This window comes from Bufo bufo, chromosome 4, assembly GCF_905171765.1.
Source record: "Bufo bufo chromosome 4, aBufBuf1.1, whole genome shotgun sequence".
Lineage (NCBI taxonomy): Eukaryota > Metazoa > Chordata > Amphibia > Anura > Bufonidae > Bufo > Bufo bufo.
Window position 1 is genome coordinate 216,766,836 of NC_053392.1, and position 144,179 is coordinate 216,911,014.

Here is a 144,179-nt window from a genome sequence, read left to right on the forward strand (position 1 = left end):
TGAGAACTGTTTGTTCTGAAGAGGCTGAAGACTAAAATTCTTTGCAGCACCTCTCTATTAAACATGCTTCAATAAGCTCCCATTTGATTTTCTTTGATAGATCTTGATCCCAGCTTTACTTCATCAAAGAACTAATCTTCTCTAATTTAATTTTAATCTTGCTCTCCCAGTATTTTACCTCTGAGAATTTCACCTCATAGCTACTGGTTAAGATGTTACCGGTGGTAAACCAGTATCTAAAGATCTAGTTCAGTGATACTCATTGCCACCTACTTGGGGACACCATGTCGATAAACTTCATCTAAAGAAAATGCAGGTGTCTACTTTGGGTCATGATCCTTTAAACAACACAGAAGATCTATTACATGTGGTGTTTGCATGGTAGACCTAGAGTTTCTCAATGGCAGATACTTGATACATGGGAAGGAACATAAAGCATCTCCCTCGAACTGCTCCAAAGACGCCTGTCAGCAGCAGTCTATTTGTGTGTATTAATTGATGCACATGGCTTAATAAGGGAACTTTTGTTTGGATTTTGGGTTTAGAGGACATTTTACAAAAACAGTATCTGCTTGTGAACACCAACAAAACAAAAAGGTCTAACTTTTCTGCTCTCCATTAAGCTACTTACCACAATGTTCGCACAGTCTTAGAACATTAATCCAGATACAAGGATAACACGAGGGAGTTTTTCTAAGTCATATCATTCTGGAGTTCTCCTCTAAGTGCATGATTTGCAAATCTAATATATTGTATGTGCCTATTCATCATCTATTCGGAATAATAATTAGTGTTGAGCGAATCGTAGTATCCAAAGTGGAAAAATTCTATTTGACACAAAGCCAAATCTCCTTCCACTTCATGGTAACAAATACATTTTTCCTAAAATGATGGCTGAAAAAAAATATTATAATCACCTCATCCACTTGATTGCGGAGAGGCTGTCCGCTCATGTCTTCATCGAAGAAAACCCGCCAAAGGACCTGCAGTGAGAGTGATGATCTCACCACGTGATCACACTCGTCACGTGTGGTGACGTCATCCCTGATGACATCACCGTGCCCAGCGTGCGTGATGATATGGTGACGTTATTCTGCTCCCATCAGGTCCTTTGCCAGGTTTTCTTAAAACAAGACAGAAGCGGACAGTCTCTCCTCAATTTTTTTAACCCCTGAAAGGCTGCATTTGAGTCACAGATACCACAATCAGCGTTGAATGCTGCATCTGAGGGGTTAAATGACAGAGGGTGGCATGATCGCCGTTCCATCAACAGTCAATGGGGGCTGATGAGAGGTATATGGGGGCTGATATGGGGGCTGATGATGAGAGGCATAGGGGCTGATGAGAAGCATATGGGGGTTGACATAGGGGCTGATGAGAGGCATATGGGGGCTGATAAGAGGCAATGGTGGCTGATATGATGCAATGGAGGCTGATGAGAAACATATGGGGGCTGATGAGAGGCATGGGGACTGATGAGAGGCATATGAGGAATGATGATAGGCATGGGGTTCTTATCTGAGGTCTGATTGGGGGTCATTTACATTGGGGTCTGATTGGGACTGTCAGCTGAGGTCTGATTAACATTGGGGGTCTGATTGCTGGTCTGACTTGAGATCTAATGAAAAAAATGTATTTCTTATTTTCCTCCTCCTCCTGAAAAATACTGTAATTATTAAATTATTCGAATTATTATTACAACAATTACAGGTATTTACCATATATCTTTTAAACATGGTTATATTTTACTCCATATCTATGAAATGAGAGTATGAAAATACTGTGTCTATGTATATATAAATTGTTAGTACCCTTCCGTTAAAGAAAAAAAACAAAAAAAACAATCATCACTGAAATAACTTGAAACTGACAAAAGTAATAAATAAAATGTACTGAAAATCAGCTAATGAGAATCAGGCATTGCTTTTGAATTATGATTTAACAGAATAATAAAAAAAATTAAAATAATGACCTGGACAAAAATGATGGTACCTTTAACCTAATATTTTGTTGCACAACCCTTTGAGGCAATCACTGCAATCAAGTGATTTCTCTAACTCTCAATGTGACTTCTACACCTTTCCACATGTTTGTTTGTTTTTTTGCCCACTCCTCATGAGCAAACTGCTCCAGCTGTCTCAGGATTGAAGGATACCTTCTCTAGACTGCATGTTTCATCTCCTTCCACAGATGTTCTGTAGGATTTAGATCAGGGCTCACAGAAGCCCACTTAAGAATAGTCCAATACTTTGCTCTCAGTCATTCTTGGATGTTTTTAGCTTTGCGTTTTGGGTCATTAGCCTGTTGGAGGACAGGACCAAGCTTTCTGACACTGGATAGCACAATTCACTCCAGAATTCCTTGATAGTCTTGACAGTTCATTGTATCCCGCACAGATTCAACAATCCCTGCGCCAGATGCAGCAAAGCAAAAGTAGCCCCAAAACATAACTGAGCCTCCCCATGTTTCACAGTAGGTACAATGTTCTTTTTTATATGATTCATTTTTGTGTCTGTGAACATAAAGCTGATGTGACTGATGTGGCTAAAAAGCAAACGTTTAGTCTCATCTGTCCAAAGCACATTCTCCCAGAAGCTTTTTGGCTTGTCAATATGCATTTTGACAAAGTCCAGTCTCGATTATTTTTATGATTTGCTTTCAACAGTGGTAACTCCTCGGTCATCTTCTATTAAGTCCACTTTGGCTAAGAGAGCAATGGATGGTGTGATCTGACACTGATCTACCTAGACCTTAGAGTTCACCTATAATCTCTTTGGAAGTTTTTTTTCTGGGCTCTTTGGTTACAAACTTAGAATTGGTATTATCTTTCTATTCAATTTGTAATACATTTTCCTCTTGAGGCCACATCCTGGGAAGATGGCTACCATCCTGTACATCTTCTGAATAATTTGTGCAACTGTAGTAACAGAAACATTGTTTGGAGATGGTCTTATACCCTTTACCTTTAACATGTTTGTCTATAATTTCTATAATTCTTTAGTATATATTCAGTGTGGTATACATCATGATACCGGATGGCACAGTGACTACTTTTCACCCCTTATTTAGGCAGACTGACTGATTTTAAGTTTGAAGACACCTATGATGCTAATTACAGGACACACTTTAGTTTAACATATCCCTATGGTCAAATAATTTTCAATCTTTTCTAGGGGTATCATCTTTTTTGTCCAGGCCAGTTTCATTATTTTATTTTATTTTTCTATTCTGTTGAACCACAATTCAAAAGCAATGTCTGAGTTTCATTCGTTGAAAATCAGTAAATTATTATTTATTATTACTTTGTCAGTTTCAAGTTATTTCAGTGACCATTGTGGGTTTTTCTTTCTTTAACGGAAGGGTACCAATAATTTGGTCAGTGTGTATAAAAATGCTGCAAAGAGTACTGTCAAAAATAGAGTTGTTAGTAGTTTTTTTTTAAATCAATTAACGAAATGCAAAGTGAATGAACAAAAGAAACCTAAATCAAATCTATATACTGTATGGTGTGACCACCCTTTGCCTTCAAAACAGTATCAGTTCTTCTAAGTACACTTGTACATGCTTTTTGGCAGAAATTGGCAGGAAGGCTGTTTCAAACAACTTGGAGAACTAACCACAGATCTTCTATAGTTGGATGCTTTCTCGAATCCTTCTGCCTCTTCATGTAATCCCAGACAGACAAGATGATGTTAAGATGAACCATCTGTGGGGGCCATATCATTACTTTTAAGACTCCTTTTTCTTCTTTACACTGAAGATAGTTCTTAATGACATTGGCCATTCAGACACCTAACTGATGGTATTACATGAGGGCACTATTAATCCTGACCAAATCCACAACTGTTTTTGCTGAATTTCAGCCTCAATCTTGCAAGGAACCTTCACCATGCTTCACTGTTGCCTGTAGACACTAATTATTGTTTCGCTCTCCATCTCATCAGTTAACAAACTGCAGTCTGTTACAGCCAAATGTTTCAAATTTTGACTTATCACTTCAGAGCACCTGCTGCCATTTTTCAGCACCCCTGTTCCTATGTTTTTGTGCATAGTTGAGTCACTTGACCTTGTTTTTACATAAGGTATATTTTTTTAACCACCTTTCTTTAATTAAGACCACTGGCAAGATTTCTATGAACAGAAGATGGGTGTATTCAGGACCCACTGGTTTTAGCAAGTTCTGAGCTGATGGCATTACTGGAAAACCACTGCTTCTAAGGTACTTAATAGTGTTGAGCGAATAAAAGCATCTGAAGCAGAATTCAATCCGAAGTTTAAGAAAAATTTGATTTGACACAAAGCCGAATTTCCTTGCACTTCATGATAATATGTTTTTCCTAAAATGGTGGCTAGAGTTGCTTTAGGCTGCCATTGACTGCTCCCCCCCCCCCCCTTCCCCCCCGACGCTGGATGTTTTAATCTGCGTATGGGGAGAAGCAGCAGCGGCGGTGCAGGGACCAGGAGCACCGCAGGGAGTGCGGAGCGGGGTAATTATTTTCCATGTGGGGGGCCGGGCACATAGGGGGACACTTTATACTCTTAAATAACCCTTTTAAGCAGTCCAAATACGTTTGTGGTTTGATAGCGAAGCCTGCCAATTTTGGTGGGACCTGCCAACTTTCTAATGTGTATGGGTCTCCCGACTCTTCTCTGACTGCATATGCTCAGGGGAGTTAAGGATCAGGCATGTTGGACTTATTGGACTTGTCTTATTCTTGTTTTCATGGAAATAAGCCACTGCCAGAGGAACTAATGCATGGGGAGGGGGGGAGTGATACATGTCTTACATCTGTCTTACATGTATGGCCAGCCTAAGACATGGTCCTTTTGAAACAGGATAACTGGATGCTTAACTCTAACTCTTTGGGGTAGTTTACACTACCATGTATATCATACTGGCACCACAAAAACATGTAGGCGCTATAATGTGAACAAGAAATATCCTATATAAAATGCTGAGAGATTTTGATTGATGCCTGTCCTGTGCTGGACTGCAATCTTTTAATTACTATAACAAACCCGCAAAATTGAAAGCAAATCACTCAGAAATGATATGTTGTAGTGCAGAACCTGTAAACACCAAGCATCATTAAGCATGATGGTGGTTATATAAGAGAATCCTCTTTGATAAAGTATTTAAAAGAAAAAAATGTCTAAGATATTGTGTCAGGTTTCAGGAATGATACTACATGCATCCCATATGTCTGCAGAAAAAAAAATAAAACAGGCGAACACTAAACCAGCAAATACGGCCGCAGATCACTCCTCAGAAACATGGTTTATTAGGCCTTCCATTACTGAGAATTTGATAGAGAAAGATAAGAATAAAGTGGGTAGTGTCCTCCTTTTCAATTTGTTGGGCTGCTCTTTCTTATGGTTTAATTTGTTGAAAATGTAAAATTACAGTAATTGTCCTCAAATAACTGACATTATTTGACATTACAACAACAGGGGAGTAGAACCAAATGACAAATGCACAAAAGACTTTTGTTATCTTTATTTGTCTGCCTGAATAAATCTCAACAAGTGTTACAAAGATTTAACCCTTGGCCTGCTAGGAGGAACGGCAGATTGTTGACAGTCATAATTGAGCTGGAAGTTTTTGGCAGTTGATGGGTTACTGTCACAGCAGAGGCACTTGTCAAATAAATACAGGGATGTGACGTTAACCTTCATTCTATTGTGAGGGTGAACCTCACCTTCTTGAACTTACTGTTTTTCACAGTAAGACATTATGAAAATATATTTGCAGTCCACCTGAAGCGAAATTGGTTAATAAGTAGGCCAATGAGCAGCATATTTTACCATGGTGCTGCATTAAATGTATAACACAGAGTACTGTATTGCATTCATTACTGTAGAACCATAGTTATGAGAAAATTAGAGAAATGTTAAACAAAAGCTATAACGTATCAAAATTGTTTTAAGGTATTTTTGTTACAGGTTTGCATCTCGTCATGCGTACTATTCATTTAAAAAATATATTAATCTCAGGGACACATTATTAGGCAATGTATAAAGAACATTTTGTAAAGGATCATAACAGATTAGTAATATCAATCATGAATCCCAAAATTGACAAACATGTAAATAGTGCCCTTTTTCACTCTCTGGGGAGATTTCCTAAGGCTGATAGCTCAAATTTACTGCAGCCCCTAGCTATTGTAGATTTCAGTTTTTGGAGCCCAGAGGGCGACTATAGATATGCATCTAATGTAATAAATTAGGCACATCTCACTCTAGCAGACAAGAGATGAAAATTGAGGTAGGAAATGATAGTCTTTATAAATCTGCCTAATAGCCATTTCTTTATGATGTTTGGGAAAGTTTTTTCCACTCAAAAAAATAGAGTTCATATTCCAAGAGGAATGTACTCCTGCTGCTTATATACTGCTATAGCACTGTGCCAAAACAATGACAATGTGCATTTAAGTAACACTGATCTGAAAAACATGGCATGAAAGAGCCCTTAAAGCATCACTAACTTTTCAAATAACTTTTGTGATGTCATAGAGACATATCAAAAGTTTTGATCTGTGGGCGTTTCAGTGCTGAATCCCCCACTGATCTCTAGAACAAGGGGAGAGAAGCAATCGCATATTGCACTCTTTCTCCTATCTGCTAAGGCTGGAATCGAGACAAAACCATAGACTTCTATGAAGCCCCTATTGTGTAATGAGGAGAGAGATGCACAATATGGGCTTCATAGCGCATGCTTCTCTCCCCACGTTCTAGAGATTGGTTGGGGTCTCAGCACTGAGACTCCCACTGAACAAAATTTTGATAAGCCTCTGACAAGTTTTTTGAAAAACTAGTGACACCTTAAATTCACAAAGGGAAAAATGTAAAGAAATAAAAATGCACACATACAAGGTTACTATCACTTCTGATTTGTTAGGTAACAGACGTGCAGCGCAGAGGGGAGGGAAGAGGAGTACCCTTCCACTAGGGAGAGGGAGGAGTGGTGACCCCTAGCTTGCCTGGCACTGGCACCTGGCTGCCCTGATGTCCCGAGACGAGCTGCTAACCCGTACGTCGATCACATTACCCTGAAATAAGCCCTAGGTAGTGAGTAGGGCAATGGGAGCACTAGTCCTCACCACTTACACCTAGGGTAACAACAGGGAAAGGACAAACAACACAAACACCACAAACAATCCCCGAAGGGAGACAACAACAGGAGTGAACCAGAGATCCAACAGCTCCAGTTCCAACAGCTCCACAGCAACTCCAACTCCACCAGAGGTCAGAATAGAAGATCTGGAAAGAAGGTCTATATCTGGCAACAAAGGAAGCAGAAAGGGAGAATATATAATAGCTGGGAGTGGCTGACAGAGAACAGCTAAAAGGAAAAGCTACAGATTCCTAAATAGGACAAAAAGGATCGCAAACCTAAGCAGGAAAACTTGGACCGGAATCCATTCTTACCACTAAGTCATGGAGCGATCTCTTCAGAAACCGAGCAAGTAGCCACCCGCTGTGACCTTCTGACCCCAGGCAAAATAGGGTCAGCGATAGGTCGTGACACCCTCGTGACAGTTGTAGGTTAAAAAATATATAATAAAAGCATGCTATAAAATGCTGTTCTGTGCTATATATATATATACTTTGTATATATATATATATATATATATATATATATATCAGGCAATATCTGTAATGGCTCATCTGTTTTTCCTCTCTCCTCTCCCAAATGATCATCTTTGCTGAATTATGATCAAATCAAAGTTTATCAGTTTTGCTTTGATCATAATTTAACTTAGATGATTGTTCAGAAGAATAAAGGAGGAGCTGAAGACCGAAATATCAGAACTCTCGTCTTGACAGAGTTAGCACAGAACAGCATCCATGCAACCTACAGGAGCAAAACCATTCAATATTATTAATAAACACTAGTTACAAAATTAATGTTAGCCCAGAATGCATGCGATTCAATAAAACAATGATCCAAAGGTGTCCATAACCTTTAAGTGTAACTAACCTTTTGTATAACTTTATTTGGAGCTATTCTAACTGGCCTAAAACTCATTTTTGTAATGTACTTCATTTATTGATTTTACTGTTTTTCTGCTAAAATAAGTACCCAAAGATCAAGGTGTCTATAGTGCATTCACTGTTTGGACTCCGCACACCCATACACTGCTGACTTGTATGCGGTACATGGATTTATGGATTCCACAGTTCTGCAGTTCTTACACTAGTAATGCCCCTCTCTCCAGGTTTCAGCTATTAGGGGTCACTATCACTAATCCTATAATTTTCATTGTGTAGATTTCTGTTGCCCTATCTTGTAATACAGCAATTGCACATTAATAAGCATGCCTTGTTTTATGCATGGCATAAGGAAAAGATTTGGTTTAGTTGTAAGCATACCATTACTATGCAGCTGTTTCAGATCAGTGTCAGCATGTAGGCACTTACTTAGTTAAGTTTTCTTCTTCCTTTTTCTCAAAGTCTTTTTTCTAGGAAGCATAACCTCTCTGCTTAGTACAGGTGGAGTAGATTTGTAATTGTGTGCACCTGCTTAATAAATTGCTTTAAAAATAGAAATTGGAGAAGTCGTACAACTATTTTTGATCCATATGGAATTCCAAGGAGTTTACTGATGCAACCACTCTGTAAGCAACTTTCTTAATCTCAGCAGATGAAACTGCACATTAATTTTTTTTTTAACCTTTTAGACGAGACTATGTGGAAATAACTAGAAAGTGCTGCATTTTGAATTCTGCAATAACTGCAAAACAAAACTGCTGTGTATGTAGACTTTACATGATTTGGCTATAGATTTTAAAGAGATTGTATAAATTAATAAATAATAATGCTCACCTTACTGATCAGCCCATCATTCTCTTTCCAAAGCTTTCTTGTTCCTCCAGCAGACCCTACTTTCCGGTTCCTCTCGATGCACAGAAGTGATCACTCACCAGTCACAACATTTCTTGTGCCGAGACAAATCAGGAAGCACAGACCCATGGGACCCAAAAAAAAAACCAGCAGTGGCAGTGGATCAGTAGGTTGAGAATTACTTATTTTTTTTATTTTACACCATTCTAAGGCTACTTTCACACTGGCGTTTCTGTGTCCGCTTGTGAGATCCGTTTCGGGACTCTCACAATCGTCCCAAAACGGATCAGTTAAGCCCTAATGCATTCTGAATAGTTAAGGATCCGTTCAGAATGCATCAATTTGGGTGCGTTTGGTCTCCGTTGCGTTTTTTAGACGGTCACTAAAATGCAGCTTGCAGCATTTTGGTGACCGTCTGACTATGCGGAGCCTAACGGATCCGTCTAGACTTACAATGTAAGTCAATGGGGACGGATCCGTTTTTCACTGACACAATATGGTGCAATTGAAAACGGAACCGTCCCCCATTGACTTTCAATGTAAGTCAAGACGGATCCGTTTTGACTTAGACTTTTTTTGGAATGAATAAAACAAATGGATCCGTTATAAACGGATACAAGCATTTGCATTATTCGTACGGATCCGTCTGTGCAGATACAAGACGGATCCACACAAAACGCGAGTGTGAAAGTAGCCTAAGTCATAAAAAAAAAGGTATTGGGTGGACAAAGTAACTTCTGGCTAAAGAGTTTTCAAACTTAAAAGTTGCTCTCCCCAGAGGGCTTTCTTCCTTCCAATGGAACATTGCCCTATAGGACTCCCTGTGCCAGTTGGATGTCACCAAAATGAGAAAAGTCATCCCCTGCCCCGAAATTGCATTGTCAAATAAAATAAAAAAAAACACTACCTATCACATAAAATGCTACAGGAAAGTCTCAAAGCAGCTTTTTGAGCCTACCTCAAGAGTACCTCAAGGGTAAATTAACATAGGATATTTGTTACAGAAATTTCTGAAAAATGCATTCTATACATCTTGAGATGTAGAGATGATTGAACTTGAAATTCATGTCGGATTCACCAAATCTGTCAAAACATTCGATTTGGATCCCAATCAACTCTACTTGAATCAAAAGTGCTCCAATTGGCATGAAAATTGGTATATGATACTCTGAGGTCTCATAGGACTCGTATTTTTTTTCTCCCTTTTCCATCTCCCTTTTAAAAAAAAAAATTCTCTTCATATCCCCCCCTTTTATTCTCTGGCCTGTTTGAAAGGGTACATAATGTAATCTGTAGTGAAGGTAATCTTCCTATCAGTGTCTATATTTGTGAGCTGCCCCCTCCATTCTGATCCTCAGCTGTGTCATATGACCAGCAATCAGACTTTCCAAATAACACAGCATCTTATGTGTGGACAGGTAGCAAGTTTCTCTATGTATTCCTATAGCAGCCACAATGTCAGTCTCATAGGAATGAATAGAGAAGTAACTGACTTCCTGTCCTGTGTCAGTTGGAGATCAGAGAGTTGGTCACATGACACAGCTAAGAATTAGAAGGGAGGGGATAACTCACAAAAACGCATGATTTACAGTGTTAACAGACACTATGTTTAAAAACACACTGCGCCATGTGTTATGCGTTTTAGTATTAGAAATGTTCTAAACATTGTACCTTATTGGGGGCAGATGGTGTTTAAACATACACGGTAATATGGGGAAAAAAACAATGGCTTGTTGGGAACAAGTGTCCAAAAATTATGCCTTAACAAGGGAAGATACCTGCCCACATTTATACACACAAATGGTATTTTTGGAAAAAAGAGTAGCTTGTTGTGCACAAGCATCCAAAAATTATGCCCCTGTTTATGCACACAAATTGAAGTGTCGGAAAAAACAATGGCTTTCAATGACCAAGCCTTGAAAAATTATTCAGCTTTTGGTAGCAACAGAAGTACAGTGTGGATGTGGAAAGGGTAAGGTGTGTAGGGGTAATAGTGGCATGTGGTACAAATAGTAGCAGTAGTAGTACAGTATGGAACAGACAAAGCGGCATATGTGAGTTTGGCTGTTTAGGGGTAGGTGCAGTAGTAGTGTAGGGGTAATGGTTGTGGCAGGAGAAAAAAACTGTGGCAGTGGCCCCAATAGCCATACAGTACGGAACATGATGCTAGACAGGCACACAGAGGCAGTCGTATGATAGCACACACTTGGGCCCTTGCTAGGAACCTCAGGATAATTACTGACAACAAACAAAATGATCCTTTGACCAAGAAATCCCTTTAAGGGTCCTAACTACATATGTATCTAAAAATACATCTTTTATTATATTCACTTAAAACTGCTATTATAGAAAAGAAAAAATGTGTATGATTAAAACTATAAGGACTAAGCAGAGGGTATCAGTTTTAACACCAGTATATGGCAGTACTAAGATATGTGCTTTTTTTGTTGTGTGTTTGATAATAAATGCTGCTTGTTGAAAACGGAGTGGTGTGTAGTTTTTTTTTTATTATTATATCGACACCTCCATATATAACCTTTTTGTATATTCACTTTTGCACCCTATATGTTATTGTGGTATATAGTGTAATTTGTTGCTGGTAACAGCAACAATATGTTCTGGGGTGGTTATTAGCAGTGTGATTCAACTGCTATATTAATCGTTTTATGTACTATCACCTACTCACTTGTAACCCACTACTCTGTTAGTATAACAGTTGTCCGTTCAGTGCTTTATTTTATAGCACTATGTTGTTAAGAAAACACTGTTTTCAAGGGACGAACAGTGTGTTATTATTATGTGATATCAACACCCCCATATGTAGCCTTTTAATGTATTGACATTTGCAGCCTGTTTAGACTTGACACTTTGTGCTATGGGGGTTAGAAACTCACAGTATAATGCTACTGTGGTATTCACTGCTAAGTGTGCTATTACATGCGCACTGATTGCACACTCTGCTCGTTCACAAATGCTTTGTGAATTGTGATTTCAAGCACTGAGCGGATTGGTCACATACACAGTTCACTACACACACAACACTATCCATCTAAATTTTCCCTATCAATTCCAATTGGTGCCCTGTGCTATTCCCTGTCTAAAATACAACAGCAAACACTACCCCTCCCGACATGTTTCACAGCTGCTTGCGGCTTCCTCAGGGGAGTGGGGTAATGATCAATGGCCACCATCAGCAATGGCAGATCTATGCATTGACCTCAACTGAAGGTGTGTGAAAATCTTCACAGATCCATTTTGACAAACATGAAGTTTTGTACACTGCATACTCTAGTATACAATCCTACTAAAGGAATCAGTTTATTCCATATGAGCAAAAAGGATGCAAAAAAATCAATCCACAAATAGCAAGGATGCGAATCAATAGGGTTGATATGACTGTAGTCTGACGTTTCAGTCCCAGACACAGACCTTGGTCACAGAGCCACTATAGAAAAAAGAAACAATATACCGTAAATATATAGCACATACAGAAGGTTGCAAAAATAAAATATATAGCGTAAAAATATATACAGAAACAATCCTATAACTACAGGCTACCAGGAAATGCAAATGTAACAAAATGAGATCATAGGCTAAGATACAGTGCCTTGCAAAAGTATTCACCCCCTTGACTTTTTTCGTGTTTTGGTGCCTCACAACCTGGAATTAACATGGATTGTTTGAGGATTTGCATCATTTAATTTACAGAACATGCCCACAACTTTGAAGATTTATATTTTTTTTTTATTGTGAAGCAAACAACAAATAGGACAAAATAACAGAAAAAGTCAATGTGCATAACTATTCACCCCCCTAAAGTCAATACTTTGTAGAGCCACCTTTTGCGGCAATCACAGCTCCAAGTCGCTTTGGATACGTCTCTATGAGCTTGCCACATCTTACCACGGGGATTTTTGCCAATTCCTCCTTGCAAAACTGCGCCAGCTCCTTCAAGTTGGATGGCTTGCGCTTGTGAACAACAATCTTTAAGTCTGACCACAGATTTTCTATTGGATTGAGATCTGGGCTTTGACTAGGCCATTCCAACACATTTACATGTTTCCCCTTAACGCCTTAAGCTGTAGTAAAGTGAGGAACCACACTCTGTTCAAGGGTGTCACCGGTGCCAATCAAGGGCTTGTTATGCCGTTTATCAAAGTAATAAAGTATTGAGGCACTCAGGTTGAGATTTTTTGCAATTCAAGTGAGGTTTATTTCATACTCTCTGCATCATCCATTTGCCCATGGAATATATAGGCGTCAACAAAATATTTCTGACCAGAAATTTCACCTTAAGGACTTGGCCATTTTTTGCAAATCTGACCAGTGTCACTTTAAGTGCTGATAACTTTAAAACGCTTTGACTTATCCAGGCCATTCTGAGATTGTTTTTTCGTCACATATTGTACTTCATGACACCGATAAAATGAAGTAAAAAAAATTCATTTTTATTTATAAAAAAATACCAAATTTACCAAAAATTTTAAAAAAATTGCAAATTTCCAAGTTTCAATTTCTCTACTTTTATAATACATAGTGATACCTCCAAAAAAAGTTATTACTTTACATTCCCCATATGTCTACTTCATGTTTGGATCATTTTGGGAATCATATTTTATTTTTTGGGGATGTTACAAGGCTTAGAAGTTTAGAAGCATATCTTGAAATTTTTCAGAAATTTTCAAAAACCCAATTTTTAGGGACCAGTTCAGGTCTGAAGTCACTTTGCGAGGCTTACATAATAGAAACCACCCAAGACTGACCCAATTCTAGAAACTACACCCCTCAAGGTATTCAAAACTGATTTTACAAACGTCGTTAACCCTTTAGGTGTTCCACTAGAATTAATGGAAAATAGAGATAAAATTTCAAAATTTCCCTTTTTTGGCAGATATTCCATTTTAATATTTTTTTTCCAGTTACAAAGCAAGGGTTAACAGCCAAACCAAACTCAATATTTATGGCCCTGATTCTGTAGTTTACAGAAACACCCCATATGTGATCGTAAACCGCTGTACGGGCACACGGCAGGGTGCAGAAGGAAAGGAATCCCATACGGTTTTTGGAAGGCAGGTTTTGCTGGACTGTTTTTTTTTACACCATGTCCCATTTGAAGCCCCCCTGATGCATCCCTAGAGTAGAAACTCCATAAAAGTGACCCCATCTAAGAAACTACACCCCTCAAGGTATTCAAAACTGATTTTACAAACGTCGTTAACCCTTTAGGTGTTCCACAAGAATTAATGGAAAATAGAGATACAATTTAAAAATTTCACTTTTTTGGCAGATTTTCCATTTTAATAATTTTTTTCCAGTTACAAAGCAAGGGTTAACAGCCAAACCAAACTCAATATTTATGGCCCTGATTCTGTAGTTTACAGAAACACCCCATATGTGATCGTAAACCGCTGTACGGGCACACGGCAGGCCGCAGAAGGAAAAAAATGCCATACGGATTTTGGAAGGCAGGTTTTGCTGGACTGTTTTTTTTTTACACCCATGTCCCATTTGAAGCCCCCCTGATGCAACCCTAGAGTAGAAACTCCATAAAAGTGACCCCATCTAAGAAATTACACCCCTCAAGGTATTTAAAACAGATTTTACAAACGTTGTTAACCCTTTAGGTGTTCCACAAGAGTTATGAGCAAATGGTGATGAAATTTCAGAATTAAAATTTTTGGGCAAATTTTACATTTTAATCAATTTTTCCCAGTAACAAAGCAAGGGTTAACAGTCAAAACAAACTCAATATTTATGGCCCTGATTCTGTAGTTTACAGAAACACCACATATGTGGTCGTAAACCGCTGTACGGGCACACGGCAGGCCGCAGAAGGAAAGGAATGCCATACGGTTTTGCTGGACTGTTTTTTTTTTAGCTGACCCTGTAGAAGATTTTAGGTTTGGGCCTGCACGAGAGGTGACCCTGTAAAAGATTTTAGGGTTAGGCCTGCAGGTGAGCTGACCCTGTAAAAGATTTTGCGTTTGGGCCTGCAGGTGAGATGACCCTGTAAAAGATTTTAGATTTGGCCCTGCAGGTGAGCTGACCCTTTTTAAAATTTGATCTTCGGTCCTGCTGGTGAGCTGCGGTGGAACCGACAAACCCAACTTCATTTTGATGGCTGCATTATTCTGCAGGTGCCCATTATACAGCTCTAAAGATGCCTTTGCCATCTGTATATTTATAATCAATCTGTGGCCTTAGTCTTTCAAAAGATTTTGGGTTTGGGCCTGCAGGTGAGCTGACCCTGAGAAAGATTTTCCGTTTGGGCCAGCAGGTGAGCTAACCCTTTTAAAGATTAGATTTGCGGTCCTGCTGGTGAGCTGCGGTGGAACAGACAAACCCAACTTCATTTTGATGGCTGCATTATTCTGCAGGTGCCCATCATACAGCTCTAAAGATGCCTTTGCCATCTGCATCTTTATAATCAATCTGTGGCCTTAGTCTTTCATCCAGACTCAGTAATTGTGCCACTATGTGTCCTCCTCATCCTGCCATCTCCACAGTATGTCCCCTTGCCATTCATTTTCGATTGGACGAATAAAGATACAACATTGAAGCTAGTAAGGCAGCTGGGATTTATTGTATTGGATTTCGTGTGGGGATCCCTCCCCTTTTCCCGTGCAGTCGAAGTTGGATCGTGAGCTGTTGCTTTTGGTTATTATTGATATGGATCAAACGCACACACAGTAGATGTGGCACAAATTATTTAAATTAGCGCTGCAGACACTGTTTTCTGATGTAGTACAGTATTGGTCACAGAAAGACAAACCCTATAAACTATAACATTAAGCCCAGATTTGTAAAATTTGACCTAAAGAAACCCGTTTCAGATGGCGTACTGTATATGTCACAGAATAAAAACACACTATGGACACTAGATTATGCCCAGATTACTAAAATTTTAACTAAATAAACCCTTTTAAACGTACACTATTAAACGTACACACTATAGACAATAAATGTGGAGCTGATTATTTGAATTTATGCAAAAAAAACACAGTCTGCGGATGATGTACAGTATATGTCAGTAATAGGTATTAAAGAAAAATATCTTGCTGCTGTCAAACACACACACAGTACTCCTTAAAAGGACTTTGGCGTCTTTGAAAAGCTTTTGTTAGCTTTTTTAAATTTTTTCAAATATTTGCACCATACAAACACAAAAGGTATTGCAGTGCAGATGTGACAATTAACGGCAGACACCGTTGACATAAAAATTGTGGATATATTATGGGAAAAACATATTTTCAGTATTTTATATTTTTTGTCAAAATCTGGACCTGACAACCACAAAAGGTATTGAATTGCAGATGACTCAATTCAGGGATTACACCATAGACAGCAAAAATGTGTTAAGATTATGGAAAAAATAATGGGCCAGATTTATCATTAGCTCAAGTCAGAATAATAGAGTGAAAAAGTCGCAAATTTTTGTGCAATCGCTAAAACTGCGCAAAAATTTGCGCATTTTTCTGCTCTGCACTATGCCTGCCAGTTTTTCTTTTAAGTGGGAGTGTTTTCTTATGAAAATGAATCTCTAGACAGATTTACTATTGTGACTATTTAAAAAATGCGCAATTTCACTCCAGTGAGGACAATGCTTATCTTTTGAGGCTTTTTAATAGAACATGCTTTTTCGTAAGGCTGCTTACTGACGGATAAACTGCTACCGTCAAACCACATTTATTACAGTCTTAAAGGGCCGATCATAAAACTGACTTTAGCCATATGTGAAAGTGGAGTGAGCTGTCAGACTAATGATAAATCTGGCCGAATGTTTTCTGTATTTTATTTTTTGGCCTACATAAGGCCCTGACAACCTGCAAAATGCTTTGAAATGCAGATCACACAATTAACACATTACACCGTAGACAGAAAAAATGAGGTCAGATTCTGGGGAAAAATACTTTTTTCTGTATTAAAATTTTTGGCCTGGATATGGCCCTGACAACCTTTATTTTTGCCTGGATAAGGCCCTGACAACCAGCAAATGCTTTGAAATGCAGATCACACAATTAACACATTATACCGTAGACAGCAAAAATGTAGTCAGATTCTGGGAAAATAGTTTTATTTTTTCACTTTTTCCCAATATATGGCCCTGCAAACCACAGACGGTGTTTAAATGCACAGCACTGAGATTAATGGATTACACCGCAGACAGCAAAAATGTGTTCAGATTCTGGGAAATATGTACAGTCAGGTCCATAAATATTGGGACATCGACACAATTCTAAAATTTTTGGCTCTATACACCACCACAATGGATTTGAAATGAAACGAAGAAGATGTGCTTTAACTGCAGACTTTCAGCTTTAATTTGAGGGTATTTACATCCAAATCAGGTAAACGGTGTAGGAATTACAACAGTTTGCATATGTGCCTCCCACTTGTTAAGGGACCAAAAGTAATGGGACAATTGGCATCTCAGCTGTTCCATGGCCAGGTGTGTGTTATTCCCTCATTATCCCAATTACAATGAGCAGATAAAAGCTCTAGAGTTGATTTCAAGTGTGCTATTTGCATTTGGAATCAGTTGCTGTCAACTCTCAAGATGAGATCCAAAGAGCTGTCAGTGAAGCAAGCCATCATTAGGCTGAAAAAAACATAACAAACCCATCAGAGAGATAGCAAAAACATTAGGCGTGGCCAAAACAACTGTTTGGAACATTCTTAAAAAGAAGGAACGTGTCACTGCCAGTTCTGTGAGAAGGTCTGTTAGACGTTCTTTGTTTTGGTTTCACTTTGTCATCTCCTTTCCTTCTCCCAGCTGTCACCTATTTACACTAATTGGTGGATAAATTTTTTGTAGCCCTGGGGCAGATATATGATGACCCGTATCGTATTGCTCTGGCTGAATCTAAACTGCGTTTTTTATGCCAGGGTAAACATTCCGCAGAGATATATTGTTCAGAATTTCGGAGATGGACAGCAGATACAGTTTGTAATGATGCTGCACTCCGAAGTCAATTTTGCCATGGTCTTTCGGAAAGATTGAAAGATGCATTTGCTTTTCATGAGAGACCAGCCTCGTTAGAATCTGCCATGTCTCTAGCTGTTCGTATTGACAGGTGTCTTAGAGAGAGAGAGGAGATTACTCCTTCCTGTCATATTCAGTCCAAGGACAGTGGGGCTGTCTCATTCAGTACACAGGGGTCTCAGTCTCTCTCAATCCCCTCTGAGGAGGAGGCCATGCAGCTGGGTTTGCTTGCCTCTGATAGTAGAGGATTCAGCTCTCAGAGGAGGGTTTGTTTCTGTTGTGGGGGTATAAATCATTTGGCTAATGTTTGCCCCTCTAGGAGATTCATGGAGTTTTCTGAGGGTAATAAAAACAAAACAATAAAACCCCTCTAAAAACTTTCCATTTGCTACTATTGGCAAGGTTGATGCGGCAATTGAAGGTTTGCCGTTTGCTTGTAGTTCCCGTTTTCTCCTACCTGCCAGGGTGGCACTAGACAGCAAGAACATTGTTTGTGAGATTTTTGTAGATAGTGGAGCAGCTGTCAATCTAATTGATAATCAATTTGCAATAACGCATGGTTTCCAGGTATGCACTTTGGAAAAGGATATACCTGTTTTTGCTATCGATTCCGCTCCACTTTCTCAAAGATCGTTAAAGGGCATAGTTCACAATATCCGTTTGACTGTGGGTGACGCTCATGTTGAGGATATGTCATGTTTCGTCTTAAGCGGATTACCTACTCCTCTAGTGTTGGGGCTACCCTGGCTCACTAAACATAACCCCACCATTGATTGGCAAGCAAGGCAAATAAATGGTTGGAGTGAGTTTTGCAGAGAGAATTGCCTCACGCGTCTCTATCAGAGGTTTCTACCAAGACTGTGCCATCTTTTCTCTCTGAATTTTCGGATGTGTTTTCCGAGAGTGGTGTCCAGGAGTTGCTCCCTCACCGGGAGTACGACTACCCTATTAATCTCATCCCAGGCGCCAAACTGCCAAAATCACGTTTATACAATCTCTCCCAACCTGAAAGAGTCGCTATGCGTACTTACATCTCTGAAAGCCTGAGAAAGGGACACATCCGACCCTCGAAGTCACCTGTTGCCGCTGGGGTTTTTTTTGTTAAGAAAAAAGATGGTTCTTTAAGACCTTGTCTGGATTTCAGGGAGCTGAACCGTATCAAGATTCGTGACCCATATCCGCTTCCTCTGATCCCGGACCTGTTTAACCAGATTGTTGGGGCTAAGGTTTTTTCAAAGTTGAATTTAAGAGGGGCATACAACCTGGTCAGGGTCAGGGAAGGGGAAGAAGGAAAGACAGCCTGCAATACCCCTGAGGGTCATTTCAAGAATTTGGTTATGCCCTTTGGTTTGATGAATGCTCCGGCCGTCTTCCAACATTTTGTGAACAGCATTTTTTATCATTTAATGGGGAAATTTGTACTGGTGTATCTAGATGACATTTTGATTTTTTCTCCTGATTTCAAGACTCATCGAGACCACCTACGTCAGGTCTTGCTGATTCTGCGGGATAATAAATTGTACGCTAAACTGGAAAAATGTGTGTTTGCGGTTCCTGGAGATTTAATTTCTTGGTTTTCTTCTCTCCGCTTCTGGTTTTCGCATGGACCCTGAGAAGGTCGCTGTGCTTGATTGGGAGCTTCCTGAGAATCAGAAGGCGCTGATGCGGTTTTTGGGTTTTGCCAATTATTACAGAAAGTTCATTTTGAATTATTCCTTGGTTGTTAAGCCACTCACTGATATGACTAAAAAGGGGGTAGATTTTTCTTTGTGGTCGGTAGATGCGCCTAAAGCCTTTTCTACTATCAAAGAGAGTTTTGCTTCCGCTCCCATTTTGGTACAACCTGATGTCACTCTACCGTTTATTGTTGAGGTGGACGCACCTTAGTTTGGGATCAAGCCAGTCGGGTGTTTATTTATAAGTTCCAGCTTTCTGCAACACCATCCGTGACAAAACACATCGGTGAGCTAGGCAACACCAAAAGACCCAGAAGACCACGAAGAATGACTGTGGTGGATGACTGAAGAATTCTTTCCCTGGTGAAGAAAACACCCTTCACAACAGTTGACCAGATCAAGAACACTCCCCAGGAGGTAGGTGTATGTGTGTCAAAGTCAACAATCAGGAGAAGACTTCACCAGAGTGAATACAGAGGGTTCACCACAAGATGTAAACCATTGGTGAGCCTCAAAAACGGGAAGGCCAGATTAGAGTTTGCCAAACGACATCTAAAAAAGCCTTCACAGTTCTGGAACAACATCTTATGGACAGATGAGACCAAGATCAACTTGTACCAGAGTGATGGGAAGAGAAGAGTATGGAGAAGGAAAGGAACTGCTCATGATCCGAAGCATACCACCTCATCAGTGAAGCATGGTGGTGGTAGTGTCATGGCGTGGGCATGTATGGCTGCCAATGGAACTGGTTCTCTTGTATTTATTGATGATGTGACTGCTGACAAAAGCAGCAGGATGAATTCTGAAGTGTTTCAGGCAATATTATCTGCTCATATTCAGCCAAATGCTTCCGAACTCATTGGACGGCGCTTCACATTGCAGATGGACAGTGACCCAAAGCATACTGCAAAAGCAACCAAAGAGTTTTTTAAAGGAAAGAAGTGGAAGGTTATGCAATGGCTATGTCAATCACCTGACCTGAATCCAATTGAGCATGCATTTCACTTGCTGAAGACAAAACTGAAGGGAAAATGCCCCAAGAACAAGCAGGAACTGAAGACAGTTGCAGTAGAGGCCTGGCAGAGCATCACCAGGGATGAAACCCAGCATCTGGTGATGTCTATGCGTTCCAGACTTCAGGCTATAATCGACTGCAAAGGATTTGCAACCAAGTATTAAAAAGTGAAAGTTTGATTTATGATTATTATTCTGTCCCATTACTTTTGGTCCCTTAACAAGTGGGAGGCACATATGCAAACTGTTGTAATTCCTACACCGTTCACCTGATTTGGATGTAAATACCCTCAAATTAAAGCTGATAGTCTGCAGTTAAAGCACATCTTCTTCGTTTCATTTCAAATCCATTGTTGTGGTGTATAGAGACAAAAATATTTATGGACCTGACTGTATTATTATTATTTTTTTCACTTTTTCCCAATATATGGCCCTGCAAACCACAGATGGTGTTCAACTGCAGAGCACTTAGATTAACGGATTAAACCGCAGACAGCAAAAATGTGTTCAGATTCTGGGAAATATGTATTATTGTTTTTTCACTTTTTCCCAATATATGGCCCTGCAAACCACAGACGGTGTTCAAATGCAGAGCACTGATATTAACGGATTAAACCGAAGACAGCAAAAATGTGGTCAGATTCTGGGTCTTTGAAACGTCTTTAAAATGAGTCATTTGTGATCAAATTCTCCCTACACTCTCTGTCCCTTCCTAACAGCAGCTCTCCCTGACTCGCAATGAGCCGAACCTGCGTGACCGGGTGCTATATAGCACCCGATGACGCGTTCTGGCCAGCCAATCACTGTAATGCCAGTAGAAAACATGGCTACTGGCATTACAGTGATGGCAATGCTTACCTGCACGTTTATTGGCTGCTTAGAAGGCACCAAACGTGCGGGGAGGAGACTCGAGCATGGCGCTCGACTACGTGGTACTCGGCCGAGTACCGCCATGTGCCGAGCATAGCAATGCTCGAGCCGAACAGGTATTTGGCCGAGCATGCTCGCTCATCACTAATGTTTTCCAAGCATTTTTAAACTTTTGTTCAAATCTGTGAAGAAACATGCGATACCCAGACCATGTTGCATTTTATAATTCAAGCAGTGCATTAGAAATTTATGCACTTGCATGCTGTATGTTTATCTAGGTTCCTCATAGAAAGTGTACAAGGGACAATTTGCTAACACTGCCAGGGTAACCAAGGGGAAAAAAAAAACGAGTTTTCAGATCCAGTAATCATCTGGCTTTCTGCCACACCACTATCATTAACCACTTCGTGACCACCCATAAACGGGTGGTTGTTTATCTCTGAATGGACGTTTTAGAACCTCCATTCAGAGATGGCAGCTGCACGCTAATTGTGCAGCTGCAGAGCAGGTGGGCCGCTCAGGACACCCCAGAGAGAAGGCAGGGACAGTTCCCAGGTGTCCCTGCCTTCTAGATCGCTGTATACACAGCGCTCAATGTGCTATGCGCTTCCTGTCCTGGCCCGGTGGTCATGTGACCGCCGGGGCCGGGAAAGTGCAGGAACTGTCGGGACTTCCATAGACCACGATCATCCCTGCACTGAGGCTGTACAGTGCTGTATTATGCTGTACAGCCTCTCTGGGGGGTGTATTTCCCCTGTAATTGGGGCTACTATGCCAGCCCCAGTTACAGGAGAAATCAATAGTGAAAAAAAAAAAAGTGAAGTTAAATGTCCCCCATGTTTCACATGTAAAAAAAAAAAAAATCCCCAATTAAGTATTTTAAAAAAATGTAAAAAAAAAATATATATATATACATATTTGGTATTGTCGTGTCTGTGACGGCCGACTCTATAAATATATCACATGATCCACTCTGTCCGATAAACAGCATAAAAAAATAAATAACAACAGTGACAAAAAAAGCCATTTTTGTCACCTTACATCACAAAAAGTGCAACACCAAGTGAACAAAAAGGCATATTTCTCACAAAATGGTACTAATAAAACCATCACCTCATCCCGCAAAAAATTATCCCCTAAATAAGAAAATCACTCAAAAAATAAAAACTATAGCTCTCAGAACATGGAGACATTAAAACATCATTTTTTTGTTTCAAAGATGCTATTATTATGTTAAAGTGAAATAAATGAAAAAAGTATACAAACAACCAGCTTTATAAAGATATCACATCACCTAACCCCTCAGGCGAACACTGTAAAAAAATTAAATAAAAACAGTGCCAAAAAAAGCAATTTTTTGTCACCTTACATCAGAAAAATTGTAACACCAAGCGATCAAAAGGGCGCATGCCCCCCAAGATATTACCAATCAGTCACCTCATCCCGCAAAAAATTAAACCCTAACTAAGACAATCGGTCAAAAAATAAAATAACTATGACTCTCAGACAATGGAGACACTAAAATAAGATATTTTTTTGCTTAAAAACTGCTATCATTGTGTTAAAGTGAAATAATAAAAAAAGTATACATATTAGGTATTGCCGCATCTGTAACAACCTGTTCTATAAAAATATCACATGATCTAACCCCTCAGGTGAACACTGTAAAAAAAAAAGATTGAAAACTGTGGCAAAAAAGCCATTTTTTGTCACTTAACATCACATAAAGTGCAACACCAAGCGATCAAAAAGGCGTATGCCCCCTAAAATAGTACCAATCAAACTGTCACCTCATCCCGCAAAAAATTTGATCCTAACTAAGTCAATTGGTCAAAAAATTAAAAAGCTATGGCTATGGAGACACTAAAACATCATTATTTTGGTTTAAAAAATTAAATTATTGTGTAAAACCTAAATAAATAAGAAAAAGTATACATATTAGGTATTACCACGTCTGTAATTTCACATGACCTAACCCCTCAGATGAACGCTGTAAAAATAAATAAAAACTGTGCTTAGACATCTTGCCCCATAAAGTGTAATAATGAATGATCAAAAAATAATATGTACCTAAAAATGGTACCAGTAAAAACCTCAACTCTTCCTGCAAAAAAGGAGCCCCTGCACAAGATGATTGGCAAAAAAAAATAAAAAATATGGCGTTCAGAAAATGGAGACACAAAAACATATTTTTTTTTTTAAAAATGCTTTATTATTTAAAACTAAAACAAACAAAGAAAGTAGACATAGTTGATATCATTGCGTCTGTAACAACCTGCTCTATAAAAATAGCACATGATCTATTCTGTCATTTTTTGGTTACCTTGCCTCACAAAAAATGCAATATAGAGCAATTAAAAATCATATGGGACCCATATGGGACCCATAATGAAAACAGTGCATGTATTTGTGTACAGTGTGCTGTCCATATGCGTATGTCAGCAAAACATAAATAAATACAACATCCTATTCTTTTTCATTTTATGACCGATTTGCTGGCCTCAAAATAGATATGGTCGCGTGAATGCCCTTAAGGCCCCTTTCACACGACTGTAAGGCTTTTTCAATGTTTTGCGGTACGTTTTTCACGGATCCGTTGTTCCGTTTTTCCATATGGCATATATAGTATGCAGTAATTACATAGAAAAAATGGGCTGGGCATAAAATTTTCAATAGATGGTTCCGCAAAAACGGAACGGATACGGAAAAACATACAGATGCATTTCCGTATGTGTTCAGTTTTTTTTCCGGACCCATTGACTTGAATGAAGTCACGGAGCGTGATTTGAGGGCAATAATAGGACATGCTCTATCTTTCAACGGAACGGAATAACGGAAATACGGAAACGGAATGCATATGGAGCACATTCCGTTTTTTTTTTTGGCGGAACCATTGAAATGAATGGTTCCGCATACGGACCGTATACGGAAAGCAAAAAATGGTCTGTAAACGGGAAAAAAAAGGGTCGTGTGAAAGAGGCCTAAAGGAGTACCTAGCTAGCACTAATTCACCCCAACTGCCAAAGAGAAAGATTACTTGACCCACATACTAATTTCCTCCTCTATTTGTAGTATCGTGGAGTTTAGCAGAGGGACAGGCTTATAATTCACATCATCCATGATGATGAGAAAAGCTCAAGTGGGGCTTCATTTTCCATGGACCTTGCAGACGCAGTAAGAACTACTTTTCTCTGGTTTGCATGTCTTTGAATTTAACCTCTTTAGGACACATGTCGTACCGGTACGGCATGTTGTCCTGGTACTTAAGGACACATGACGTACCGGTACGTCATGTGTATTTCCGATCACCGCCGCCCTGCGGGCGGTGATCGGAACAAGGTGCCTGCTAAAATCGTTGAGCAGGCACCTTGGCTAAATGCGCGGGGGGGGGGGGTCCTGTAACAATTCAGACCTGCGGTTTGCGGCTTTTTTTGTTGCGGGCGGGCGGCGGTGCCGTCGGGTCCCCATGGGGCTGTAGGGGGAACCTGATGGCATGGAAGGCAGCACGCTGCCTTCCGGTGACGAGCCTGTGAGATCCAGCCCCCTGGATCTCACAGGCCGGAAGCTGTATGAGTAATACACACAGTAATACTCATACAGCCAATGCATTCTAATACAGAAGTATTGGAATGCATTGTAAAGGATTAGACCCCCAAAAGTTGAAGTCCCAAAGTGGGACAAAAAATAAGGTGAAGAAAAAGTTTAAAAAATAAAGTTTCCCCCCCCAAAAAATAAAGTTTTCCCCAAAAACAATTTAAAGTTTCAAGTAAAAATAAACAAAAATCCCCAAATAAAGTAAAAAAAAATGGTAAAAAATAGGGGAGGAAAAAAGTATACATATTAGGTATCGGTGCGTCCGTATCGACCGGCTCTATAAACATATAACATGACTTAACCCCTCAGATGAACACTGTAAAAAATAAAAAATAAAAACTGTGCTAAATAAACCATTTTTTGTCACCTTACATCACAAAAAGTGTAATAGCAAGCGATCAAAAAGTCATATGCACCCCAAAATAGTTCCAATTAAACCGTCATCTAATCCTGCAAAAATCATACCCTACCCAAGATAATCGCCCAAAAACAGAAAAAACTATGGCTCTCAGACTATGGAAACACTAAAACATGATTTTTTTTGTTTCAAAAATGAAATCATTGTGTAAAACTTACATAAATTTGAAAAAAAGTATATATATTAGGTATCGCCGCGTCCGTGACAACCTGGTCTATAAAACTTCTACATGATCTAACCTATCAGATGAATGTTGTAAATAACAAAAAATGAAAACTGTGCCAAAACAGCTATTTCCTGTTACCTTGCCTTACAAAAAGTGTAATATAGAGCAACCAAAAATCATATGTACCCTAAAATAGTACCAACAAATCTGCCGTCCTATCCCGTAGTTTCTAAAATGGGGTCACTTTTTTGGAGTTTCTACTCTAGGGGTGCATCAGGGGGACTTCAAATGGGACATGGTGTCACAAAACCAGTCCAGCAAAATCTGCCTTCCAAAAACAGTATGGCATTCCTTTCCTTCTGCGCCCTGCTGTGTGCCCGTACAGCGGTTTACCACCACATATGGGGTGTTTCTGTAAACTACAGAATCAGAGCCATAAATATTGAGTTTTGTTTGGCTGTTAAGCCTTGCTTTGTAACTGGAAAAAAAATATTAAAATGGAAAATCTGCCAAAAAAGTGAAATTTCAAGATTTGCTTCTAAACTTCTAAGCCTTGTAACATCCCCAAAAAATAAAATGTCATTCACAAAATGATCCAAACATGAAGTAGACATATGGGGAATGTAAAGTAAAAACTATTTTTGTAGGTATTACTATGTATTATAAAAGTAGAGAGATTTGAAACTTGGAAATTTGCAATTTTTTTTACAAATTTTTGGTAATATTTTTATTTTTTTAGAAATAAAAATTATTTTTTTTTACTTCATTTTATCAGTGTCATGAAGTACAATATGTGACGAAAAAACAATCTCAGAATGGCCTGGATAAGTCAAAGCGTTTTAAAGTTATCACCACTTAAAGTGATACTGGTCAGATTTGCAAAAAATGGCCTGGTCCTTAAGGTGAAATAAGGCTGTGTCTTAAAGGGGTTAAGTATTATACATTTTAGTGATCACTTTAGTGAGCTGTTGGTTGTTTAGTGAGCTGTCACATAATAGACCAGGTTTATGAAAATGAATATAAAGGAGGGTTACCAAAACAACTAATCACAGCTATTTTAGAGGATTCCCTACCAAAGCTAGGAAGAAGCAAGTATGTTCTTAATGCAGACATAAGGTGGTGCTATTCTATAGACCTATTCCTAGTACTTCAGCCATGTCCCATTGAGATTAATGGCACTGTTCAGTAGTAACAGGGAGGGAATGAAGAGGCTGCGTTTCTCAATGGTGCGTCATAGCCCCTCTATTGTGCTTTTGTATTATGCTGATTGCCTATCTTTTTTGAGCATGTAATTCCAATATAAAGGTCATGACAATTATTCTTGTATTTGGTACACTTGTACGTATATGTAAAAACTGATCTTAGATGTCACACATCATATATATTCCATATAATATCCTAGAAAAATCAAGGAGAAACACCATCAATGAAATGTATATAAAATAACTTAAATGTTTCCCAGAGCAAATGCTTCAGTTCTTAGTTTTTCGATAAAACAAATGTCTGGCTGACGTTTTCCGCTAATGACAACAAGAGTGTGATGTCTTTGCAATGCTTTATGAAGAGGGCACAATAGAAAGGCCCCAAGTGCCCTCCCCTGAATGTTGTTGCGTGCTATTCAGCTGATAGGATCAGTAAACTTCCTAAAGCCTGCAGGATGAATTGATGTTTTCAAAGACTTATTTGGGAAAACAAGGGAAGCAAATGTTCAGAGTCTTAAAAACCTCTTGCCATGCCTTAGAAAAAAAATACTTAACAAGGGATTACTCTCCTGTTGCATTCATATGAATGAAAGAAGTTCAAGCGACAATGTTGTTCCTGAAATATTTGGTTGCACTCCTCATGTCACCAGCAAAGAGGCATGTCAGGTCCAGTGGGATGGAACAGTCTAAGGATCTATAAACAGACATCTTCCAGGTCAGACAGAGTAGCACTTCTTAAAGGGAAACTTCCATCAGAAAAGGTTTTTATTAACTTACTATTCAAAAAAAATTTTAGATTTTTTTTAACTGTTTTTGCTTTTAATTGTGAGGGTACCATGCCATTGAAAATTAAATACAAAATATTGTCCTTCTGTAACAGACAGCAAAAATGATAAGACCTCCTATGAAGATAGATGATCCATTATTTGTTTACTGCTGCTGTGAGGGGAAGATGTTATCTACAGTGTAATCTTCATAAAAATAGTAGGTATAGAATTTGGATGACAGTATGACAGATTTATTGTTTTCTTGATAGGCCTAGATAAAGACGTCCACAGAAGATCATTGTTCTTATCAGTGAAATAATGTGTGATATTCAAATTGAGTCACTACTGGGGGAGTTCTCTTTGGCCACAGTGAATGGTCTGACTGAAACTGTTAACTCAAGACTGTCTGCTGTGCTAGTCCAGACAAATAGGAAGTGAAAGAACCAGGACAGAAAGCTATAGATTGACGTCAAAAATTATATCCAGAAAAACACCATGTTTTGTTTGTTTTTTACAAAAAAAATCTAGAATAGGTTGTTCATACAGTATGTGATAACATTTTTTAATAGAAGTGCCCCTTTAAAGGGAACCTGTCACCGGGATTTTGTGTATAGAGCTGAGGACATGGGTTGCTAGATGGCAGCTAGCACATCCTCAATACCCAGTCCCCATAGCTCTGTGTGCTTTTATAAAAATAAAAAAATGATTTGATACATATGCAAATTTATCTGAGATTAGTCCTGTTCATGAGATGAGTCAGGGACAGGACTCATCTCAGGTTAATTTGCATATGTATCAAATCTTTTTTTTACACAATAAAAGCACCCAGGGCTATGTGGACTGGGTATTGCAGATGTGCTAGCGGCCATCTAGCAACCCATGTCCTTAGCTCTATACACAAAATCCCGGTGACAGGTTCCCTTTAAGGGTCCATTCACACGTCCGTTTTTTATTTCCTGATCTGTTCCGTTTTTTCTGGAACAGATCTGGACCAGATCTGGACCCATTCATTTTCAATGGGTCCTGGAAAAAAACGGACAGCACAATGCGTGCTGTCCGTTTCCGTTGTTCCGTTCCGCATGTCCGTTTAAATATAAAACATGTCCTATTCTTTTCCTGAAAAATCGGATCCTGGTACAATACAAAGTCAATGGATCCGCAAAAAACGGAAGACATACGGATGTCATTCCGTATGTCATCCGTTTTATACGGAATCTGTTCCTGGAAATGACATTTTAATTTTTTTTTTAATTTTTTTTTCCAAGAAATCAAAACAACTTTATTTGCTAATTGAAATTTATACATGTTTCCGTTTTTTGCGGATCCGCAAAAAACGGATGACATACGGATGACATACGGAAACATATTCAGGAACAACGGATCCGCAAAAAACGGACAGAAAATCGGATTATAGAAAAATACTGACGTGTGAATGTAGCCTAAACATGTGAAAATGCCTGATGGAATTCACAGACTGAAAAACTCTCCTTACAACTAATAATAAACCTGTAACAACAGCAACAGCAATGATACTTTATGTATTGTATGGAGATATTTAAACAGCTTTATTGTTGCAAATGTATTCACATAGATTTCACTATTATGCTCTTTCTGTTGATCTCATTTTTAATATGATCTTTATCCTATAGGAGGTATATTTCCTAGGAGCCAAACAACTCAACACAATCCTGTGACCAATTTAAAAAAAGCACTCGTGTGCCCACAGTCACACCATTCCCACACCAGAGCCTCATTTCCAGCCGTTTCGGATCCTTGCTGGACCAGAAGTGACTGCTGTGACTAAATACTGACCTCAGTGGTCAGATGTGCTCTGCTCGAAGGGCAGATCCCATGATTGGCTACAGCAGTTATGGAACAAAGCCACTTCTGGTCCTACATGGACCAGAAGTGGGCAAAAACAGGGCTGCAGCATGGAAATGATGGGACTGCAGGCTTGTATTATTTTTTATTTGGGCAAAGTTTTTGATGATTGAGTTTTAAGAGCTGCAAAAATGACAAAGCTTCTAAAAACTATTAGTTCTAAGAATAAAAAAGCACATCATTGAAGATTTTTGATTAACATTTCTGTAAATCATATTTGTCTTCATATCATACTGTTATTTTAGTACCTGACAATTATTCAGGCCTGGGAGGTCCTACATAGATGATGCCCAAGTTGTATATGGATCTGCATCTGCCTGTCGTCATGAATACTTTTGTAGTTTATCTTCCTGTGCCAACCACTGATTGACTGATATATAGGGTTTCCTCTCTTTTTTTTACAAAGAAGTTCTTCAGAGGCTGCTGTATGTATTACACAATTATGTGCCCCTGCTACTGCAGTACCCTAGTGGGGCATTGCAAATAGTTAATGATTGCCAATTATGTTAACCTACAGTTTCTTAGTGCAATGCTGTGAGTTATGGTTAAAAATGTTGTTTTTATCTATTTTATGTAAGGCCAATTGTAAGTGTATAGGTAATTGTTTATGCATTATGTTGCTAGGGTGATGGACTCAGGACCCCTCCTAATTAGATAGTGTGAGACAGAATCTAGAGTTTGCAGAGGAGGAGGAAAGACGTGTGTGTGTGTGTGTGTGTGTGTGTGTGTGTGTGAAAACTCTGCATGCAAGGCCTAAAATTCCAGAAAACTGCTGTCTCTGAGACTTCAACTAAAGAACAACTTCTACATTAAAGTACATCTGAGAGAAGGAGAACAGACACATTGAGAAGGTCTAGAACCTGAAAGGCCGTGCAAGATAATGTCAGTGATGTATAGACTGTTTATGGCATGGGACTTCACTGCTGTGAGAGGCAAATCTATCTCAGGTGCCTACCATGCTAGAATCTGGGCTGGTCACTTTACTCTGTATCTGCACCCATCACTTTGGGAGCTGCAGAAGGAGAGTTACTAAGTCTAGTATAGCACACCTATGGTTACTTGGAAAGACTGCAGAAAGAGAGAAAGACGTGGAGCACTACAACCTCCATCATTGTTGCCTATACACTGCCATTGATAATACTGCTGCTCTGTGAAATACATCTGCATTGTGACTTTACTGCCACCTGTTCTACTACTCTCATCATCCACTGAGTAAAAAAACTTTATTCATTATAACCAATTGGTCTGATCATTGCCTCCATACTCCACCAGTCCTGCATTGGCACTCCTGCCACTCCTCCTGTACCCAAACACCCACTAAACACCAAATGCACGGCAAATACCACCAGGCAGGAGTCCCAATTCCAGGGAGTGCCCCAGAGGAAGAACAGGTGCACCCACTAATCACTAAATGGCCCCAGAAAGTGCTAGAGGGAGGACTGCCACAGTGAACTGTGATTATTACTATCCCTCTTAGGGTCACAATCACCACAACCATCCCCCCTGCCCCGCTCCTCCCTGCAGGTCACTGCACTACTGTAGAACAATATCATTGGTGGGCAAAATCTACCCTCTACTACAAATGATTAGGAATTTTAGAAGTTGTCATCTGTATAATTACAACCTCTTGCTTGGGTCAGTGGCCTACAGAAAAATCTTCATCTCATCAGAGGAAATTATTCTAAGGATACCCCTTCTATCTATTAGATCATCTGAATGTCCACTTTTTATTGCATTGTAAACTCTGCTAAAATCATTGTGAATATAGCGGTCTTATAACAGCAGCAAGTGACTGGCTCCAAATTTTTTTTAAATGGATTACTGAGGTCTTGGTATTGTAGTGGTCATTTTTTTTGTCAGAACTTACGTCAACTAGGTGATCCTCTGTGGGCCAGTGCTTCCCTAAATACATAGCATGACCAGTCAATCAGGATAGGTCATGGCTAAATGGCTTCTGCTAGACAATTTGAGTTATTTATCACATCAACCATAATAAGAAACGGTAGTGATAAGATGTATTGTGACTAGAGTTGAGCGAACCCGAACTATAAAGTTCGGGTTCGTACCGAACTTTAGGTTTTTCGGCACCCGGACCCGAACCCGAACATTTACGTAAAAGTTTGGGTTCGGTGTTCGGCGCTTTCTTGGCGCTTTTTGAAAGGCTGCACAGCAGCCAATCAACAAGCATCATACTACTTGCCCAAAAAGGCCATCACAGCCATGCCTACTATTGGCATGGCTGTGATTGGCCAACTGCAGCATGTGACCCAGCCTCTATTTAAGCTGGAGTCACGTAGCGCCGCCCGACACTCTGCTCGGATTACTGTAGGGAGAGGCTGCAGCTGTTGTGAGGGAGAGATCAGGGAGAAATCTTATCAAGAACTGCTTTTTTTACTCAGCGATCTACAGCAAATGTGTTTTGTGGGTGCAGTGCACAATTTTTTTAAGCCTGCCCTGAGCCAACTACTGCTGAAAAAAACCTTTTTTAACTTCAGTTTGTCAATATCAATACATAATCGGCAGCCATTTTGTGCAACGATAGTGCACCAGCACAGGCTATCTGCATGTCTGCAAGTCTAGAAATACAGCTTTTTGCTTACTGGTGTTAAAAAAAACTTTTTTTCATATAGTGCACATCTAGGATTAGGCCCTTTTTTTCATATAGTGCACATCTTGGATTAGGCAAGAAATACATCTTTTTGCTTACTGGGGTGAAAAAACCCTCTAATATACTGCACATCTGGGATTAGATGTGCATAAGTGAGTGTCACATTTAGGCCAGAAATACATCTTTTTGCTTACTGGGGTGAAAAATCCCTCTAATATACTGCACATCTGGGATTAGACGTGCATAAGTGACTGTCAAATTTAGGCCAGAAATACATCTTTTTGCTTACTGGGGTGAAAAAACCCTCTAATATACTGCACATCTGGGATTAGACATGCATAAGTGACTGTCACATTTAGGCCAGAAATACATCTTTTTGCTTACTGGGGTCAAAAAACCCTCTAATATACTGCACATAGAGATATAAGCGTGTGGCGGATAAGAGACGTGTGACTGGTCCAGACCTGAATGTGGGTGATCTGGTGTGGTTGTCTACAAAGAATATCAAACTGAAGGTTCCCTCCTGGAAGTTGGGTCCTAAGTTTATTGGGCCTTACAAGATCTTGTCCGTCATCAATCCCGTTGCCTTCCGTCTTGATCTTCCTCAGACTTGGAAGATCCATAATGTTTTTCACAGGTCCCTATTAAAACCGTATGTCCAACCCACTGTACCCTCCTCTTTGCCTCCTCCTCTGATTGTTGTTGATGGTAATCTTGAATTTCAGGTCTCTAGGATTGTGGATTCTCGCATTATATGCGGTTCTCTCCAGTACCTCGTTCATTGGGAGGGTTATGGTCCTGAGGAGAGGATGTGGGTCCCAGTGGCGGATATTAAGGCCACTCGTCTCATCAGGGCTTTCCATAGGTCCCATCCTGAGAAGGTGGGCTCTGAGTGTCCGGAGTCCACTCGTTGAGAGAGGGGTACTGTCACCACCAACTCTCTGAGAAGGTCTGGCAGACGTTCTTCTGTACCTCTTGCATGATGTTCTTTGTTTTGGTTTAACTTTGTCATCTCCTTTCCTTCTCCCAGCTGTCATCTATTTACACTGATTGCCTCCCTTTATATTCCCTCCCATACTGCCTCACTTTGCGGTTTATACTACTTCCTGTATTGTGTTCACTGCTGGAGGCTGCAACTGCTGATTCCTCAGATAAGTCTTTTTCCCTTTTTTTGTGTTTCCTTGCTGGCTTGATTCTAGGTGACCCTGACTCCGTCCGTATTAAGTGCAGGGAGCCGGTGGTCGTGTCCCCTCACTATTATAGGTTTTTCAGGTGTCACACAGTCTAGGTACGAGGGCATGCAATCGTCTACCATAAAGATCTTTGCATGGGCATAGCAGTCAGGGAGAGCTCTTGGGGTTTTATAGGGCTCACCCATATGTTCCTTAGTTTGGGATCAAGTCAGTCGGATGTTTATTTATAACTTCCAGTTTTCTGCAACACCATCCGTGACAGCTTCTGAGAGCATTCCCGACTGATGCCGGGGGACAAGTGGAAGCACAAGGCGAAGGCAGGGGAGGAGGAAGAGGTCGCCAACGCAGCTGTGTCAGCGCCAGCACCTCAGAAGGCAGGGTTAGCATGGCCGACATGTGGAAAAGCTTTGTCACCTCGCCGCAACAACTGGTGCCAAATGATGATATGGAGCGTGTTAGCAGGAGGCAGCATTTGAACAACATGGTGGAACAGTACCTGTGCACACGTCTACACGTACTGACTGATGGTTCTGCCCCATTCAACTTCTGGGTCTCCAAATTGTCCACATGGCCAGAGCTTGCCCTGTATGCCTTGGAGGTGCTGGCCTGCCCTGCAGCCAGTGTACTCTCTGAACGTGTATTTAGCACGGCAGGAGGCGTCATTACAGACAGACGCAGCCGCCTGTCCACAGCCAACGTGGACAAGCTCACGTTCATTAAAATGAACCAGGCTTGGATCCCTCAGGACTTGTCTGTACCTTGTGCAGAATAGACAGTTCTAAGAGCCTCAACCATCCATCCTTGTACTCAAGTGCACTCATTTCTTTTTCTTTTTTTTATATGTCCCAATATTTTGGGGGATACCCCTATGTAAAAATGCAAAATAACACATATCTGTGTTGGCTACCTATTCCTCCTTCGCCACCGCTTCCACCTAGACCGCCACGTGAGCCTACACGGCCACATCCACCCATTCACCGCCTCCTCAACCTCTTCCTCCTACATCATTCCTAATATTTTTTTTAAGGTCTTTTATGTTTTTTCAATTAATTTCCCTATTCACATTTGTTTGCAGAGCATTTGCCATGCTCTTAAGCACATTTTGCTGCCTTTCGCAGCCCTCTCACTCTTTCCATGACATTTTTACAGCCATTATAGTGCTCAAATGTTCGGGTCCCAATTGACTTCAATGGGGTTCGGGTTCGGGGTCAAGTTCGGGTCAAGTTCGGGTCCCGAACCCGAATTTTTTTTTCAAGTTCGGCCGAACCTGCCGAACCCGAACATCCAGGTGTCTGCTCAACTCTAATTGTGACTAAACCAAAACATTAAAAATCCTGCACACAGTATGTGTAGCGAGCATTATATATGCATCCTCGTCTGGGCAAGTCTACAAGTTATTCTTCAAGGTTAGATGGAGCATAAAGTACCATCATCCTTATTAGAAATTGTCTTGAATCAACCCATGTGCATCTCCTGAACATCTGTATGCAGTACAAAATAATACATTCTAAAAGGTACCCTGCTCCAAATGTTACAGTAACAGCATGCGAGAAAACCTATCAAGAAGCTGCTGGAGACAGCTATTCCTTTACCAGTGTTTGTTTCCTTATTTCCCTCTGCTGGCTGCGGTGTTTGAGAATGCTCCACTTACTATTATCTCTGCTCATATTCACCTTCCAGCTGATCACGCACAGCAGTTGTACAGTGCAGGCAAGCAGGTGTTGAGGACCTGTGGACTGAGTTCTCATGTGCTACTTAGTGCTCTCTGAAGTTTGATATTTGAGACTCTTTTTCCTCTTTAGGGAGTGTGCACCTGGAGATACCTACATCTGTTTGTCACCTGAGGCAATTGCTGGTGGCATCAGGAAAATATCAGAGTATTTGATCATTTGACTAAAATCTCAATATTAATAAAATATTAATAAAAGCATCATTATATGAAAACCAATAATGCGCTGGTAACTAACTTACATGATATTTTGTTCACAAGTGTTACACAAGCAAAAAAAAGTCAGACGTTAATGCAGTAATTTGAAGTTACAATTGATTTTTCCCCAACATGTAACGCAGTAAATGCTCTTTAATTAAATATGGTTTGATGTAACTGCTCAAGATGTTAAGGTAAACTTTGTAATGGCAGAGAGAATATATCAAATTAATTATCCCCCAAAGTACATAGGCAGTATAAAATGTAAAAATGAAGAAAATAATACAAAAAATTTAAGTTCAATTTGGCTGATTTGCTGAATTTTACAAAAAAAATTGCTTCGCATTATTTTGCAAGTGGCGGGTGCAATGACAGTGAGCTGCGATAGTGCCACCCCCCATCATTGTACCCCTCAGATGCCACGTTCATACATGATCGCTGCATCTGAGTGTAAAAACTGTGTAAAATTATCATTTTGTCACAATGGGCACGAGATTTTGTCACAATGCCGGCCGGCGTCATATGTCACTGCGCACGGGATTTTGGCTGAGATCTTCAATCAAGATGGTGGCTGTCAGCCCGTCGTGAGAAAATGGAGGACGTAAGTATGAATGTTTTTGTTTTTTACACTATTTCAGGTTAAATCGATTCGCTAACATGAAGCATGATGAAATTCGGCTTCGAGGCAAATCAAATTTATCCTGAAATTCGGATCGAATTCCACTTAGTGGGATTCAATCAACTCATCTGTAGTATTAATTATTATGAAAAAATATCAAACATAAAACTTGCACCCTAAAATATATCAAAACTATAAGTTACAGTTCCAAACAAAGCTCAGTCATTGCCAACCTATTTCTGTCGACAAAAGCCACCCTATAAGCAGGTAAGGAGAGTTAAAGTTGACTGTTCTGTTATTACTAGGAGTTGCTCAGTACAAAGGGATTTCTGGGTGGTTGTATGAAGGGAAGCAGGGGGGGGGGGTTTGTTTGTATATGATACATAGCATTGGCCCTTTAAGAATGTTGAACCCACTGAGATTAAGAAATTCTTCTGGAAATGGTTCAAAATGGTCACCAGCAACCTGTCCTAGAAGGTGAGCAGGACTGGTTGCCTTCATTTGCAGATCTGTCTAGAGTTTGTGAGAAGGTGGGGCCTCACCGCACATTATGCACTTGCACTTGCATATACTACATTTAGTTAAGTTTTCCTATCAGGCTGCTCAGCCATGGTGGCATATCATAGGCAGGATCACACCATTACCATCTATTGTAGAGAAGTGTAGTATGGTCATGAACCCACCATAGTGCCCCTCTTTAGTATGTGGCAAGATGTTACTTTTAACACAATATTATTACACAATTATGAAATTCCCTGTATGCACATCAATTTTAAGGGGCATTTTTTGTTTTGCATTTGAGCATTGTTAGGTTTGCGGTCCATACCCATTACCCTCCTGTTGTTCCCTGTAGGGGCATACGCCCCGCCACTTATCATGTCATCCGGTGTCCTGGTTGCCAACGTCCTCTGCATGCTGATACCTCCATGTTCGTGCCTGATGCTCCCTTAGTGCGCAAGTACTTACCTCCATGATCTTAAAAGACCAGCATGCCTGCTCCCAAATCCTTCCCAAGCCAATGGCTGGGGGTCCCTGTGTATTTAACGTACCCTCTCCATCAGGAGTAAAAAGAGAAAAAGGTCCAGCTCGGTTAAAATGTTACCTTTATTTTTCAGTGCAGATAAAAGCCAGTTACAGTCCAGTCTACATGTTTCGGATCAGAGACAGTAGCGATCCTTCCACATGACATACACATACTGAGGAGGGGGTTGGATATATAGCGCCTCCACTTGAAAGCAGGTGGACGCACTAACTACAAGCCCCTCCTTCAAATGAAATTGACAACATGTGCTAAAAAGCATGGTTGATTAAAACAAAAGAACACACACAAGTCATGGATCAAAAATTCAATAATGTAATATCAGGTCATGTTTCCGATTGAGTCCACTTGGTGTAGTGGACCCCATTTTAAAGATCCAAAAGGACTCACGATTCAAAAGCTTCTTCTTGTAATTACCACCCCTAGGTGGTGGAGTAACCCTTTCCAGGCCTTGCACTGTTAAACCCTCTGTGTTGCCACCATGCACCACTGAAAAATGCAGGCTAACTGCAGACACATTCCTGGCGTGTGAATGAGGAATGTCAGAGATGTGCCTGCACAGTCTAACCTTAAGGCCATTGGTGGTGCAACCAATATACTGGAGGGAACAGAGAGTGCATGACATACAATACACCACATGAGTGGTGTTACAGTTGATGTATTGTTTGATGGAAAAACTTTGATTCATGGCATAGGAAAAAACTTCCTTGCCAGGTCGCATATAAGAGCAACACATACAGATTTTATGCCCACATTTGTAGCTTCCGAAAAATCGCAACCACACTGGAGAAGCTCGTGCCCCCTCAGAATACAAAGAGGGGCAGAGTCTGTTGCCCAGTGTGGTCGCTGTACGGGCTGAGCACAAGATGCCACCCTTCAAGACACTGTGCCATTGGTCATCTGTTGACAGTACAGGTAAGTGTTCTATATTACAGATCTGCGAGTATTGTGCACTATAAGTAGTGACAAAAACAGGCAGGCGGGAATGCCGTGACTGATCTGAGTTCTCAGAGTGACGTGTGCGCTTGTGGTGGGTAAATAATAATGATTGTCTGGGTCTGGACAGGGCCTCCTTCTGGGCACATGCTAAACTGTCCTAGGAGTATTGTCTCATAGAAAGGTTGAAGGCAGCAGATCGCATCTCCATGTGGCATGTTGCATCCTGAGTGCAGTTTCGTCTGATGCGAATAAACTCACCCTTAGGGATATTTTTGGCAAGATGGGGAGGATGACAAGATGCTGCATGGAGAGTTGTATTTGCAGTATCCCAGGGGGTCAGTAGCCGCTTTGGGTATGCGGGGAGTCGTAGTGCAGGGTAACCCACTAACCTGGGATTCACTGTCGTCTTCAATCTGGGTAGATACTGGAACAGGCAGTTCATAAATGTCGTGACGCCAGTGCCAATTGAACGGTGACACACCGTGTAGTGATAGGTGGAATAATAGAGTAGTCCAGGTATTCATACAACATGTCAACTTTACTGCATGGATTTGTAGCAGGATGAACAGCAGAGAATACAGTTCCAGTGTTATTCCACACTTTACCATACAGTTAACAGCAGTGGTTCAGTCTTTTACTTACAACAAGGTTAACTTCGAGACAGGCCTCCTAGGTTCAGGGATTCCCTCTTATGCTACTTGCAGCAATACCCTCAAGGTCCGGACACCTAATTCCTGGTGATAACCCTTGAGTAAATAATGGGCAGAGGTCTTCTTCCCTCCTGATGGCAGGCTCTATCTTTGGAGTTCTTCAAGTATAATTAACTTGGAAAGCTGGGTGGGTATGACCCTCCACACCAGTAGTGCAATCTCTGCACTCTTGACTGAGCTCAGAATCTCTCAGCACTGACTCTAGAAACTTCTGACTAACTTCCTAGGCTAGGCCCTAGCCTATTTATACTGAACTGGGGGCTCCCTCTGCTGGCTGGAATAATGATTGCCTGCAACAGGCCTAACTGGCTTAAAGGGAAATACACCTCGCAATCTAGCAGTGTCGGGTAACCTACCCGTATGCTGCACACCCCCAGACTTTAACGTGAGTAAGGCCTCGTACTCACACACACCTTCCTGAGCTGGCATAACATGGTACATAAGCATTACATTATAATATGATAAATAATTATTTCACACAGAAAAACATAACATTGGTAACTTCATAAATAAATGACGCAAGGGAAAGGGGCGTCTTCTTGCTTCTTAGGCACGGCCGCTGACCTGGCACAGCGGACTTAGGGTGAACCAGGTTAGTCCATTTTTCTTTGGTGGCAGTATAATAACGGAACTACCCAGGGGTTTCCTGTGGGTGTATCACAGGCAAGGGCTCACGTGGGGGAGTCCATTCTTGCGCACAAATGTCAAGCAAGGTATTACCAGTAGCAACTGCTCGGGAGGAGACACCACCAGCATAGTCAAAGTCTCCTAAACGGACTGGCGGACGTCCCCTGGTTATCCGGGTGGACCTTCTCAACACAGGGGTCTCCTCCTCCCTTAGCAACGAGGTAGAAGAGAGAGGAGCAACAGGAGGGTCTCCATCAGTGAGACCTTGGTCAGGAACAACAGGAACAACAGGAACAACAGGAACAACAAGATCCATTAGAGGGGGAACTGGATCCGGGGCATCTTGAACCGGCTCTTCTGGAGGTGAAGATACAGTAGGTGCCGGAGCAGGCACCAGCAAGTTCAACCATGGTGTCAGAAGCCAATGCATGGGATCAGCGTCATACCTTAGATTACTGACAGCCTGCATAGGATCCTCGGGCTGTATTGATGACTCTGACACAGGGAATTCAGATCTAGAACTCTCGGCACTGGGTTCTGGTGTCAGGCAGAGTTTTAACTCTGTGTGCAATTTGGGATCCCTTGCCTTCCCGGGTGATCTCATAAGTATGAGTCCCAACATTTGGGATTGCAGTGACAACATAGGGACTTTGCTCCCATTTACTGTCCAGTTTACTTGTACGGCGGTTATTTTTTAACCATACCACAGCCCCTATTGTCAAGGGTTCTGCATGGGCTGCCTGATCATAGTCTCTCTGCTGTCGGTCTCTAACATTGTCCATCCGTTCCTGAACAATGGCTTTGGCTGTATTCAATCGCCTTTGGTGCTCAGCAACCCAGTCGGTATTAGGTAATGGGTTGATGCAATCAGGTACATGTATGTCCAAGGAGTGATCAGCAGGCAATGTCCCTTGGCGCCCAAACATCAAGTAAAAAGGGGTATACCAAGTGGAACAATGGATGGTATGATTGTACGTGAACATGAGCTGTGGCAACAGATTAGGCCAATCTCCTCTGGTTTCAGGAGGTATGGCCCTCAGCATCTCTATCAAGGTCTGATTCATTTTTTCACATAATCCATTACCTTGAGGATGGTAGGCCGTTGTCCGGATCTTCTTACAGTTGTGTAAGCGGCACAGTTCATGGAACAGATGGGACTCAAAAGCAGGTCCTTGATCGGTGAGGATCTTTTCTGGACATCCGTAGGGCAGGAGGAAATGCTTCCAGAACAGTTCGGCTGTAGTCTTGGCTGTCTGGTCTCTCACAGGCACCGCTACAACAAACTTAGTGAAATGGTCAATAATAGTCATGGCATAAGCATACCATGAGCGACTAGGCTCCAGTTTCACATGGTCGATGGCGACAAGTTCAAGAGGACGGGTACTTACAATGGGTCTCAATGGTGCCCTCTGATCATGGTGCTCACTTCGTTTTAAGGCACAGGCTACACACTCCCGACACCACTTCTCAATGTCTTCTCTCATGCCCACCCAGTAAAACCGCTGGCGGATATTAGCCTCAGTCTTTTGGACCCCAAAGTGACCGGATTGATTGTGGTACATCTCCAACACCATACCTGCATCTCGTCGGGGTATGAGAATCTGGTGCACTCTCTCGTTGGACACTGGGTCTAGGCTTCTCCGTAGCAATAGGCCCTTTTGTATGAAGAGTTGATGGCGCTGTCTCCACAGTTTGATGAGCTCAGGATCTGCACTCTTACGTCGAATCCTCTCAGGGGCTCTGCCACTAGTAATGAAGTCCAACAACTCACCCAGCACTCTACTTTCAGACTGTAGTTTCACCCACCTTTCTTCTTTAGGTTCAGGCCTACTGGAGGGTGAAGGAACTGCAGCTCTGTCATTGGTAGCTCGAGCCTGATCCTGTTGAGCAAATTTGTTATAGAAGGCCGGCATCTCTACATCTTCCCAAGCATCTCGCACATCATCAGGAGCTGTCTCTGTGGGAAGCCTGGATAAAGCATCAGCATTATTATTAGTACGTCCAGCACGATATTTTACAGAGAAATCATAGTTGGCGAGGCGAGAGGCCCATCTCTGCTCCAAGGCCCCTAATTTAGCTGTATTTAGATGCGCCAGAGGGTTATTGTCAGTGAATGCAATGAACGGGGTGGCGGCTAGATAGTCTTTGAATTTCTCCGTCACTGCCCACACTAATGCCAGGAACTCTAGTTTGAAGGAACTATAATTCTGGTCATTTTTCTCAGCTCCTTTCAGGGAGCGGCTTGCATATGCTATCACTCTCTCTTTTCCCTCTTGGATTTGGGCTAACACAGCTCCCAGGCCTCGCTTGCTAGCATCGGTATACAGATGGAAGGGCTTGCTGTAGTCTGGATAACCTAACACAGGAGGCTCGGTCAGTTTCTTTTTTAACAATTGGAACGCTATCTCTCTTTCCTCATTCCACTCAATGGGCACAGGAGTTCTAGGACTTTTCTTGGGTTGCCCCCTCAAGAGTTCCTGGATAGGATCAGCTATTTGAGCAAAATGGGGGATAAACCGTCTATAGTAGCCTGCAAAACCAAGGAAACCCCTCACTTCCTTGACAGTAGTAGGAACCGGCCAATTACGGACAGCCGCTAGCTTATCAGGGTCAGGTTGCACGCCCTCTCCGCTTACCACATGCCCCAGGTATCTTACTGCAGGTTTGAGCAGGTGGCACTTGGATGGCTTTACCTTCAAGCCATATTTGATAAGGATTTCAAATACTTCTGCCAAATGTTTCAGATGGTCTTCATATGTTTTTGAGTACACAATGACGTCATCTAGATACAGCAGCACTGTTTCGAAGTTTTTGTGACCCAAACACCGCTCCATTAGTCTCTGGAAAGTTCCTGGGGCATTACATAGCCCGAACGGCATACAATTGAATTCGAACAGGCCCATGGGAGTAGTGAAAGCAGTCTTTTCCCTATCTGCAGGGGCCATGGGTACTTGCCAGTAGCCACTGGTCAAGTCCAAGGTGGAGAAATAGGCAGAGGAGCCCAGAGCAGTTAGTGACTCCTCAATGCGGGGCAGTGGGTATGCATCCTTGTGGGTTATTTGGTTAATTTTTCTATAATCCACACAGAAACGGATACCACCATCCTTTTTCTTTACAAGGACCAGGGGTGCAGCCCACGGACTACGGCTGTCCCGGATTACATTAGAGTCTTTCATCTCTTGGATCATTTCTTTTACAGTCTGATATGAAGTAGGCGGTAAGGGTCTGTATCTCTCCTTGATAGGAGGATGAGAGCCAGTAGGTATGGTGTGTTGTATGGCACTCACCACTCCATAATCAGTAGCATGCTTACTGAAGGCCTGGTGGTACTCTTTGACCAGCTGTAGGATCCCTTCTTGTTGATGTTGGGGGGTAGTCTCGTCCCCCACATGGAGCTCTTCCCACCAGGGCACTTGTGGCTGGGTCACCGACGGACGTCCGCTGACTGCAGCTGGCGGCTTTTCTGTCACTGGAAGACGAATGATGTCTTGGAAGGACACCTGGGACAGCTGGGCAACACGGCAATGCTTAGTAAGCGCAACAGGATGATCACTCAGGTTAATCAGACGGACAGGTACTTTACCTTGGGAGACGTTCACCGGGCACTTGGCAGCTCTCACATAAGGGTAATCCTCCATCTGGATTGGTTCCACCAGGGCTGGATAATCTCGGCCTTGGACTCCCAGGACAGCACGACACCATAAAAGAGTTTGAGAATTAGGAGGCAAAGTCACAGGCTTAATATCACGAATCCTCACCCTCTTGGACGCAGAGGAAGCTGTGGGCAAAGTCTGGTGTAATACGTCAAGTATTTCTGAATAACAGTTTTTGAAGACATTGGTGCCTAGGATGACAGGATGTCCTCCTCTGTCGCCGGCCTGTACTACTATCACCCCCTGTTGCGGTAAGGTTACTTCTCCCACCTGCAGGGTGGGTTCCCAGTATCCATGAATCTTTACTGGTTTGCCATTGCTGGCGATAATCTCTACCCAGGATTCAGGCGGCTGGATCAATTGGTTGGTGTCCCAGAATTTTTCAAAGGCGGGCAGCTGAATAGTAGTGACTTGAGACCCAGTATCTAATAGGGCTTCAAAGGGGACCCCGTTGATCTCTATATTGATTTTAGGATGGGATCCTACATACCGTGGCATCCAATTGGGATCCTTTGGACCTAGTGTTCTACCTCCCGAGGGGTGGTCCTCAGCCTCAGGGGTTGCCCGTTTAACTGCCAGCACGTGGATTCTGTGTGTCCCACCTTTTTGCAGTATGTACACACGGGCCGCTTGCGATTTCTATTACGCCTCCCAGGATCCCTGGGGTGAGTCTCTTGGTATGGAGGTGGGAACGGCCTAGGAGGTGACAGGAACTCTTCTTCTGACATTATGGGTTTTTCCCATTCCTCTATTTTTCTGCACACTCTCTCTAGACTTTTGGTGAGGTGATTTACTTGCTCTGTCAGCATGGCGATAGTATCGGTAGCTGACGCTTGAACAGCTTGGCCGGCCTCAGCAGCTTGATTAGTGATAAGCGGTTTTGGCCTGCAGGCTGATGACTCAGGTGGGGTGCTCAACTCCGGAGATACTGCTGACCCCAGAATTTTTATCGCCAGTTCTTTAAAGTCCAGAAAGGTACTGCTAGGGTGCTGGGCGGACAGCATCTTTAATTGGGTCCTTATTTGTTCACTAGACACCCCGTTGATAAATTGTTCCCTCAGGGTCTGGTCCTGGTTATCAGCCTCCTTGGGATCTATCTGGATTACAGCCCCTAAAGACTCCTGAAGTGATAGAGCATAGTCACGGAGAGACTCACCGGACTTCTGTTTCTTGCCAAAGAAGTGCATCTTTATTTCTGAGGCAGTCCTGGTTTCAAAAGTGGCCCTGAGGCGGGTGAATATCTGCTCTAGAGTCCTCCGCTCAGCAGCAGGCCAGGATAATACCTCCCTCCGGGCAGCTCCCTCCAGTTGCGCTAGCAGGATTTCCATTTGCTGGTCGGCATTTATAGGGTACAGTTTGAATAATGCCAGCAACTTTTCCTTAAAGTCTCTTAGGGTATGGGTCTCTCCTTTATAGCGGGGAAACCATGGGGCCCCAAAATAGTAAGGCATGGTAAAGGGCATCATGCTGGGTCTATAGGATGATTAGGAGCCACAAGTTCTCCCGGGGCCGGCTGCTCGGGAACTCCCGGTTCTGACATGTTAGTCTATTAAGATGTGGCCGCTGGCGACTAAAGGGGCCGGAACAATCCCCTTCCCTCCGGTTACAAGTCCTTACCGGTATCGCCGGGTTTGTGCAGTCCAAATCTCGAGAGACTCCGGACGTCCTGAGTACGCGGTGACGTAGGAAAAGCAGTGCGATGATGAAGAGGGGCGGGATTCTCTGTGTCTTTGAAGGGATCCGCCCACGAAGGTCCTCAGTAGCGCGGGAAACTTTACTCCAGGCGGCCGGCGGCCATCTTGGTCACCATTCCCTGACAGCAAGCAGGGTTGTTGATAAGTGAATAAATTGTAATCCACAACACGATTTCCTTTTCCTGGGGGTAGCGCAACACAGTACAGCGCTTCCGATTCCTCCCAGGCACAATTGTAATCCACCGGCTTGGAAATAAAGGGTACAGTCCTTGCAATACGGTGGTGGAATAGTTAAAGCACACAGTTCACACTTCTCTGCACTCCAGAAGTATGCGGATCCTGTTCGTGACGCCAAAAAGAGCGATGCAGTATCCCAGGGGGTCAGTAGCCGCTTTGGGTATGCGGGGAGTCGTAGTGCAGGGTAACCCACTAACCTGGGATTCACTGTCGTCTTCAATCTGGGTAGATACTGGAACAGGCAGTTCATAAATGTCGTGACGCCAGTGCCAATTGAACGGTGACACACCATGTAGTGATAGGTGGAATAATAGAGTAGTCCAGGTATTCATACAACATGTCAACTTTACTGCATGGATTTGTAGCAGGATGAACAGCAGAGAATACAGTTCCAGTGTTATTCCACACTTTACCATACAGTTAACAGCAGTGGTTCAGGCTTTTACTTACAACAAGGTTAACTTCGAGACAGGCCTCCTAGGTTCAGGGATTCCCTCTTATGCTACTTGCAGCAATACCCTCAAGGTCCGGACACCTAATTCCTGGTGATAGCCCTTGAGTAAATAATGGGCAGAGGTCTTCTTCCCTCCTGATGGCAGGCTCTATCTTTGGAGTTCTTCAAGTATAATTAACTTGGAAAGCTGGGTGGGTATGACCCTCCACACCAGTAGTGCAATCTCTGCACTCTTGACTGAGCTCAGAATCTCTCAGCACTGACTCTAGAAACTTCTGACTAACTTCCTAGGCTAGGCCCTAGCCTATTTATACTGAACTGGGGGCTCCCTCTGCTGGCTGGAATAATGATTGCCTGCAACAGGCCTAACTGGCTTAAAGGGAAATACACCTCGCAATCTAGCAGTGTCGGGTAACCTACCCGTATGCTGCATATTACCCGCGGTTTCTTTGCGAAAAGTGCGGGTGTTAATTGAACCAGTGCACTTGTCGCCCTCCAGAGACAAGTCCAAAATAGAAATATAAGTAGCATGAGAATGCACAGTAAATTTCAAATTGCACACATTGCAATTCAAAAACTCCTCAAAGAGTGGTATGGTCGCCACATGGCCCGACCATATGAACAGCAGGTCGTCGATGTAACGACCATACCACTCCAGCGAGGATGCCCAGGGATTGGTCGGGGAGAATAAAAATGCATGTTCCCACCAGGCCATGTACACATTGGCCAGGGAGGGGGAGAATTTGGCTCCCATGGAAACTTCCGACAATTGCAGGAAAAACCTGTCATTGAACATGAAAAAGTTGTGTTTTAATAGGAAAAGAACCACATCGCACACGTAGCCCTGGAAGGGGGTTGAAAAATCTGAATATACAGCAAGAAACCAGCATAATGCCCGTACGGCCAAGTCATGTGGAATGACGGTGTAGAGGGAAGTCTTGTCTGCAGTGATCCATGCGAAACGTGGCTCCCACTTTAGGCTATGAAAAGCCTGTAGAACACTCCTAGTGTCTTGTAGGAAACCAGGTATTTCCTGCACCAGTGGCTGCAGCAGAGTCAACCCAGGCTGAGAGATGTTCGGAGAACGAGCCAATGCCCGACACAATAGGACGCATGGAAGGAGGAAAACCTCCCTTGTGTATCTTGGGAAGAGAGTGGAAAATGGGGATCACTGGAAATTGAACAAAAATAAAATTGCTTTGACGTTGATCCAAATAACCATTTTCCAATCCCTTCTCCAAGAGGCATTGTATTTGTTTCTGAAAGAGGGGAGTGGGATCACCTGGAAGCTCCTCATAAACAGAGGTGTCTTCTAACATTAATACATTTTTTAATTTATAGATAACTTTATCCAGGATGACCACTGCTCCCCCTTATCAGCCGATTTAATAGAAATGTCGGGCATTGACTCGAGTTCGGACAGGGCTTGTCGCTCTGTATATGACAGGTTGTTAAAGAAAGTTGCCCTAGGCGATTGCATATCCCCTTGTAAAGCAAATAAATCCTGTATAACTAATTCCTGATAATGATCCAGAGCAGGGGTGCGTGAATGAATGGGATAAAACCCAGGGTATGAGTAGTGAACTTGTGTGCAAAATCACTGCCCAGATCAAAATCAGGAATAGTGCGGGATTGCTGTAAAAAAGATAAATTAGACAATTCTTGAAAAGAAAAAGAGGACACAGGTAAATGACATGACTCATCAAAGCAGACTACATCAGCATTACACATAGGCAAGGTAGGCTCGTTGGAGAGGGCTGGGGTGGAATCCTGACAGTCCGTAAAATGTTTTGTCACAGTCAAGCCCCGTGCAAATCTATTTAGATCTATAGTAGTGCGGTAAATGTCCGCCTGACAAGACGGGGAGAATGAAAGGCCCCTGTATAGGACATCTAGTTGTGACTGTGAAAAAACCTTTGCGGAAAGATTAAAGACCTGGATATTCATCTCATTCTTCTGTTGCGTGAGGGATATCGACCTCCCTTTGGAATGTTTACGTCCTGCACGCCGTTTTTTGCTTTCTTGATAGGAAAAATATTACCAGCAGCACCGGACGTATCATCTGATTCAAAATCTGGGGCTCCAGATGGTATGGGCTCCGAAACCGAGTCGGAAGATTCCAGGTCGGTGGAGCTGAAAACCACGCTCCTAGACTGATTTCTCCCTCTTTGGGAGCAGTTTTTTCATAATAGAGCGTGGAGTGCGAAATTTTTGGTCAGACTATATATAGACTGACTGCGTTTTATAGTCCTGGAGATCCCAGTTAAATTTTGCTTGTTTCACGGAGATGAGACTATCCTCGAGTTTGCTTAGATTTTGTTGCAATTTAGAGTCCAAGTCCGTGAACATAGATGTAGAGGAGAGAGGAACGATAATTTCCTGTGTGGCTTTAATTTCCTCATGGAGTGTTGTGAGCGTATCAAGTGGAGGCGCTATATATCCAACCCCCTCCTCAGTATGTGTATGTCATGAGGAAGGATTGCTACTGTCTCTGATCCGAAACATGTAGACTGGGCTGTAACTGGCTTTTATCTGCACTGAAAAATAAAGGTAACATTTTAACCGAGCTGGACCTTTTTCTCTTTTTACTCAAGTAACGCTGTGGTTCTTGGCGTGGTCCGTGCTTGGTGTGACAGGGTTTGAGCACGCCTATACTCTCTCTTTGCCTTTCCAGCAGGAGGGTGCCTTAGCTTTAGGTTTCCAAGTGACCAGCAAAAGTGTATCATACTAGTGCTATTGCAATTCACCTGCATTTATCCTATGCTATCTCCTGCGTGTGTTCAAGTCTGTGCAATCCTGACTATTTGTCCCTGCACTTCTAGTCCAAGTTCAGTTCATAAATAAGTTAACCCAGTCTGTCTACCCTATCTGTTTTTCAGTCTAGTCCTCAGCCTGCCTGTCTCGTGTTTGCCTGAATCTCTAAAAAACAGCATTTTAGTCTTTGTGACTATTCTGACTATCTCTGCGTTTTCCTACATTCACTTTAATGGGTCCGCGATCCGGCTGTTCCGCAAAAAGATAGGACATGTTCTATCCTTTTGCTGAACGGACATATGGGACGAAACCCCGCTGAAGCACTCCATAGTGCTCCCGTAGGGTTCCGTTCCGTGCTTCCGTTAGGCACCATTCCGCATCTCCCGATTTGCAGACCAGTTGAAGTGAATGGGTCCGCATCCGTGAATATGGAGGTTCTGATGACAGGTTCCCTTTAAATATATTGATAAATCTGTCTCATAACGTTATAAAATATTTTCTCCAAATTCAAAAAAAATAATGCATGTAAAAATATTCCTTCTGGTTTTCCTTCTCACGTATAAATTCTCAGAGCTTGTAAGCTATTAGTAGAGCAGACTACTCAACTGCTGTATTTTGAACTTCACACGGACATTCAAATTATTCTTCTCAAGGGAGCATTTGACATAACCACAGTATATTAGAGAATTGCTACTTATGCATTTAATCACAGTACAGTAACTCTGGTTTAAGTAAAGATGAATATATTTACGTGCTACATTAAACAATCACTAATATTTAAATTATGCCTCCTCATTTACTTTTACACTCAGAGGCAATTCCAGTCTGTTAAACCTGGAGAGACATAGGGGTATCTGAACACTTATGTTTTTGCTTGGAAAATTTCTACACAGTGCATGAGCCAGGTATACGGTACCCCTAGTAGTATTAATTAGCAAATTCCACTAATTGCGGCTTTTTCCCATGCTTGATGTATTAATAAATCAGCAAGCAATGATTACGAAACTTTGGAGGATTCTCAGCAGACTAACATTTGCTAATGATTTATTTTATCTGGTGTCAAAACAGTAAAATTATTTTTTCAGCTCCAAGGGAATTACAAGAAGAAGGAAGAGAGGGAAAAAAAATCACGAAAACAGGAAAGAAGAGAGATTTGGTGAAACTAAGAAGCTTTAATTAATTTTAAATTGTGCATTTCAGTGTGTCAACAGCTCAGTTCATTGGAGTGGAAAGGGGGTTATAACCTGGCAACAAAGTTAATCTGGGCACTCCTGAGCAAGCTCATTTCCAAATCTGACATCAGTGCACTGGTATGTTGGAAAACAGCAGCATCAGTTCTCACTGATGGATAGAAAAAATAAAATAAAAACTCCAGTGGGTCCAGCAGACTCCTCTACCAAATGATTGCAGGCCATACTTATGAGTGTGACTTCTGAAACGGAATTATGCCACTTGGAAGACACCAGTTTCTTTCAGTCCACATAATTATTATTAATCATTTTCAACAAAGGAAAAATTCTTTAGAATGAAAAAGGTGAAAAATATTGGAAATGGATGAAAGAACAGAAATAAATAAGCAAACAGTTCATTGGATGATCACTTTTGGCCGCTTGTGGACCTGCATAATAGAGGGATTATGTAATATGTTTGAAATGCAAACAAGAAAATGGAGAATTACCTTACAAAGGGCACGCTGTTCTTGGCAGGACTGCTGGGTAATGCTAAGCAAACAAGCAAAGTGTAAATAAAATACTTGTTGTCCTCAGCTGAAGTGCACACAATCCCCGATTCCCGTAGTAATATTGGACTTTGAAGGGAAAGATGTAGATGAAATGTAGTGCCAACTGATGATTTTCATCTCCATCAGTTTGAAATTACATCCAAGTGTCTGTTATCAATTCTAACTTACAAAATAAGATTTCCTTACAGGTTCCAAATCTGATAAAATGCAGCTTTCTTTATGGATTTAATATGTTTTGCAATAACTAACTTTACAACTGAAAAACATCATAGAAGGATTCTGCTGCTTAGGCACCCCCCCTTCCCTAATTAATCCAGAGCAGAGAGGCTCCTGATCTGGCAGACACAGGTTATTTGTATATCATATGGACAACATTTGCATGACCTCTATGTATTCCATGTTTCTTCTTCCACGCCCAAGATTAATAGCTTGCCACCACTTCCCCTAGCAATAACAGAGGATCACCAGGAGTTTCAGAAGTGGGATCGGCGGCGATCAGCTGGTTTTTAAGGTCTGCTTCATTTTCATATGGTGTCATGGTCACACCACCATTTTAAAACAACAACATGATTATGTTGTAAATTAGAGCCCTGACCCAAAGTTTTCAAAAATGTCTGAGTCTAATGAACTAGAATTTTGTGTGATTCGAATATGGAGAATTGGAGAGAGAGAGAGAGAGAGAGAGAGGGGCTTTTCAAAGCACTTTCAATTTGAGTAGAATTTATTCAACCTAATCAAAATGATATATGCACCTGTCACCTGGAGATCCGCTCAGAAGAAAACAATCTAGCCTTCAGGAAGAAGCTCAAGACCCACCTCTTCTGAAAGCACAGCCGGTCAAGGGCTGCAAAAGCGCCTTGAGGCGATTTAGTTCGCAATTGTAGCGCTATATAAGTTATTCATTCATTCATTCATTCATTCAGGAGCTTGTACATATTTTTATGGATGTGATTATTAGAGATGAGCGAAGTTTTGAAAAATTCAATTCAGCAGCATTGCGGAAGTTCGACAAGAAATGTGATTTGTTAAGAATTAATTTGTCATGAATCACTATAAATACCCAGTCCAATCTGCCTTAGGGTACAGCCACATGGAGCGGCCGTGCTGTAATTATTTAAATATAAAGACTTCACTGAATAGCCAGTCTTTATTTTTAATAGCCACGTGACACATTTAAACGGGGGCTTTACCCACTTCCCCAACCCCAGAGCTCTTCTGCCCTACAGGTGGGAGCCCTTCTTCTGCCATCTGCTTTTCCTCCTTTTCCCACATCATCTAATATCGATGAGAATATGTCATCAGGAACATCCAGATCCTCCTCTCTGCATCTTGCTGACTTTTCTAGGACATGGAGACTGTGAAGGATGAGGATGGTCATCATTTAGACCTGGCTCCCCTAAGGCCTGCAGACTGGATGGCATTGGTTGGCACGCTGGCACTGGAATAATAAAGGCTTCTATCTTATTGGTATTGAATTACATATCTTAGTTTACGGCTGATGTAGGAATAGGTACATGTAGGAATAAATAAATAAAACTGATGCAGCATAAGTCTCCCTGCACTCTCCTTACAGTCTCCCTGCATTCTGAGCTCTTTCCACATCTCTCCCTATGCTCAACTCACAGGACAATGGCAGAGATGAGGGCTTTATATGGGTGTAACATCACAGGGGATGGATATCTGTGGATTGGCTGGCTGCACGGCATTATGGGTGATCTTGCTTTCCCCGGCCTGTCTCCTTTACACTTAGATTTGTTTTGTAACACATTTTGTTATCACAAAGCTCGAGAAAATTCTGATAATTTGGAAATCAAACTTTTCCTAAACTTCGGACTGAATTCAACTTTGAGTGCTTTGCTTTACTCAACCCTAGTGATTATCATCATTTTACTGTTCTTAGGAAAACCCCGGCGTTAATTTTAGTATCTAGAACCACAATGCTAGGGAGGCTCGTCCCCGCCTGCCATTGGCTGTTCCCCCCAACACTGGATGTTTTCATCGTTGTGCAGGGAGAAGCAGCGGCGGCGGTGCGGGGACCAGGAGCGGTGCAGGGAGTGGTGTAACTATATTACCTGTGAGGGGCCCAGCACATGGGGGGATGTTTCTAAATTCGTATAACCCCTTTAAATTATTAACCACAATTCAGAGAAACTTCTTTGGAGCTCCAGAACAAGTTCAGCCTCTCTTTACATTGTTATGTGTGCTGCTGTTTATTGGGCATTCATTGGTTGTGCTATGGGACCACTCAGGATAAGCCATTAATATCTGATTAGTAAGGTCATCCCACATCCCCGCCAATTCAGAAGTAGCTCTGGAGCTGTTTACTACAGCACTGCTTCCATTCACTTCAATAACCAACTCTGTCCACTACACAGAACGATCTCCAGCACCTATTTCAGGTACAGGAGCTACACCCAAACTGCTGATCAGAGAAGGTGTGTTGGATCCCCACCGATCACATACTGATGGCCTATCCTGGAGATAGGCAATTAGTCTAAAAGAATTGGCCAACCTAATTAAACAGCGCTAAAAGCCATTAAAAGTATATGTAAATGTAGGCAAAGGGAGACACAATGGGGGAAATGTATTAATATTGTCAGACTATACATAAAAATCATCAGCCTGATGCACATAAGGAAACTCCTATATATGTGTTGATAAATTATGTCTAGTAATTGCTATATAATTACATCTTTATTATGTGTTTAACCCTTCCCTGACATGATGTTGATGAAAGCATGTTTCCTTACAGATACAGAGACTTCTAGCCATTCAGCTACATAAAACAGTACAATGATCTTTTCATTAACACACAGAGACCAGGATGAAAGCACGCAGCAAAGACCTTGGAAAAAAGTTTACTGTACCACAATCAGTATACTTTACCGTGCTGCAGCGTCCTGGTTTAGTTGGAATCTGTTGGTTCTATACAGAACTGTGTTGTTTTAGCTGTTTATTGTACTCAAATGAGTATTAGTGTGGTAATTTATTATAATGACAATGACAACGAAGATGATGATGAACAGTAAAATTATGCTCGGCTCTGAAAAGAAAATCAAATTTGCTTTTTGTGAAGAGAATTTGTGTTTATCAGTAGAGGTTCCTGGGGGCTTTGTTTTCAGGCCTTGATGTGTGACCACTATCCACAGGCTGCCCTTCACCCCTGGCCTTCTTTAACCAGAATTTTGCCCACCCATATTGACACCACAGGGGGAAGGGTTTCAGAGGAGGGAGAATCAAAAGCTGAGGGAAGAAACAAAAAGTGCTTTTCAGGGTCTACTGTGTGGGAATCAAATGAGAGGCCTAGCTAAAATCTGGTCTCCAGGCAACCATAGTGATATGCCGGGGGAATATCATTAAAGCTGAAAACTAAGCTCTCGCTCTGAATTAGTAAACCTGACCACAAGAGGATGACGCACCAGAACTTCCTCACACCTCAGGCTCAGCTCTGCTCGTAGGGGGGAGGAAAGCAGCTGATTTGTTGAGATTCGTGGATAGAGACAAAGGCTGTCCAGACATCAAGTTGGTGGTGAAATATGGTAACTGCCACTGCTGCAGCTGGCTCTCTGACACAAGATTAATAAATTGATGTCTCCTAGCCAACCAGAACCTAGTGGGAACTATTCAGCATTTTTTCATTGAATTATGGGTCGCTGCCCCACTGCAAGCTGGCCTACTTTTACTGCCCTGTTTATACTGATCTCCTAAAGTGCAGTAAACATCTGTGACTGGGGTGAGGTCATTATTTGGGGTGGGAAGGCAACGGGGCCTGAGAATCTTCCAACCCTCAGCCTAAAGATAATGTACTACTCTTTTTGTTTTCCAGAAAAAAAGAGGCCAGTGACATCGGAAGTCCCGCGTCTCAAAAATTATGTCCTGAAATAATCAGATAGACAATAAAGGCATTAACCCTGGTGAAATTGCCTGGACACTGACGGTCATTTATATTTGCAATTTGACATGTGCTGTCTGGAGAATTCCATACGTGTAAAACTAAGTAGCCTGCAGTCTTTCTGTCTATAGACTTGCAGGACTTTGATCTCTATCTGCCATCGCTTTTGGTTTGTAAATTTTAATTGCTCGCCAGTATTTTACTACTTATGCCAGCAATGTTCTCTGCAGCTTTTTGTTTGAACAGAGAAAGTGCTGAGACTCTGTTATTTCCATTCTGCTGCAATCCAGTCTGTGAGATGAGATCTCAGGACCTGTACCAAAGGATGTGCGAGATTCTTTAATATATATATATATATATATATATATATATATATATATACCCAGTATGCGCTAAAATATATAGTGATTGTGTAGATACAGTGCTGTGTAGATACATACTATAGGTGTGTAAATCCAAAGTCATCCTCTGGATCTGGGTGCAGAGACTGAATTGTGGCAGGTATATCAAAAAGTAAAAGCGCAGGTGGTACCAAAACTGAAGCTGAGGGGTACAGCCAATGATGTATCTGGCCATATGCGGCCAAGCCACAGCCACCCGTGTCAGCCAATGGCCACACGATTTTACCACAAAATCACTGGTGGGTGTGCCTCAATTTGCACCATAGGACGTACCTTTAAAGTCTCAGTATCAAGTAACTTTAACACATATACAGTATAACTTTAGTATAAGAAGTAATATCTGGAATTTACAAAAGAATATTTCTTATGTACAAAGGAAATATCAACCTGTCACTTACCAGTAGGAGGAGCTCCCGGCCGGACGCAGACATCGCAGCTCGCAGGTAAGTATAATGGTTCTACAAATTGCTAAGTAACCATGGCAACCGGGACTGCAGTAGCGTCCTGGTTGCCATGGTTACCGATCAGAGCCCCAGCGATTAAACTGGGACTCCGATCGGTACTCTCCGCTGCCACCAATGATAGGGGGGAGATTTTAATTAGGAGGGGGAGGGAGGGGAGAAGGCCCACTGGCCACCAACGAGTTAACTACAGGGGAGGGAGGGGGGGGCCCACTGGCCACCAATGAGTTAACTACAGGGGAGGGAGGGGGGCCGGCCGCACTGGCCACCAACGAGTTAACTACAGGGGAGGGAGGGGGGCCCACTGGCCACCAACGAGTTAACTACAGGGGAGGGAGGGGGGCCCACTGGCCACCAACGAGTTAACTACAGGGGAGGGAGGGGGCCGGCCGCACTGGCCAACAACGAGTTAACTACAGGGGAGGGAGGGGGGCCCACTGGCCACCAACGAGTTAACTACAGGGGAGGGAGGGGGGGCCCACTGGCCACCAACGAGTTAACTACAGGGGAGGGAGGGGGGCCGGCCGCACTGGCCACCAATGAGTTAACAACAGGGGAGGGGGGGGCCCACTGGCCACCAATGAGTTAACTACAGGGGAGGGGGGGCCGGCCGCACTGGCCACCAATGAGATAACTACAGGGGAGGGAGGGGGGGGGCCGGCCACACTGGTCACCAATGTGTTAACTATAGGGCGGGGGGCTGCCCCCTGCTGCTTGGCAGCACCTGCCAGGCAGCAGGGGGCAGTCATGTACACAGTTATTTTAGTATATTCTAACCTGAAGCGTCCCCATCACCATGGGAACGCCTCTGTGTTAGAATATACTGTCGGTTCTGAGTTTTCACGAAGTGAAAACTCAGCTCTGAAAAAGCTTTTATGCAGACGAATCTTCGGATCCGTCTGTATAAAAGTAACCTACGGCCACGGATCACGGACACGGATGCCAATCTTGTGTGCATCCGTGTTCTTTCACGAACCCATTGACTTGAATGGGTCCGTGAACCCTTGTCCGTCAAAAAAATAGGACAGGTCCTATTTTTTTGACGGACAGGATACACGGATCACGGTCTCGGCTGAAAAACTGTGCATTTTCCGATTTTTCCACGGACCCATTGAAAGTCAATGGGTCCGCGAAAAAAAACGGAAAACGGCACAACGGCCACGGATGCACACAACGGTCGTGTGCATGAGGCCTTATGGCAAGAAAAAAGCAGCTAAGTAAAGAAAAACGAGTGGCCATCATTACTTTAAGAAATGAAGGTCAGTCAGTCAGCCGAAAAATTGGGAAAACTTTGAAAGTAAGGGCTATTTGAGACATGAAGGAGAGTGATGGGGTGCTGCGCCAGATGACCTGGTCTCCACAGTCACCGGACCTGAACCCAATCGAGATGGTTTGGGGTGATCTGGACCGCAGAGTGAAGGCAAAAGGGCCAACAAGTGCTAAGCATCTCTGGGAACTCCTTCAAGACTGTTGGAAGACCATTTCAGGGGACTACCTCTTGAAGCTCATCAAGAGAATGCCAAGAGTGTGCAAAGCAGTATTCAAATCAAAAGGTGGCTACTTTGAAGAACCTAGAATATGACATATTTTCAGTTGTTTCACACTTGTTTGTTATGTATATAATTCCACATGTGTTAATTCATAGTTTTGATGCCTTCATAGTCATGAAAATAAAGAAAACTCTTTGAATGAGAAGGTGTGTCCAAACTTTTGGTCTGTACTGTATATAGTTATCCCCTTATTTTATGTGTTCCTTAGTCCATTTATGCACTATGTAGTGTTGGTTCTGTTGTTCAGGTGCTCAATTTAGGTTTTTTTTCTGTGCTTGACTTTGTGTACCTTTTCCCTTTAGGCTCCACACTTACTTTTCCATTCATCTAGCTGTCTTACCTTTGTTCTCCATGGCCATACCTTCCAAGTTGGAACACATTGCGCATGTGACACAGGGGGCAATGCATTCTGCAATATGGACTTTACTTCCACGTTGTAGTGATGCTCTCCAGCGTGAAACACATTGTGCATGCACTTTCTATCTTCTGCATGCCTGTGCACTTCTCTGATGTCACAAATTTTTTTGTTGTAGCTTCAAAACCAAGATTAGGGTACTTTCACACTAGCGTTGTTTGAATCCGGCGGGCAATTCCGTCGCCGGAACTGCCTGCCGGATCCGGAAAAACGTGTGAAAACGGATTACATTTGAATCCTGATCAGGATTCTGATCACAATGAAAAAATGCATTGGAAAAAACGGATCCGCCATTTATGGACTTTAACTTTTTTTTAAAATTTTCGGGTTTAACATGCAAAATCCGAATCCGGTTTGACAGAACACACGGCGCCGGATCCGGCATTAATGCAAGTCAATGGGAAAAATGCCGGATCCGGCGTTCAGTCAAAGTGTTCCGGATTTTTGGCTGGAGGTAAAATTACAACATGCTACGATTTTCTGAAAAGCCTGATCAGTAAAAAAGACTGAACTGGATGCATCCTGATGCATCCTGAACGGATTGCTCTCCATTCAGAATGCATGGGGATAAAACTGATCAGTTCTTTTCCGGATTTGAGCCCCTAGGACGAAACTCAGCGCCGGAAAAGAAAAACGCTAGTGTGAAAGTACCCTTACACCATTCACTTGATTTTTTATCCCTCCCTCAAACTTTTTTGCTCAAGATGTGATGCGCTTCTGATTTTTGGGAGAATTATATTATTTTGGTTGGTTGTTTTCTGTGGAAGTTACAAATGCAAGTTGAGTGCGTTGTAGAGTGAGTTTGTGCATAAGGAGATAGCAAATTTATTTTGCTTACTTAAAGGGGTATTCCAGTATATACTTGACTCCAATTGAAGGTATGCAGTACAATCTTCAGTATATAGTAATGAAATCGTTTCAGTAACTTCCCACATAATCACTCACACTTATTGGACAAGCATATGATACTTATAGGCCACTGCCCAGGGTTATAGTAATATAGTTTGGTAGGCTGAGAGAAGACATCCATCAATCCAGTTCAGCCTGTTATCCTGCAAGTTGAACCATAGGAATGCAAAAAAATACTCATGAGTCAGAAGCCAATTTTTCTCCTTTTAGGGGAAAAAAATTCCTCCCCGACTCCAATCAGACAGTCAGAGTAATTCCTGACTCAAAGACCCTTCTCCAGATATCTAGTTACTATAACCTGTATTATTATTACTCTCCAGAAATACATCCAGGCCCCTTGCATTCTTATAGTGAGTTCACCATCAGCACATTCTCTGGCAGAGAGTTCCATAGTCTTGCTGCTGTAACACTAAAGACTCCTCTTCTAGGTTTGTGTACAAACCTTCTTTCCTCTGGACTTAGAGGATGTCCCCTTGTCAGAGTCACAATCCTGCAGTGACCTATAGTTCAGCTTCAGCTTGCTGGTCAAGCATGCTCAGTTCCAGCACTAGCAGTTATAGGAGGCTGTATCTGGGAACTAATGTAAGAGGCTCCTCAGTGAGGTCTTTCTTATCAGTGGAGCATCCGGACTGGCTATTTTACTATCCCTGTTTGAGATTTCAATCCACCTCTCCTGCATGCAGCCCCGGGTATCCAAAGCAGCCAGAATCCAAAGATGATATCATGGGATTGGAGGCAGATTTGAAAATCACTTCCTAGTCTGTCGACTTTGTCTGGGAATAGATTTAGTGATGGTCTCTATTTGTGGAGTCCAGCTGTTTCCTGATAGGCTCATAGTTTATGACCCTTGGACTTCTCTAACCACATCATTGCTTGCTGGATTGACTCTGACTAGAATCCAGATTTTATTACTCTGTTGGGCTCTTGGATTTTTTACATCTGTAGAATAATGGATTTGACCCTGGTTTGCTTTAGACTTTATCTCCTTGCCCATGTGACTTCTAAGGACCTCCTGTTGCTGATCTCTGCCTGGTACTGTACAACGTTTAATACTACTACCTCACTGTCTTCAATTGGGGGAATACCCTTGGATAAATGCTTAATATATTAAGGTCCTTTTGCATGGACCGATGATCAGGCCAATTATTGGGGATGAGTGTTTGTAAAAATGCTCATTCTTGATAATAGTAAAAGTACAGTACCAGCAATAACTCGATGAACGAACAAACCCTCATTCAGTGAGTGATCGTGTTTTTGGTCAGGCACCAAAAAGCATTGTTTCTGTGCAGCGCATCCCCATTTGTATGCATGGATCTGCTCCCAGAAACAATAAATATCTATGAGAGTGTGCAATTGCAGTACAGAGGAGATGTTTGCTGCATATATATGCAGTGCTCACCAACTCTGATGATCCGGCAATTATCAGAAATTAATAATTTATTCCAGATACTCATCTGTAACATCAGTCCACATACCTTTGGACTTTATGCACAGTTTTAACCTGCGCCAATTGGATCATGGCTTAGAGGATGCATGGTATTTTATTATGAGAATACTGGGATGGGGAGTGGGAGGGAGAACAGCCTGGAATAGATGTCAGCAATGCAAGATGGGAGCTGTAGTCTGCTGCTGATGACAAGTAGGGTTGAGCGAACCCGAACTGTAAAGTTCGGGTTCGTACCGAACTTTACGGTGTTCGGCACCCGAACCCGAACATTTCAGTAAAAGTTCAGGTTCGGGTTCGGTGTTCGGGTAATATTAATATACCACCTGATCTGAGTTTTCTCTAATCCGATGGTATATTTTAACTTGAAGCGTCCCCATCACCATGGGAACGCCTCTATGTTAGAATATACCATCGGATTTGAGTTAGATCGTGAAAACTCAGATCCGACAGTATATTCTAACACAGAGGCGTTCCCATAGTGATGGGGACGCTTCAAGTTAGAATATACTGAGAACTGTGGACATAACGGCCCCCTGCTGCCTGGCAGCACCTGATCTCTTACAGGGGGCAGGGGGCTGTGAGCCGCACAATTAATTGTGCGGATCACAGCCCCCTGTAAGAGATCAGGTGCTTCCAGGCAGCAGGGGGCCAGACCCCCCTCCCTCCTCAGTATTAAATTCATTGGTGGCCAGTGCGGCACCCCCTCCCTCCCCAGTATTAAAATCATTGGTGGCCAGGGCGGTCCCCCCACCCCCTCCCTATTAAAATCATTGGTGGCTAGTGCAGCCCCCCACCCCCTATTAAAATCATTGGCGGCTAGTGCGGCCCCCCCACCCCCACCCACCCCCTATTAAAATCATTGGTGTTCAGTGCGGCCTCCCCTCTCCCCCCCTAATTAAAATCATTGGTTAACCACCACCCCCCTCCATCATTGGTGGCAGCAGAGTGGCAGTTCCGATCGGAGTCCCAGTTTAATCGCTGGCTCTCCGATCGGTTACCATGGCAGCCAGGACGCTACTGCAGTCAGCCGAGGACCAGGAAGCGGTGAGTACAGAGCCTTCACCGCTTCCTCATCCTCCGGTACTAATGAGCGCTTCCATAATGGAAGCGCTCATTAGTATTCACCCCACGCGTTTTATCGGTCGAAAAATACTGTATTTATTTATGTTATTCTACTATATTTCGCAGTGCTTTACAGACCTTTTGCATTGGGCTGTCCCCAATTGAAGCTCATATGAAAACGATTTCACGAGATGAGATCCATGTTCCTGTCTATAAGGTGCAGGTACTACTACCAGTGCTACAATGCTACAGTTGTTTGATATGATGCGTAAACCTATTCTAATTTGTCTGTCAGGTCAATGGTTGAAAAGGCTTGAACACTGTACTATTCCTGCTGAAATTCCTGTGAACCTTTAATATCAGCTTGCTGCCCTTTAAAAAAGTACAAGATTATATTAAAGGTGAAAAGCAAATAACTACTCGTATTATAGCCCTTGACAACCAATCAGGATTTAGTTCTAAATAGGCTGACTAATCAAAGCAAATCTGCCTAGTTTGTGGATTACAAATCTTCACTCCAAATATTTGTATCAAATTTGCTCTTATTAAAATGTTGCAATGTATTATTATTAAACCACAAAATTATCCTTCAGATGAATAGCCTCACAGCAATCATAAGTCTATTGTACATTAAATGTTTTCTGCTTTGCTAGTGAACTTGTATAAAGTGCAACCTGTCACACTAAGGATACAGCCACACGGTCAGGTTTCTGCATGCAGTTTTGGAAGTTATAACCAGGAGTGGATCATAAGAGAGTAAGTATGAAGGACAGATACAGCTTCTCTTTTTTTGAATTCACTCCTAGTTTTGGCATCCAAAATTGCATGCAGAAACCTGTGTGGCCATACCCTAAAGCAGTGCTCCCCAACTCCAGCCCTCGGGGCCCACCTTCCGGTCATGTTTTCAGGATTTCCTTAGTATTGAGCAGGTGATAAAATTTGTGTTGATGCATCAGGACTTACCTTAGGCATTCATTCTGAGGGATATTCTCAAATCATAACCAGTAGGTGGGCCCTGAGGACTGGAGTTAGGGAACACTGCCCTAAAACACATTATTTCACTGCAAAGAATGCATTACTGTAACATAACATATTTTTCACCCTATAAGACGCACCGGCCCATAAGACGCACCTAGGTTTTTGAGGAGGAAAATAAGAAAAAAAATATTTTGAACCAAAAGGTGTGCTTTTGGTGGGGTTTTAACTAATGGTGGTCTGTGGATGACACTATTATGGGGGATCTGTGGATGACGCACTGTTATGGGGGTCTGTGGTTGACACTGTTATGGGGGATCTGTGGATGACACTGTTATGAGGATCTGTGGATGGCACTGTTATGGGGGATCCGTGGATGACACTGTTATGGGGGCATCTGTGGATGGTACTGTTATGGGGGCATCTCGATGACGCACTGTTATGGGGGTCTGTGGATGACACTGTTATGGGGGATCTGTGGATGGCACTGTTATGGGGGCATCGCTGGATGGCACTGTTATGGGGGCATCTGTGGAAGGCACTGTTATGGGGGCATCTGTGGATGGCATGACACTGCTATGGGGGGATCTGTGGATGACACATATATAGCATCTTATGCTATGTATCATCTACAGATCCCCCCCATAACAGTGTCCCTGTGTAGTGACTGACCCCCAATACAGCGGGTAGGGGTGAGCATCTGGTTTTGTAATGGCAGCGGGGACCGGTGCAGTCACTGTATTCTATTATACCAGGCCCTGCTCACTGTAGTAATCATATCGTACCTGTAGGGAATGTTAAACTATACAAATCATGTGCAATCCAGCCTGTAGTACTTACTACAATCTTCCGTAGCAGGCAGGAGGCCGGGCGGGCGGCGACGGCAGCGTAACTCACTACGTCACGCGCCTGAGCTGCCTGCTTCATTCATAAAGTGGGAGGAGCAGGCGCGTGACGTAGTGAGTTACGCTGCCGCCCGCTGGGCCTCCTGCCTGCTACGGAAGATTGTAGTTAGTACTACAGCCTGGATTGCACATGATTTCTATAGTTTAACATTGCCTACAGGTTAGATATGATTACTACAGTGAGCGGGGCCCGGTGTAGTAGAATGCAGTGACTGCACCGGGCCCCGCTGCCATTACAAAACCAGATGCCGGCCCCCAGCCCCTCCCCGCTGATACACCCGCTGGCCGCGCTATGCAGCATCGCGGCGGCGATGTATCAGTGCAAATTGCAGCATTCACCCCATAAGACGCACTGCCATTTTGCCCCTACTTTTGGGGGAAAAAGTATGTCTTATTGGGCGAAAAATACGGTATATTGCCTCACTGAGTGTATTGTCCCTACAGTGTGATATCACTGTGTTCATCTCACTGTGAGCTATGTGCATTGCCTCTGTAATGTGACATTATTAAATTTATTATGTGCTTTGTCCTGTATAATGACATAACTGTATTTACTATCTCTGTTCTGTGACATCACTGTCTGCATTGCCTCTACTGTTATTTTAATTTGTACATTATCCCTGTGCATTAGTAATACCAGAAGTTTTTCTTTTTCTGAACTTGCTATTAAGGAAAGGGGGGGTGATTTGAACATTTATGTTTTTTTATTTTCTTTTTATATTTATAAAAACTTTTTTTCTTTTTTGTATACTTTTTTTAAGTCACCTTGGGTGTCATTAACTGGCAATCATTAGATTGCCCATTGTGTTCATTTATATAGCCTTCATTGACGACTTAATTTGCACTATACCAGGCATGCTCAACCTGCGGCCCTCCAGCTGTTGTAAAACTACAGCTCCCACAATGTCCTGCTGTAGGCTGATAGCTGTAGGCTGTTCGGGCATGCTGGGAGTTGTAGTTTTGCAACAGCTGGAGGACGCAGGTTGAGCATGCTTGCACTATACCAATACAATGCCTGAAATAAGCTCCAAAGCCTGCTTGAGGATTCGGGTTATTTCATTGATATAACAGTTTCCCTGATCTCAGTTGGGGAACGCTGTTACCGGAGTGGAAGTGCGCAACTTCCGCTTCCGGACTGCGAAAAACACGGCTGCTATGGGGCCCACTGCGTGCGCCATGTTTGAAGACCGGCCTGATGACGTACATGTACGTCATCAGGCGTGAAAGGGTTTTAACCCTTTCAGGACCAAGCCAATTTTTCACCTTTCTGCCCAGGCCATTTTTAGCAAATCTGACGTGTCACTTTATGTGGTAAAAACTTTAAAACGCTTTTACTTATCCAGGCCATTCTGAGATTGTTTTCTCGTCACATATTGTACTTCTATTTAATAAAAAAAATTCAATTTTTATTTATTAAAAAATACCAAATTTACCAAAAATTTCCAAATTTCAATTTCTCTACTTTTATAATAGATAGTAATACCTCCAAAAATAGTTATGACTTTACATTCCCCATATGTCTACTTTATGTTTGGATCATTTTGTGAATGCCATTTTATTTTTGGGGAATGTTAGAAGGCTTAGAAGTTTAGAAGTAAATCTTGAAATTTTTCAGAAAATTTCCAAAACCCACTTTTTAAGGACCAGTTCAGGTTTGAAGCTACTTTGTGAGGCTTGCATGATAGAAACCACCCAAAAATTACCCCATTTTAGAAACTACACCCCTCGAGGTATTCAAAGCTGATTTTATAAACTTTGTTTACCCTCTAGGTGTTCCACAAGAATTAATAGAATATAGATATGAAATTTCAGAATGTAACTTTTTTGGGCAGATTTTTCACTTTAATCAATTTTTTCCCGCTAAAAAAGCAAAGGTTAACAGCCAAACAAAACTCAATATTTATTGTTCTGATTCTGTAGTTTACAGAAACACCCCATATGTGGTCATAAACTGCTGTACAGGCACACAGCAGGGCGCAGAAGGAAAGGAGTGCCGTATGGTTTTTGGAGGGCAGATTTCACTGGGATTATTTTAAGCTGCCATGTCACATTTGAAGACCCCTCTGATGCACCCCTAAAGTAGAAACTCCAAAAAGGTGACCCCATTTTGGAAACTACGGGATAAGGTGGCAGCTTTGTTGGTACTATTTTAGGGTACATATGATTTTTGGTTGCTCTATATTACACTTTTTGTGAGGCAAGGTAACAAAAAATAGCTGTTTTGGCACCGTTTTTATTTTTTGTTATTTACAATGTTTATCTGACAGGTTAGATCATGTGGTATTTTTATAGAGCAAGTTGTTACAGACGTGACTATACCATATATGACAACTTTTTTTGTTTGCTTGTTTCAGTTTAACATAATAAAACCCTAAAAGCCATAGTTTATTATTTATTTTTTGGGCGACTGTATTATGTAGAAGCTCATTTTTATCAGTAAGAGAAGATGGTTTAATTGGTACTATTTTGGGGTGCATATGACTTTTTGATCACTTGCTATTACACTTTTTGTGATGTAAGGTGACAAAAAATGGCTTTTTTGACACTGTTTTAATTTTTTTTTTTACAGTGTTCACCTGAGGGGTTAGGTCATGTGATATTTTTATAGAGCAGGTCGTTAAGGACGTGGAAATACCTAATTTGTATTCTTTTTTTACATTTATGTAAGTTTTATACAATGATATCATTTTTGAAACAAAACAAAATCATGTTTTAGTGTCTCCATAGTTTGAGAGAAATAGTTTTTTCAGTTTTTCGGAGATTGTCTAAGGTGGGGTATCATTTTTGCGGGATGAGATGATTATTTAATGGTACTACTTTGGGGAGCATATGACTTTTATTTTTTTTAAACAATAATTTTTTGGGGGTTTTCAGAAAGGTTAATTTTTGATCGCTTGCTATTACACTTTTTGTGATGTAAGGTGACAAAAAAATCGCTTTTTTAACACCATTTTTATTTTTTATTTTTTACGGTGTTTACCTGAGGGGTTAGGTCATGTGATATTTTTATAGAGCAGGTTGTTACGGACGTGGAAATACCTAATATGTATACTTTTTTTAATGTAAGTTTTACACATTGATATCATTTTTTAAACAAAAAAAAATCATGTTTTAGTGTCTCCATAGTCTGAGAGCCATAGTTTTTTCAGTTTTTGGGTGATTGTCTTAGGTAGGGTATAAGTTTTGCGGGATGAGATGACGGTTTGATTGGCACTATTTTGGGGTGCATATTGCTATTTCACTTTTTGTGATGTAAATGGATTTTTTTGACACTGTTTATTATTTTTTTTACGTAGTTCACCCGAGGGGTTAGGACATGTGGTATTTTTATAGAGCAGGTTGTTACGGATGTGGTGATACCTAATATGTCTTCTTTTTTAATTTCTTTTACATTTAACACAATAAAAGCATTAAAAAAAAAAAAAAAAAACATATTTTAGTGTCTCCATAGTCTGAGAGCCATAGTTTTTTTTATTTTTTGGGGCGATTGTCTTAGGTAGGGGCTCATTTTTTACGGGATGAGGTGGCAGTTAGATTGGTACTATTTTGGGGGGCATATGCCTTTTTGATCGCTTGGTGTTGCACTTTTAGTGATGCAAGGTGACATAAAAAAGTTTTTTTACCACATTTTTATTTTTTTATGGTGTTCACCTGACGGGTTAGATCATGTGATATTTTTATAAATCCGGTCAATACGGATGCAGCGATACCTAATGTGTCTACTTTTCATTTTTTCCCAATTTTTCCCAATTTTTTTTAACTTTATTTTGGGAAAAGGACGCTTTTTTTTTTTACTTGAAACGTAAAAAAAAAATTCGGTAAAACTTTATTTTTTTTACTTTTTTTACACTTAATTTTTTGTCCTACTCTGGGACTTCAACTTTTGGTGGTCTGATCCCCTTTACAATGCATCACAATACATCCCCCAGGCTCTCCCGGAAGGCAGCCATGATGCCTTCCCTGCCATCGGGTCCCCGTCACAGCTGCGCGGGGACCCGATGGCCACCCCGCACACGTCTGAAGTCTGCACGTGATGCAGTCAGTGCTGACCGGGGCCAAACAGCGGTTAATGCGCCGCAACGGTGATTTCACCGATGCCAGCGCATATAGCAGGAGCTCCTGCACCCTCCCGATCAGTTAAGTCACGTCCGGTTGAGGGGTTAAAATAAAAATAAAATAACAATACTTAACCAGTAAAAAAATTGGTGTGCGAAAATGCCCATACTATTAAAATATAACAATATTAAGGGCTTACGGCAAATGGGAATAAAATTTAAAACAGCCAATTTGCCTTTTTTTTTTCACCTTAACTAACCAATAATTTTTTTATAAAAATTGGTATCACTGAAAAGAACAGATTGTCCTGCAAAAAATGAGCCTTCACACAGCCCCATACACATAACAAAAAAAAAGTTATAGGGGTCGTAATATGGTTATAAAAAGTATTTTTTCTTTCCTCAAAGGTTTTTTTTTTTTCTTCAGTAACGCTAGAAAAATTATACAAGTGTGGTATCGTTGGAACTGTACTGACCTGTAGAATGAAGATAACAGGCCAATTTTGCCGCATAGTGTACAGTGTAAGAAATTTTTCCCAACTCTACCCAATTTGGAATTTTCTCCCGCTTACTGCTTCCCATTTACGGTATGCAACCATAAATGGCGCAATTAGAAAGTACAACTTGTCCCTCAAAAAATAAGCCCTCATAAGGCTATGTGAATGTAAAAATAAAAAAGTTAGGACTATGGGAAAGTGGGGAGTGAAAAACTAAAACACAAAATAAAAAATGGCCCGGGCCTGAAAGGGTTAAGGTTGGCCATGACACAGTAGTTTTCAATGTAAAGTTTTTGCTATGTGGCCCTGTGGTTTCTTGTTATGCCCCTTGTAGCAGGACATCTCTAAACTCATTTTACAATGCATTTGGAAAGTCTTCAGACCTTTTCTTCTTTTCACATTTTGTTATGTTGCTGCCTTGTGCTAAAACAGAAAAAAAAAATTCTCCCCCAAATTCTGCACTTAACCCATAATGAGAAAGTAAAAACAGACCTTTGCTATGACATTTAAAGGGAACCTGTAACCTCCCAAAACCATCCCAAGCCGCCAGCAGTACCTGCGTATAGCCCACAGTGTGTTTCTGATGATGCCTTTCTTCCTGAAGGCATACGGAGCAAAAGTACTGAAAATGTTGTTTTATCCCCTGCCCGGCATGCTTCTCCACACATGCTTGAAGTCAAGGGGGCAGCGGCCTCCTTGCTTCAAGTCACGGTAACCACGTCCCCTTCCCTGCCCCTTCACTGTGACTGACAGCCAGCAGTTTGGCTGGCTTTGCAGAACTCTCTGCATAAGCGCTGTCAGTCACAGCGAAGGGGCAGGGAAGGGGGCGTGATTACCGTGACATGAAGCAAGGAGGCCGCTGCCTCCTTGACTTCAAGCATGTGTGGAGAAGCTCGCCGGGCAGGGGATAAAACAACATTTTCAGTACTTTTGCTGCATCTGTCTTCAGGATGAAAGGCATCAACAGAAACACACTGCGGGCTACACGCAGGTACTGCTGGCGGCTTGGGATAGTTTTGGGAGGTGACAGGTTCCCTTTAAAATTTAGATCTGGGAGCCTTCCATTTATCTTGATCATCTTTGAGGTGTTTCTACACCTTGACTGGAATCCACCTGTGATAAATTCAGTTGATTGGACATGGTTTGGAAAGACACAGCCTTTTCTATATAAGGCCTCACAGCTGACAATTCATATCAGAGGAAAAACCAAGCCAAGAGGAGGAAAGAATTGCCTGTAGAGATCAGAGACAGGATTTTGTGGAAGTACACATTTGGAAAAGGGTACAAAAATGTATGCTCCACTGAACATTCCCAAGAGCACAATAGCATCCATAATTCTTAAATGGAAGAAATGTGGATCAACCAGGACTCTTCCTAGAGCTGGCTACTCCACCACATTAAGTAATCTGCTGAAAAGTGCCTTGGTAAGACATGTGACCTATAACCCAATGGTCACTCTGGCTGAGCTCCAAAGATCCTGTGTGCAGATGCAAGAAACTTCCATATGATGAACCAATGCTGCAGCACTCCACCAATCTGGTAGCCAGAAAGAAGCCTCTCCTCAGTAAAGGACTCATGAAAGCCCACCTGGAGTTTGCAAAAAAAAGCACTTAAAGGACTTGTGTACTGTAAGAAACAAGATTCTCTGGTGTAATGAAACCAAGATAGAATGTTTTGGCCTCAATTCTAAGTGTAATGTCAGGAGAATAACAAGCACTGCTCATCACCTGCCCAATACCCTCTCAACAATAAAGTATGGTTGTGGTGGCAGCATCATGCTGTGGAGGTGTTTTTCAGCCGTTCGGACAGGAAGACTGGTCAGGGTTTAGGGATAGCTGAATGGAGCAAAGTACAGAGATATTCTAAATGAAAACCTGATCCAGACTGCTCCGGACCTCAGACTGGGCAAGAAGTTTCACTTACCAACAAGACAATGACCCAAAGGCACACAGCTAAGACAACACAGGAGTGGTTTAGGAACAACTATGTGAATGTCCTTAAGTGACCAAATAAAATCTCAAAAGAGACCTCAAAAGGGCTATCCACTGACGGTCCCCATGTAGTGTACGGGAGTTGTAATACCCGTCACTACCAAAGTGTCACTTGGTGTGCTGTCGTCCCTCCTAATTATGGGGAAATTGTTGTATGCCAGTTTTATAAAATGTAATGTAATGTGTGTATTTCCCTGTCACTGAAACTTGCACTTACAGGCCGGCTAGGGGTGTCATTCCAGCTCTTAGGCATTAGAGGGAGCTAGGGAGCCCTAGTTTATATAAGGGCCAGACAAGGAAGGGAAAGTCAGTGTAACCTGATCTAGTGTGGAGTGCAGAAGTCACTCTAGACCACAGCTCAGAAGTTTCTAGAGCCTGAGGAAGTTTCCAGAAGCTGAGAGAGACAGAGGCAAAGATCAGGAAAGCAAGAGGTACTCAGAAAGACAGAGGAGGTACTGATTAAAGCTATAGCCAAGGATATAAAGCCAGAACTAGGTTAATGGGCCTTGGTGAAGATATGCTATATTCCAGGATCAGACAGAATTAGAGTGCTAGCTCCTGTGCTGCAAGTCCTGTGTTCAACACTCTGTAATTACCCTGCTATAACTGAATTGCCTGCATCGACCGAATTGCAAAATCGACTGTATGCTAAGGAACTGCATTTCCTATATTGTCTCTGCTTGCGAAACTACTAAAGTTGGAGTTCTGTTTTAAGACTACGTTTCCTCAATTTATTCCTGCATCCGCAAACGGCGTGCCACCGTTTACTTGGCACTGGCGTCACGAACTATTTCTACCTATACCTGCCCTTGCAGAGAGTCAGCTGTACCAGGTTAGTGTATATTGCACTACATCACCCAGAAACACCTACTACACACAACTTGAGTACGCTGCACTTCTCTTTTGGCGTTCCACGAACAGGATACGCACGCTTTCTAGTGCAAGAAGCGTGAACTTTGTGCCTTATACAGTTGCCCTGTGACCAAAGTGACAATTTTCCTGTTTTATTCAAGTGGACTTTGTGGACTGAAAATCGTACCCAAAGTGTACCAAAAACCTCTAAAAAGCGCTGTGCAGTGTTGCGCTACCCAGAGAAAGAAAATCGCCGCATTGGAGTGTGGTTTTGTGGACTTTTTACAATCCTGCTTGCTGTCAGTGAATGGACAGCGTTTTGCTAAAGATGGCCACCGGCTGCCTGGAGTAAAGTTTCCCGCGCCGCTGAGGACATTCGTGGGCGGATCCCTGCAAAGACACAGAGAGTCCCGCCCCTCTTCATCATCGCACCGCCGCGGCCCTGCTTCTCCTGCGTCACCGCGGTCTCAGGACGTCCGGAACCTCGCGAGACTTGGCCTGCGCAAGACCAGCGATACCGGTAAGCACTTGTAACCGGAGGGAAGGGGATTGTTCCGGCCCCTTTAGTCGCCAGCGGCCACCTCTCAATAGACTACCATGTCAGAGCCAGGAGTGCCTGAGCAGCCGGCCCCGGGAGAGCTTGCGGCTCCTAATCATCCTACAGCCCCCAGCATGATGCCCTTTACCATGCCTTACTATTTCGGGGCCCCATGGTTCCCCCGCTACAGGGGAGAGACCCATACCCTAAGGGACTTTAAAGAAAAGTTGCTGGCACTATTCCGATTGTACCCTATAAATGCCGACCAGCAAATGGAAATCATGCTGGCGCAACTGGAGGGAGCGGCCCGTAGAGAAGTGTTATCATGGCCTGCTACTGAGCGGAGTACTCTAGAACAGATCTTCACCCGCCTCAGAGCCACTTTTGAAACTAGGACTGCCTCAGAGATAAAGATGCACTTCTTTGGCAAGAAACAGAAGTCCGGTGAGTCCCTCCGTGACTTTGCCCTATCACTTCAGGAGGCTTTAGAGGCTGTAATCCAGATAGATCCCAAAGAGGCTGATAACCGGGACCAGACCCTGAGGGAACAATTTATCACCGGGGTGTCTAGTGAACAAATAAGGACCCAGTTAAAGATGCTGTCCGCCCAGCACCCTAACAGTGCCTTTCTGGACTTTAAAGAACTGGCTATAAAAATTCTGGGGTCCACAGTATCTCCTGAGTTGAGCGCCCTATCTGAGTCATCAGCCTGCAAGCCAAAACCGCTTATCACTAACCGAGCTGAGGCCGGCCAAGCTGTTCAAGTGTCAGCTACTGATACTATTGCCATGCTGACAGAGCAAGTAAATCACCTCACTAAAAGTCTAGAGAAAGTGTGCAGAAAAATAGAGGAATGGGAAAAACCCATAATGCTAGATGAAGAATTCCTGTCACCTCCTAGGCCGTTCCCACCTCCTTACCAAGAGACTCACCCCAGGGATCCTGGGAGGCGTAATAGAGGTCGCAAGAAGCCCGTGTGTACATACTGCAAAAAGCTGGGACACACAGAATCCACGTGCTGGCAGTTAAACGGGCAACCCCTGAGGCTGAGGACCACCCCTCGGGAGGTAGAACACTAGGTCCAGAGGATCCAAATTGGATGCCACGTTATGTAGGATCCCATCCTAAAATCAATATAGAGATCAACGGGGTCCCCTTTGAAGCCCTATTAGATACTGGGTCTCAGGTCACTACTATTCAGCTGCCTGCATTTGAAAAGTTCTGGGACACCAACCAGTTGACCCAACCGCCTGAATCCTGGGTGGAAATTATCGCCAGCAATGGCAAACCAGTAAAGGTTCATGGATACTGGGAACCCACCCTGCAGGTGGGAGAAGTAACCCTGCCTCAACAGGGAGTGATCGTAGTACAGGCCGGTGACAGAGGAGGATATCCTGTCATTCTAGGCACCAATGTTTTCAAAAACTGTTATTCAGAAATACTTGCTGTATTACATCAGACTTTGCCCACTGCTTCCTCTGCATCCAGGAGGGTGATTCAAAAGACTATTACTGTGTTAAGTGCCCAGCAGAGGTTTGCTAATGGGAAAGGAGAAATTTGTACTGCCAGGATCCGTGATATTAAGCCTGTGACTTTGCCTCCTAATTCTCAAACTCTTTTGTGGTGTCGTGCTGTCCTGGGAGTCGAAGGCCGAGATTATCCAGCCCTGGTGGAACCACTCCAGATGGAGGATTATCCTTATGTGAGAGCTGCCAAGTGCCTGGTGAACGTCTCCCAAGGTAAAGTACCTGTCCGTCTGATTAATCTGAGTAATCATCCTGTTGCGCTTACTAAGCATTGCCCTGTTGCCCAGCTGTCCCAGGTGTCCTTCCAAGACATCATTCGTCTTCCAGTGACAGAAAAGCCGCCAGCTGCAGACAGCAGATGTTCGCCGGTGACCCAGCCACAAGTGCCCTGGTGGGAAGAGCTCCATGTAGGGGACGAGACTACCCCTCAACATCAACAAGAAGGGATTCTACAGCTTGTCAAGGAGCACCACCAGGCCTTCAGTAAGCATGCTACTGACTATGGAGAGGTTAGTGCCATACAACACACCATACCTACTGGCTCTCATCCTCCTATCAAGGAGAGATACAGACCCTTACCACCTACTTCATATCAGACTGTAAAGGAAATGATCCAAGAGATGAAAGACTCTAATGTGATCCGGGACAGCCGTAGTCCGTGGGCTGCACCCCTGGTTCTTGTAAAGAAGAAGGACGGTAGTATCCGTTTCTGTGTGGATTATAGGAAAATTAATCAAATAACCCACAAAGATGCATACCCACTGCCCCGCATTGAGGAGTCACTAACTGCTCTGGGCTCTTCTGCCTATTTCTCCACATTGGACTTGACCAGCGGCTACTGGCAAGTACCCATGGCCCCCGAGGATAGGGAAAAGACTGCTTTCACTACTCCCATGGGCCTGTTTGAATTCAATTGTATGCCGTTCGGGCTATGTAATGCCCCAGGAACTTTCCAGAGACTAATGGAACGGTGTTTGGGTCACAAAAACTTCGAAACAGTGCTGCTGTATCTAGATGACGTCATTGTGTATTCAAAAACATATGAAGACCATCTGAAACATTTGGCAGAAGTATTTGAAATCCTTATCAAATATGGCTTGAAGGTAAAGCCGTCCAAGTGTCACCTGCTCAAACCTGCAGTAAGATACCTGGGGCATGTGGTAAGCGGAGAGGGAGTGCAACCTGACCCTGATAAATTAGCAGCTGTCCGTAATTGGCCGGTTCCTACTACCGTCAAAGAGGTGAGGAGTTTCCTTGGTTTTGCCGGCTACTATAGACGTTTTATCCCCCATTTTGCTCAAATAGCTGATCCTATCCAGGAACTCTTGAGGGGGCAACCCAAGAAAAGCCCTAGAACTCCTGTGCCCATTGAGTGGAATGAGAAAAGAGAGATAGCGTTCCAATTGCTAAAAAAGAAACTGACCGAGCCTCCAGTGTTAGGTTATCCAGATTATAGCAAGCCTTTCCATCTCTATACTGATGCTAGCAAGCGAGGCCTGGGAGCTGTGTTAGCCCAGATCCAAGAGGGAAAAGAGAGAGTGATAGCATATGCAAGCCGCTCCCTGAAAGGAGCTGAGAAAAATGACCAGAATTATAGTTCCTTCAAACTAGAGTTCCTGGCATTAGTGTGGGCGGTGACAGAAAAATTCAAGGATTATCTAGCCGCCACCCCGTTCATTGCATTCACGGACAATAACCCTCTGGCACATCTAAATACAGCTAAATTGGGAGCCTTGGAGCAGAGATGGGCTTCTCGCCTTGCCAACTATAATTTCTCTGTAAAGTATCGTGCTGGACGCACTAATGATAATGCTGATGCTTTATCCAGACTTCCCACAGAGACAGCTCCTGATGATGTACGAGATGCTTGGGAAGATGTGGAGATGCCGGCTTTCTATAACAAATTTGCTCAACAGGATCAGGCTCGAGCTACCAATAACAGAGCTGCAGTTCCTTCACCCTCCAGTAGGCCTGAACCTAAGGAAGAAAGGTGGGTGAAACTACAGTCTGAAAGTAGAGTGCTGGGTGAGTTGTTGGACTTCATTACTAGTGGCAGAGCCCCTGAGAGGATCCGGCGTAAGAGTGCAGATCCTGAGCTCATCAAATTGTGGAGACAGCGCCATCAACTCTTCATACAAAAGGGCCTATTGCTACGGAGAAGCCTAGACCCAGTGTCCAACGAGAGAGTGCACCAGATTCTCATACCCCGACGAGATGCAGGTATGGTGTTGGAGATGTACCACAATCAATCCGGTCACTTTGGGGTCCAAAAAACTGAGGCTACTATCCGCCAGCGGTTTTACTGGGTAGGCATGAGAGAAGACATGGAGAAGTGGTGTCGAGAGTGTGTAGCCTGTGCCTTGAAACGAAGTGAGCACCATGATCAGAGGGCACCACTGAGACCCATTGTAAGTACCCGTCCTCTTGAACTTGTCGACATCGACCATGTAAAACTGGAGCCTAGTCGCTCAGGGTATGCTTATGCCATGACTATTATTGACCATTTTACAAAGTTTGTTGTAGCAGTGCCTGTGAGAGACCAGACAGCCAAGACTACAGCCGAAATGTTCTGGAAGCACTTCCTCCTGCCCTATGGATGTCCGGAAAAGATCCTCACCGATCAAGGACCTGCTTTTGAGTCCCATCTGTTCCATGAACTGTGCCGCTTACACAACTGTAAGAAGATCCGGACGACGGCCTACCATCCTCAAGGTAACGGATTATGTGAAAAAATGAATCAGACCTTGATAGAGATGCTGAGGGCCGTGCCTCCTGAAAACAGAGGAGATTGGCCCAGTCTGTTGCCACAGCTCATGTTCACATACAATCATACCATACATTGTTCCACCGGGTATACCCCTTTTTACTTGATGTTTGGGCGCCAAGGAACATTGCCTGCTGATCATTCATTGGACATACATGTGCCTGATTGCATTAACCCATTACCTAACACCGACTGGGTTGCTGAGCACCAAAGGCGATTAGATGCAGCCAAAGCCATTGTTCAGGAACGTATGGACCTTGCTAGAGACCGACAGCAGAGAGACTATGATCAGGCAGCCCATGCAGAACCCTTGACCATAGGGGCCGTGGTATGGTTAAAGAATAACCGTCGTACCAGCAAATTGGACAGTAAGTGGGAGCGAAGTCCCTATGTTGTCACTGCAATCCCAAATGTTGGAACTCACACTTATGAGATCACCCGGGAAGACAAGGGATCCCAAATTGTACACCGAAACCGGTTGAAGCTCTGCCTGACACCAGAACCTAGTGCCGAGAGTTCCGGATCTGAATATCCTGTGTCAGAGTCAGCAATACCGCCCGAGGATCCTATGCAGGCTGTCAGTAATCTCAGGTATGACGCTGATCCCATGCATTGGCTTCTGACACCGTGGTTGAACTTGCTGGTGCCTGCTCCGGCACCTACTGTAGTTTTACCTCCAGAAGAGCCGGTTCAAGATGCCCTGGATCCAGTTCCCCCTGTAGTGGATATTGTTGTTCCTGTTGTTCCAGTTGTTCCTGTTGTTCCAGTTGTTCCTGACCGAGGTCTCACGGATGGAGACCCTCCTGTTGCTCCTCTCCCTTCTACCTCGTTGCTAAGGGAAGAGGAGACCCCTGTGTTGAGAAGGTCTACCCGGATGACCAGGGGACGTCCGCCAGTCCGTTTAGGAGACTTTGATTATTCTGGTGGTGTCTCCTCCCAAACAGTTGCCACGGGCAATACCTTGTTGGACATTTGTGCGCAAGAATGGACTCCCCCACGTGAGCCCTTGCCTGTGCTACACCCACAGGAAACCCCTGGGTAGTCCCGTTATTATGCTGTCATTTTATTGTGCAACTTCATACTAAGGAAATGTGCCCAGAGATGGACTCCACCGCATGAGAGCCTCTGTGATTTAATGAGAAATAACCTGGGTACGGACTCATGTTTGTTATTTGAGCCTCCAAGAACTTTTATACCGTTTTCTACTGTTTTATCATGGACTTATTCATTGTCATGGACTATCCTGGTTATAATGTTACGCTGTGCCAGGTCAGCGCCCCCGTTCCATTCACTATCCTGAGAGAAGAGAACGACGCCCCTTGTCACTACCCTTCACCTTTGCCAATTGGACCTGATGTAAATGTAAATGCAGATGAATTACATGTATGTATGCCTGCATGTCTCTATTTTCTATTTCAGGTAGAGATTCCAGTTGGGCGACCCATGATGGAGTACGAGGTCGTACTCAGCTTAAAGCAGTGGGGTATGTAGTGTACGGGAGTTGTAATACCCGTCACTACCAAAGTGTCACTTGGTGTGCTGTCGTCCCTCCTAATTATGGGGAAATTGTTGTATGCCAGTTTTATAAAATGTAATGTAATGTGTGTATTTCCCTGTCACTGAAACTTGCACTTACAGGCCGGCTAGGGGTGTCATTCCAGCTCTTAGGCATTAGAGGGAGCTAGGGAGCCCTAGTTTATATAAGGGCCAGACAAGGAAGGGAAAGTCAGTGTAACCTGATCTAGTGTGGAGTGCAGAAGTCACTCTAGACCACAGCTCAGAAGTTTCTAGAGCCTGAGGAAGTTTCCAGAAGCTGAGAGAGACAGAGGCAAAGATCAGGAAAGCAAGAGGTACTCAGAAAGACAGAGGAGGTACTGATTAAAGCTATAGCCAAGGATATAAAGCCAGAACTAGGTTAATGGGCCTTGGTGAAGATATGCTATATTCCAGGATCAGACAGAATTAGAGTGCTAGCTCCTGTGCTGCAAGTCCTGTGTTCAACACTCTGTAATTACCCTGCTATAACTGAATTGCCTGCATCGACCGAATTGCAAAATCGACTGTATGCTAAGGAACTGCATTTCCTATATTGTCTCTGCTTGCGAAACTACTAAAGTTGGAGTTCTGTTTTAAGACTACGTTTCCTCAATTTATTCCTGCATCCGCAAACGGCGTGCCACCGTTTACTTGGCACTGGCGTCACGAACTATTTCTACCTATACCTGCCCTTGCAGAGAGTCAGCTGTACCAGGTTAGTGTATATTGCACTACATCACCCAGAAACACCTACTACACACAACTTGAGTACGCTGCACCCATCCAACCTGACAGAGCTTGAGAGCATTGCAGAAAATCTCCAAATCCAGGTGTGCAAACATTGTGGCATCAAGAAGACTTCAGGCTGTAATCAGTGCCAAAGGTGCTTCAACTAATTACTGAGCAAAGGGTCTAAATATTTATGTCAATGCAAAATTCAAGGTTTTTTCGTTTCAATAAATTAGAAAACATTTTGAACATTCTGTTTTCACTTTATCATTATGAGAGCATATTGATTAAGTGAGGAGAATAAATAAAATAAATAAATAAAATAAGATTTGTGTGAGAAAAAATGAATTTTTATTTTAGCACAAGGCTGCAACAAAATGTGAAAAAAGCGAGAAGGGTCTGAAGACTTTCCAAATTCACTGGATAAATACATAACAACAATGGGGGGATTTTCTAAATGCACCAGAATTGGTGATTCATCTCTACCAAAGAACACTGGTTTATAAGATGTCCACTACATTTATTATGTGTTTTAGGTAAGTTTTCCACTAGTGTTATGAGTTGTGGCAGGCTGTTCCAGCAGGGAACAGCCTACCAGAGCTCTATGGATCCGACATTGCTGGATGTTACTGCAATGCCAGCTGGCCCCATTGACTATAATTGATCTTAGTTCTAAATGGCAAATATGCTGGGATTTAGCTGGACAAAAAGAGAGCTCCGGCAGACGACTGCCTCCCGGAATCTTATAGCATTAGTGTGAAAGAAATCTTAGGCCTCCAGCACACGACTGTAGGTGTCCCGTTGCCGTATTGCGGACCACATTTGTGGATTCGCAATACACGGGCACCATTCCGTGTGCATTCCGCATCACGGATGCGGACCCATTCACTTCAATAGGTCCGCAAATCCAGAGATGCGTAATGATGCGAAATGGAAGCATCGAATGGAACCCTACGGAAGCACTTCGGAGTGCTTCCGTGGGGTTTCGTCCCGTACTTCCTTTCCGCAAAAAGATAGAACATGTCCTATCTTTTTGCGGAACGGCCGGATAGCGGACCCATTAAAGTGAATGGGTCCGCGATCCGCTGCGGTTGCCCCACGGCGCATCGCAGCACAGCCACGGGGTGCACACGTTCATGTGCAGGAGGCCTTAGACACTTTTGGCACCTTGTTTGACAGGTGCGTGGCTTAATGGAAAAGGAATGTGGCTTTATGGGAAAGGGAGTGACTTAACATGCGACCACATTCATCAAAGATGTACCAAAATCCGGCATAAACTATGCCAACTAATAGGTGATGTCAAGTTTACCAAAAGTGTTTAGAACTGCACAAATTATCAGCCAGCATGAGCCACTGTGATAAGTCTTGTGCATTTTTTGAATGTCTAGTCTAATGGGTTACGTTGTCTAAATGTTAGTGAGGTTTTTTTGCTATTTGTTTCTCAATGGAAAAGTAGTCAGTGGAGTTTGGTAGATGTTCTTGAAAATTAGGAGACTAATATAATTTCTACTAGTGTTATTAAAAGTATGTTGCATCCCAGATAGAAAGTTAATCATTTGAATCCACTCAGATTATTAAAGGTCTTTTGCCATCTGCATTGGAGGCTCCAGTCACAGACGTCATCAGAATTGACAAGAAGAATACTACCGTATGTACCATGACAGAACCTGATGGTCTTCATTATAAATCACGTGTGCCTACCGTGTCTATCATACAATGCATCCAGCAAAGCACTGTGGTCTCTTCTATACAGTGTACAACAATTTAATATAGAGAGACGTGTACAGCTAATGACATTAAATATTCATAGCAGATTACAGAGGACATACTGTATGTATGTATGATATGTGTGCCTTTTACTATATTTAAGAATTCAATGAGTATTGTCGTTCAGCAGTGCACAGCTCATAGGTCACTGCCACCTTCTGGGCATGACATGGTAGTGCCCTCTAGTGTAAAAGTCCCAACATCAGAGCATAATTGTCTCTGAAGTTTCACAGTTCATTGTTCTTACATGCAATGTCCCCAGTCACAGGAAGGTCCTTGTGCTTTGTCCAAGAATTTCTGTTTAATAAAATGGATCATTTTGCACAGTGAAAGTTTCATTTTCTTTCATACAGAATTTTATGTAATACAAAATACTATATTAAACACTGGATGTGAATTTGGTCCTAAATCAATGTAATTAGTTAAGCTGAGTACACTGTGTTCCTCAGGTGATCTCCTACATGGAAATACTGAACATTTCATGTAGAGAAAGGAAGGATTAAAAGTTTATTGTGTTCTTGATGTACAGTACTATGAAGACATTATTAATTTGTATATTTAAACAATAGATACCTTTAAAGGGTCCAGTCAAGTGATGTACTATCTTCAGGATAGGCCATCAATATCTGATTGGTGGGGCTCTGACACCCTGCACCCCCGCTGATCAACTGTTTGGTAATAGCTCTGGAGCTAGAAGCAGACAGACTGGAAGTCAATGGGAGCAGTGCTGCAGTGAAGAGCTAAATCCATAGCAAATTAGACAGAAATTAGACAGGGGGGAGAGTGGTATTTGTGTTTCTGGCACTTGTAGGAGTGGAGGTGATTCACGGTGGCTGTCCTCGCTCCAATATTCCCTGGGGTCTTGCAGTGAATGGAGGGCATACTCTTTCTTCCCTCGGGGCACACCCTGGGCCTTTTGGGGCTCCTGCCTGGTGGTGACTGGGGTGCCCGTGATGTTAGGTAGATGGATGCAAGGCAGGAGGGCAGGCATAGGGGCCAGCGGAGGGCAGTGGAGTCAATGACCAGGCCCGTCTTTTTACTGAATAGAGTAGTAGTGTATATAACAGCAAGTGGCACAGTTCTGAGGTATATTACAGAGTAGTATTTTCTCCAATAGGTATAGGCAGCATTAATGATGGTAGTAGGCTCCCTGAGTCTCACTCTAAGTACACTACATTATGCAATTTTCCCTAATAACCGCAGCATTGCAATTCGATTCTCATTAACTCTTTCTGCAATGCCCATGCTGCAGGGGGCAGATCAGCACCAAGGCAATATAACTTTGCCACAAGCAGTAAAGTCTTTTTCCATAAACTAGTGATACACACCCTTTCACACGGGCGAGTTTACTGCGCAGGTGCAATGCGTGAGGTGAAGGCATTGCACCCGCACTGAATCCGGACCCATTCAATTCAATAGGACTCTTCAGATGAGCGGTGATTTTCACGCATAACTTGTGCGTTGCGTGAAAATCGCAGCAGGTTCTATATTCTGCGTTTTTCACGCAACGCAGGCCCTATAGAAATAAATGGGTCTGCGTGAAAATCGCAAGCATCAGCAAGCAAGTGCGGATGCGGTGCGATTTTCACGCATGGTTGCTAGGAGATGATAGGGATGAGCAACCCCATTAAAGTCTAATCCACTGTATTATTTTCCCTTATAACATGTTTATAAGGGAAAATAATAGCATTCTTAATACAGAATGCTTACTAAAATGTGGCTTGATGGTTTAAAAAAATAAATAAAAATTAACTCACTTCATCCTCTTGTTTGCGCAGCCGGCATCATCTTTTTTCTTCTTCTTTCAGGACCTGCAAAAGGACCTTTCATGATGTAACCACGTGGTGAGCGCGATTACATCATCAAAGGTCCTTTTGCAGGTCCTGAAAGAAGAAGAAAGAAGACGATGCCGGCAGCGCGAACAAGTGAATGAGGCGAGTTTTTTTTTTGTTTTTTTTTTAAACCATCAAGCCACATTTCAGTAAGCATTCTGTATTAAGAATGCTATTATTTTCCCCTTTAACCATGTTATAAGGGAAAATAATAAAATCTACAGAACACCTAACCCAAACCCGAACTTCAGTGAAGAAGTCTGGGTTCGGGTCTGGGTACCACATTGAGTTTTTTATCACGTGCGTGCAAAACGCATTGCACTCGTGTGAAAAAAAACGGAACAACACAAAGCAATCGCAGTCAAAACTGACTGAAATTGCGTGCGCACTCGCGCAGGTTTCCCGCAATGCACATGAGACGCATCCGGAGCAAATCCGGGATGCCCGTGTGAAAGAGGCCTTACTGTCTTTCCAGGCAGGGTCTCTGAGTGGTTCTCAACCATCAGAAAAATGTCTGTTCTCTTTCCCTGAGGAGTAGTCTCTCTCTATTGGGCTACATTCACACTACAGTAGTGTTGTGCAGATCCGCAAAACGCGGATAACGGCCCTTGTGCATTCCGCAATTTTTGAACCACACATGGCCGCCGCTACCATAGAAAATGCCTATTCTTGTCCACAATTGCAGAAAAGAATAGGACATTCTTTATCTTTCTTGTGGGGCCGCGGAACGGAACTACGGGTGCGGACAGCACACGGTGTGCTGTCTACATCTTTTGAGACCCGATTGAAATCAATGGGTCCACACTCGTTCTGCAAAATTGCAGAATGGATGCAGACTCATTCATATGGTTGTGTGAATGTAGCCTTAAGCTGATCTCAGGCAGCATTCAGTCTCAGGGATGAAGATTCTTTGGACCAGGCAACAGAGACTACTGGCAGAACACTGGAACTTGAAGCAAATTTTCTAGGTGAGCAATACTTTTGTCATTTACCACTTTTTTTTTAAAGTCCCAGACAACCCTTTAACTTAGGCGGATGTTGATCCTCTTCATTCCTCTGAAGAGTATACATATTTTTACTGAATAATATAATGATATAATGATCTTAGTTACACTTGTAGAACCCTACAGTACTCCAGAGAGAGAGAAGAGGAAATTAGATGGTCCAGAATCTACAAGGCCATGTATCGGAGTCAGTATTGTGCACGTTTATGGCTTTCCTGATGTGAGAGGGAACATTGCTAATGCACCCTTCCACATTCGAGACAGTTTAGCTAGCTGTATCTTAATTCTGTAACCCTCAGCCTGGGAATTACAGAAGGTATACCCAGAACCTTAATTACATGCCTAAGGTTCTGCAGAGAGACTATAGACAGACAGAGAGAAGTGGTACTACCATCCACATCATTGCTGCTTTCAAAACGTTGCTATTTGGAGGAATTCCACTGTGAAATGCTGTTGGAACTGTGCCTTGCTACTGTTGGATGTACTGCTCCTACTTATATTCTATACTTTAGTAAATAGGGACTTATTTATTTACAACTGGCCTGGTTACTGCCCCCCAGACAAAGATACACTGAAACCTGCATTGGGGTCGCGTCCACCATTGACCACAATTGCAAATGGGTGAGTTTGAATATTGGTATTAGTTTTTTTTACACTCTGGTCTGGACACAGTTATTACTATTTATTCCTGGTACTATGTTGTTATGTTGTTTACAGGGTACTATCCCAGTGGATGTAGTTCAGACCATACATTATAATATATACACCTTTCCATATTCACCCCCATTTGCAAATGATGTGATCTCTGGAGGATGCTTTTTCTGCCACCTGTCCTTGGATCATGTGATTTTTAATAAAAACATATTTTTTTTAATGTTATTTGTATGCACAATAAAGCTTTATTATATTTTATGGGTACTGTTTTGGTACTGACTTTACTAAACAACCCACAACTGCACCTACACCTCCTGCCTTCCCCCTGGACAAATACTAAACACCAAAGGCACCCCAACTACCACAAGGCAGGAGTCTCGACATTAGGGTGTGCCCTGAGGAAAAAAAATTATCGCTGCACAGCCCTAGGGGGTATCGGTGTGAGGATTGCCATCATAATCTATGTGTACAACTATCAGTGCCAAAGCTACTACTAGTCCCATTCTCCACTTGCCCAGTATGGGCTTGCTGCAAACTTAGTACATAAAAAAGTGCTATCCGAGGAAACTTCACAAGATTAACAATTGTATAGGAATGAATTAAGGATTATCCAAACTTTAATACCTATGTAAGACATGCAATCGCTGGGTATACGTTAAAAAGAAATCCTGATTGAGATGGAACTTGCAGGGAATTGTAGAGTCATCTGCAGGGCAGCACTGTGCTCAGCTGACACTGCTCATCCTCATCCGCTGCACAGACAAACACTGCAATGCAGACAACACAACTGCTTTTTCAGCCACGGTCCCTAACATTGCTTAAAAAGGGGTTATCCCATGACATATGTAAAAAATGTAATCAGAAATCATATAGTACCTGGCAATCTCTTTCTAACAAAGCTAGAACCAGCCCTGTACCTCATATGGATCCAGAGATCTACCCATTCATTGCTCCGCTAGATTGATATCAAACTGGAGGCTCAAGGTGAATATCTTTTCTGATGCAGCTAAGCGGGCGTGTCTCAGCTCTCCCTATCACAGCTCAGGGGGCGTGTCTTAGCTCTTCCTATCACAGCTCAGGAGGCAGCTGAAGGATGAAACTGAGCATGTGCGGCCTTCTCAGTGACCTGGACTAAGAAATAAGAAAAAGAACAAACAGCAGGTGGCACTATACAGATATATTTTATTGAATAACTCACTAGCTATGCAAATTTTTGTATTACATGCCATTACAAAAGTATTCAGGTCCAGATGCTGATTTGAAAACTGTAGAATATTTTTTGTGGCACAACACCTTTAAAGTGTCTCTGTAATTTCCTTCTCGTATCCAATATGATGTGGTCATGAAGAGATGCCAGAAGCATGTTGAGTTAACCAACACTCAAACAGTCTCATGCATAGGTCCCTTTATTTTTTACTTCAAAATGTTTTTTATTGTTTCATAGAAATATGAACATTCACCGATAGGCGAGAGAAGATTAACAATGACAAGATCATAGATATATCGGTATGCTTAAATAACACCAATACATTAGTTATACAGATATTGATATCGTTGGTATATCGCATTGTCAGGTAGAACATGAACTTGGGGAGACATTATCAAAAAGGGGGAGAGGAAGGAGGAAGGGGGGGAAATCTGAGGGGAGGAGGGTATAGGATATTTTACGTCATAGTGTCACGTTTGCTCTCTCATCATGAACCATTACCAGAAAACAGCCTATTTTTCTCAAGGGAACTACTTGCTTAGTCAGTAAAACCTCTAAACTTCTTCCATGGACTCCATATATCCGAGAAACGTTGAGGTGTTCTGGAATCCCAATGGGCTATTTGCTCCAATCTGTAAATCTGGTCACACTTCATATACCAATGTTGCAATGATAGGGGATCTGTTTTCCGCCAGTATACTGCCACAAGGAGACGGGCAGCTGCTAATAGTGTTTTACACAAAATGTGAACTTCTTTTGATTTTGTACCAGCTATTTCTCCCATTAAACTAAAAAGACATAATTTAGGCGATGCTCGGACTGTTACTCTGCATATTCGGGATAAAACTTTACATATCTCTAGCCAATATGTTTGTATTTGAGTACACGACCACCAGATATGGCTTTGAGTCCCTATAGTAAGGTCACATCCCTTTATTTTTAAAGGAGTTTTCCAGGAGTAGAATATTATTGACCTATCCTTAGGATTGGTCATCAATATCAGATCAAAGGGGGTTCAATTCCGGCGCTCCCACCGATCAGCTGTTTGAAGAGACTGTGGCTGTTCTTAGGCCAGAGACATCACATTCATCAGTCACATGGTCTATGTGCAGTTCAGTTTCTAAGTGAATGGGCCTGGGTTGCAATACCAAGCACTGTGTCCTGTGAGGAGGCCACGGCACTCACCAATGCACCACAGCCTCTTCATACAGCTCATCTGTGCGGTACCAGAAGTCTGACACGCCCCAATCAGATATCGATGACCCCTTTACTACTGTTCAGGCACAAGGTTCTTCAAGTGTAGGTTGCCTATGGTTTATCTTTGCAGCTATACCAACCAGCATCCTCCTCTCATCCATATTCACTTTCAGATTGGAGCTGGAGAACTTAGTTATAATGACACTTAAAGGGACCACATTTGGAAGTCTTATATAAAGGTTTAAGTATTTCAGGTGTCCAATTGAATAAGCACTAATGTACAGTACATCATGGTTGTGAGGTGTTCGGGGTGCGGCCATGCTAAGGTCGAGTATAGTGCGGCTAATAAGGACACAGCAGCCTCTTATTTAACTAATGAAGACCACACTGTATAGCCGGTCTGCACTGTTAATAGTCACGTGGTATTGAAGGTGCCGCGCAACCATTAACTATGTAGACTGGCTATACAGTACAGTCTTCATTAGTTAAATAAGATGCAGCCAATGCCCAATTGGCCGCGCAGTACTCGACTGCAGCAAGGCCTTGCCCCAAATGCCTCACGACCACACCACGTGGTCATACCCAAAAAGTGGTTAGTTACATTTATTGTAGTAAAAACTGTATTCCCTATGATATAACAACCATAGAGCCTCATTTCAGAACTCGGCATTTCACCAGTTTAGGTGTGTGTCCCTACAAGTGCCCAATCACTCCAGGAAGTGTCTGACTGTGTAGAGAAACACCCCTATGACAACCAGAAAAGGTAAAACCCAGTTGTCTATTTATGCATACATTTCTTTTAACACAATGCAGAGTTTAAGGAAAAGTTGCATATTGCATGGGGAAATACAAGTATTTACTACAAGAAAAAGGTTCCTCTTGAAATAAAAGCATGCTGATGGAGAGCAGTGCCATGTCATTACGGCTTCACCTCTTATTAATTATATTAAATATTTAGCGTTTCTTTTCGGCTGTTTCCAGTAAAACATTATGTCAGGGCTGAGATGTCAGGAGGAGCCGTGGAGAACCCTCCCGCCGTCTGCTGTGGGGTGACACAGCTTTGTTTGTGTGTATTTACTTTACAACGTCTTGTGTTCACTAAGCTCGGTGACAACAAACAGAAGCACTGCTGAGGTCATACTCGGCAAAATAATATACCTTATCTAGCCCTACAAAATTTATTTTTTCTGCTCCGTGAAAAGAAGAATATAAAAAAGATGATGATTCATCAAAAATGTTCAATTTCGATCCCTCTTTATAGACAAATGTTACGCACCTTGGTTTCCACTGAGATTTTCATTTAAAATAACCATCTCATTGAAAAGCTGCCTGAAACCTTATCCGCAGGGAAGCAGTTACCTGCCTTGCCAGCTCAGGCCTTGTAGCAGTTGACATCATCCTTTGGACGGGTTACAGAAGCCTATTCACATAGTTGTTAGAAGCAGGCTTAGCCTGCGAGGCAAAACCGGCCACAGAAGAAAATTACTGCATTTACCTGTCAGCATCAAGCTAGATTTTCAATCCAGTTCAGTAGTCACAGGGACTAGTTTTTCATCCTGTGGGAGATGAAACTGATCCTCTGTTAGCGGTGGAGGTGTCAGCTAAAATAGTTCATTAGCATGAAAATGCTAAGTAAAATTCTGAGATCTGGGTTGGTTTAGATGGTTCCCCTTAGACTTGGTCAGCCTGGTCCCCCACCCCAAACCATTCACTGGCTCTAGTGATTTGGGAAGCTTAGATAAAAAAGATAAGAATGTGTATTGGACTGCGGTAGTAGAAGCCTGGAACAAGCTTCCAGCAGGTGAAGTCATATACTGTATAATATCTCAAGTGCCTTGGCTTATAATGCAGAGATGATAAAGGAGAATATTTATATCTGAAACTAACACTTTTCATTTGTGATAATCTTCTTTATTGAAAAGTTGCAAGTCCAAGCACCTTTAGTGCTCACTGGTACCTAAGGATCGACCGATATTGATTTTTTAGGGCCGATACCGATAATTTGTGAACTTTCAGGCCGATAGCCGATAATTTATACCGATATTCTGGGAATTTTCATTTTTGAGAAAAAAAAAAATTTCCTACACAAATCTGCTGAAAATTAATATGTTTATTGTTAATGTGTATTTTTTTTGTTTATTGTTAATGTGTATTTTATATTTTTTTTTTTAAATCTTTTTCATTTATACTTAATATTTTTGTGTTTTTTTTTTTACTAACTTTTAACCCCCTTAGGGACTAGAACCCTTGTCCTATTCCCCCTGATAGATCTCTATCAGGGTGAAGAGGATCTCACTCTGTCCCTGCTGCTCTGTGCTTTGTGCACACAGCAGCATTGAGCTTACCATGGCAGCCAGGGCTTCAATAGCGTCCTGGCTGCCATGGTAACCGATCGGAGCCCCAGGATTACACAGCTGGGGCTCCGATCGGAGGAGCAGGGGAGAGGGGATCCTGTGGCCACTGCCACCAATGAGTAATGCTGGGTGGGGGGGGGGCGCACTGCGCCACCAATGTTTTTACTATTGGGATTGGGATGGGGGTGGGGGGCGCACTGCGCCACCAATGATTAATACTGGGGGGCTTGGGGGGGGCGCACTGAGCCACCAATGAACATAAGTCTCTCAATCATTCATATACAGGAGGCGGGAGCTGGCTGCAGAATCACATAGCCGGCTCCCGACCTCTATGAGCAATAGCTGCGATCCCTGGCACCTGAGGAGTTAACTACCGCGGACCGCAGCTACAGCTCATAGAGGTCGGGAGCCGGCTATGTGATTCTGCAGCCAGCTCCCGCCTCCTGTATATGAATGAATGAAAGGCTTATCTTCATTGGTGGCGCAGTGGCCACAGCCCCTCCCCTCCTCTTATGTTCTCTCCTCTCATTGGCGGCAGCGGCAGCAGCAGCACAGGGGGAGGGAGACACTGCTTCCTTCTCCCCTGTGCTGCGGAGGGAACACAGAGAGCGCTGAGAGCAGAGCGTTCTGTGTTCCCAATACGTTATCGGTATATCGGCAAAATAGATGCTGATACCGATAACGTTCAAAATCCTCAATATCGGCCGAAAATATCGGCCAAACCGATAATCGGTCGATCCCTAGTACCTAGTGTAATCATGTAACTGGTATGCATTACTGGACATATGGAGCATTTCATAAAAATGTATTCCTTAGGGTACCGGCACACAATGCCGTTTTTCTTAGGGTACCTGCACACAATTCCGTTTTTCTTAGGGTACCTGCACACAATGCCATTTTTCTTAGGGTACCTGCACACAATGGCGTTTTTCTTAGGGTACCTGCACACAATGCCGTTTTTCTTAGGGTACCGGCACACAATGCCATTTTTCTTATGGTACCTGCACACAATGTCGTTTTTCTTAGGGTACCGGCACACAATGTCGTTTTTATTAGGGTACCTGCACACAATGCCGTTTTTCTTAGGGTACCTGCACACAATGCCGTTTTTCTTAGGGTACCTGCACACAATGCCGTTTTTCTTAGGGTACCTGCACACAATGCCGTTTTTCTTAGGGTACCTGCACACAATGCCGTTTTTCTTAGGGTACCTGCACACAATGCCGTTTTTTCTTAGGGTACCTACACACAATGCAGTTTTTCTTAGGGTACCTGCACACAATGCAGTTTTTCTTAGGGTACCTGCACACAATGCAGTTTTTCTTAGGGTACCTGCACACAATGCAGTTTTTCTTAAAGTATGTGGACACAATGCAGTTTTTCTTAGGGTATGTGCACACAATGCAGTTTTTATTAGGGTATGTGCACACAATGCAGTTTTTATTAGGGTATGTGCACACAATGCAGTTTTTATTAGGGTATGTGCACCCAATGCAGTTTTTATGCACGGATTCTGCACAGTTCCCACAAAGTGAATGAGATTTGACAAATCTCATGTACACTTTGCTTTTTAATTCCGTGTGGAAATTGACCTGCTGTGCGGATTTTAAAATCTGCAGCATGTCAATTGTTTGTGCGATTCTGCACCGTCTGTAGAGTGGTTTACATAAACAGAAAAAAAAGCACGAAAATCAGCAACAAAAAACACATAAATACACACACAAGAGACTCACCAAAATCACAGTAAATATTGCTGCATAATACAGTGCCAGCAAAGTGTATGAGATTAGAAAAATCTAATGTACCATTAGTTTTTTTCTTTAGGTGCGGAAATTGACCTGCTGGGCGGATTTTGAAATCTACAGCATGTCAATTATTGTGTATTTTATATGCGGATTTTACCCTTTTCAATGGAAGGATGAGATCTACGGAAAATCCATGTCAAATCTGCACCAAAAAACGCAATTATGTACTATGGTTTTCGGTGCAGAAAGACACGGAAATATGTGTGGCTTTTCTGCACATTACCCTGCACCCGTGTGCTGGCACCCTTATGGCTCATGATGAGGCATACATACCTGACCTAACTTCCCAGAGCATGATTCATACATATCTGATTGTAAATGATTACAGATGATTGAGAACTACTTCTTTATATTATAATTGTTGCATTTTATCAGATTCCTATATCCTCATTACCCAGATTCTCCATATTATTACCACTATTGTTCTTATCAATCGCCTCTATTAGTAGATATGATTAGGCATAGATCTGTGGACATATTATTATTAATGGCAGGTGCGTCTTTATTTTATGAAGTCTGACTTCTCCGTTTTAAATGTGCTCCCCTTCCTTTTCTCCTCTCACATATCCCACCAACTCGACCCAGATCGCATTAACGTCGCAGAGCACAGGGAACAGTTCTCATCTGTCCGTCACCAGGGAGGCAGACGGGACAGGGGAACAACAAGTCATTTGTACCTGGTGAGGAGGACACTCCTGGGAAACAAATAGATGAGCTAGCCCATGAATCCTAGCCATTCTCTGTGGTAAACAGAACTGCATGAGAAACACAGCAATTATCAGCAGCAGCATCACACTTAACTCTCTCAGTGCTTTACGGCGACCAGAAGACATGAAACTGTAGATTATCCTTATATCTCCTTTAGGACAAAGAGACAGAAAATAATGTTTCATTTGGACAGATATGGCACTAACTAGTGGAATCATCAGGTCCATATCTTGATCTTGTCTGCCCTGGAAAGTGTACGTTCCCCTCGTCAGAAGACATGAAACCGTAGATTATCCCAATATCTCCTTTAGGACAAAGAGACAGAAAATAATGTTCCATTTGGACAGATATGGCACTAACTAGTAGTATCATCAGGTCCATGTCTGATCTGTCTGCTCTGGAAAGCGTACATTCCCCTCGTCAGCTTTCCTTACATATAGTGGAGATTCTCTAATATTGGTCTTCAAAATCTACTGTCTACAACTCAATAAAACTCCTTTACAGTATGTTAAATATATCAGGAAATAACGTGCTTATTAAAATAATACCTTTATTAGTTATATTCAGGGGTAACGGAGCAATACATGCCCTAGTGATAACCTGTATCTAAGGAGAGATACTTTTAGAAACTCCCACCAAAGAAGAAACAAAATCATAGATTAACAGGGGGCGGTAGATGTCAATATAGGTATCCAATTTGGGGGAAGGGGGAAAGGAAATCTTTCCCTATTAATCCCTGGAAAGAATTATGTGCCCAGGGATACCCCCTGAAGGTGGAAGTACCCTGTCCCCGTACCTATGTCTGAACTTAACCCTGTTATGGCCCTACATCAATGTATGAGTAATGTATACAGGCAGTGTCCTATGGGGTATAGATGATAGCCCATAAAAAGAAAATAATATACTTATATATGAAACTAAAGAACCCGACGCGTTTCACCTGCACCTGGCAGTTCATCAGGGGAGTGATAGAATAGGAATAATCGTAGGGAAAAGATTATACTATAGTAGATATATTGGATACTTAGGTGGCTTGTGGGAATCAGATACAGTATAGGGTAACCATACCAGTAGATACTTTTGGTGGGAGTTTCTAATAGTATCTCTCTTTAACTACAGGTTATCACTAGGGCATGTATTGCTCCGTTACCCCTGAATATAACTAATAAAGGTATTATTTTAATAAGCACGTTATTTCCTGATATATTTAACCTAATTAATTATGTGTCTGCTATCTATATTATCAGTACGATATTTTCCCTTTACAGTATGTTTTATTCTAAACCAATTTCACAAATACTACATTTTAAGCCGCAGAAAGTGGTGTCTTGTGAACTACTATCTGGATAATGCATTTCTAACAAATTGAATTCTGGCGCCGGAGTGTGCAATGTCTCCGCCAGTTCCATATGTATCTGTAATAGTCAGGTTACCCATCAATAAGAACATTACTGCAGAAGTCAAAACCACCCCACTGGGATCAGTCTCATCACCAGTCCTACTTTCAGAAAGAGATACAGATATTTTAAATGTTCTCATCCCATCCATCTCAGCCAAAATGGAAGTAATTTGTGGCTTCCAGGACTGAATAGATCATAATTGTGAATGAAAATTGAAAACGTTCCTGGTATTAGAAAGGGCATACTTTTCTATTCATTCTTATATATGCTTCATGAAAGGATTAAGATGGTATGTAAAAAGTATAAGCAGTCCATAGTTATGTCAGCTACTTCAGTAGAAGCTGCAGGTCGTTTTCACAAAACTTGGTCATTTGGGGGAAAATTTATAGCAGTGACTTAAATCTTACTAAATCTAACTAATAATTATCATCATTCTAGTTATTATTACTATTTATTCTATTTGACATTATTCTATCATTATTGGAATACGAGATGAGTGAATATTTGAAAATTCTCTTTCGTGGAGCCATATTTGCTGCATATCAGGCAACGAAGGCTGAAATATTAGAATGTCAATTAGAATTTCTGCCTGTATGATTTTATACTCAGCAAGTACAGCACCATATAAATTGGACAATCAGTGAAATGGCAGCATGGCAAATCTTCAAAGACTTGCTGATCCCTAATTCTAGTTGTCTAATTAATATTAAACTACTTTATTAAGGCTAGGTTCACACTTCATTTTAGCCCTCCACTAGAATATCCAAATATTATATTCAAGTGTATACCATGATGGATCCATTCACGATTTAGCTTTGGGCTCCTTTTGACTAGCTTTCCATTCACTTCTGTTTTTCTTGCCAGATAATACACCATAGTAAACTACAGTATTCTTGCCTGCCAAAAAGACAGAAACGAACAGCATAAACCCGGCCTAACTTTGCTCCTAATAACGGTATATTCTGGTGAGTAATGAGAGCTATAGTATTACCTGTGGCATGTCCAGTTTGATTTTTTTAATTCAAAGCATATATTTCATTAATAATCATCCATTGTCACATTCTTTTCTGTATCTTAGAGCAGATATAATATTGAGTAGAATACTAACAAAACAAACTCGTCTGTGACTGTGGACACCTTGAAATGTCAGTATTTGAGCACTGTGAGATATTAGCTAAAGACAGCAGTAAAAGCAGTAAAAAGAAGAACATTTCACCGCAACTTCCCAGAAAATGTGTAAGACAATTGTATATGTTGTGAAGTCTTGTAATTGTGACCGCTGACTTGTACGGAGGGAGGTAGTCATCAGCTCAACAAGGACTCATCAGTTCAGCTCAACTCCACGTTAGGTCAACAGTACAAGAAGTACTAAGGCTACTTTCAAATCTGCGGTTTTGTTTCTGGTTTTGAGATCCGTCAGAGGATCTCAAAACCAGACCAAAACGGCTCTGCTTTGATTTAAACATCAGGATGCAACCGTTCTGTTAGGATGTGGTTGTGTAAAATCAAAACGGGAAAAAACTGATCCGTCACTAAATACATTGAAAGTCTATGGGTGATGGATCCTTTTTTGTAGGCTCCTAAAAAACCAGATCCGTCACCATTGTTTTTAGTGATGGATCCGTTTTGTTCCGTTTCGATGACTGGACACAACACCACAGCTTGCAGCAGTTTTGTGTCCGGTCATAAAACGGAATGATGATGGAACAGAAGACATCCTGATGCATCCTGAACGGAGCATACTCCATTCCGAATGCATTGGCCCAAAACAGAATAGTTTTGGCCTACTTTTGAGATCCTCTGCCTGGAATGCAAAAACGCACATGCAAAAGTAGCCTGACTTTGTGTAGGAACTTGTAGTAAAAAGTAGCTTGACTTTGTGTATCGGCACTTCGAGAATTCGCAAATATTTTGAATATAGTGATATATATTCGTAATTTCCAATATTCTAGATTTATTTTTCATCAGTAACCTCCCTTCTTGCTTGTGGGCCAATGAGAAGACTGCAATGTCTTTGTCTGAGCTTAGCAACATCCCTAGCAACCAATAGGAAAGCTGCCTACCCCTTACTATATAAGAACCTCCCCAGCAGCCATTGTATTCAGTGTTATTGCTGTGCTCTCTGCTTTATTGTTTAATTACAATAGATAGTTAGTTAGTTAGTTAGTTAGTTAGTTAGTTAGAGGGCTTATATATATATATATATATATATATATATATATATATATATATTACAGATAGTTAGTGGGAGATAGTCAGTGTAGGTTATATCCTGATATAGTGTAGCTGTTGCAGTGCAGTGTGTTAGTGTGATAGGTTCTGCTGTCCATACATACATACTGTAAATACATAGTGCTGTGATGTCACAAGTTCACAACAATACTTGCACTAATCACTAATAAGTAGCTAGACCTGTTAAAATGTGAAGTTGCACGTATTATGTGAAGTTGCAGGTATTGCGCCAAAATATTTGCATCATTAGTGCCGATTTCGCAATTGCAAATATATTGGAGCACTCTATCTGCATATAAAGCTATTGTAATGTTCTGCCGTGCCAACCATTTTCTCCAGTCTCAGGAAACTTCTAGCAGCTTGAAAAATGTAGCTATAGAGACCCACACCTGTATTTTGTGCGCATTACACGAATATTACATTACCGATTTTTTGCGATCAAGAAAATAATCTCGAATTCGCAAATATATAACGAATATTCTACCAAATATTCGCAAAATATCACGAATTCGAATATTGCCCCTGCCGCTCATCACTAGTGTTTATCTACATTAATTTTTGCATTTGGTAGTAAAATAAATAATTGCCTCCTCCAGCATAGCACAAAAACAGGGAACATACAAAACTCATCACTAGTGATGATCCCATAGCGTTGCATAGCAATTTCCTGCTCCAGACCAAAAACACTTCCTGGGTTGCTGTCTGTCTGGCCATGAGTGAGCAAAAATGTGTCCTGCTCAGGCATAATACAAAAACCCACCCTTACAGGAACAGTTGGTGGGAGGGCATTTTCATAGCAGATTATTGTGACAATATATTTTCCATCATTATGTGTTACTGTTGTTGTCTATGGCCAGCTAAATTTGGTAACTTCCATGAGACATCTAGTCCCCTCCCCCAGTGCACCACTGCTTGCTTAGTTTTTTCCCTAAACTCCCATAAGTACCATTGTAGAGGGTCAGGGGCAATGCAGTCACATCCCTCATGCCTTACAGTTCTTCTGATAGGTTAGGGTACCAGTGTGGGAGCAGTACCTTGTTGCATGTCAACGATAGATAGATAGATAGATAGATAGATAGATAGATAGATAGATAGATAGATAGATAGATAGATAGATAGATATGAGATAGATAATGCTGAAAAAAGACATATGTCCATCCAGTTAAGGGTACTTTCACACTTGCTGCAGAGGATTCCGGCAGGCAGTTCCGTCGCCGAAACTGCCTGCCGGATCTGGCAATCTGGAGGCAAACGGATGGCATTTGTCAGACGGATCTGGATGCGGATCCGTCTGACAAATGCATTGAAATACCGGATCTGTCTCTCTTGTTTCATCCGGAAAAACTGATCCGGTATTTATTTTTTTCACAGATTTAAAGGTCTGCGCATGCGGGGACCGGAAGAACGGATCCGTCAATGTGGCAATTTCAATGCCGGATCTGGCAGTAATACATTTCAATGGAAATTAATGCCGGAGACGGCATTCCGGCAAGTGTTCAGGATTTTTGGCCAGAGAGAAAAATACAGCATGCTGCTGTATTTTCCCCGGCCAAAAAACCATAAGAGGGACTGAACTGATGCATCCTGAACGGATTGCTCTCCATTCAGAATGCATTAGGATAAAACTGATCAGTTTATTTCCAGTATTGAGCCCCTAGGACGGAACTTAATACCGGAAAAGAAAAGTGCTAATGTGAAAGTACCCTCAGCCTGTTATCCTGCAAGTTGATCCAGAGGAAGGCAAAAAACCCTGTGAGGTAGAAACCAATTTTCCCCACTTTAGGGGACAAAATTCCTTCCCGACTCCATTCAGGCAATCAGAATAACTCCCTGGATCAACGACCCCTCTCTAGTAGCTATAGCCTGTAATATTATTACACTCCAGAAATACATCCAGGCCCCTCTTGAATTCCTTTATTGTACTCACCATCACCACCTCCTCAGGCAGAGAGTTCCATAGTCTCACTGCTCTTACCGTAAAGAATCCTCTTCTATGTTTGTGTACAAACCTTCTTTCCTCCAGACGCAGAGGATGTCCCCTCGTCACAGTCACAGTCCTGGGGATAAATAGATGATGGGAGAGATCTCTGTACTGACCCCTGATATATTTATACATAGTAATTAGATCTCCCCTCAGTCGTCTTTTGTGAATAAAGTGATAATCTTTCTGGGTACTGTAGTCCCCCCATTCCAGTTATTACTTTAGTTGCCCTCCTCTGAACCCTCTCCAGCCCTGCTATGTCTGCCTTGTTCACAGGAACCCAGTTGGATAGACAAATACTGCAGAATATGCAAAAAAATTAGGCAGCACTTCAAGATAAGGTGAAAGGGCTGTTGGACTGACTTTATTTCCTACACAGGTTTAGCACCCCTTTCACCTTATCTTAAAGTGTCTCATTTTTTGCATATTCTGGAGTATCTAGTGGTCCGGACCTTCTGCCACAGGTCCTGAAGGATTTCACCCATTTCATTTGAGTGACAGTGCTGCTGTTTTTTTCTGTGCTTTTAGATAAATAAATATAGATAGATAGATAGATAGATAGATAGATAGATAGGAGATAGATAGATAGATAGATAGATACTGTAGATAGATAGATAGATAGATAGATAGATAGATAGATAGATAGATACTGTAGATAGATAGATAGATACTGTAGATAGATAGATAGATAGATAGATAGATAGATAGATAAATATAGATAAATAGATAGATAGATAGATACTGTAGATAGATAGATAGATAGATAAATATAGATAGATAGATAGATAGATACTGTAGATAGATAGATAGATAGATATTAGATAGATAGATATTAGATAGATAGATAGATAGATAGATAATAGATAGATAGATAGATAGATAGGATAGATAGATAGATAGATAGATAATAGATAGTTTAGATAGATAGATAGATAGATAGATAGATAGATAGATAGACAGACAGACAGACAGATAGATAGATAGATTTTATAGATGATTGATAGATAAATAGATACATAGATAATATATAGATTAGATAAAAGATTGATAAATAGATAGATATATAGATAGATAGATAAATATAGATATTGTAGATAGATTATATAGATGATAGATCAGGGATGGCCAACCTGAGGCTCTCCAGCTGTTGCAAAACTACAACTCCCAGCATGCTCAGACTGCCTATAGCTATAAGCCTACAGCAGGGCATGGTGGGAGTTGTAGTTTTACAACAGCTGGAGAGCCACAGGTTGGCCATGCCTGTGATAGATAAATAGTGTGGGGATTCGCTCTGATAGACAGGATGTGCGGACGCAGTACAGAGGCAAATTACCAGTTCTTGAATCAAACTTCCATGTTTATTCACACAGAAAGCAAAAACCAAACGTCACTTTGCAGTCTTGATGTTAGTTCACACACAATGGAAAGTCCACATAGCAAAAATCACCTTGTTGGCAGTTCTGCCTCCAGCAGTCCATAGCAGGCTTTTAGGGGGCCCGTTTCCCTTACAGATGGGTCTCAGCCCTCCAGCACGGCACAAGCCTCAGATCCCAGCACACACACCTCCTGAGCTCCACTGTCAGACTGAGGTAATCCTCCTCACCTGGCAGTGCTGGCTGGTTTTTAGGCCTGGCAAAACCCAGCCTGGAACATGGGGAGTAGTCACCCACCCAGCACTTTGACTACTCCCAGTAAGAGCAGTCCCGGATCAGCTATACAGCCATACTAAGTATTAAGGTGTCAAACAGCAACTGCTGGTGACACATAAAAACCGGCTCTTACTTCATCGAGGCCAGGAACTTTGGTGACACGTTCCTATCATCCACGATGATTCCTTGTACCTTCTTACAATAGATAAATACTGTAGATAGATAGATAGCAAAGAAAAAGGGGGTCAGTCAGCACATCGCAATGCGAAGGTGCACACTGCTATGGCTAGAAACACAAAGAAAAAAACACAATGCAACAGCACTCTGCAAACCAGATAAAGTACAATAATGCCATAGTAATAGAAACTATTCGGGTGCTAATGTTACGCTTAGTTTGTAAATTTGAGATTCTTGGCAAATACATTTTGTACAAAATTATTTGGGCCCGTCTGTCTCACGTCAAGGCGATCTCTGTAAGACTGGAACCTAACACTAAATGCTACCTTTTATGTGCCAAAATGGACTAAATTAAATTCAGGGAATGCAGGTAGCAACATGCATGCTGAGCCCACTCTATACCTCTCCTGGTGCCAGACGGCTTCCAATGAATGCAGAGAGAGCAGGCTACAGCTTTATATTTACATTAATAAAAATCAGCCTTTGGGGCAGACAGGCCGGTCAGGGGTGCAAGACTAAATGGAGTCACACCTCCAGTACAAAGTGCAAAGAAAAAGGGGGTCAGTCAGCACATTACAATGCGCAGGGGCACGCTTCAATGGCTAGAAACATAGATAGATAGATAGATAGATAGATAGATAAATAGATAAATAGATAGATAATAGATGATAGATAGGAGATAGATAGATAGATAGATAGATAGATAGATAGATAGATAATAGATAGATAGATAGATAGATAGATAGATAGATAGATAGATAGATAATATATAGATAGATATGAGATAGATAGATAGATAGATAGATAGATAGATAGATAGATAGATATAGACATTAGATAGACAGATAATAGATGGATAGATAGATAGATAGATAGATAGATAGATAGATAGATAGATAATAGATAGATAGATATGAGATAGATAGATAGATAGATAGATAGATAGATAGATAGATATAGACATTAGATAGACAGATAATAGATGGATAGATAGATAGATAGATAGATAGATAGATAATAGATAGATAGATATGAGATAGATAGATAGATAGATAGATAGATAGATAGATAGATAGATAGATAGATATAGACATTAGATAGACAGATAATAGATAGATAGATAGATAGATAGATAATAGATAGATAGATAGATAGATAGATAGATAGATAGATAGATATGAGATAGATAGATATAGACATTAGATAGATAGATAGATAGATAGATAGATAGATAGATAGATAGATAGATAGATAGATAGATAGATACGAGATAGATAGATATAGACATTAGATAGATAGATAGATAGATAGATAGATAGATAGATAGATAGATAGATAGATATAGACATTAGATAGACAGATAGTTATGAGATAAGAATGTAAATGAATAGACAATTAGAGATTTCCCAGCACTTTTCTAAGCAATCTTTTCAGTACTGAACATTATGAAGACCCCTTAGTTTATTCTCCACAGTCTCTTTACCCTCTTAGGTAATTGTTTGACTATCTCAGCCCGGATCTTATTTGCCCGCACCGCTGGGTATGCAGAGCTCAGACACATATAGCGTCAGGAAGAAGTCATTATCACTGCTGAACTAACACAACTAACCAGCTGGGAACCACAAACAAGCAAAGGATTGCAAACAGAGGAAACATTTCACTCTGAAACGTGACGGACCCAGGAAGACCCCATCTCAGGCAAGACATGTGAGCAAATATGACAGTGCAGATTCCACAGGAGCATCACCAGTCCAGCTCCTTATCAGGGGCAGCCGGTGTTTACCCAGGGCTCACCTTCACATAGCCCTACAATGCGCCCATGAGAACATACAAGCTGAATATGTTATATAAAACAACACCGCATTGTAGGATATTATTATGGTTATTACTATTATTATACAGCCCGTGCATTAAAAGGCTCCTACCGCAAGAAGCTGAAAGCAATACATACTTCTAAGCCTTTTGTTGCAATCACAATAGAAACAATTAATTGGCGAAGGAAAGTTATTTCGGTTATGGGAAAATAAATATGTTCCCTATTCCTTAAAATGATGAGGGTGTGTGTGGTTTAACAGACAAAGGGATAGAATTAATATACATTCCAACGCCATACTTGTAGGGTTAAAAAGTGCAGTATCGGTTCAGTGGTAGTGCACAAAACGAGTAAGAACTTATACACACAGCAGAGTCCCTACGTCAGTCCTTACTGTTTCATACCATGGAACCATAGGCAGCCGGTGTGCTGCTATATGGTGGCCCATACAGCACCGTATTATAGTGTCCCCCATGCAGCAGTATCAGAGGATTACCTCTGTAATAAAAAAAAATATCAAGTTTTATGTATGAATCTTATAAAAAAATATAAAAAAATCTTTCAGCTTTTATGTGAAATTGAAGGCATTTATAGATAGAGTGTGGACTTATTGATTTCTATGGGTGCTTCATTTCCACTCTATATACCTTATACATACAGTATATGGCCATGGGCAGGACTCTTAAAGGGAACCTGTCACCATGAATGCAGCGCAATCTACAGTCATCATGATATAGAGCAGGAGGAGCTGAGCAGATTGATATAAAGCTTTGTGGGAAAAGATTTAGAATAAGGCTACTTTCACACTAGCGTTTTCAATTCCTCTATTGAGATCCGTCATAGGATCTCAATAGCGGAAGAAAACGCTTCCGTTTTGTCCCCATTTATTGTCAATGGGGACAGAACGGAACTGAATGAAACGGAGTGCACCAAAATGCATCCCGTTCCGTTTAGTTGCACTCCCATCGCGGACAGAATAACGCTGCAAGCAATGTTTTTCTGTCCGCGATGTGATGCGGAACAAGACGGCACACAATGTAAGTCAACGGGGATGGATCCGTTTTCTCTGACACAATAGAAAACAGATCCGTCCCCTATTGACTTTCAATGGTGTTCAAGACGGATCCATCATGGCTATAGAAGACATAATACAACCGGATCTGTTCATGACGGAGCTCATTCCGTGCTAAAGAGTCATGTGGGTGGTCCTAACAGCAACTGACAGGCTTCCTTGTGCGAGTGTGCACAGATTAGGACCGCCCACGTGACTCCTCAGAATGAGCAGAGATTTAGATGAATTAATACACGTTTTACTGAATCTTTTCCCATAAAACGATGTATCAGTCTGCTCAGCTCCTCCCGCTCTATACCCTGATGACAGTAGACTGTACTGCATTTTCATGGTGATAACTTTCCTTTAAAGAGCAATTCCCTTAAAAATCACCAATAAAATATTTACACACGTTTTCCTCTTTTGTCAAGATGTTAAAAGGGTTTTCCGAGATTTTAATACAGATGACCTGTCCTCTAGATAGGTCATCAGTATCTAATCGGTGGGGGTCCGACACCGGGGACCCCCGCCTATCAGCTGTTCGAGAAGGCAGTGGCAGCGCCGCGGCCTTCTCTTAGCTTTCCCTAGGCCAAGTGATGACACCTTTATCTGTCACATGGTCCAGGCGCAGCTCAGCCCCATAGAAGTGGATGGGACTGAGCGTGATACTCAGCCGTTATACAATGCAAGGCGCTGTGCTTGGTAAGCACTGAGAAGGCTGCGGAGCTCACAGGAGTGCCAGTGCCTTCTCAAACAGCTGATTGGCAGGTGTCATATCCCCAACGATGAGATACTGATGACATATCCAGAGGATAGGTCAGGGGCGTAGCTATAGGGGGTGCAGAGGTAGCAGTCGCTACCGGGCCCAGGAGCTTGAGGGGGCCCAAAGACCCTTGTGCTGCATAAGAAGACACACAAAGCACTGAAGGAAGGGGGGCCCAAGCCTAACTCTTGCACCAGGGCCCATGAGCCTTTAGCTACGCCCCTGTGATAGGTCATCCATATTAAAATCTCGGAAAACCCTTTTTAAAAAAATTCAGCATGTTTGATACCTGTTTCTGGTAAAACTAAGATGCAACATGTGTTCACCATTACCGTACCCACGAGAGGTGTATGGTTTATGTGTAGATGAACATAATGTGTTGCTGATAAATAGTTGTTTTCCATTGAGTAATCCACAACAAAAACGTGTGAACAGCTTCCCGTTGAGTTCAATGTAAAAAAAATATGTCGCCATGTACACCTGGTAGAGTTCTTTTTTTCTTCAGCCACTGATTTGAAAAATGCATAGAAGTCAATGGTTAGGATTTTGGGGGGTACTACATCTCCTTATGGAGAGCGCTTTAATCGTCATGAGGAGTCTTATAGGCCAGGCAATGCTCCTCTGGAAATTCAGGAAGAAGGTACACAAATGAGCTCTTAGCAAGCTCTGCAGTCAATGGGTAAAATACATTGATGAGTAGGAGGCGTTCCTGGAGTCCATTCCCACCACCACAAAAGACCTGTTTTCAGCTGATGTTTCTGCTACTGATCTGTGACAGATTTTTCTGCTACAGATTTTGCTGTGTGAACCTAGCCTTATAATGAAACATCCTCCACTCTACATACTGTGTACTAAACCTAAGCATTCACGATCACGATCCGAGAAAAGCTGAATGACAACCTCTGTAAAAGCTGACTGGTGACTATTACGCACCAGGTATGACTAAGGTATAGCTGAAGAAACCATTTTTAGCAAAATAATGAAAAAAGACAACTTCTGGTGATTTTTTATTTTATTTAAAGGGGTTGTCTGGGTTCAGAGCTGAGCCCAGACATATGCCCATTTTCACCCAAGCAGCCCCCCTATATTGAGCATCGGAGCAGTTCCTGCTCCGATGCTCTCCTTTGCCCTGCGCTGAATTGCGCAGGGCAAAGGCATTTTCAGGAGATCTGGTGACGAACCGGGCTCTCCATAGGGCTGCCAGGCGGAAGCTTCCGCTCAGCAGTGAGCCCGGTGATGTCACTGGCACTGATGGGCGGGCTTTAGCGCTGTCCTAGCCTGTAAAACGGCTAGGGCAGCGCTAAAGCACGCCCATCAGAGCCGGTGACGTCACCGAACACACTGCTGGGCGGAAGCCTCCGTCCGGCAGTGTGCTATTGTAAATAAAAGAGCCCTTGCTCAGTGTGATACAGCGCAGGGCAAGGGAGAACTGCTCCAATGCTAACATCAGGGGGGCTGCCTGGGTGAAATTATGGGTATGTCCGGGTTCAGCTCTGAACCCGGACAACCCCTTTAAGGGGAAAATGCCCTAAAATAAACCAAGGAAAACAATACAATACAATACAATTCCTAACAATATGATAATGTTACTATACATCCTTTACTACAGATATAGCCTTGGAAAAATACAGTTCCTCAGTTATGTCAATGCCAACGAAGCTGTTTGTAAAAGGCATTATACAGGTACGGTACTTATCTCAATATGCTTCCTGAATCTGATTTGTACATTACAAACTCTCTGAAGCATGAATTTCATATGACTATAAAGTTAAATGTGCAATGTACCACCACCTAACGTGAAAATAAAGCAAAGTGCACGCACAGCAATACTCTATTATGTTATTAGATCTGCTTAAGAAAATCTCAAAACAGGGGCCGTACAATGGAGAAAATATGCTTATCCTATGTTTGATTCAATATTTGCAAGTACTTAAACCGTGTGCCAATAGATAGGTCCTTATTTATGTAAAAAAAAAAAAATAGGCACATTTTCTACTATTGTCCTCCATGTTATCTATGCAATGCAGATATTGTAGGTACACATCTACCCACTCTCTGATCTGCAGATTCATCTGTGGATATGAGAAGAATGCCTAGAGGACATGTAATGGTACCTTATGCATAAGTATACTTCAATTAGCTACTATGAGCCATTTATATCACTGGTGTCTTATGATACAGAGGAGCCCCGCATATTATGTACCATGTCTGTGTATTTTTTGACTCCCAAAGGTACCAATGACTTACCCAAGGGGCAGACTGGACTAAAAGTCGTCCTATGTCGTAGGTGGGTCGAAATTGACAGAAGGTAGGGCAATACAAATAGGCAGGGCCAACACAAGAAGGCAGGGCTGACAGAAGTAGGTAGGGCCAGCAATACCATAGTACAGCACAAAATACTACCGCCCGCACCACAGTATTCAATTGTATCTCTGTCCTTTGACCACCAGCCAGGTGCACAAGAATATGATGCTCCTTGCATTATTAACCACCTCCCGACTGCCTAACGCAGCGATGCGTCCTGCGGGCGGCTGGGTTATTCCTCCTTGACGCATCGACGCGTCATCTCGCGAGACGCGAGATGACGCGCATATTCGGCCCGCACATGCGCAGTGCGGGTCGGCAAAAGTTGCAGAAGGAGTTGGTCACCAGCCTGCCAGCCATTGATCAGCGCTGGTAGGTTGGTGACTTTTAAATAAACTAACCAAAAGCCATATAAGGCTACTTTCACACTACCGTTCAGAGCGGGTCCGTCTGATTTCTGCACAGACGGATCCGCTCCTATAATGCAGACGTTTGGATCCGTTCAGAACGGATCCGTCTGCATTATAGTTTAAAAAAAAAGTGTGAAAGTAGCCTGAACGGATCCGTCCAGACTTTACATTGAAAGTCAATGGGGGACGGATCCGTTTGAAGATTGAGCCATATTGTGTCATCTTCAAACGTATCCGTCCCCATTGACTTACATTGTAAGTCTGGATGGATCCGTTTGCCTCCGCATGGCCAGGCGGACACCCGAACGCTGCAAGCAGCGTTCAGGTGTCCGCTTGCGGAGCGGAGGCTGAACGCTGCCAGACTGATGCATTCTGAGCGGATCAGCGTCCACTGAGAATGCATTAGGGCTGGACGGATGCGTTCGGGGCCGCTTGTGAGCCCCTTCAAACGGAGCTCACGAGAGGACACCCGAACGCAGGTGTGAAAGTAGCCTAACACATTATATTTATAAATATAATGTGTTAAATAGCTTCTGTGCTCTCTGCTGGGTCCTTTTCGTCGGTTGGTCCCAGCAGAGAGCACAGATCACAGTGAGTACACCAAGCACTACATATTTAGCCCCAGATCACCCCCTCATCACCCCAATTAACCCCTTGATCACCCCTGTCAATCACTAGTGAAAGGGAAAAAAGTGATCAGTGTAAACTGTCACTTTTTTTTCCCCACCAGTATTGACTGTTAGGTTTAGGTTAGTTTAGGCCCCTTTGGTAGGTAGGTAGCTTCAGTTAGCCCCCAGCCCACCGCACCGCAGTCACTGATTCGCTGATTAGCGTATCGCTAATCAGCATTGGTACTTTATAGTATCTGTAAGTGATCAGAACTGATCACAGTCAGATCTATAATTGTATTAGTGTCACCTTAGCTCGCCCTCCACCCAAAACGCAGTGTTTGCCCGATCAGGCCTGATCGGTCGCCCACACATGCATTCACCCACGCCTGCCCCGCCGCAGTGACAAAATTCTTATTATTTTTTTTATCACTGCACAATCACTACACAAGCGCTGCGGCGATAAAAAAAAAAATCAGTTTTGATATTTTTTATCAATCGCAGCGGCTTCCTATACTTCGCTAGCCTCCCATTTGTAAGACAGGCTTGCTTTTTTTCTTGGGTAGTCTCAGGGAATACCCCCTAAGTTTAGTTGACCAAATGGCAAGTAAGGGGTATTCTTCTGAAGAGGCCTACAGGCTTCTGACCCACTCGGATGAGGAATGGGAACCCTCATCTGACGAATCCAGCGGGTCAGAATACAAACCTGTAGAAAGCAGTGGCAGTCTGACCCAAAGTTCGGACGATGAGGTTGAGGTCCCTGATACCACCAGGCGTACCCGGCCCCGTGTTGCTAGACCACAGGTTGCGCAGGATCTGCTTCAAGGGCAGCAGAGTGGGGCTGGCCCTGTCGGATTACGTGGTGAGGCATACACCAGCAGCGCAGCCCATCCTGGACCTAGTACCAGCACTGCCGTAGAACATGGTGAAGTGGCGAGCACCAGAAGGGCAGTTGAAGCTGGTACGGTGGCACGTGCAATAGTTACCTCGTCGCAGCCACCGCACAGACAGGCCCGTAGAGCCCCTCGAGTCCCTGAGGTGCTGGCAAACCCTGATTGGCAGACCCCATCTTCAGCCGCACCAGTAGTTCCCCCTTTCACCGCCCAGTCTTGAGTTCGGGTTGAGACAGCTTAGATCGGATCGGCACTGGGGTTTTTTGAGCTGTTCTTCACTGTGGAGCTCTTTGACTTAGTCGTGGCAGAAACAAACCGGTATGCCACTCAATTTATAGCCGCCAACCCGGGAAGCTTTTATGCCCAGTCTTTCCGGTGGAAACCCGTCCAAGTTTCCGAACTTAAGACTTTTCTGGGCCTTCACCTCAACATGGGCCTGACAAAAAAGCATGAATTGCAGTTATATTGGTCCACAAACCCAATTCATCACATGCCCATGTTCTCTGCTGCCATGTCCAGGACACGATTTGAGACCATCCTGCGTTTTCTGCACTTTAGTGATAACAGCACCTCTCGTCCCAGAGGCCACCCAGCTTTTGACCGGCTCCACATAATTCGGCCCCTCATAGACCACTTTAACACCAAATTTGCAGATTTGTATACCCCTGAGCAAAACATCTGCATAGACGAGTCCCTGATACATTTTACCAGGCGCCTTGGCTTCAAACAATACATCCCAAGCAAGCGCGCCCGGTATGGGGTCAAATTGTATAAGCTCTGTGAAAGGGCCACAGGCTATACGCACAAATTTTGTGTCTATGAGGGTAAAGATCAGACCCTGGAGCCGGTCGGTTGCCCTGACTACCTGGGGAGCAGTGGGAAGACAGTCTGGGACTTGGTGTCACCCTTATTTGGCAAGGGGTACCACCTTTATGTGGACAATTTCTACACAAGTGTGCCCCTCTTCAGGCATTTGTTTCTAGAACAGATTGGCTGCTGTGGCACCGCACGACCTAGTCGCCGGGGCTTCCCCCAACGGCTCGTTACCACCCGTCTTGCAAGGGGGGAGAGGGCTGCCTTGTGTAACGAAGAACTGCTCGCGGTGAAATGGAGAGACAAGTGTGACGTTTACATGCTCTCCTCCATTCACGCAGACACGACAATCCAAATTGAACGGGCAACCAGTGTCATTGAAAAGCCCCTCTCGGTCCACAACTATAATTTGCTCATGGGAGGGGTGGACTTCAATGACCAGATGTTGGCTCCTTATTTACTCTCCCGCAGGACCAGAGTCTGGTATAAGAAGGTGTCTGTATACCTAATTCAATTGGCTATGTACAATAGTTTTGTTCTCTACAGTAAGGCTGGGAGAACAGGATCCTTCCTCAAATTTCAGGAAGAGATCATCGAGAACCTCCTGTATCCAGGAGGTTCCGTGGCCCCAACCACCAGTGTAGTGAGCCGTCTACATGAGCGATATTTCCCCAATGTCGTTGCTGGTACCTCAAACCAAGCGCCACCCCGAAAAAGATGTTGTGTCTGTAGCAGGAGTGGAATAAGGCGTGACACCAGCTATTTCTGTCCTGACTACCCTGACCACCCTGCCCTATGCTTAGGGGAGTGTTTCCAGAAGTACCACACACAGGTACACTTAGTATAGGGATTGCGTGACACAGGACAGGCACACAGGTCTTAGGGCCCTTTCACACAGAGCTGCTGCAAACCTCTCCTTTCACCTGGGACAATGTGCATAATGTACTTCGCCACATCTCTGGGCGATTTGCGCTTTGCACATTGTCCCATGGGGAAGGAGAGGTTTGACCTCTAAAGGTAAAAAAATAAAAAATAAAAATAAAAATTACAGGTAAGCAAAAAAGTTAATGTTCCAAAAGTTCAATAAAGTTTATAAAAGTTAATGTTCTATTCAAATGTTATATAAAGTTAATGTTAATAAATTTATTGCGTTGCGGCCAGTTTTTTTTTTTTTTTTACCTTCTAGGTGGACCAAGCGATCAACCAGCTGCAGCACTGATGTGCATTCTGACAGAAGCATTGCGCTGCTGTCAGATTACACAAAGTCGGTGTATGCGGCGCTGCAATACAAGATTTCTCCTCTGCAGTAAAAAAGATACGTTTGCCGAGGCTTATGAGCTGAGGGGCGGTGTTCATATGCTTTGTCAAACATTTTTTATAAAAAAAATTAAAAATTCTGGCAATGATTTATTCATCCACATCGATTGATGTGAATGGAGAAATCGGGTTTGCCAGGGCATACGAGCTGAGTGGGTTTGGATGTTGGGCGGAGCTCCTATGTCCTGGCAGACACCATTCCCCTCCTTTTTTTTTTTTTGCACATTTTTTGGCAGAGATTTTTTCATCCAATTGATGGATGAATTCGCTGAGGGGCATATTGAGTCCATGAAAGATTGAACTTTTTGTCCCAAGTTAGCGGAAAGGGAGACTTTGTGAGAAAAAAAACAAAAAAAATCAATTTCCGCTAACTTGTGCCAAAAAAAAAAATCTTCTATGAACTCGCCATGCCCCTCACGGAATATACTGCCATGGCATTTTAGGGGCCCTAAAGCGTGAGAAGAAGTCTGGAATCCAAATGTCTAAAAATGCCCTCTTTAACGGTACTCATTGGAATTTGGGCCCCTTTGCGCACCTAGGCTGCAAAAAAGTGTCACACATGTGGTATTGCCGTACACAGGAGAAGTAGGACAATGTGTTTTGGGGTGTATTTTTACATATACCCATGCTGGGTGAGAGAAATATCTCTGTAAAATGACAACTTTGTATAAAAAAATGGGAAAAGTTGTCTTTTACAGAGATATTTATCTCACCCAGCATGGGTATATGTAAAAATACACCCCACTTCTCCTGAGTACGGCGATACCACATGTGTGACCCTTTTTTGCAGCCTAGGTGCGCAAAGGGGTCCAAATTCCAATGAGTACCTTTACGATTTCACAGGGCATTTTTTACGCATTTGTATTCCAAACTACTTCTCACGCTTTAGGTCCCCTAAAATGCCAGGGCAGTATAAATACCCCACAAGTGACCCCATTTTGGAAAGAAGACACCCCAAGGTATTTCATGAGGGGCATGGCGAGTTCATGTAAAATTTTATTTTTTGTCACAAGTTAGTGGAATATGAGACTTTGTAAGAAAAAAATAAAATAAAAATCATTTTCCGCTAACTTGTGACAAAAAAATATATATTCTAGGAACTCGCCATGCCCCTCACGGAATACCTTGGGGTGTCTTCTTTCCAAAATGGGGTCACTTATGGGGTATTTATACTGCCCTTAGCATTTTAGGGGCCCTAAAGCGTGAGAAGTAGTTTGGAATCCAAATGCGTAAAAAATGCCCTGTGAAATCCTAAAGATACTCATTGGAATTTGGGCCCCTTTGTGCACCTAGGCTGCAAAAAAGTGTCACACATGTGGTATCGCCGTACTCAGGAGAAGTAGGGCAATGTGTTTTGGGGTGTATTTTTACATATACCCATGCTGGGTGAGAAGAATATCTCTGTAAAATGACAACTTTGTATAAACAAATGGGAAAAGTTGTCTTTTACAGAGATATTTATCTTACCCAGCATGGGTATATGTAAAAATACACCCCACTTCTCCTGAGTACGGCGATACCACATGTGTGACCCTTTTTTGCAGCCTAGGTGCGCAAAGGGGTCCAAATTCCAATGAGTACCTTTACGATTTCACAGGGCATTTTTTACGCATTTGTATTCCAAACTACTTCTCACGCTTTAGGTCCCCTAAAATGCCAGGGCAGTATAAATACCCCACAAGTGACCCCATTTTGGAAAGAAGACACCCCAAGGTATTTCATGAGGGGCATGGCGAGTTCATGTAAAATTTTATTTTTTGTCACAAGTTAGTGGAATATGAGACTTTGTAAGAAAAAAATAAAATAAAAATCATTTTCCGCTAACTTGTGACAAAAAAATATATATTCTAGGAACTCGCCATGCCCCTCACAGAATACCTTGGGGTGTCTTCTTTCCAAAATGGGGTCACTTGTGGGGTATTTATACTGCCCTTAGCATTTTAGGGGCCCTAAAGCGTGAGAAGTAGTTTGGAATCCAAATGCGTAAAAAATGCCCTGTGAAATCCTAAAGATACTCATTGGAATTTGGGCCCCTTTGTGCACCTCACGCTTTAGGCCAGGGCAGTATCAATACCCCACAAGTGACCCCATTTTGGAAAGAAAACACCCCAAGGTATTTCGTGAGGGGCATGGCGAGTTCATGTAAAATTTTATTTTTTGTCACAAGTTAGTGGAATATGAGACTTTGTAAGAAAAAAAATATATATATCATTTTCCGCTAACTTGTGACAAAAAATAAAAACTTCCATGAACTCACTATGCCCATCAGCGAATACCTTAGGGTGTCTACTTTCCGAAATGGGGTCATTTGTGGGGTGTTTCTACTGTCTGGGCATTGTAGAACCTCAGGAAAAATGACAGGTGCTCAGAAAATCAAAGTGCGTAAATTAATTTTTTTTGCACCATAGTTTGTAAACGCTATAACTTTTACCCAAACCAATAAATATACACTTATTGCATTTTTTTTTTATCAAAGACATGTAGAACAATAAATTTTGAGAAAAATTTATATAGAAATGTAGTTTTATTAGAAAAAATTTACAACAGAAAGTGAAAAATGTCATTTTTTGCAAAAATTTCGGTCAATTTTGATTAATATAAAAAAAAGTAAAAATGTCAGCAGCAATAAAATACCACCAAATGAAAGCTCTATTAGTGAGAAGAAAAGGAGGTAAAATTCATTTGGGTGGTAAGTTGTATGACCGAGCAATAAACCTTGAAAGTAGTGTAGTGCAGAATTGTAAAAAGTGGTCTGGTCATTAAGGGGGTTTAAGCTAGGGGAGCTGAGGTGGTTAATACTGAGAAGATCAGATCATTATCTACCTGGCCAGCAGCCATGAGTAGGGCTGGCATCAGCCCATCAGGATATTTCCCAGTAGGGTCTATGGACAGTCCACCTTTCCTTTTACACACTGTACATCCACAAGCGTTTTTGCATGCAGATTACAAGAAGAGTAATTCAGATTTCTCTACTTATAAGTGAAATCTGCAAAATCCTTGATATATAGTTAATCTTGTTTATTTAAAAATTATCAGCACCCCTCCAAAAAAAATATATAAATGTGAATGGTGTTTTGAAAATCTCCATTTTGTTATTTTTTGTGCAGATTACGGCACATTTCGCACTGAATATGCAACAAGTTTCCCCAGCCTTTGGCAGTCAGTTGACAGAGGTCTGTTTATGTTGTAGTATTTGAGCTGACGTCATTCCCATCACTATCTGACGCTGTCACGTGACAATCATCCTCACAGGCGCAGTATACATATACAGTCGCCAACACCTCATGGCAGGCGATCCAGCATCTCTCAACCTAGAACTACTATACCACAGATAAGACTGCAAAGGAAGGTCCTGTCGGACTACTATTTTTTAGCAATATGATTTATTAATAAATTACATTCATTTTAATACTATATATGATGAGTAAAATGAGGCACTGGGCAGAAAATCAGGTATTACATTTTCACTAATATTAATATATTTCTGCAAGCAGAGGAGTTAATATTTTTTTCCTTAAAGTGGTTGTTTAAGATATTACCGTTGAAGGCCAATCAGATCAGATGGGGTTCAACCCCCCCCCCACACTCCCACCGATCAGCTGTTTTGGGGTAGATCCGGCACATGAAAACAGGGTCAGAACTACACAGCTCTGTCCATTCCCTTTAATGGAAGCAACGCTGCAGTAACTAGCTCTATCCGCTACTCAATGGACAAAACGGTGTAGTTTTAGCAGTGGAGCTACCCTGATTGTGGGTGTTGTGGAGTGTCGGACCATACTGATTAAATACTGATAGCCTATCCTGAGGTAAGGCCATTAATAGTAAAGTCCTGTACAAACCCTTTAGAGCAGTGTGTTACTGTTTGATGTGGGTCTCGGGGGATTTAGAAATACCCTACTATTTCTGGTAAGAAATAATATCAAATTCAAAGTTTGTAATCAAAACCATGAAAATATGATGGCAGCAAAGACCAGGCAATGTTATGTATAGTGAGTATAGCAGTATAATGCATGTAAAATGTATCAAATGATGCACAAGGTTTGATAAATTTGGTGCATCTATTAAGTTTAACATGTCTGCCTTGAGATGTTACTCCATTGTCTACACCACCTCTTTAAAAAGTCACACTTGATCAATTTGGAGTGAAACAAATTAAAATAGCCCACCATCTAACCACGTCCAGTCTCCCATCCACTTTTCAAAATTGGTGTGAGTGATATAATAATGTAAAATGTCACCGGTTTTTTTCTTTGCACAAATTAGCCCAAAAAAGCTGCAAAACCCTATTTTGCGACTGCTTGAAGCCAGAATTCTACAGTACAGGGCATCATAAATTTCCCCAATGTTTGCATATGTCTTAGCCCTTAAAATAGTGTGCCTCTACTAGAGATGAGTGAATCAATTCTAAATTCGACCCAAATTTGTAAAAAAAAAAAATAATTGCATCTGAATGTTGTGGTGTGAGTGGTGATTCGATTCAGGTCAGTTTTGAGAGTAAGAGTGAGAGAAATCATTTGAAAAGCTTTAAAAAATTGGGAGACAAGATATAAAACATATGGAGGTTATTTAATATCAGATATATGACAGTTTTCTGGCATATACTGACGAGCAAAAAAGGTAACAATGTTTTGAACTTTTGACTTTCAGGCTCCATATCTCACCATCCACTACAGCTTGGAACGTGAGACTACCATAATTTTATAGACAATAATCTTGGCTATCTCCTACATAAACTGGAACTATTGCAACTACTGTATTTAGCATATGATTAGGTATGCAGATTCTTGTCATCTAACTTCATTGTTACGGTTTCGCTCCTGGTGGTGAAACAATCTTTTTCTTCTTGTATGCTACAAATTACAACCTGTTCTCACATTCCCTAATAGCTCAGTGTGTTATTAGGTTGATTCCCAAGCGAAAGGTCACTGGCTCGAATCCAGGAGTAGTCATGAAGAAGATTTCCCAAGAAAAGAGAAACCGCATCATCCAGCTCATCGATAGCGGTATCTCAGTCAAGAAAATTGCTAAATTACATCATGTGAGTGCCATGACAGTTGCAAGAATACAACATGAAGTCCGTCCATCCATTCCAAAGCCAAGAGGTGGACGTCCAGGCAAAATATCATAGTTAACAAGTCATCACAAAGTCTATCATTTCTGGCATGACGAAAACGGCAGTGGAGGTGGCTCATATGCTCCGTAATAGTGAGATCACAGACGTCCATACAAGCACTGTACAACGCGCATTACACAAGTCTGGAATGGTGGCCCAAAAAAAGGTGAATAAGCCTCGACTTCAATGTCATCATAGGAAGTGCTGGCTCGAGTTTGCAAAAACAGACAGTAAATGTGGAGGGATGAGACGAAAGTGAATAGACTGGGCTATGATGGGTGCAAATGGGTCTGGAAAGAACAAGGGAAAAAGGGGACTAACGGATTGAGAAATTGAAGGAACTGTCAAGATTAGAGGGTTTGTTTCACTGCCAAAGGCATTGGATACTAGAAAGGATTGATGGTGGTCTCAATGTTGAGCTGTATGTGAGTATCCTACAAGACAAGTTACTTTGTACATTCGAGTACTATGGGTAGACGACATAATGCTCTGGCAGGACAACAACCTGAAGCATATGTCGAGATTGGCAAAGAAATGGTTCAATAACAATGAAGTAGAGGTGCTGGATTGACCCCCACAGTCCCCAGACCTCAACCCAATTAAACACTTGTCGGTAGAGTTGAAGAAAAAGCTGTATTTGTACCCAAGTGAGTCGACCAGTATGCACCAACATTGGGAATGTGTAAAAGAGACCTGGGAAAAGATTTTGGTCAAGACATGCTTGAATCTGAGAATGCCCAGAATGATTCAGGCAGTGTTGAAAGCCAAAGGTGGATTTACAAAATAATAAAAATAAAAATTTAGAATTTTAGGAGCAAAACAGTAACAATGCAGTTATATGATAAGAATCTGCATAACTAATCATATGCTAAATAGTGGCAAGTCTAATTTATGCAGGAGATAGCCAAGATGATTCTATAAAATGATGGTAGTGTCACTTTCAAAGCTGTAGTGGATAGTGAGATATGGATCCTGAAAGTCAAAAGTTCAAAACATTGTTACCCTTTTGCTTGTCAGTGTATATCTGTCACAGATTGCTGTGCAAAGGTTATTTGTGCCGCAATCTACAACTTTTCGCCGCTCACGCCAGGTCTAAAAAAGAGACGTAGAAAACGGTCTAAATTGAAGTCAGCAAGGAAGCTGGCTTACATTTAGTCCAGCGGTGGATGCGCCGAAGTTATGAAGAGGCTGGCACCTCTTCATAACTTCGTCAGAACCACCTCCAGCGCAGGGGTATTAAGACTGGCATCTAAAACACTTCTTTAAACAGTACAGGTATTGTGCCAGTATTCAATTTTCAACTAGGTAATTTCCTAGTGACATTGGTATTAGCATATTGTATTCTATATTAGAGTGACACTGACCCATAAGAGAAGGACATGCAGTATGGTGTTGTTAACATATGCACATGGCATCCTTGTCTTAATATTGTTAATATACACAGTTTAGTCACATTATTATGACCACCAGATAATATCTATAGTAATCTCTGTGTGCAGCATGGACAGCAGCTAGATGGGCTGGGAGTTAGTCAATAAGGTTCTAGTGGGTTGTCACCTGTATCTGGAGCCATGCTGACTGCAGTGCATCCCACAGGTACTGGAGTTTGTGTGAGCAAAATATCGAATGAACGTGACGATCGAGGTGGTCCTAAAAATGCTCAAGATGGGTTCAAGACTGGGGAATTAGTGGGCCAGTATAGTACTTGGTACAGGATAATACTTGGAAGTCTTGGTCATGTTCTTCCAACCAATGGTATACTTTTATAGCTGTGTGACATGTCTCATTGTCTTGCTGGAAGATCCCATGTTTCCCAGGGAAGACAATCAACAATCAAATCAATTGAGAGTGCCTTCCACATGGATGTGACAGGCACTATGTTCCACTTCTAATACTGGTGTCATCTTAAGTGACTTTGGGGCCCCTCATGCAGCAGAGTGCAACTTCTAAAACTGCTTCCCCTATAGTAAGGCACCTGCAAAAATTAACCACAAGTTCACCATGAAAATCAACTGCAGGTATGTGCATTTTGGTTATTTTGAGGCATGTAGAACATACCACTATGATGCCACACCAACAACATGATATGATTCTTAAAAATGTGCAATTCCCTAAAAACGTACACACACTGCATCAAACAATAATGTTTGTGATATCTAAAGTGGTTCTCTGAACTTTGCAGAAAAATATGGTGTGTTCTTACCCTATGGTGGAAAGACATTTTTATCAGTACTTAATCCTCCATCATGCCACCAATGTGGCCATCTCCACAGTGCTCAAACGGGCTGTGGGCTCTTCCACTCAGGTCCTAACTGGATGTGTTCCTTAGTCATCCTATTCAGCTGAATATACTTTATATCATACTGTATATTTAGCCGAACAGGAAGTCTGATGAAACTATCTTTCATCCTCATGGATCAGAACACTTATGTTTTTTCTGAAAAGCCCTGAGTACTCCTTAAACTCCTAATTTTCTATTTACAGTACTTACAACTTAACATGGATACTGCAACAACAACAGAACTAAAGCAGTGTGAATTCACTGGTAAAACAGTGTAACGGATCTCCTGGCACCCCGACTGGGTACCTCTGTTGATGGATGCTCCTAGTGCTTCCCGAGGGCTCCAAGCACTCCACTTGACACCGTAAGCACTGCAGACCCCACGAACCGCCGCAGCTTGGTTGGGGTCTCGCCGTCTCCTACCCACCCTGGACCTACGACAAGGCTCCAGTGGGTGAACCTCTCTTCCTTCAGAGAGCGATGCAGGGACAAGCTCTTAAAAGGTCTCAGTGATTATAGCCACGGGAGTATACAGCATATAGCAATCCCCAGTGTAGATACAGCCTTTTCCCCCAACACATGAGACGAGGCTTTATGTTGAGGCTAAAAAAGGAACTCTTAAATGGGGCTACATGTCAGCCTTTTATGCAGGTCTTCCAGAAAGGGACACTCCCCCTGGGGACCTTGTAGAAGACTGGGACATTTTATACATTAGCCAATCACATGCATTTACAGTATTAACATCTTCCCAGCAATTGTACACAACCCCCCCTGTCTGTGACGCAATCAACAAATTACAATCGGCATTGTCTGTGACGCAATCAACAAAATTCAATGGGCATTGCCTGTGATACAATTACCAAACACAATTAACAAAACACAATAGGCTCTGCCTGTGATACAATTACCAAACATAAAGGGCTAACTTAATCACTCACAGGCAGAAAACACACATTTTTCCAAAAACACAGAAAACACCTCAAAACCTCACATATCCCCATAATTTATACATCCATGGATAGCTCTGATCTGAGCGAACAACATATCCTAAAATTATCCAGATCCGAGGGGTTCCCGAATTCCAAGAAAGTCACATTTGGCCGACCACAAGCATGGCTTTCCTGCCCAAAACAGTTCCACAGATTTAGGCTGTGCGGCCAGTCTATCTTCTCCTTCAAAGTTAGTATATGGGCCATAATTCTGAGGCAAGAGGCTGGCAAACAGGCCCCTCCAAAACCCAGTGGCAAGGTTAGTTTCATCACAAACAGCAATGTAAATTATTGCTTCAGTATAGCATCTGCTATTATGTTCATTCTTATGTAGTCTTTCCATATTTTCCACATTTCCATTTTAGAATTATTTATAAAGATAATAAAGCCATGGACCCTTTTCACCCCTACTTCGCAGAATCCATTAGGGAAGACATTTGAATATGGAATCCAATAATAGGATAGCCTGGAGACTAGATTCCATTCAGAAACAAATGGAAGGGTGTTTAATTCAGTGTGCAACAGCATTACAGCAAAGTAACCTAGTCATTTTACTGACCATATTGCTCAATGTAATATTGATTGATGTTCTATCTTAACGTGCAGGCTCCAGCAGTATTATAGAACTGCCACTCCCCTATCACTGCTGAGATCAGCGTTAACTCTGATCCTGGCAGTTTAACCCCTTACATGGTGCTGCCAAAGCTGACTGCAGCATCTAACATGGTAAGGGGAAGTGAGGGGGTTCCTTTTCTCACCCCATTGGATCCCCCCACAATTTGATCACAGAGTGCATAGGGGTTGCTGTGGTAGTCAAGGATCTAACAATAGCCCCTAGGTCTCCCATGTACAGATGCCTATTCAGCCATTCCTTTGGCAGTCCTGCAGTTTTAGACTATATTTATAAAAAGCATTGCCATAAAAAATAGCAAAATGGTTTATTTTTTACAGACTTTTTTTCCCGCTGATGCCTTTCTGAAAAAGGGCTATTAAAAACAGCTTTCTTGAATTGTATGGAAGCTGTTGGGCCATGAAAACTGATGAAATTGTATGGAGGCTGTTGGGCCATGAAAACTGATGAAATAGACATAACACACCCATAGACTGTCACTGTTCTGAAAACAGCTGTTAAAGGGTTTCTATCACTTCGTATGACATAATTAGCTGTCAGACACTAGCGATCTGCTAGTGTCTGCTCTGGCCAACCATCCTACTATAATCACTTGTGGGGCAGCGGTTTTGCTAAAAAACTAACTTTTATAAATATGCTAATGAGCCTCTAGGTGCTATGTGGGCGTCATTAGCACCTAGAGGCTCCGTCTACCTTCATACACAGCGGCCGCCCAGCGCGTCCCTCCAGCCCGCCCATGTCCTCCTCCGTGTGACGCAGCGGCCGAATTCTCGCGCATGCGCCGTGCGCGGCTGTATTCGGCGCATTTGAGATGTCTGAGCTCGGAGCGGTCAGACATTCAATGCGCATGCGCGGATGTATTCGGCGCATGCGCATTGAATGTCTGACCGCTCCGAGCTCAGACATCTCAAATGCGCCGAATACAGCCGCGCACGGCGCATGCGCGAGAATTCGGCCGCTGCGTCACACGGAGGAGGACATGGGCGGGCTGGAGGGACGCGCTGGGCGGCCGCTGTGTATGAAGGTAGACGGAGCCTCTAGGTGCTAATGACGCCCACATAGCACCTAGAGGCTCATTAGCATATTTATAAAAGTTAGTTTTTTAGCAAAACCGCTGCCCCACAAGTGATTATAGTAGGATGGTTGGCCAGAGCAGACACTAGCAGATCGCTAGTGTCTGACAGCTAATTATGTCATACGAAGTGATAGAAACCCTTTAAACATGAATAAGGTCTTTATGTGGCCGACATAATGCAGTGCAAAGCAATACAGTAGTATTGCAATATATTATATTAGCAATCAGGTACCAGTCGGTACTGAAGCTGACTTCGGATCCATGTTTTAAATTGGTTTTAAAGTTTAAAAATTGATGGCCGAAGTTATTCACCAAAGTCTCACAAGACTTCGATGATAGCTCACTTTGCCTTGCCGGAGCCCATACATTTTAATGCTGTAAAATGAAGTTTGGATGAATCGACTTCAGATCTAGGATCCGAAGATCGATTCGCTCAACTCTAATAATAATAATAATCTTTAATCATTTAGCCAACATATTCCGCAGCGCATTACAATCAGGGGGTTCATCTACAGATTCATAACTAACATAGCAATAGACAAGTCAACAATTAAAAACAAGAGGAATGAGCGCCCTGCTCACAAGAGCTTACAGTCATCAGCCCAAAAACTTTTTAAAAGTTATGCAATATAGTGGCGGTACCCTAAAATTAGGTTAAAGTTATGTTAAAAAATACAACACATGTCCCACAAAAGACAAGTCCTCACACGACTATGTCAATGGGAAAAAATTTTTATGGCTTTGAAATCGCCGGGTGAAAAAATCGCCGGGTCCTTTCACGCTGTACTAGGCTATGTACTATATTGAATATATGGTACTATGAAGACCAAATACACCTCTGCTCGTTATGTGCAATATATGCAATTCTTTCTAAAGGATTATAAGAAAGGAGCAGAAACAGCGCCACTTGACTTGTGTCTGGTATTGCAGTTCAGTTTCATTCGACATCAGACAAAATTCATGGACCATAGTGTCATCATTTCCGGTGGGGGGGAAGCACTATTCTAATCTTGGCGAACCCCATTTAAATGTAAGATAGGCACAGAACCCTACAACTTGTCTAAACATCCCAGATTTTAATATTCTGCCTCCATGTTACTATACTTACATATTGTCCACATCCTATTAATACAAGTCACATATGGACCTCTTTCAAGTTCTGACAGTACGTCTTTGTTATTAGCACAACCAGCTCCAGAGGTATTCCATTACACTGAATAGCCACCAGCTAGCTGCTAGATGCTGACATTTCGCATAGTAAGCAGGCTGTATTCTTTGTGTTCGATGAGTTCATAGAAAGTTAAATCCACTTTTGACAACTGACTCAAGCTCAGCTACCATTAAACCCTCTTCAGTTACTAGATGATGTGTTTGAATGCTATAAATGATTAATGAAGGTAAAATAGTCCTGTTTCTATCTAAAACCTGTACCTTTTGTTTTGACAAAGCGCAGTACAATCGGGAAGGTGACTAGTGGCTACAACGTGCTGGCTGCTTCTCTTTAGAAAGGACTACTCTACTTTGTTCAAGGCTAAACACATACAGCACACTTTAGAATGAGATTTTTTTTTTTTTCTGGCAAATCTACTGCACAGAGAAATAAGCACTTGACTTCCTGATGCCACTCCAGTATCGAAGCCAGACGTTGTCACACATCACATAGGAGATTTTGCATTATAATTTTGTTTTCCCGAGATGATTGTATTGTTCTCTTGATTTCCATCAGTTAGACACAAGCAGATAATTTTTTATGTAGACACAATGGGATCAATATATAGAAGGGCGCAGCGCTTTGGTCTGTAATGATGTAGGTGCGTGTTGCCGTGGCCTCCCGGCCTAAACACAGTGGTGAATTGAGACAACAGCACTCTAGTTGAATGCAAAGTGATAGATTTATTCATAAGGCAATCTTCTCAATAAAGTGGGTGACATTTCGGTCAATTACGACCTTCTTCAGACACAAGTTGCCAATAGAAATCTCAGAAGATAGAAACGTTTGAGGTGCAGCAGGCTGTAGAATGGTGTACATAACACCAGAGAAAAAGCAGCTGCCAACCATTTTCACCACTTATGTAGCTAATAGTGCGTGCCCGCATAATAGCGCAATCGAAAAGAATATCTCAAAATCACGAATATTTGGCGAATATTCGCCTAAATATTCATGATATATCGCAAATTTGAATATTGCCCCTGCTGTTCATCACTAGAAATTACAAGTGAAGGAAATTTTTGAGCTGCTCTGAGGGACATTGGGTATCTCAATTACGCCAGTTGGAATTTAGGCTACTTTCACACTTGCGCTTTCCATTTCCGCTATTGAGATCCGTCATAGGATTTCAATAGCGAGGGAAAACACTTCAGTTTTGTCCCCATTCATTGTCAGTAGGGACAAAACTGAATTGAACAAAACAGAGTGCTCCAGAAATGCATTCCGCTCCATTTGTTTGCGTCCCCATGGAGGACAGAATACGGCTGCAAGCAGCGTTTTTCTGTCTGCGATGTGGTGCGGAGAAAGACGGATCCGCCCTGACACACAGTGTAAGTCAATGCGGACGTATCCGTTTTCTTTGACTCAATGGTGTTCATGACGGATCTGTCATGGCTATGTTAAAGTTAACACAACCGGATCCATTCATAACGGATGCAGGCGGTTGTATTATCAGAACAGAAGCGTTTTTGCTGATCCATGACAGATCCAGCAAAAACGCTGGTGTGAAAGTCGCCTTATTAGACTTGTTTTAAAAGCTGATTTTAAATGCACTATAGACAAATATTGGCTGTACCTGGGGGTGTCCTAACTCTCCCCTGACAGATGTTGTAGGAAAGAAGGATCAGGCAAGCTTGATTTCAACATGATTGGTTCTTTATTCTCACAATGGATCATGCATGTGCAGTACCCCAGACCTAGGAATATCTGCAATTATGTTATGTATTGTGTTATATGTCCTGCCGTCTACACCAATGTGGGAGGAATGGTTGGCAGGAACAGAGCTAACCATCCTGTACCTCCCCCCTTGGTAGGAATGGACTGGTCCTACTTCCTGCCAGGAGGAGGAGTTGAGTTCGGACAGCAAGGAGATAGGAAGCACATGTAAGAGCTTGTGTGCAGTTCTTCTGTGAGATCTTCAGTCCAGGAAGAGTATCGGAATTAAGAACACTTCTTTCAAAATAGCTTCAATGTGCCTAGACATCTGATGATCAGCAAAATCACAGGTTTACCGACCCTGCTGCAGGTGAGGGACTTTGGATCAGACAACCATCACCAGGCCGATCAAACACCAGGCCTATATCATACTGTCGACACCTATATTCACAAGTGCCTGTATGTGCCATTAAATTGCCACCTAACCAGCCACCATACCTCATCATCTGGTGACCAAAACTAGATGTACCATAAGTTATATTTTGCACAAAGTAAACAGAGACTGTTATATTTTTACTTCTGGCATGTTTCTTCAAACCACCTTTCCATTTCACTGATCCCCAGGAAGCAACGACCTGAGGGACTACACTGTGACACAACATCTCATCAGCGCCACTACTACTCCCATCCTCTACACCTGGTCCTCAGAGGCTCACTGCACATATGTATGGTAGGAATAGTACACTGCGTGTAGAATTATTAGGCAAATGAGTATTTTGACCACATCATCCTCTTTATGCATGTTGTCTTACTCCAAGCTGTATAGGCTCGAAAGCCTACTACCAATTAAGCATATTAGGTGATGTGCATCTCTGTAATGAGAAGGGGTGTGGTCTAATGACATCAACACCCTATATTAGGTGTGCATAATTATTAGGCAACTTCCTTTCCTTTGGCAAAATGGGTCAAAAGAAGGACTTGACAGGCTCAGAAAAGTCAAAAATAGTGAGATATCTTGCAGAGGGATGCAGCACTCTTAAAATTGCAAAGCTTCTGAAGCGTGATCATCGAACAATCAAGCGTTTCATTCAAAATAGTCAACAGGGTCGCAAGAAGCGTGTGGAAAAACCAAGGCGCAAAATAACTGCCCATGAACTGAGAAAAGTCAAGCGTGCAGCTGCCAAGATGCCACTTGCCACCAGTTTGGCTATATTTCAGAGCTGCAACATCACTGGAGTGCCCAAAAGCACAAGGTGTGCAATACTCAGAGACATGGCCAAGGTAAGAAAGGCTGAAAGACGACCACCACTGAACAAGACACACAAGCTGAAACGTCAAGACTGGGCCAAGAAATATCTCAAGACTGATTTTTCTAAGGTTTTATGGACTGATGAAATGAGAGTGAGTCTTGATGGGCCAGATGGATGGGCCCGTGGCTGGATTGGTAAAGGGCAGAGAGCTCCAGTCCGACTCAGACGCCAGCAAGGTGGAGGTGGAGTACTGGTTTGGGCTGGTATCATCAAAGATGAGCTTGTGGGGCCTTTTCGGGTTGAGGATGGAGTCAAGCTCAACTCCCAGTCCTACTGCCAGTTTCTGGAAGACACCTTCTTCAAGCAGTGGTACAGGAAGAAGTCTGCATCCTTCAAGAAAAACATGATTTTCATGCAGGACAATGCTCCATCACACGCGTCCAAGTACTCCACAGCGTGGCTGGCAAGAAAGGGTATAAAAGAAGAAAATCTAATGACATGGCCTCCTTGTTCACCTGATCTGAGCCCCATTGAGAACCTGTGGTCCATCATCAAATGTGAGATTTACAAGGAGGGAAAACAGTACACCTCTCTGAGCAGTGTCTGGGAGGCTGTGGTTGCTGCTGCACGCAATGTTGATGGTGAACAGATCAAAACAGTGACAGAATCCATGGATGGCAGGCTTTTGAGTGTCCTTGCAAAGAAAGGTGGCTATATTGGTCACTGATTTGTTTTTGTTTTGTTTTTGAATGTCAGAAATGTATATTTGTGAATGTTGAGATGTTATATTGGTTTCACTGGTAAAAATAAATAATTGAAATGGGTATATATTTGTTTTTTGTTAAGTTGCCTAATAATTATGCACAGTAATAGTCACCTGCACACACAGATATCCCCCCTAAAATAGCTAAAACTAAAAACAAACTAAAAACTACTTCCAAAAATATTCAGCTTTGATATTAATGAGTTTTTTGGGTTCATTGAGAACATGGTTGTTGTTCAATAATAAAATTAATCCTCAAAAATACAACTTGCCTAATAATTCTGCACTCCCTGTAGAAACAGCTGTTAGCTGAAAGAGCATTTAGTTCACAGTTATGTAAAGACAGGTCAGATGATAAATTAAAGTAGGGGTAGATTTAAAGAGTAACTAAACTTTTGTATAAATTATTTTTAACTAGTGTTGATCACGAATATTTGAATTATTTGAATTGCGAATTTTAATCGCGAATATCGGCACTTTGAGAATTCGCTAATATTTAGAATATAGCACAATATATTCGTAATCGCGAATATTCGATTTTTTGAAAAATACGAGTTTGTGCAAATTTTCGCAATCAAGAAAATAATGCCTGGAGATCATGAATTCGCGAATTCTCGAATATATGGCGAATATTCGCCCAAAGATTCGCGAAATATCGCGAATTCGAATATTGCCCCTGCTGCTCATCACTATTATTAACCTGTCCCTAATGCCCTAATAACACTTTTTGTAATATAATTTATTAATGTTTTTTGTATTTTTATTACACTTTTCCCTACCTAAAGCGCACATTTAGCTGTGTGCTTAAAATCTACTTCTCTGTACATTGCTGACTGCTCAGCGGTGTACGGAGTACACATTTTTATCAAAGGGGCTGCAGTTCAGGGAGTACGGGCAGGAGCGCATATTGCTACTATGCCAGCATTTAGTAAACCTCCGGGGGGCACGGGCAGGAGCAGCAATATGCGCTCCTGCCCGTAATCCTTGCGCTGCAGCCCCATTGATAAAAATGTCAATGCCGTACTCCGTATACCGCTGAGCAGTCAGCGGTGTACCGAGAAGTAGATTTTAGGCGCACAGCGTAACGTACGCTTTAGGTAGGGAAAAGTGTAAAAAAATATAATAAACATTAATAAAATATATTACAAAAAGTGTTTTTAGGGCATTAGGGACAGGTTAACAAAAATTTACACATTAGTTACTTTTTAATTAAAGGGGTTTTCCAGGAATTTCCATTGATGCCTTTCCTTAGTATAGGTCATCTATATTTTATTGGTGGGAATCTAATCCCCTAGACTCCAAACATCAGCAGAACGAAGTTTCCTCCATGCTGTTTGAAGTGCTATGGACCCTTCACTTTTGTTTCAGACACAACACGGACCAAATCTCATGTGGCTGTGCTTGGCAGAGCCTACACTTTTCCCTAGTCATTTTAATTGGGTTGAACTACAGTACAAGGCACAGCCACATGTATAGATAGCCGCCGTGTATGGCAGTGAGCAGGGCAGTCATTGGGGCAGTACTGGTGGTACTGCAGTCACAGCCCAAATTCAGCCGCTTCGAGTCTGTGATGACATGGTCAACCTCATTAGTATTCACTTCAGTGCAGTAAATACTAATGAAGCTGTGTGGCCCTTCTGTTCTGGATTGGGGAGGGGCCCTCTCTCAGCACACAGACATTTACTGAACTTATTTTACAGGCCTTTGGGAATCAAACTCCAGACCTCCTGCCTGGCAGGCAACAAGTTTACTACACAACTGCTTTTCTATGCCTAAAAAACTACTAAAGAGTATTATTATTTTCTTCACAGACATAATGCTAAATAAATAGTATTACCATTTAGTAGATTTTTATGGAGAAAGAAAAGCTGGAAAGTAAAAGGTAAATTTTTCTGCAAAGTTAATGTTACAAAAAAAAAAAAAAAGGAACAGAGCAAAAACCATTACAATAAATGTGTTTTTGGAACATACTTAGTTTATTATCATAATAATCAATTTTTTTTTCTTCATTTAACAATAAAAGCTGATGCAAATTAAAATCTTACTTATGTGTGTAGACAAAATGGCCTGTGCTTGGTATTGCAGCCCACGCCTTCCTCTTGAATGGGGCGGAGCTACACGTAGGCCATGTGACCGATAAATAAGAAGTCACTGGCTTAGGAACAGGCTGCAGCTCTGAACGGTGGAGGTGTTGATGAGCTTTCCTGATCATAGGCCATCAGTACTGTACCCCCAGAAAACCACTTTAAAGGGAACCTATCAGCGGCAAAAACCACCCCAAACCGCCAGCAGTACCTTCAAGTAGGCTGCAGTGTGTTTCTAATGATGATTTTCTTCCTGCAATCAGATGCGGTAAAAGCAGGAAAAAACGTTATTTTATCCCCTGAGTGCGCTATTTTCGAGTCACTCTTGAAGTCAAGCGGGCAGTGGCCTCCTTGCTTCAAGTCAAGGTAACCGCGCCCCCTTCCCTGCCCCTTTGTTGTGACTGAGTCACAGGAGAAGGGGCAGGGAATGGGGCATGGTTACCTTGACTTGACGCAAGGAGGCCGCTGCCCGCTTGACTTCAAGAGTGACTCAAAAATAGCGCGCTCACGAGATAAAAGAACGTTTTTTCCTGCTTTTACCGCATCTGACTGCAGGAAGAAAATCATCATTAGAAACACACTGCAGCCTACTTGAAGGTACTGCTGGCAGTTTGGGATGGTTTTTGCCGCTGACAGGTTCCCTTTAATGATTTCTTTGGGTGTCATTGGCCAGTTAAACTATTAATAAATGAATGATATGTACACTATAATGTTAAAATTATAAATGAAAGATGAGTCCATTTTTAAAGTATATATTATATAGTCATAAAGCAGTTTAGTTGCAATCCCGTCCATGAGTCATCATCTTGCACGCATACTGAACATGGGTTTGGTTGTACGTCCAATGACTGGTAAATTTGTAGATTTGAGTTTATATTTGGAAATGTTAGTTAACCAGATAGTTTTACACCACAAATGTAATAAATGATTATGTTTTTTGTCGGTGTCTATCAGTGCAGGTTACTCAATGGTGATATGATATTTACCAGTGATATGATATTTACCATGGGGAATAATGCAGCACGTCTTTTTAGCAGTCATTATCTAATTGTGAATAAGTCCAGCTGTTATCACTAGAAATAGTTATTATAAAGCATCAAGTTCAAGAAGCAACCAATGACAAATAAAGGGCGCTCTTTTTTTTTACAAAATCATGCTGCAGATTTTTGCTGTATTCTTTGAACTGACCCCCTCATTTATTAACTGTAAAGTCTTTTACCATTGCATTATGCTGTCACATATACAAGCTTCCTCAGAAAGCCTTGACGCATTGAAGTAAAACACAAAGTTGCCAGCCACTTCACCAGGTTTCAAACAATGGCTGTCCCTTAGTTTTTGGCATAGCTGCCATGTTGATAAAACCTACATCAAACTAATGGTGTCCTGATCACCTTGCTCTTTTATCACAGAATGGCAGGAATTCAGAGATGTGAAAGTGTCAAGCTGTTATGGCATCTGGGAATTGTGCAAGTCAGGTGCATTAATCCATCCTTTCACAGCGGTTCTTGAACCCATAAACCACTTCATGTTTTGGTCTACAGTAGATAAAATAAAAAAAACAGCATTTAAAATCCAACAGCATGAACTTCCTGAGAGGCTTTAAATGGCAAGCGTTCAGGAAGGCTGGCCACCTTCCATTATTTTCGAGCACATTTTTTTATTTTTTCATCCTAACATTTAGCCATGATAATGAGATGTGGATTATATGGTTTCATAAAACACAATACTGGGCAAACCAAGCTAAACATCAGCCATGAGCAGCTTCAATATAAAATACTTGTGATTTGGTATTTGTATGTATTATCATAACATTTTGTTACAGTAGAGGTTCTATATTATAGAAGCCTGTGACTCTTTAATCCATGACACGTTCACCAAGAAATTTGTTAGGCCGTGTTCACATGTGTGTTGGAGGGCTGTTAAAACATCCAGACAAAATAGCACAGCATGCTGCTATCTATCCTCCAGGAAAATGCTGGACTCCCTGAAGGAAACCTGGGGGACACCATTATAGTCAATGGGGTCCATCGGGAACCATTTTTTTCTGTCAAATGATGGGGGCCACCACTTCCATTATTTGTATGGTGTTGCTCCTATACCAGTGATGTGAACATAGCTGTATATAAACATAACTTTACCTTTCCAGGGTTCTCCAGGGATGAAGAGCACCTACTGCTACCATGCATAGTTTGGAGACACACAGGACCAACACTAGGTGTCATGGTGTGTGGCGCCGTTAGCTACCATAGCTGTTCACTTCTGGTATTCATGGAGGGAACATTGACCAGCCTTCGGTTTGTCCAGGACATCATAGAACCAGTCCTACTGCCTTTTTTGACTCAGGAGATATGATGTTCCAACAATATAATGCCTGCCTACATATTCAACATGCTCTTCAGGGTATCCATCAGCTTTACTAACCAGCTCAAACACCAGATGTCTCCCCATCGGGTAAGTCTGGTACTGGATGGACCGATGGATCTCCCATGCACAGCAGCCAACAACCACCTGGGCTGAACTATGGCTCCAAATTGAAGGAGCTTGAATGACATATCACAGGAGGATATCCAGCATCTGTACAACCATTACATTGCCAGAGTTTCAGCCTGTATCACTGCAAGGGGAGATACCACCCAGTATTAATGTGATCGTGCCTCAACATATACCCTGCTGAACCCAAAATAAAGGGTGTACCACACTGGTTGTGTGATCATTGACCAAACATCACTAGCAGTTTATACTTTGTCAGTCTCAGCTCGATCGCATTACGTCTTCCAGGTGTTCTTGTCTCAGTGTGATATGCTGGTATCATAGGACATATCATTACAAAAGGGGATTGAGAGATAGAGATGCACTTTTTTGTGAGTAGCGGGTGCAATGACAGGGAGCAGCGATAGTGCCCCCCCCCTGTCATTGTACACCTCAGATGCCGCGTTCATACATGATCACAGCATCTGAATGTAAAAACTGTGTAAAATTAACAATAAAAAAACATAAAATCAAACTTAGGCTACTTTCACACTAGCGTTCGGGTGTCCGCTTGTGAGCTCCGTTTGAAGGGGCTCACGAGCGGCCCCGAACGCATCCGTACTGCCCTAATGCATTCTGAGTGGATGCGGATCCGCTCAGAATGCATCAGTCTGGCGGCGTTCAGCCTCCGCTCCGCTCAGCTGCTTGCAGCGTTCAGGTGTCCGCCTGGCTGTGCAGAGGCAAGCGGATCCGTCCAGACCTACAATGTAAGTCAATGGGGACGGATCCGTTTGAAGATGACACAATATGGCTCAATCTTCAAACGGATCCGTCCCCCATTGACTTTCAATGTAAAGTCTGGATGGATCCGTCTGAACTACTTTCACACTTAGAATTTTTTCTAAGCTATAATGCAGACGGATCCGTTCTGAACGGATCCAAACGTCTGCATTATAGGAGCGGATCCGTCTGTGCAGACAGCAGACGGATCCGCTCTGAACGCTAGTGTGAAAGTAGCCTTACCGCCTCCATTTGCTCACGACGGTCCGGCAGCTTCCATCTTGCTTGAAGATCTGGAGCGAAATCTCGCACGGCTCAAACGTCACCACGCACGAGATTTCAGCTGAGATCTTCAATCAAGATGGAGGCTGGTGGTCCGTCGCGAGCAAATGGAGGAGGTAAGTTTGAATTTTTTTGCTTTTTTACACTATTTCACGTAAAATTGATTCACTGAAACGAAGCACGAGGAAATTCGGCTTCAAGGCAAATCGAATTTATCCTGAAATTTGGATCGAATTCCACTTTGTGGGATTCGATTAGCTGATCTCAAATTAAGAGGTTATCTAGTAGATGTAACTCTATAAATCACTCTACATATATGTTGTCAGAGAGATACTGTTTAGGGTCAACATGTCTTTCTGTGTATACTTGCAATTTCATGTGCAAAAATGACTCCTGCACACAAAAGTGAATTACTTAAAATAGACATGAGACATGGAGTACCACAGTGTTTAACTAGAGGAAGTATCAAGAGATCCACATTCACTGCTACAAATAGTCTCTACCTACAACAATTTTCTGAGAACACATTACCTTGCATTGTATCCCTTGAATTGTATGTCTATTGTATTGTACTGTATTGTTATGTACTGTATTCCTCACAATATTACATTTTCCAGAAAAAAAAATCAATCTGCAAAACGATAAAGAAATCTTTGATTTACTAAAATGACTTTTATTACGATTTATTTCATAGGATCATAATTAGATGATACTCGCTTCAGTCAAAACATTATTCTATTAATATTAGATGTATGTACATAATTAGACATTTAATAAATAAGTAACGACCTTCATCAGGCTTCTGAATGTCAATCAATCATCCTTGTAATGTGTATGGATAATTAGCTATAGGGCGGCCTAATTACTCCCATGAAACTTGAGTTGTGATTCTTAGATTTCTGAAATATAGTCTGGGAAGTATCTAGTAACAGTCGGATTATCTGCTGCCTGTGAAATGGGGCGTCATATCATGAGTGTGCACATTGCTTTGCCACTGTCAAACTTTTCTAGCTAACTGTAATTATAAGCACTGTAAAGTTTAGAGCAAGATAGCTAGATAGATAGATAGATAGATAGATAATAGATAGATATATAGATAGATAAATAATAGATAGATATGTAGATAGATGAATAGAGTAGACAGACAGACAGATAGCCAGACAAAAAGACACAGATAGATAGATAGATAGATAGATAGATAGGAATAAGAATACCACGGCACGTCCATTAAAGTGACATGTGCTTTATTCACCAATCTCTTCAATAAAATAAAATAACAAATAACACAACAGAAAAAAAAAAAAAAGATAGAGTTCACCACTGTGTTTTCTTCTTTTTTGGCGTCGCAGACTACCGTGTGAAGCGGGCTTATTCACATTAAAAAAACAGTTCAAAGGAAGGTGTCGCACTGCCTCACTTGGCTGTGATTCAAAGGGCTTGATCAGGATAGGATACGACAACCTTTAGGTGATGCCAAACAACGAGGTTCCACAGGAGGATAATCTCGGTCACAAAACCACCCCTCTGTAGATATAAAGGTGCAGGCACATAGTGAAGGTCCACCAATGTTTCCAATGGTAATAGCTTTTATTATACTGACAAAGGTATAAGATCAATAGGCATAAAACAGAATAAAATCTCTGTGGTTATAACACCGCTCGACCCAGGTTTCGCCACACCAGCTTCAAGATGCGATGTTTCCGTTCACTCCATGGAACCTTTTTGCAAGCAGTGATAACAAACAATACCAGTATATAAAAGGGTGTTACAATTAATTGATCAATACATGTAATTAGTGCTAAAAACAATTATATAAATTACAAAAATGTGTATACATCCATAATCACATTACATATATGTGATTCACATTTATAAACAATTGTGATCACCAAAGTGCAAAATTCATATATAAATGTAAACATTATTTACGTGCTATAAGTCCATAATTTTCCAAATTGCATAATTGGTATCCATAAAATGTGACAGGTGCAAGATTAAAAAACATAATTACTAAATGAAAAAGATGAAAACCATGAACCAGCATGGGAGGAGGAGCGGCATCTCACTCACAAGAGTGCGCATGTCCATGACGTAACCATATGTTGGCCGGCACCTCCGGCACCTGACAAGACGCAGAACACTGACGTGAAAGATGCGAGCCGAGGAAGGGAAGCGGGCCGCCGTGGATCACGTAACCAACTAGATCACATGATCGCAATGCGTCCATACTCACAACCAAAGCTGCCCGCCCACATCACAAATTCGGCGTGATGTGTCATGTGATCCAACATACAGGTCAAAGGGCATAGCATCTCAGGCGCTACAATAATAATTATAACATAGTAATGATGTAATAATACTTTTGTGTCGCATGTGATACACATGCCCATCCACCTAGTCGGCGGTCGATAAGCATAACGGCACCCCCCATATCTAGATAACTATTGTGAGTTCGTAGATATAAGACCGACTCCACCGCCTCACGCCCTTCAAGACATGAGACAGTTTAGTCAGTGTTCATGCAACCGCACTAGTCCCCGTTTCCACGAGGACACTATTGCGTTCATATTACCCACCTTCAAAATATAAAAATTATGGGCTCGCAGTTCCTTCGTCCCAACAATTGAAAAAAGTACCACGTCATCTGAAAAATTTAAAATATTAGGGGAACATACAACACACTACAATAATCACTTAAAATATCTGTAACTTGTAATTTGTAGCGCTGGATGATTTTCAAGACTTGCACGTCATAGGACATAATAGGACATAATATATAATTCCATGCTGGTTCTGTCGATTCCATCAGATTCATAATCATAACCTCACTGCGAGTAAAGAAAGAGATAAAAATTTGTCACAAGAAAAGCACCAAACAACAAGATAAATGCTAGACACTATCTCCATGCTAAAGTGATGCGGATCAGATTAAGATAAAATCCAAGGTTTATAATCCACATTTAACCTCACTGATTTAAGAGTGTTGAGTCTAGAGATCCAATGGATTTCAAATTTTTTGAGAGGCAGGACCCTATTACCTCCCCTCCGGGAGATCGGTACATGATCAATGACCATGCACCTGAGATCCCTCTCGTTGTGTCCACAATCCGTAAAATGTTTGGACACCGGCAGGTCCATAGGCTTCTTATGGATTGTGTATCGGTGTTGGTTACACCTTGTTTTGAACTCTAAGGAAGTTTCTCCTACATATAACATCTTGCATGGACACCACAGGACGTAAACATTTAAAGTTGAATCACAAGTTAGAAAGTGTTTTATAGGGAACTTTTTATTAGTTACCGGATGGGTAAAAAAACTCCCCTTCTGTACGAAACCTCAATTAATACAGTTTAGGCAAGGGAAACAACCCATTTTTTGTGTATATAAAACCATTTGTCCTGATTTCATTTGAGGACCAATATCAGTGTGAACAAGCCTATCTTTTAAGTTCCTCTTTTGTATGAAATTAGAGGACGAGTTTTAAACTCTTGGAACTTTTCATGTCCGCTGCTCAGTGTGAATCAATGCTTATTGATTACCTTAATGATTTTTCCACTATCCTCTGTGTATATCATAACCAGCGGTATCCTGTTTAGAGTTTTTTTAGTTCTTGATCTCCCCATTAGATTCTCCCTACTACGTGAATGTGTAGCCATTAATTGAGCGTCTAGTACAGATTTTGGAAAACCCAGATTTGAAAAGGCTTGGGACATCCTATCTAAGGTAACATTCAGTTTAGCTTCATCGCTAACAATGCGTTTAGCTTGCAAGAACGGACTTAAAGGGAGTGACTTGACTATTTTACGAAGAAGTGCACTATTAAAACTCAATAAAGTGTTTCTGTCGTTGGGTTTAACATATACATCTGTGTATTACACCTTCCCTCAAAGCAATCTTGACGTACCAAAAATTTTGCTCATCCCTTGAATAGCAGATGGTGAATTTGATATCAGGATCTAGTGGGTTCAAAAAATCAAAAAAAGACAGTAATTGTATTTCAGTGTCAGTCCAAATTAAGAAGACATCATCTATGTATCACCACCACCTCAAAACATGTCTAAAGTGGTGCGACACATAGATAAAGGTCTCCTCCAGGAAGGAGACCGCCATGGGGTCAAACGTGGCACTGGCCTACGCAAACATGGCGGTCTCCTTCCTGGAGGAGACCTTTATCTATGTGTCGCACCACTTTAGACATGTTTTGAGGTGGTGGCGATACATAGATGACGTCTTCTTAATTTGGCCTGACACTGAAATACAATTACTGGCTTTTTTTGATTTTTTTAACCCACTAGATCCTGATATCAAATTCACCATCTGCTATTCAAGGGATGAGCAAAATAAAACTGTAAATAAAAATAATCTCCAAACAGAAAATAATTGCAGGTAAGTACAGTATGTAGTAACTTCAAAATAAAATCCCTACAACCGGGAGAAAAATCTGAATTGGTCAATGCCATCTTCACGACTTCAATGCCAAAAATCATGCCTAATCGATGTGTACAGGCTAACAATGTCAAACGATACCAAAATGGCATCAGTAGGTATAGTCGTATTACTAAGTTTATTGAGAAAATCAGTGCTGTCCTGTACATATGATTTGGCAGACATGGCATATGACCGTAACACCATATCCCAAAAAATTGAAATGTTACAAAACAATGACCCAGTACCCGATACAATAGGTCTACCGGGAGTATTTTGCAAATCCTTATGGATTTTGGGTAACAAATATATTATAGATGTGTTTGGATATGTGACCATAAGGAAATCTTTGAGTTTTTCATCAATGTATCCCGCCAAAAGGCCTTCCTGCATTATGTGTTGAATCTTTTTTTCAAAATCCCACCTTGGATCCCCACTAAGTAATGAATACACTGAAGTATCACTAAGTTGTCGCTGGGCCTCCATGAAATATTTCTGTGTGTCCATGACCACAACTGCACCACCTTTATCAGCGGGTTTGATGGTGAGGCTTAGTGATGAGCGGGAGGTGCCATATTCGATTTTGCAATATTTCGCGAATATTTGATTGAATATTCGTCTTATATTCGTCGAAATCGAATATTCGTCATTATTCCATTTATCGCAAAAAAATATGCGATTTAATTAATCGCGTATTGCGATTGTTCTTTTGACAGTATAAGGCAACGTTCGACTAATTGACTATGGGTAGACTAATATGTGTATTTTACGAATATTCTTAATATTGCTCTAACTTCGTCTTTTAGAATATTCGTAATATTCTAAAAGACGAAGTTAGAGCAATATTACAAATATTCTAAAAGACGAAGTTAGAGCAATAATATTCCACTTTGGCATACTGCTCCCCGACAAGCGTCCCCGTAACCATGGGAACGCCTGTGGGTTAGAATATACCATCGGATCCGAGTTTTTGCGATCTCAGGGAAAACTCAGATGGTATTTTCTAACCCACAGGCGTTCCCATGGTGACGGGGACGCTTGTCGGGGAGGTGTATGCTGAAGTTGATTAAATAACGATTTTGTCATGCGGTCAAGCAGTGCCGGGCACACGTATTAACCATTACGATTTTTCTGTTGTAATATTCGTGAATTCGAATATTATAACCGAGATTATTGGTTTAGATTAGAATAGGACGAATATTCTAAAATTGAATATACAGCAATATATTCTTTATTTCGAATATTCCGGTCCATCTGAAATCGTGATTCCTTCCAACCTCAATTCAGTTGCTTGTGGACCAATGGCTCATTGACCCACAAGCAAGAAGCAGGGAGGAATCATATATTTTCAGATGAAAAAAAAAAAAGAATATTCGATTTCGCGAATATATAGAACTATATTCAAAATATTCGCGAAATCTCAAAGTTGTGATATTCGAGATAAAAATTTGTTATTCGAATATTCGAGCTCAACACTAGTGAGGCTGTGGTCATGGACCAACTCCTGTAAAGCCTGCCATTCATCCATAAGTAAATTCGGATGGCGTAATCGGTTTGTAACACCATCCTATTTCAAAACACCAATATCTCTCATTACAGAATCAATGAACAAATCAATAGCCGGTGATGAAATGAAAGTGGTAAAATCACTCTTATGAAACAAATCAAACTGAGAAAAACACAATTCAGACTGTTTAGGGAATTCAAAGCTTTAGATTTGGTAGAAAACCAAATCTTAAGTTTCAGCTTCCTAAAGAATTGATGTAGGTCAGATTTAACCTGAAATTCACAGTAAAAAAGTCACTAGTATACGTATCTGTATCTGTAATCTTGCGCTGCAGGTTTTCAATGCGATGTGGGAAGATCACAGAAGCAAGTAAATCAAGAAAGTGGAAAACCGCGCTGCTTGATACACCTTCTCCCTTCTTGGTACGGGTTACAAAAGGCACGGGGAAAGATCTGCAAGGGGTATACCCGGGGATCCCTCCTCTCTCCAACACTCCTGTGGGTAATTAAAGGTCGCAACAATAGTGAAGCCCAGACTGCCACCGTCACGTGGAAAAATTTATTGTACTTACAACAGTATCTCTGATAAAACGCATAAAACAATGTTATGCACACTTCGGTATCGCCCGACCCGGGTTTTGCTGTCACGCTTCGTCAGCGAAACCCGGGTCGGGCGATACCGAAGTGTGCATACTATTGTTTTATGCGTTTTATCAGAGATACTGTTGTAAGTACAATAAATCTTTGCACGTGACGGTGGCAGTCTGGGCTTCACTATTGTTGCCACCTTTAATTACCCACAGGAGTGTTGGAGAGAGGAGGGATCCTCGGGTATACCCCTTGTAGATCTTTCCCCGTGCCTTTTGTAACCCGTACCAAGAAGGGAGGAGGTGTATCAAGCAGCGCGGTTTTCCACTTTCTTGATTTACCAGAGTCAACCTGAACCCAATCAGTTCTCTCATTGGGGCAGAAACTCAAACCCTTTGATGATTTTTGATGAAGACAAAACATGAGAGGAGATATTTACCTTTTTTTACTCGCAGTGCAGTTATGAATCTGATGGAATCGACAGAACCAGCATGGAATTATATACAGTCCTGATCAAAAGTTTAAGACCACTTGAAAAATGGCAAAAAATCATATTTAGCATGGCTGGATCTTAACAAGGTTCCAAGTAGAGGTTCAACATGCAACAAGAAGAAATGGGAGTGAGACAAAACATTTTTTGAGCATTCAATTTAATGAAAACAACGAATAAACTGAAACAGGCTGTTTTTCAGCTGATCAAAAGTTTAGGACCACATGCCTTTAAAATGCCAAATCTGTGCAAAGATGTGGATTCATTGTCATCTTCTGTCAGGTAGTCACACGTTGTGATGGCAAAGGCAAAAAAACTCTCCCTTTTTGAACGTGGTCGGGTTGTTGAACTGCATAAGCAGGGTCTCTCACAGCGCGCCATCGCTGCTGAGGTGGGACGCAGTAAGACAGTCATTTGGAATTTCTTAAATGATCCTGAGGGTTATGGAACAAAAAAGTAAAGTGGAAGACCCAAAAAAATTTAATCAGCACTGAGCCGGAGGATCCAATTGGCTGTCCGTCAAGACACTGGACGATCCTCGACCCAAATTAAGGCCCTTACTGGTGCTGACTGCAGCCTCATAAACATGAGACGGCATCTGAGACTGAAGGGCTTCAAAAACAAAAAAAGTCTTCAAAGACCTCGTCTCCTTGAACGCCACAGAACTGCTCGTTTGGTCTTTGCAAGAGAGCACCAAACATGGGACATTAAAGGTGGAAGAAAGTTTTATTCTCTGATGAGAAAAAATTTAACCTTGATGGTCCTGATGGTTTCCAACGTTACTGGCATGACAAGCAGATCCCACCCGAGATGTTTTCTACGCGCCACAGTGGAGGGGGCGCCATAATGGTCTGGGGTGCTTTTTCCTTCAGTGGAACAATGGAGCTTCAGAAAGTGCAGGGGCGTCAAACGGCCGCTGGCTATGTCCAGATGTTGCAGAGAGCATTCTTCATGGCTGAGGGCCCTCGTCTGTGTGGTAACGACTGGGTTTTTCAACAGGACAATGCTACAGTACACAATGCCCGCAGGACAAGGCACTTCTTCCAGGAGAATAACATTACTCTTTTGGCCCATCCTGCGTGTTCCCCTGATCTAAATCCAATTGAGAACCTTTGGGGGTGGATGGCAAGGGAAGTTTACAAAAATGGACAACAGTTCCAGACAGTAGATGGCCTTCATGCGGAGTAACTCATTACTGAGTTCGGAGCTACTGATTACTGAGTTCATGTTTAGAAGTTGGATTTCTGTTTTGGGGGGGTTTAGTTTTTTTTTGGAGGTGTGGTCCTAAACTTTTGATCAGCTGAAAAACAGCCTGTTTCAGTTTATTCGTTGTTTTCATTAAATTGAATGCTCAAAAAATGTTTTGTCTCACTCCCATTTCTTCTTGTTGCATGTTGAAGCTCTACTTGGAACCTTGTTAAGATCCAGCCATGCTAAATATGATTTAAACTTTTGATCAGGACTGTATTATGTCCTATGACGTGTAAGTCTAGAAAATCATCCAGCGCTACAAATTACAAGTTACAGATATTTTAAGTGATTATTGTAGTGTGTTGTATGTTCCCCTAATATTTGAAATTTTCCAGATGACATGGTAATTTTCCAATTGTGGGGACGAAGGAACTGCGAGCCCATCATTTGTATGTTTTTCGGTGGGTTATGCGAACGCAATAGTGTCCTCGTGGAAACAGGGACTAGTGCGGTTGCATGAACACTGACTAAACTGTTGCATGTCTTGAAAGACGTGAGACGGTGGAGTCGGTTTCATATCTTTGAACTCAGAATAGTTATCTAGATATGCGAGGTACCGTTATGCTTATCGACCGTCGACTAGGTGGATGGGCATGTGTATCCCTGTCACTATGGGGGACTTTGTGATGATGATAATGTTGTCCCTCATGGTATTCTTAAGTGATGATGAGCTCTCATGTTCTTAGTCCTCCTATGTAATACTTTATAATGATTTAGTCTGAGTAGTGGGGTTACATGCGACACAAAAGTATTATTACATCATTACTATGTTATAATTATTATTATTATTGTAGCGCCTGAGATGCTATGCCCTTTGACCTGTATGTTGGATCACATGACACGTCACGCCGAATTTGTGATGTGGGCGGGCAGCTTTGGTTGTGAGGTTGGAGGCATTGCAATCATGTGATCTGGTTGGTCACGTGATCCACGGCGGCCCGCCTCCCTTCCCCGGCTCGTATCTTTCACGTCAGTGTTCTGCGTCTTGTCAGGTGCCCGACCGACAGATGGTTACGTCATGGACATGCGCACTCTTGTGAGTGAGACGCCGCTCCTCCTCCCATGCTGGTTCGTGGTTTTCATCTTTTTCATTTAGTAATTAAGTTTTTTAATCTTGCACCTGTCACATTTTATGGATACCAATTATGCAATTTGGAAAATAATGTTTACATTAATATATGAATTTTGCACTTTGGTGATCACAATTGTTTATAAATGTGAATCATGTATATGTAATGTGATTATGGATGTATACACATTTTTGTAATTTATATAATAGTTTTTAGCACTAATTACATGTATTGATCAATTAATTGTAACACCCTTTTATATACTGGTATTGGCACCATTGTTTATTATCACTGCTTGAAAAAGGTTCCATGGAGTGAACCGAAACGTCGCATCTTTGGTGAATAAAGCACATGTCACTTTAATGAATGTGCCGCGTTATTCTTATTGATGCATGGGTGGTAGGATCACCGCTCCAACCGCTGGCACTCTGTTCGTACTTTGGTCTGGTGGTGCTGCCCAGAAGTTTTTATTTTAGATTATATAGATAGATAGATAGATAGATAGATAGATAGATAGATAGATAGATAGGGTTATTGAATTTAATTAAACCAACATATAGGTGAGTGGCAACGTGATATTTTAAGTGTCAGGCCTCAAATGTCTGTTTCCCTTTATTGTATTTCCACATGGTTGTAATTTCCCATCCCCAACAGCAGCAGGGCGCTGCATTGCTCACCCATCCTTCCTATAACATGTGCCAAGTCAAGCGTTGCCATGCCATGTTGGAACTAATCGGCCTGGGCGACAGTAGCCACACTGGAAAGCAGTTGGTGCTAAAGTACATCAAGAACAGCAAATATCCTGCTGCGTGTCACCAGCAATCGGATGATGATGACAGTGACACCGGTCACGACACCAAATCGTCTCATTGGCGGTAGAGGTGGAAAGAACTGGCTCCTCGGGTGCGCTGGCCAGAATGGTGACCTGTATGCTCGCTTGCTTATGCAGTGACAGGCAGATCGGGGACATCAAGCAGTATTATGATTACTGGATAGCCATGCTTTTAGACCATCGCTATTAAAGCAAAATGGGGGAATGTTTTTCTCCCTCCTAAAGGGAGGACAAATTACGATATAACCAGGAAATACTATGTACTCAGCTTGCTGCAGTTTATGGCGAGCAGACACCTGCCACCTGTGGGCCTGAAAAGGAGTCCCTGCAGAGCCACCCACTTCCACGAGGTGCAGAAGCTGCTGCAGCAGCAGTAGCATCAGCAGCAGCCTTTTCAGTCTCCTCAACATGATGGAGAAGTGTTTCCATATTCAGCGCCAGGCTGAGACAAGTCAGCAAGCCGACAGTCCCCGCCTCAATGCCCAGGTTCAGGCCTACCTAAACTCTGGCCAGTCTCTGGCACATAGATTTCTGGGCAGGTAGACTGGAACAGTGGCCCGAACTGTCACAGCACGCTCTCTGTCTTCCTTCTTGCCCAGGCTCCAGTGTCATCACTGCTGCTATCATGCCACGGCTCTGACCTGCCAACCATCATGTTTGGTACATTTTCTGCTGCCTCCATCATGCCACCACCACCTTCATGCCCCTGCTGTGGCCGCTGCTCCTCACTGCCAATCCGCTTTTGCCACCAGTATTGACGCAGAGCATCTGTCACTATTACCACTACCACCACTACTACTACTATTACTACTACTACCCATAGACAACCTTGTATGTTCCATGCTATGGTGCTTGTACAACTGCTACTATTGTGGCTTCGTGCCACTATATCCATACCGTACCCTTAACACGTCCACACTGCCCTGCCACCGCTCCCTATTATAAAGCAGAATTTTTTTAGGCTCATTCACAACTAGCTACTTTTAATTCTGACAATCAACACTTGTGCTTGTTGTATGGGCAGGCATTCTGACCCTGTTAAGGCATACATTTTGTGCGTCTAAACATCATTTGCCCTCGATAAGGGACAATTTTTGGAACATCTGGAATATTAAAAAGCATAACACACGATCCCCCACTAATAAGCAAAGATTGCCAGTAGGTAGGGAAACTAGCAGCAAGGGGTTAATTAAATACATAGTTGTCATTGAAATGATTGAAAACCTATTTTTTTGCATTTGTAATAGTAAAAAAAAAAATAGGAAGGTTGACCTTTCCTGAAGCTATATGTTTTCTACAGTTGTCTTTACCATACCAACTTAAAGGGGTTGACCCATCTCAGACATTGATGGCATATCACTAGGATATGCCATCAATATCAGACAGATGCAGATCAAATCTCTGGGACCCTCTCCTATTTCCAGAACTGGGCCTCCGAAGTAAAGAACAACACACCCATAGGAGCGAATGGAGAGCGCCCTGCGCATGGACAGCCACCTCTCCATTCACCGCAATGGGACTCCTGGAAATAGCTGGCTATTTTAGAATTTACATAGCGCTAAAAGGAGGGTGTCGTGCTTTGGGATGGTCTTTCACTTTGGGGGGCCTGTTCTTCACATATGAGTGGGTCTCAGAGAAGGGACCTGCACCTATCTGACATTGATGACCTATCTTAGTGACACACCATTAATGTGTATAGTCCTTAAAGGGGAATACCCCTGTATGGACTCATGCGAGAATTAGGGCTCTGTACAACTTTCAATTTGCCCCAAAACCGTAATTTAGCTCGACCATACCTTGTATGCTCATACTGAGGCTACAAAGACTTTATTCTGTTGGATTAAGTTGCATTTTCCTTCAGACACCATATTACAGAGTAAGTTTCTCCTAGATGCATGGCTTCTAGGGGAGAATACTTCTCGGTAATAGGTAGCACCATATAACATCTACCTATGGCTCTGTAGTATGGAACCCACTTATACAGTACTTATAAGATCCTATCTCTGGACCACAGAATTAAGAGCCAACTGGGAAAGAACCCCTCCTTGATAACCTGTTGCTCAAATAAAGCATAAATAAAATGGTTTTCTAAGTGAGGCAACTGCTTTAAAGGGAACCTGTCAGTTCACTTATGCAGTCCATTGTGAGGGCAGCACGGTATAGTCACACACTGGTTTCAGAACCTGACAGGGAGGAACCTGTCAATCAGTCTCTGGAGGACAGAGGGGACATCATTAGCCTCTTTTTTGCAGTCAACTTCTTGCTGTCTGCATGTTGCATAGTTTATCATGTAAGTATGGATGGATATTTGTCGCTGCACTATGCATCCTTCAGAGTAGGCATCAAAGGAACCTGACAGGTTCCCTTTAAATCCAACATGCTAGCCACCTGCCTTTTCTTTGAAGCCACCTCATTCTCCACCATTGCTTTTATCTTCACCCACATCTGCAATGCACTAATCAAACCCATAAACTGGTCAGCAACATTGGATGCAACCCAAAGAAAGATTCTCTTCTTTCGTTCTGTTCTAAATCAAATGATGTCTACGAGCTACAATTTATATTGTGTGTCTATTGGCTATGCATCTTAGTTGTGTATTTTAAAATGTTTGGCCCATAAACACAAAATTGCTTCCCCCCCCCCCCCCCAGAAAGCATTAGGACATAAATAGACACATACTGCAGTGCAGACCTCCATAGGGTTTTCATGAGTACGAGTTTCATTTAGTAGGGAGTCTAGGCTGTGATTTTGCTTTCTTAAAATGTTTTTGTTGTAGATTTGCATTAGAAATAATGTTTAACATGACGTCCAGAGCTGTAAAAAAACATTTGTCCAGAAGTTACATTGGAGAAAAGATATGCATGACACAGTTGTTGAGTTTACTGCAGGTATTTAAAGAGGTTACCCCATGCGGAATATAAAAGTAGAAATCATGTAATAATACAAACTTAGAAGCAGCCCTGCACCTCACATGGATCCAGAGATCTCAACATTCATTGCTGCAATTGCTCTGCTGGATTTATTTCAAGCTGGCAGCTTAGGGGCGTGCACTTTCTCAGGAGGCGTGTACTTTCTGCTGCAGCTGGTGGCAGCTCAGTGAGCTGGACAGAGAATTTAGAAAAAGGGCAAACAGCAGGTGGAGCTATACACATAGATTTCACTGAATAACTCAGGGGCAATACTGAATTTTTAATTGCATGTGATTACAAATTTATTCAGATCCTGGAGCTGGTTTGAAAAACGTAGAATACTTTTCGTGGGACCACCCCTTTAAAGAACTACCCTCCGCTGTGTTCTGACATCTTTTGCTGATCACTAGGGTTGAGCGAATCATAGCCAAACAAATTTACTTTATTTTTCCTGAAATGGCGTTAAAAAAATACATACTCGCCTCATCAGTTTGCATATATGACATATGACATTTCTCGCGGTGACTTCAATCAAGATGGCCACAACGAACTCTACGCATGCAAATGGATTTTACCCTGATTAACCCCTGAAAGGCCAAAATGTTGTCTCAGATGCTGTGAGCAGCGATCGCTGTTCTCCGTCATTCTGCCTGCTACATACAAAGGAATGCGCTTTGTGACAAAGTAATTTCTTTGTGAAATTTGGCAAATTTTTCATAACTTCGTTCATCTCTACTGATCATCATGGGTCCAGCTTCAGAAGCCATCAGACATTTATTATATCACATGCCCATGTCAGCAAGTCTAATTACAGATGCTCTTTACTAGCAACCTTCCATTCTAGCTAATAGAACGGGAGGGTGCTCTATCTTGTCCAGATCCTCTATGTTTCAGCGGCAGCTGCGAGCGGCCATTGCCCAGCTCGCCTTAACCGGTGGTCCAAACCCACCTCCCACTGCCTTCTTTTCAGCTTGTCCAAACACCGGGTCCACTCTGTCCTTGCCAACTTAGCCTCTTCTCCTGTGCTTGTAGGGTGCTCGCTACCTCCGGTTCTTAAAAAACGGCATGCAAGTACCCTAATCTTTACAAGCCAATGGCTGGCAGCCCTAGGGTGCTTAGGGCAACTTTCCCTGTGGGAAGGTGCTTAGAAATAGGTTCCTTATCTTCCTAGGTTCCCATAAAGATGTGCTGTATTTCTGTTCTGTCTCTGTACTGAACTTTGCCTGTTTACTGGACTCTGTCTGCTGTCTGACCTGACCTGTATCTGACCTCCATCTTTTGCTTCTTGCATTGACCTCGGGCCATTTATCGTTAAGCAGGTACTTTTCCTGCCTTGATCTCAGCCTGTCCCTGACTGCCGCATTGTTGCCCAGTGAAGAAGGGATATCAAGTCATACTTGTGAATAGTAGAAGCTTGGCACAGAGAACTATTACCTGAAACCATTATTACATTGACAGTGGCTAGCCTAAGAGGTGGAGTCTAATGTATTCTCTCATTCTTCACCCTTAACCCCAAGGTGAATATCTGCTTTTGCAGTCCCTAGGAGAGTCCCTAACTGATGGTCAAGATGCAGGTAACAATAGGAGTTAGGTAAAGTTTAATTGATGATAGGCAGAAAGAAGCAGGTCCAAAACTAGTAGCTAAATACTGGGTCTGACCAGAGTCAGTACAAAGATGCTCCGGTCATGGCAGGGTCAGGCAAGACTGGATCAGACACAGAATATTCAAATAGGTAAGAAGAAAAGATAGATAAAAAGAAAATATGACAAAAAACTCAGGACCAGGGCTGATAATTAAGCAATGGATTATTAGAGCAGTTCCTCTTAAAGGGGTTCTCCAGGAATCCTGAGCTTTTACCAAATGTCCAGAGCTTCCCTCTCTAAATAGAAGATTTAAACTTACCTTCTATGTTCATGTTCTGGTTTCTGGCTTGTTTTCTTCCAGTGCTGGATGGGCTTGGTCAATAGTGTTGGGTGCGAATATTCGAATTGCAAATATTAATCGCGAATATCGGCACTTCAAGAATTCGCAAATATTTAGAATTTAGTGATATATGATCGTAAGTTCGAATATTCTAGATTTTTTTTTTCATCAGTAACCTCCCTTCTTGCTTGTGGGTCAATGAAAAGGCTGCAATGTCTTTGTCTGAGCTTAGCAACATCCCTAGCAACCAATAGGAAAGCTGCCTACTAGAGTTGAGCGGACACCTGGATGTTCGGGTTCGACGAGTTCGGCCGAACTTGAAAAAAAAGTTCGGGTTCGGGACCCGAACTTGACCCCGAAATCGAACTTGACCCTTGACCCCGAACAATGGGGACCAGAACTTTTGGGCACTAAAATGGCTCTAAAATAGTTCTGGATAGGGCTAGAGGGCTGCAAAATGCATCAAAATGTGCTTAAGAGCATGGCAACTGTTCTGCAAACAAATGTGGATAGGGAAATGACTTAAAATAACATAAATACAGAAAAATTAAAAATAACAATCTGGATCTAGGAGTAGTAGGTTGAGGAGGCGGTGGATAGGTGGATGTGGCGGTGTAGGTTGACGTGGCGGTGTAGGTGGAAGCGGCGGTGAAGGAGGAATAGGTAGCCAACACTTATTTGTGTTATTTTTTATTTTTAAATTGGGGTATCCCCCAAAATATTGGGACATATAACAAAATAAAACAAAGAATAAGTGCACTTGAGTACAAGAATGGATGGTTGAGGCTGGTATAAATGTCTATTCTGCACAAGGTACGGACAAGTCCTGTGGGATCCATGCCTGGTTCATTTTAATAAACGTAAGCTTGTCCACATTGGCTGCGGCCTGTAATAATGCTCTCTGCCGTGCTAAACACACGTTCACACTATACACAGGGCAGGTCAGCACCTCCAAGGCTGACAAAGCTTCTCCACATTTTGGCCATGCTAACCCTGCCTTCTCAGGTGCTGGCGGTGCCCCAGCTGCGTTGGCGACCTCTTCCTCCTCCTCTGCCTTCGCCTTGTGCTTCCACTGTGCCCCCGCTGTCAGGTGGGAATGCCATCAGCAGCGTGCACTTGTAGTCGCGCATCTTCCGATCAGTAACAGATGTTTTCACTAAATTTAGTTCCCTGTCAGCAATGCAGAGCAGGGGTTGATTCACGGCAAAAGGGGGTTCATGTCACCCAGCAATAGAACAGAGGAATTTGAGAGATTTAGGCCACTGTCAGCAATTCAGAGCTGGGGTTCCTTCACGGCAAAAGGGGTTTCATGTCACCCAGCAATAGAACAGAGGATGTTGAGAGATTTAGGCCCATGTCACCCAGGCACAGCAGGGGTTCATTCACGGCAAAAGGTGGTTCATGTCACCCAGCAATAGAACAGAGGATTTTGAGAGATTTAGGCCCCTGTCACCCAGGCACAGCAGGGGCTCATTCACGGCAAAAGGGGGTTCATGTCACCCAGCAATAGAACAGAGGATTTTTAGAGATTTAGGCCCCTGTCACCAAGGCACAGCAGGGGTTCATTCACGGCAAAAGGGGGTTCATGTCACCCAGCAATAGAACAGAGGATTTTGAGAGATTTAGGCCCCTGTCACCCAGGCACAGCAGGGGTTCATTCACGGCAAAAGGGGGTTCATGTCACCCAGCAATAGAACAGAGGATTTTTAGCGATTTAGGCCCCTGTCACCCAGGCACAGCAGGGGTTCATTCACGGCAAAAGGGGGTTCATGTCACCCAGCAATAGAACAGAGGATTTTGAGAGATTTAGGCCCCTGTCACCCAGGCACAGCAGGGGTTTATTCACGGCAAAAGGGGGATCTTGTCACCCAGCAATAGAACAGAGGATTTTGAGAGATTTAGGCCCCTGTCACCCAGGCACAGCAGGGGTTCATTCACGGCAAAAGGGGGTTCATGTCACCCAGCAATACAACAGAGGATTTTGAGAGATTTCGGCCCCTGTCATCCAGGCACAGCAGGGGTTTATTAACGGCAAAAGGGGGTTCATGTCACCCAGCAATACAACAGAGGAATTTGAGAGATTTTGGCCCCTGTCACCCAGGCACAGCCGGGGTTTATTCACGGCAAAAGGGGGTTCATGTCACCCAGCAATAGAACAGAGGATTTTGAGAGATTTAGGCCCCTGTCACCCAGGTACAGCAGGGGTTCATTCACGGCAAAAGGGGGTTCATGTCACCCAGCAATAGAACAGAGGATTTTGAGAGATTTAGGCCCCTGTCACCCAGGCACAGCAGGGGTTTGTATACGCCAAAAATGGTAAAATGTCACCCGACAATTGAAAATAAGATTTTTTTCAATTTAGGGCACTAAAATTGGCACTTTTTTGCATTAAAATGGCTTTAAAATAGTCCTTGAAAAGGCTAGAGGGATGTAAAAGGCAGTAAAATGTGCTTAAGAGCATGGCAACTGCTCTGCAAACAAATGTGGATAGGGAAATAACTTAAAATAAAATAACTAAAAATTACAAATTATTAACCTGCAACTCAGAGA